This window comes from Neovison vison, chromosome 12 (assembly GCF_020171115.1).
Source record: "Neovison vison isolate M4711 chromosome 12, ASM_NN_V1, whole genome shotgun sequence".
Lineage (NCBI taxonomy): Eukaryota > Metazoa > Chordata > Mammalia > Carnivora > Mustelidae > Neogale > Neogale vison.
In genome coordinates this window covers 45,848,255-45,962,602 of record NC_058102.1, presented here as the reverse complement: position 1 = coordinate 45,962,602, position 114,348 = coordinate 45,848,255, and the positions used below count along the sequence as shown (strand labels likewise).

Sequence of the window (114,348 nt, the reverse complement as noted above, 5' to 3'; positions counted from 1 at the left end):
ATACTCAAGAAAAAGCTAAAATTGACTTCCTTAAATTTGAGCTTGTGTAGAGCAATGAGAGGAAAGGTGAGGGACCGCAGGGATAACGTATGGTAATATTGAAATGTAGACAGCAGTGGTATCTGCTAAACTGTATCTTCAGTAGCAAACTATTTTAAGGAGATCATCATATGTAGTACTTACAGAAATATAAAAGTTCTTCACTTTGTATTTAATTATCTGAGAATATACTCCAGGAAAAAGAATAAAAAGTACTCCCCTCCCAGATGGAAAATAATTGCTCTGTAGTATATACTCTTCAATTACCTTTTTGCTGTGCATTTATATAAATATATTTACCTAGAGCAATACATAGTTTTATGGGTTTTAAATTTTTACATAAATGCTGTCTTACTATGCATATGTTTTGTAACTTGCTTTTTCTCTTACCATCGTGTCTAGGAACTGTTATGTCAGTATATGCAGACTTTCTTTTTATCTTCTCCCACATGTTTGGAGTGTTTGCCTTTCAAAATAACTTCTGACTCTCTATGAAACCTTCCCCAAAGAAAACTTGTCAATTAGATGGATTTCATGAGAATCAGAATTTAAGTGCAAACCAGTGATTAGACAGAATCAGGATATTAGAAAGACATCTGCTTATAATTCATTTGAAGTACATTACTTTTGGCCTAACTGTTGATTGATTGACATGTAAAATTTAAGAATTTAGCAGGTTGTTTATTTAGAATAGGTTTTTATTTGAGGGAAGTAGAAAAAGGGGGAGGAATAGCTGATAGAGAAAGAGTACAGATAAACTAAAGTCTTTCTAGAACTAGTCCTTCTAGTCTTTCAAGTAGTTAGATAACATAGGACTTTGGCCAAAAATTAAAACTTCTGTTTGGCTGGTGCCTTTAATGAAAAAATGAAAAGTCCCTTTTCAGATTTCCCTTCCCCAACATGCCACATCCCTGTCCTTCTTAAGAGATATGGTTAACAGTGTGTGTCTCTGTCTCTCATTTTTATATATACTTGGCCTTTATGAATTTTTAGTGTTCCCTGAAATCAACTTCTACCCTGTGTCAAATTCCATCTTCAATCAACTGACAAATTTACCAAGCGCAAACCAGAATCATACTTCTTCAAAGAAAGTTTACATCAGTGGTGACAGTTCTTGAACTGGAAATTAACTACTTGATTCTTAATATGTTTTATGTTTATCATAAATTAAGCTTAAAGAGTAACCATCATTCTGTGAAAGTCAAATCATTGGTTTCTGTACCCTGTGGAAATAGGGTAGGGAAAGAGAAGTGTGCTAGTACCTGTGTAATTCTGAGTTGGGCTCATTCTCAGCATATTCTCTTACTTGAGTGTGCAGTTGTCCCCCACAGTTACTTTACAGGTATTTCTCACTGTTCAGGCTATAGCTTAGCATGAGAGTGTCTTGACACAGAGTTAGCTGTACATGCCCCAGAACAACAAATTTGTTCATATTTGACTTCTAATGAAAATAATTCAGAGGTGGAAATTAAGCACAAGTGTACATGATTTTGTTAATTGTTTCTGGATGGTCTTTTAAAAAATTCAAAACAAATTCCGCTCATCATGACTGTTTATCAGTTTCCCTCATTTATTGAGTACCTGTTCTGTGCCCAGTGAACATATAGCAGGGGAACCAGCTTCCTCTGTAGTTAGAACTTGGAGATGGGGAACAGATGACCATTGCCTATAGTCAAGGGTGTAAGTAGTTTATCTGTATATATGAGGTTGACTGAGCACATGTGTTCACATTCTCTATTTGATCAGATACATACACGTCAGTTTTTGAGGTGAGGTAATTAGAATGATAGTAGTTGGAGCTGATCGTGAATTTGAGGTAAAGCTGGACAGTTTGATTTTTGAGTTTTGCAAATAATAATTTTCAAGCCAAATTAAAATAGAGTAACTTGGGGCACCTGGGTGGCTCAGTGGGTTAAAGCCTCTGCCTTCGGCTCAGGTCATGATCCCAGGGTTCTGGAATCGAGCCCCACATCAGGCTCTCTGCTCAGCAGGGAGCCTGCTTCCTCCTTTCTCTCTGCCTGCCTCTCTGCCTACTTGCGATCTCTCTCTGTCAAATAAATAAATAAAATCTTAAAAAAAAATAGAATAACTTGTTTTCTAGCTTCAGGGGGGACAATTAAATGATCCTTAAGTTCAAACTGCTTTTCCAGGTTTTGTAGTAGCAGTGAAGAAATAGATGCTTTTTGCTTATTTTACAGCTGTTTTTTTTTAAACCTAGAAAAAATGCATTTAAAAAAGCAGTGGTATGATTTTCTTTGTTTTTGACAGATGTTATCTTGTCACCAGGTAATAACCCAGGACGCAATCCAGTCCTAAGTCATAGACCCATTTGGAGAGTGTATCATAGTATAATTTGTATATATGTATACATTTTCTTTTTAAGTAGGCTCTACATGGGCTTGAACTCAGCCCCACGATCACGTGTCACATGCTGTACTGACTGGGCCAGCCAGGGCCCCTAATTTGTGTATTTCTAAAAACATTTTTTCAAATGGGAAGTAAGTCCCTGTTTTTCTACCTGAAGTTGAAGACATAGACCAGAAGGATTAAGCTAGAAAGCTTAATGAATATCTGAATTTTCTGATAATCCTCCCAATGCCCTTTAAGAATATTTTTGATATTATAGTGTATTGTTAAAATTAACTCAAATTATCAGGTCCCTTCTTGGCCTTTTTGGGAAAAAACAGAGTGAAATCAGTTTTTAAATAACTATTTCATAGTCCAGTTATCAAGAAGTAATTACATTCAGGGGGTATCTACGTGGCTTAGTTGGTTAAGTGACTGCCTTTGGCTCAGGTCATGATCCCAGGGTCCTGGGATCGAGTTCTGCATCAGGCTTCCTGCTCAGCTGGGAACATGCTTCTCCCTCTGACCCTCTCCTCTCTCGTGGTCTCTCACACACTCTTTCAAATAAATAAAAGGAAAGAAATAACATTTATCTGTATTAATTCATCTGCACTGACTTGCAAAAGATGAGTTATTTTATTTTTCCAAGTTTGTTTTTATTCATTTGTCAGCACAAGCCGCAGTGGAGCGGCAGGCAGAGGGAGAAGCAGGATCCCTGCTGAGCAAGGATTCTGATGCAGGAGTTGCTTCCAGGACCCCAGGATCATGACCTGAATGGAAGGCAGATGCGACTGAGCCACCCAGGTGTCCCAAAAGGTGAATAATTTTAATGACCTAGTGACAGTTCTTCAAAATTTAAAGTCCCATGAAAGAAAAACTATATAGCAAGGACAAGATACTTTGAGAACTTTTTATAAAATTATTCATCTTGTCCAAAGCTATCTAATAGTAGCTCCCCCTACCACAACTGAATCCTGTATTAGTATTTTTAAACCTGAAAAGTTTAAATGAAGTGTCGTGGGTGGTTTCTCCCCTTCAAAGATTTTAAAGCCAACATTGGTGACACAGGGAATTTATTTAAGAAGGATGTAACTTTGGCAGAACCTTATTGAGGATGGTCAGGGTACTATTAATTCACTGATTATTTATCTTTGGTGTGTCACTTTGGAGCTGACATTTGGCAGTCCTTATTTCCCCAAAATTAGTCTACTGCTTTGCCAGAACTAAGTCTGGCCTGCTGCCTCTAACAATCAAACATTTAATTGTCAGAGACAGAGGGAGAGAAAGTGAGCGAGCACAGGCAGACAAAGAGGCAGGCAGAGGCAGAGGGAGAAGCAGGCTCCCTGCCGAGCAAGGAGCCTGATGTGGGACTAGATCCCAGGACCCTGGGATCATGACCTGAGCCAAAGTCAGCCGCTTAACCAACTGAGCCACCCAGGCGTCCCACATTTAAAAGATTATTAACGTTATAGAATGATCTGCCAAATAATCACCATGTATAAGAAACTTTCACCTGTGGAATGTTTGACAAAGATATGATTCTAAAAAATGAGGAATTTCCTTAAATGCAGAATGAAGAGCTAAAGCTTAAGCATGGTGTTGATTGAGAGCTTCATTATATCTGGTAAGTGACTTATTTGTCCCTTTCTATTGACTGAATCATAGGGCTATGGGTGGCTTTAAGTAGAGAAAGAAAAATTAGCAACATTTGTGATTCAGAATATTAAGCGCCAAGAATCCAAAAACAGGCTTTTAAAAATACATTGTCAGGCGGAGGGTGGGGGGGAGGCTCCTGGGTGGCTGAGTCGGTTAAGCCTCTGCCTTCGGCTCAGGTCATGATCCCAGAGTCCTGGGATTGAGTCCAGAATTGAGCTTCTTGGTCAGTGGGGAGCCTACTTCTCCCCCTGCCTGCCGCTCCCCCTGCTTGTGCGCTTGCTCACTCTCGCTCGCCCTCTTGCAAGTGAATGAACAAAATCTTAAAAAATAATATATATGTATGTAGAGAGAGAAAATGAGAGTGTCAGGGTGTCTGGGTGGCTCAGTCAGTTGAGCATCTGACTTTTTTTTAAAGATTTTATTTATTTATTTGACAGAGATCACAAGTAGGCAGAGAGGCAGGCAGAGAAAGAGGGGGAAGCAGGCCCCCTGCCGAGCAGGGAGCCCCATGTGGGTCTCAATGCAGGGCTCGATCCCAGGACGCTAGGATCATAACCAGAGCCAAAGGCAGAAGTTTTAACCCACTGAGCCACCCAGGCGCCTTGGGCATCTGACTCTTGATTTTGGCTCAGGCCATGATCTCAGGGTATGGGATCAAGGACGGGTCAGGCTCTGCACTCAGCATGGAGTTGTTTGAGATTCTCTCCCTCTCCCTCTCCCTCTGCCTTTACCATCTCTCAAATAAATAAATCTTTTCAAAAGACACTCTAGAAAATACATATTGCCAAAGGGTCACAGTATTTTTAGTGGTGCTTAAAAAGAAGGAAAGGAAGTGAGGAAGGAAGGAGGAACAGAAGGAAAAAGAAAAAGAGAAAGAAGCTTTTAGCTAAGCACTGCTTTAAAAAAAAGTATTTAATGATTATAGAGAAACTTGGGGATATCCCTAGCCTAATAATGACTTACGCTGAAATTTTAAGGGAAGGTTTTTAAATTTTATTTATTTTTAATTGAATGTACTTAACATATGACATTAGTATTTAAGGTCAGTTTTAACATCACTAGGGAAGATTGAGATAGGTTCTACAACTTTTATTCACTAAGGTTAACTAATAGCTTGTAAAACTCACCCTAAATTCTGCCTTTCTTTGTGCTTAGTAAATTACACAGAATCTTCCAGATACTTGACATTTGTATGATGAATTCTAAATTTTTCATATGCCACAATTTTTGCTAAAGCTGTTCTTGAATTCCCTTACCATCTTTGCTCTCTTTTTTCCAATCTGACTCGGGCACTGCCTGTTATCTTCTAAAACTTGAACTAGAAAGCTTGAGCTGTTCACCATTTTGGGCTTAGTGTTGAAAACAATTTAAGTTACTGTCCCCAAATTCTTAATCTCTAATAGAAATTTTAAAAATATATATATTAAGATTTTAGCTTCAGTTTTTCAAGATGATTTTGGCTATTTTGCTTTCTGGCTATTTTGCAATGAAAAATTACATGTGCCAGTTATTTATTAATTCACTATATTGAATGGGATATTCAAAGTAAATCATTATACTTACCATATTAAGTCACGTGAATTTTTATGCCATCTTTAGTTACATACTCACTAAGAAATGCTAAAAGGAGCCTCTACATGTCCTTAATGGGGCAGCCCAGGTGAGAACTAAGCAGTGAATGGACAGGAAAAGAGATAAAACGTAAAATAACCTTGAGTCATGATCTTAGGTTGTCACACTGATTAGCCTTGTAGGTAGACATTTATTTATCTGAAAAATAATGGAAACTAATTTCACTTATTTAAGTATTGTGGTCAGGATTCACGTGCTAGTGTTACACAGTCATTGGTTAGATCTTTAATCTCTGCCTTTGATGGTCTTTGATGGTAGTCTTAAAAACTAGCACAATTTATGCCTCGGTTTTTGAAAATTGGGGTGCGGCAAATACAGTTAATAAAGGATTCAGGAGATAGGAGGTCCAATATAAGGTATGAGGAAGATTTAGTTACTAGAGAAAGAACCTCATCATGATGTTTGAGAAAAGCTTTAAGATTTTATTTATTTATTTGAGAGAGAGAGACAGTGAGAGAGAGCACGAGCGAGGAGAAGGTCAGAGAGCAAAGCAGACTCCCCATGGAGCTGAGAGCCTGATGCGGGACTCGATCCCGGGACTCCAGGATCACGCCCTGAGCCGAAGGAAGTCGTCCAACCAACTGAGCCACCCAGGCGTCCCTGAGAAAAGCTTTAGAGTTAGGCTGAGGGAGAGTGTCTCATAGCCCTGTGAGGAAAATCTACAAATATTTATCCATTTTGCTAGGTAGTTTTAAGAGCTGCTATTTACCTGTACTTTCCTGAATTTTCATCTTAATTCACTGTATCACACAGTTGTTTTCTGTACCCTATAAAAATTTAATGTAGAACTTTGAATTTTTACCATACTTGAAAATGGCCTAGGGAAGAAACATTTTGCTTTATCAAGTAGAATTTCTGTTCTTTTTCTTTTCGTTTTTTAAGATTTTATTTGTTTATTAGAGAGCAGTGTGAGGAGCAGAGAGGGACGAGCAGACTCCATGCTGAGGTCGGAGTTCGGAGACCAGTGCAGGGCTCAATCTCACGACCCTGAGGTCATAACCTAAGACAAAATCAAAAGTCAGATGTTTAACCAACTGAGCCACCCAGGAGCCTCAGGAACTTTTGTTCTGATGTAGTATTTTTAAGATGCACACATGAACGATTTACCCTTTCTATGTAAGTAACTAGTATAGTTTGGAAATATTTTAACATAAGATTCCTAGCTAAAAAAAAAGAAGACTAATTTTCTTTCTTTCTTTCTCCTTCCTTCCTTCCTTTCTTTCAATCTCTTTCTTTCTCTCTCTCCCTTTCTTTCTTTCTTTCTTTTTCTTTTTTAGATTATTCAAGAGAGAGACAGACAGAGACCACGGGGAGAAGCAGAGGGAGATGGATAAACAGACTCTGCTGAGTGCAAAGCCTAACGCAGGGCTTGATTCCAGGACCCTGAGGTGATGACCTGACCCTAAGCCAAGAGCCAGCTGCTTTACTGATTGAGCCACCCAGGCACCAGAAGACTGATTTTCTTGTATAGTATATAGAATAAAATCTTCTGTTCATGCGTTTGCTTTTAAGCCTTAATGTCCATGCTACCCCTCCTCACATTTCACCTAATATATGTAGTTTTTTTAAAAGAAGATTTTATTTATTTCTTAATTTGAGACAGAGAGAGTAGGAGTAGGGAGAAGGGCCAGGAAGAAGGAAGAGGGAGAGAATCTCAAGCAAACTCCCACAGAGCATGGAGCCCATGCAGGGCTTGATCCCACCACCCTGAGACGATCTGAGTGGAAACCAAGAGTGGGATGCTTAACCAACTGAGCCGCCCGAGGGCCCCTAATATATGACGTTTTTAAGTGAAATTATGCATGGCTTTAGGAAAACTTCTATAGACAATGTATAAATTTTACCAATAATGTTTAAGCAAAACTGAGACTAAACATTTTAGATTTTGCATGCAATTTCATACCTAAATCCAATTAAAAAAAAAAAAACTTGTAGCTAAATGACCTACTTTGTTGCAAAACACTTCAAAAGGTTTTCAGTTTTGGGTTCATTTGAGAGTGGGGACCTGACAAAAGGATATGAATAAATAAACAAGAGTCAGAATTTAGCAGGCACTGTGTTTCTGTTTTCCTACTGGTCTCTGAAAGATAAACAAAATGTACTACTGTAACTCATGTCCTCAAGGAACTTAAAAACCTGGGGGAGAATTAACTAACAAATGGGAGAGAACTTAAGAGACATTAAAGATGGAGGAAGTAAAATTAGTACTTGTAGAAGATAGTGCAAAGCTTAAGAGTCAACTGAAAATATCTTAAAATTAATAAAGTCACAGTGTATAAAATTAGTCATACAAATCAAAAACTTTTATTTATATAAACAATAGCCAATTAGAAGACACAATGGAAGACAAAGCTCCTTTTAAAGCAAGAACAAAGGGAATGCCTGGGTGGCTGAGTTGGTTAAGAGGCTGCTTTTGGCTCAGGTCACGATCCCAGAATTCTGGGATTGAGTCCCATAGGGAGCTCCTTGCTCAGCGGGGAGTCTGCTTCTCCCTCTGCTGCTCTCCCTGCTTGTGCTCTTTCTCTCTCTCTCTCTGACAAATGAACAAATAAAATCCCCCCCCCTCTTTTTTTTAAGTACAGGAAGAACAAAGCAGGGGCACCTGGGTGGCTCAGGTGGTTAAGTGGTTTCACCTCAGGTTGATGATCTCAGGGTCATGGGATCAAGTCCAGCGTGGGGCTCCATGCTCCGTACAGAGTCTTTTGAGATTCTCTTTCCCTCCGCCCCTCCCCCTGCTTGCTCTCTCTCCTCTTTCTCTCTCAAATAAAATAAATAAATAAGATCTTTAAAAAAAAAAAAAAGCAAAGGAGAAAAGAATACCTAGGAATAGGCAGTATGCAAGATCACCAAAAAAGCTTTGTTTTTCCTGAAAAGAAAGCACAAACACGGGCGCCTGGGTGGCTCAGTGGGTTAGGCCGCTGCCTTCGGCTCAGGTCATGATCTCAGGGTCCTGGGATCGAGTCCCGCATCGGCTCTCTGCTCAGCAGGGAGCCTGCTTCCCTCTCTCTCTCTGCCGCCTCTCCATCTACTTGTGATTTCTCTCTGTCAAATAAATAAATTAAAAAAAAATCTTTAAAAAAAAAAAAGCACAAACATATAGAGAGGCACATCATATTCTTGGATAGGAAGACTTGCCAATATCTACATGCCAGTTCTTTTTAAGTTAATCTATAAATTTAATGCAATCTCAATAAAAATACCAGGATTTTCTAAAACTAGAATGCTGATTGTAAAGTTCCTATGAAAAAGAAATAAGACTAGCTAGGAAAGCTCTGAAAAAAGCAGTGAGGACAGACTAGTCTTATAAAATACTAAAAATGGAAAATGACAGTAATTAAAACAGTTTGGTACTGGCATATGACTAGAGATACCATTGGAATAAAGTAGGTCTAAAACAGACTCAGATATGGGAATCTAGCACAAGATAAAGAGGACATTTAATTCAGTGAGGAAAATATGGCTTGTTCAGTAAAAGGTGTTAGGACACCTGGGTAGCTATTTGCAGGAAAAAAAAAAGTTGGATTCATACCTCATACCAAAATAAAATCCAGTTTTGTTTTTTTTTTTAAGATTTTTATTTATTTATTTGTCAGAGAGAGAGGGAGAGAGAGCGAGCAAGCACAGGCAGAGTGGCAGGCAGAGGCAGAGGGAGAAGCAGGCTCCCCGCAAAGCAAGGAGCCTGATGTAGGACTCGATCCTTGGCCGCTGAGATCATGACCTGAGCCGAAGGCAGCCGCCCAACCAACTGAGCCACCCAGGCATCCCTAAAATCCAGTTTTAAATGTGAAAACTGAACTATTTAAAATACTTGAAGAAATCATGGGAGAATCTTTTTTTTTTTAAGATTTTATTTATTTGACAGAAATCACAAGTAGATGGAGAGGCAGGCAGAGAGAGAGGGAAGCAGGCTCCCTGCTGAGCAGAGAGCCCGATGCGGGACTCGATCCCAGGACCCTGAGATCATGACCTGAACTGAAGGCAGCGGCTTAACCCACTGAGCCACCCAGGTGTCCCAATCATGGGAGAATCTTAAAAGATTTTAGTGTGGTGAAGACTTTTCTAAATTTGTTATAAAATCCAGAAACAATAAAAAAGTTTTCAGTATAAATTTATGATAATGTATGATATATATAATGATAATAATATAATTATATATGTGTATATATATAATAAATTCTTCATCTCAAAAACCACCATAAGCAAAAAGAAACTACAGATTTGGAAAAAAATTTGCAAATCATATCATGCATTGCTTAATATATAAAGAAGTCCTAGAATTTTTTTTTTTTTTAAAGATTTTATTTATTTATTTGACAGAGAGAGATCACAAGTAGGCAGAGAGGCAGGCAGAGAGAGAGAGGGAAGCAGGCTCCCTGCTGAGCAGAGAGCCCGATGCGGGACTCGATCCCAGGACCCTGAGATCATGACCTGAGCCGAAGGCAGCGGCTTAACCCACTGAGCCACCCAGGCGCCCCAGAAGTCCTAGAATTTAATAAGAGAAAAAATTCAACAATCCAAAAGGAAAAAGATCCTAACCTATAAACAGTTTTCACAGAAAAGGATATAAATGACACAAATTGAAAATAAAATTCAATTTCATTGTTAAGTACAAAATAAAAACTATCCCGAGATACAAGTTTTTAACCTATTTGATCAGGAAGGATTTTTTTTTAATTTTATAAAACATTGTGTTACATCCTAGATATTATTGGTAAGAATTGGAGAACAAGTATTTTTGCTTGTAGAGGTGTAAATAATTAGAACAGCCATTGAAAATGGTATGCTATTATTCTAGATTTACTCTTTCACCTACCAGTTTCCCTTCCTACTCAGGTTGGAAAATACATTTCCCAGATTTGTTTGTACAGCTACTGTTCTGGAAGCTAATTAGATTTTCCCAATTATTTGTTCCCTGCATGATCTGAAAACAGACATGAGGCAGAGGCCCTCTTTTTGGGGTTCTTGAATGTTGCAAGATTTTGAGAAACATGTTCCCATGCAACAGTGATCAAAGGCCTATCCTCCAACTTCCTGGATATGGAGAAGCAGTGATGGTGGCAGCAGCTCCTTAAAATGATATTTTAATCCCTGGATTGTGGTATCAGATCTTCTTTCTCTAGTTTCCCAGGAGTGGGGAGAAGGTGATGGTAGTCTCTGGCTTCCAGCATGGCTTCGCAACGACTCCAGAGGTAGTAGACCCCAGTAAGTCAGTTCTGTATCACGTTGGGATTCATTCTGGGAGGTTCAGCCTATATTCCTAAACTTTGCTCTTTCAGCCCTTTCAGTGACCTTCTAAGTACCAAAGTCCCTATGACAAGTGCCTTCCTGTTCAAAAATCTCTAGAATGACTTCTGTTTCCTGCACTGAAAACTGACTGATCCATTCGGCAATGGCAATCAGAACTGTAAATGTATTTCCTTTTGACCTCACAGTTTTACTTATAAGACTATATTCTACAGATATGCTTGTATCTGAAAGTAAAGAAGGTTTTTCAATGGATTGTAAACTGACATCAGTAGGGGAATCATAAAATGGATTATAGTACATGTATATAATAGAATCCTAAGGTAAAAAAAAGAATGAGAAAGCTTTATATATTTAAAAGAAACAATAAACAAGGCATATCAAGTTAAAAAAAAAAAAGAAGAAGAAGAAAGAGGCCAGGGAGCAGAACAGTGTATACGCTTTAAAAGAAGTTAATTAGCTTTGTTGAAGTATAATAGACATAAAATAAAGCTCATATTTAAAGTGTGCAGTTTGACAAATCTGACTCATGAAACTATCATCACAGTCAAAATAGTGAATATATTCTTCACCCCAAAAAGTCTTCTATTGCTTCTTTGTAATCCCTTCCTCCCATTCCCTCTTTCCTTTATGGTGGTTTGAATTATCTAGAATTTTATATAATGGACTCAGACAGTGTATATACTTTTGAGTCTGGCTTCTTTCATTCTACATAATTATGTTAAGATTCTTCCATGTTGTGTTTATTAATAGCTCACTCCTTCTTATTCTATCCCCTTGTATGGATATACTTCTTTTTGTTTATTCATTCACTTGTTGGTGGAATTTGGGTTGTTTTCCATTTGTGGCTATTACAAATAAAGCTTCTGTAGAGGTGGCTGGCTGACTCAGTAGGTGGAGAGTGCAACTCTTGATCTTGGCGTTGTGAGTTTGGGCCTCACGTTGGGTGTGGAGATTACTTAAAAATAAAATCTTTAAAAACAAAAAACAAAGCTTTTGTGAACATTTGTATACAACTTTTTGTAAAGACAGATGCTTTTATTTCTCTTCCATTGGGTAACTACCTAGGAGTAAAATGGTTGAACTATTTGGTAGGTGTATGTTTAACTTTTCAAGAAACTGCCAAGGTGTTTTCCAAACTAGTTGTACCACTTTATATTTCCACCAGTATCAGTTCTTCCACATTCTGGCCAACACTTGATATGGGCATTTTTTAAAGTTATAGCCATCTTAATAGATGTATATATCAATGTGTTTTTTTTTATCATTGTGGCTTTAATTTGTATTTCCCTAAAGACAAATGATATTGAGCATTTTTTCATGTGCTTATTTGACTTCTGTATATCTTCTTAGTGACATGTCTGTTCAAATCATTTGTGCATATTTGTTGACTTTTTTGTTATTTAGTTTTGAGACTTTATATATTTTGGATACAGGCTCTTTATCAGATATGCAATTTGGAAATATTTCCTCCTCGTCTGACTTCTCTTTCCGTTCTCTAATATCTTTAAAAGAGAAATTTTAAATTCTGATGAAATCTGAGAGCTTTTCCTTTATGGATTGTGTTTTGGTGTTGTTTGTAAGAACTCTTTTCTTAGCTCATGGTTGCAACAATTTTCTCCTATGTATTCTACCAAAAATTTTACAGTTTTAGGTCCATGACTCATTTGGAGTTACTTTTTTATATGATACAAGGTAAATATTGAAGTTAATTTTTTCCTTTTTGCTGTAGCACCATTTGTTTAAAAGACTATTTTCTCTTTATTGCTTTGTGTTTGCTTCTTTGTTGAAAATCAGTTGTCTACAGATGAGTGGTTCTACTTTTTTAAAAAATATTTTACTTATTTATTAGAGACAGAGAGCGAGTGAGAGAGCAGGAGCAGGGGAGCAGAGGAAGAGGGAGAAGCAGGCTCCCCACTGAGCAGGGAGCACAGCTTGGGGCTTGATCCCAGGACCCTGAGATCTTGACTGAGCCAAAGGCAGACACTTAACCGACTAAGGCACCCAGGTGCCCCAGATGAGTGCTTCTATTTCTGAACACCATTCTATTCCATTGATTTGTCTACCTTGATACAATACCATACTGTACTGATTAATGCAATTGTATAGTTGGTGTTGATGTGTTGGTCCTTCACCTCTGTTTTTTTTCCAAAATTGTTTTGGCTATTTTAGACTCATTTATATATGAATTTTAGAATCAGCTTGTTATGTCCATAAAAATAATTTTTAAAAACTTTTCTAGAATGCTGATTGCAATTTCACTGAATCTATAGATCAATTTGGGAAGAGTTGACTAACTATTGAATCTTTCAACCAATAAAAATAATATAGCTGTCCATTTACTTAGGTCTTCTTTATTTCTTTCAGCAGTGTTTTACAGTGTTTAGTGTACAGGTCTTTTGCCAGATGTTTTTCTAATTATTTCATGTGTTTGATGTTATTTTAAATGATGTTTTAAATTTCAATTTCTAATTAATTATTGCTAGCATATAGAAACAAATTATTTCTCTCTTGATCTTGCATCCTATAACTTTGCTGAACTCACTTATCAGTTCTAATACCTTCTTTGTAGATTACGTAAATTTTTTTTACTTTATTACATCATCAGTCAGTAAAGACAGATTTCTTTCTTTCTAATTTGGATGTGTTTTTCTTTCTTTTTTTTTTAAATTTTATTTATTTAACAGACAGAGATCACAAGTAGGCATAGAGGCAGGCAGAGAGAGAGGGGGAGGCAGGCTCCCCGCTGAGTGGAGAGCCCGATGCGGGGCTCGATCCCAGGACCCTGGGACCATGACCTGAGCCGAAGGCAGAGGCTTTAACCCACTGAGCCACCCAGGCGCCCCTGGATGTGTTTTTCTTTTTCTTGCCTTCTTGCACTGGCTATAATTCCCAGTACAATGTTGAATAGAAGTGGTTAGAATTGACATCTTTGCCTTCTTCCTGATCTTTTTTGTTGTTGAAAAAGAAAAAAAAAAAAAAGAGGGCACCTTGGTGGCTCAGTTGGTTAGACATCTGCCTTTGGCTAAGGTCATGATCCCGGGCATCCTGGGATTGAGCCCCACATTGGGCTCCCTGTTCAGTGGGGAGTCTGCTTCTGCTACTCCCCCTGCTTCTGCTTTCTTTCTCTCTGTCTCTCTCTGTCATATAAATAAAGATAAAAAGAGTAACCATACACATATTTGTCTCCATATGCCTTGAATATCTCAAAAAAGATATGCCTTTGAAGAGAGAAACAGGATTGGATTGGAAAAGGGACAAGAAGCATACTTTTTGTTGTTTGTTGTTGTTGTTAAGAACAGGGAGCAAGGACCCCGATGCGTAGCTCCATCCCTAGACCCTGGGATCATGACCTCGCCATTCTGAGGTACTTAACTGACTGAGCCACCAAGGCACCCCTGAGAAGCATACTTCTCACTGGATACCTTTTGGTATATATTTTTTAAAAGGAGTCATGTAAATATATTGCCTATTCCAGAAAATAAATAAAGCTTAAGAAAGAAAAATTAGGGGCGCCTGGGTGGCTCAGTGGTTTAGGCCTCTGCCTTCTGCTCAGGTCATGATCTCAGGGTCCTGGGATTGGGCCCCACGTCGGGCTCTCTGTTTGGCAGGGAGCCTGCTTCCCCCTCTCTCTCTGCCTGCCTCTCTGCCTACTTGTGATCTCTCTCTGTCTATCAAGTGAATAAATAAAAATCTTAAAAAAAAAAAAAGAAAAATTAAGTGTATAAACAGAATTTGCTTTAAAAATGACTTTTTTTTGCAAAGAAACATCTTAAGAATGTGACACAAGGGATCATAAAGTTAAAAATTAACAAATGTAGATTTAATCATTTATGAATACTTGAGAGTAAATAAATAATTTTTGCAGCAGACTTTGAAAGAGAGACATGAACAGAGGGTGAAGTAGACATTTTAAGAGGAAGATATATGCAATGGCATGAAAATGGGAAGTGGCAAGTTTTAGCAAACAAATTGACTTGGCTGGGGGTGGGGAGGGCACAGGGCCTGGTACAAGAAATAGGAAGGAAAAGGTAAGTGCTTTGCAGAAGAATTAAGACTAATATAAATGGTAATTTTGAAACATTCAACCCAGTACCAACCTAACCAAGGCACATATTTAATGTCATTATCTTAATTCAGCTAACAGAAATTTTAATAAGTGCCTGCTATTATTCACCGGGTCCAGAGCTAGGTGTTACATAGACATGATCCCTGTTCTAATAGGGTTTAGTCTAGTGGGCACTTCTGGGCTTCAACAGAGTAAACAACCTCCATGGTCCCCCAAATTCTGGCTATGTATTTAGTCTAACATTCTCTGAACAACCCTAACCCTTTGTCCATCCTTAGACCTCTCCATCTCTGTAACAATTTAAGTCATTACTCCAATTGCTTGACCCTCTCTCCTCCTTTCTTTCCACATTTATCAGTATAGGATAAGGATTGAGACTGAAGACTGAGGCCAGATGTCTGGATTTGACATTTTATGTTGCATTTCCTGGTGAGACTTGGGCCATTTACTTAACTTTCTTTGCCCAGCTTCTTCATTTATAAAATAAAGATAATAATAGTATGTACCTCATACGGATGCTGAGAATGTTAGATGAGTCATTACATATAAAGTGCTTAGAACACCCCCATGATGGTAAATTATTAATATTAGCAGTTATTACTATTAGCAAAAGGTTTTGCTTGTGTCATTTCACCCAAGTGTGTCATGTCACTAATCCTTCCCACCAACTCGTTCCCACCTCCTCCCATCTGGTGATCTTTTAATAGATGATCTCATTTTTCCCACAACATATTGAACAACATTCTCCCTGCTTGCCAGTCTTCTAGAATTATAAACATGATCAAGAACCTCCCACTTAAAATCTATCCTTAATTGTGAGCATCTCTTTTTCTTTTTTATTTTATAATCAAATTTATTAAAAGTCCACACTGGAACCTCCATGTTCTTCTATTTTCCCTTCATTCCTCAAATACTACAGTCTTCCGCTTGACCCTAACATGTCACAAAATTGCTTTTACCAAGTTCAAATATTTTCAAAATGCCTCTCCTATGTTTTTCCATTGTATCCTAGGTGCTCCTGACTACCTTAAAATTATAACTTTTTCAACACTTTGTATCCCCTCTAACACAGTATAATTTTTACTTCTTTATTTGGCTTATATCTGTTTTCCCTGGTTAGAATGTAAAATCAGGGAGAACAGGAATTTTGTCTCCTTTGTGTATTGTTATATCCGCAAGACCTAAAATAATGTTGGAACATCATAGGCACTCACTAAATATGCATTGAATGAATGAACACTAAATTGTGATTATTTATTTTTCTGTCTTCTAATTTAGGTCAGGAGCTACTTTGAAGACTAGAAGTGTTCCTCCTATCTCTCTACTGGCCGTTAACTCAGAGCCTGACCCAAATGAGAGTATGAATATGATGGGTTCATGGGGAGTCACTATGGTTCCAGTATTTTTTGGCAAATGCTTCTGGAGGATACTCCAAGGCCTGAGAAAGTGTTTTTTAAATTCTTTTCTGCGGGGCGCCTGGGTGGCTCAGTGGGTTAAGCCGCTGCCTTCGGCTCAGGTCATGATCTCAGGGTCCTGGGATCGAGTCCCGCATCAGGCTCTCTGCTCAGCGGGGAGCCTGCTTCCTCCTCTCTCTCTGCCTGCCTCTCTGCCTACTTGTAATCTCTCTCTGTCAAATAAATAAATAAAATCTTTAAAATAAATAAATAAATAAAAAATAAATTCTTTTCTGCAATCCTCAGCTCTAATGAGCTAGTATGAAGATTTTGCAAATAATGTAGATTTAAGTTGCCTAAAGAAACTGCATTAGTCAGTGGTCTCCAGAAAGACAGGACCAATAGGAGATTATCTATCTATCTATCATCTGTCTAGAGTTTTATTAAGACAAATTGGCTCATGTGATTATGGAAACTGAGAAGGCTCACAATCTGAATAAGACAAACAAAAAACCATACAGTATAGAGAACAAATAGATGGTAATCAGAGGAGAGGTCGGTGGGAGGAATGGGTGAAATAGGTAAAGGCATTAAGAGTGCACTTACTATCTGAGCACTATTATATGGTACTGTTGAATCCCTATCTTCTATACCTGAAGCTAACATAACATTGTATATTAACTACACTGAAATTAAAATAAAAGCTTAATAAAAAAATAGTTCTCCTGCTAAAATAAGTTTGAAAATGATAAGTTTAAACCAAAGACAGAGGAAGGAGGGGCACCTGGGTGGCTCAGTCGGTTGGGCTTCCAAATCTTGATTTTTGCCTCAGTAATGATCTCAGGGTCATAAGATGGAGTCCTATACTGGGCTTCATGCTGGCCATGGAACCTGCTCCCTCTGCCCCTACCCCTGTACTCTCTCTCTCGAAAAACAACAACAAACAGAGGAAGAAAGGAAGTACAAAGAAGGAACAGAGGACATAGAGCTCTCAGTGCACATTCAGATCCCTTGGGGAATTTCCATACTGATACCTGGGCCCCATTCCCAGAAGTGTCAGTCAAGGCTAAGGATTGCGCATAGACAGTTTTAAAATTCTTCAGGTGATTCTAATTATCAGCCAGGGTTGAGAACCACTGGAATAGGTCATCCTTGAGAAATGGAACAAGGCAACAAGGGAAGATGTAGGTTAGTCTGTTGAGAGAGACAAAATGTCCCCAGTGGCTGCTTAAAGTCCTCTTTAGTAATACTGAGCCATAGACAGTCCTGTTACTGGCATTTTATAGGGATCACTAGTAATTGGATCCAGACACTCGAAGGGACATAAGAGCAAAACTAAGTAAGTACTTAATGGTTACTTTATGGGACACTAATAAGAGCTAAAAAATCAAAAAAGCCATCCTTCTTCCTTGAAGCTTTCTAAAAGGTTAATTATCAACCAGTTCTTTCAACCCTTAAATTACTTTCTGAAAGTGAATTAGAGAGAGGAGCCTGAATTCTATTAGGAGATTGTGGTACTACCATAGATTAATTCTTCTTATTAAATGGTACTCTGTTGTTCATTTGTCACCATGAAGAAGCTAACTTAATCCTTGTTTTGAGCTTGCATATTGAACAATTCTGGATAATTGCATGTAGAATGATAACCTTTATAACAGGCACAATCCAATACAGAAGAAAATTCACTCTTAGAATGCAATTTCAAATTCATAAAATGAAATTTAACATCTTAGAAAGAGGTATATGAGTTTTATGTTGTAGTATTATTATTCCCAAGGGAAATTTCCAATATTCTGTGATTCAGCATAGACTCAGGATAAACACATGCTACTCACACTGCCTAAGGCATTCTAGCAACCACATTTGATGTATTAGTAGATAAGTATTATTAATCAAAGTTTACACAGTGTTGATCACAGGTGCCTTGTTTTTGTTATTATCCTCGTTGTGAAATACTTTTCAAGAATAGAAAAACTCTCCATATAAAGAAGGACATATTATAACCCAGTTCTTTGTAAAGAATATTTTCATAAAATATATCGGACTTTTTTTTCCTTTCAAATTAACAGGTTCTTGTGAGCAAATCTGATGAACTGGTTTACCACGGGAATTGCTTTTTAAATTCCAAAATAAAAGCATTAAACAAGTTGACTTTAGCAGAAATGGATATTGCATTTTTTCTTCCACAAGTGCCAGTACTTTTTATTCTGCAATGATTTGTGTTCCCTGATATGCTTTATCTCATGCTTGACTGATTACAAGTGTGAAGGAGGGTTAAATGTATTTGCTATTGGCAATTTAGCATTAATTGTAATATGCTGTAATCCAAATTACAATCTGTCATTTCCAGTCAAATTGTGAAGCACTGTAATTGTATTTTAGAGTTCCACCGCCATTGATTATAGCTACCTCATTTGTGTTTTAATATACCATGACGAATTTGCAAATGGAAATACAATCTTGTAACAAGCCAGGAAACAAGTATTGTTCTTCCTATTATAACAGCTAGAAAATTATTTCTTAACAAATGAAAAGAGAAGGAGATGGTAAGACAGTAAAGAGAATTCATTTAAGGATGAAAAGGACACAAAACTACTTCAGTTTTCTAGCAGTGCAAAAAAATAAGTGAGCCATAAATTTTTTGAAAAAAATTTTTTAACAAAACATTACAGAAATATTTTTAAAATTTTTGAAATCTACCCATACTAATACAGATTGCTCTAGTTTATTGATTTGAATTGGTGTATAGTATTCCACAGCTTATACAATATTCTTTCCTAGGTGATCATTCACATTGTTTTTACTATTACAAATAATGCTGCAGTGAGCATTCTTATAAATGACTCCTCATAACATGGGGAAGATTCACTAGGGAATATACTTAGTAGTGGGATCTCTGGGTTGCAGAGTATGCCTATCTTCTATTTCACTTAAAAAATCCCTGGGTGATTCAGTCAGTAAAGTGTCCAACTCTAGATTTCAGCAAAGGTCATAATTGCAGGGTTGTGAGATCAAGCCCCTTGTCAGGCTCCATCTCAGCAGGGAGTCAGCCTGAGATCCTCTCTCTCCTCTTCCCTCTGCCCCCTCCCCCAGTCACACTCTCTCCTTAATGTAAATAAGTAAGTAAGTAAGTAAGTAAATAAATAAATAAATAAATACAATTTTGAAAAAATTCTGATAAGAACACTTAACAAGAGATCTACCCTCTTGACAATTAAAAAAAAAGATTCATTATTTGAGAGAGTATTTTGGGGAGAGGTTGAGGAAGAGGGAGAGAGAATCTTTTTTCCCTTCTCTCTTTAAAATAGTTTTTTATTTAAATTCAATTTACTTAACATGTAGTGTATTATCAGTTTCAGGGGTAGAATTTAGTGATTCATCAGTTGCATTTAATACCCAGTAGAAGGAGAGAGAATCTTAAGTACACTTTGCACTAAGCGAAGAGCCTGACTTGGGGCTTGATGTCACAACCCTGAGATCACTGCCTGAGCCCAAACCAAGAGTCAGGTGCTTAACTGGCTGTGGCAACCAGGTACTCCAAATTTTCAAGTATACATTATTGTTGACTGGAAGTATAATTGTACAACTAGATCTGTAGAGCTCATTCATCTTGTTTAGATGAAACTCTATGTATGTTGATTAGCATCTCCCCATTTACCCTTCCTCCCATTCCCTGGTAACCACTGTTTCACTCTGGGGTTCTGTGAGTTTGACTGTTTTAGATAGCTCATGTAAGTAGAACCATGTAGTAGTTGTTTTTCCGTGACTGGCTTATTTCACTTGGCTTCACTTCACTTATTTTTCTGTTCTTAAATGTTCACCCATGTTGTCACATATTTCAGATTTCCTTCTTTTTTTTTAAGGCTGAATAGTATTCTTATAGGTATATGCCACATTCTTTATCCATTTATCCATCAATGTACATTTAGCTTGTTTCCACATCGTGGTTATTGTGACTAATGCTGCAATGAACACAACAGTGTTAATATCTACTTAAGATTCTGATTGCATTTCTTTGGATAAATACCCCGAGTAGGATTGTTGGATCATATGATAGTTCTATTTTTTAATATTTTGAGGAATTTCCATACAGTTTCCCATGCATTGTTTTGCATTCCCACCAACACTGTGTAAGAGTTCAGTTTCCCCACATCCTCACCAACATTTTTTGTGTTTTTGTCTTTTTGATAATAGCTATCCTGACAGGTATGAGGTGATAACTCATTGTAGTTTTGATTTGCATTTCCCTGATGATTTGTAACAATGAGCATTTCATATGCCGGTTGGCATTTTCTATGTTTTGTTTGGAGAAATGTCTATTCAAGTTCTTATCCCATTGTTTTGTTTTGGGGATTTTTTTGGCTTTTTACATTTTTATTTTATTTATTTATTTATTTTCAAAATTTTATTTATCTGTCAGAGAGAGAGAGCATGCACAAGCAGGCAGAGGTGGAGAGAGAAGCAGGCTCACCGCCGAGCAAGGAGCCCGATGTGGAACTTGTTCCCAGAACCCTGGGATCATGACCTGAGCAGGAGACAGCGGCCTAACGGACTGAGCTACCCAAATGTTCCTAAGTTTTAATTTTTATTCCAACTAATTAACATACAATGTTATATTAGTTTCAGGTGTACATTATAGTGATTCAACAATTCTATACACCACTCTTCATGACAAGTGCACTTCTTAATCCCTATCACTTATTTAACCCATTACTCTACCCACCTCCCCTCTGGTAACCATCAGTTTGTTCTCTACGATAGGGACCATTTCTGGATTTCTCACTTTCTCTCTTTTCCCTCTGCTCTTTTGATTTGTTTCTTAAATTCCATATATCAGTGAAATCATAGAGTATTTCTTAAATTCCATATATGAGTGAAATCATACACTATTTGTCTTTCTCTGACTGACTTTTTTCACTTAGCATTATCCTCTCTAGCTTCATCCATGTTGTTGCAAATGACAAGATTTCATTCTTTTTAATGGCTGAATAATATTCCATTGCAAATGAATAACACATCTTCATCTATTCATCATGCAATGGATACTTGGGCTGCTTATATCTTGGCTATTGTAAATAAGGCTGCTATAAACATAGGGATCCATGTATCCCTTTGAATTAGTGTTTTTGTATTCTTTGGGTAAAAACCTAGCAGTGTGATTGTTAGATCATAGGATAGATCTTTTTAACTTTTTAAGGAACTTCCACAGTGTTTTCTACAGTGGCTGCACAAGTTTGCATTCCCACCAACAGTAAATAAGGATTCCTTTTTCTCCACATCACCCCAAACTCTTGTTTTTTCTTGAGTTGTTGATTTTAGCCATTCTGACAGGTGTGAGGTGGTATCTTATTGTAGTTTTGATGTGCATTTCCCTGATGGTCTAAGTGATGATGAACATTTTTTATATGTCTGTTGGCCATCTTTTTTTTTTTAAGATTTTATTTATTTATTTGAGAGAGATCACAAGTAGGCAGAGAGGCAGGCAGAGAGAAAGGGGGAAGCAGGCTCCCCACTGGGCAGAGAGCCCCAGGTGGGGCTCAGTCCCAGGACCCTGGATCACGGCCTGAGCTGAAAGCAGAGGCTTAACCCACTGAGCACCCAGGGGCCCCTGGATGTCTTCTTTGGAGAAATGTCTGTTCATGTCTTTTGTCCATTTTTTAAATTGGTTTATTATTATTTTTGTATTGAGTTGCATAAGTTCTTTATATATTTTGAATTATTAACCCTTTATCAAATATGTCATTTGGGGGGTATAGCTCATATTTGCAGTCAAATATGTCATTTGCAGATATCTTCTCCCATTCCATAGGTTGCCTTTTAGTTTTGTTGATTATTTCCTTTGCTGTGCAGAAGCTTTTTATTTTGATGTAGTCTCAATAGTTTGTTTTTGTTTTTGTTTTCCTTGCGTCAAGGGATATATCTAAAATAGCTGCTATCGCTGATGTCAGAGAGGTTACTGCCTGTGTTCTCCTCTAAGATTTTTATGATTTTAGGTCTCATATTTAGGTCTTTAATCCATTTTGAATTTATTTTTGTGTATGGTATAAGAAAGTGGTTAGTTTCATTCTTTTGTTGTCCAGTTTTCCCAACACCATATGTTGAAGAGATTATGTTTTTCCCATTGGATATTCTTTCCTGCTTTATCTACGACTAATTGGCCATAGAGTTGTGGTCAAGTTCTTAGCATTTTTAATTAATAATTTATAGTTCTACTGTTGAGATCCAGTACTTCCTTGAAGATTTTGGAGATGAGTCCCTTTCAGATATATGATTTGCAAATATTTTCTTCTCTTTCATAGATTGCCTTTTCACTCTGTTGTTGCTATTGCTGTTCAGAAGCTCTTAGTTTGATGAAGTCCCACTTATTTATTTTTGTTTATTTTGCCTGTTCTTTTGATGTCATATCCATAAAAGCCATTTCCAAGACCAATGCCATGAAGATCTTCCCTTATGTGTTCTTCTAGAAATTTTAGTTTGGGGTAGTCTCTAATTCATTTTGAGTTGATTTTTGTGTATGGTATAAGATAAGAGTCCAAAATGTCATTCTTTTGCGTGTGGATATCCAGTTTTCCATCACCATCTGTTTAAGAAACTACACTTTCTCAATTTTGTATTCTTGAGGCCCTTGTTGAAGATGAGTTGACCTTATAGGTGGTGATTTGTTTCCAAACTCTCTATTCTGTTCCATTGGTCTATATGACTGTCTTTATGTTAGTATCATACTGTTTTGATTACTGTAGCTTTGTAATACATTTTGAAATCAGAGAGTGTAAAGCCTCCCATTAAAAAAAATTTTTTTTATTTGAGAGACTGACTGAGAAAGAGAGAAAGTATGAATGGGGGTAAGGGCCAGAGACCACCCATAGGGCTCGATCCCAGGACTCTGGTATCATGATCTGAGTCAAAGGCAGTTGCTTAACTGGTGCTCCAAGCCTCCAATTTTGTTGTTCTTTCTCAAGATTGATTTGATTATATGTGATATGGTCTTTTGTGCTTCCATATGAATTTTAGAATTTTCTTCTATTCCTGTAAAAAAAAAAAAGGCCAATGAGGCTTTGAGCTACATGGATGTTTACAAAATATTACATGTTTTAATCCATGAACACAAGATTTTTTTCCATTTGTTTGTGTCTTGTTTAATTTCTTTCTTCAGTGTTTTGTAGTTGTCAGTGTACACGTTTTTCAGCTCTTTAGTTAAATTTATTGCTAGGTATTTTACTCATTTTGATGCTATTATAAATGAGATTTTCCCCAAATTACCTTTCTGGAAAGTTTGTTGTTTGCATATTGAAATGCAAATGATGTTTTAAAAAATTGTTTATTTAAGTAATCTCTGCACCCAGTGTGGGGCTCAAACTCATGACCCCAAGATCAAGAGTCACATGTTCTTCTGAGCCAGCTAAGCACCCTAAAATGCAACTGATTTTTGTGTGTTCAATTTGTATCTCATAATCTTAATGAATTTATTTAATCATTATAAGTTTTTTATGTAGTGTTTAGGGTTTTCTATATATAAGATCATATTGTCTGCAAACAGTGATAATTTTCTTTCTTTCTTTCTTTCCAATGTGGGTGCTTTTTATTTCTTTTCTTACCTAATTGCTCTGGCTAGGAGATTTAGTACTATGTCGAATAAAAGTGAACAGCCTTGCCTTGTTCCTGATCTTAGAGGAAAAGCTTTCAGTTTTTTTGTTTTATTTTGTTTTGTTTTTTACCACTGAACATGATATTTAGTTGTGGCTTTTCATATATGGTCTTTAGTGTGTTAAGGTAATTTCCTTCTATTCCTAGTTTGTTGAAAGTTTTTGTTATGAAAGGTATTGAATTTTGTTAAATTTTTTTTCTACATCTACTGGGCGAATCATGTGCTTTTATTCTTTATTCTGTTTATTGTGGTGTATCACATTAGTTGATTTTCATGTTGAAACATCCTTACACACAAGGGATAAATCCCACTTGACCATGGTATATGATCCTTTTAATATGCTGTTAGTTTCTGTTGGATAGTATTTCACTGAGGATTTTTTCATGTATTTTCATCAGGGATATTGGCCTGTAGTTTTCTTTTCTTGTCTGGCTTTGGTATCAAGGTAATTGTGCCTTATAAAATGAATTTGGAAATGCTTCTTCATCTTCTACTTTTTGGAATTTTTTGAGATAAGTTGGCATTAATTCTTCTTTAAATATTATTAAAATATACCAGTGAAGCCATGTGGTCCTGGACTTTTCTTTCTTGAGAGGTCCTTGATTACTGATTCAGTCTTCTTACTAAGAATCGGTCTATTCAGACTATCTATTTCTTCATGATTAAATTATGGTATGTTATATGTTTCTAGGAATTTTTGATTACTAATTCAATCTTCTTACTAATTACAGGTCTCTTTAGACTTTCTATTTCTTCATGATTTAAATGGTATGTTGTATGTTTCTATGAATTTATCCATTTCTCCTAGCTTATCCAATTTGTTGGCATGTAATTGTTCATAATTATATTTGGTGATCATTTTTATTTCTGAGCCATCAGTTATAACATCTCTTACTTTTTATTTTGAGAGAAATCACAAGTAGTCAGAGAGGCAGGCAGAGGTGGGAGGTGGGGGAAGCAGGCTCCCCGCTGAGAGTAGAGAGTCCAGTGCAGGTCTTTATCCCAGGACCCTGAGATCATCACCTGAGCCAAAGGCAGAGGTTTAACCTACTGAGCCCCTCAGGTGTCCCTTGGTGGTGGGTATTAAGGAGGGCACGTATTGCATGGAGCACTGGGTATGGTGCATAAACAATGAATCTTGGAACGCTGAAAAAAAAAGATAGGCTGAGGAACTGAATAAACATTTTTCCAAAGAAGACATATAGATTGCCAACAGGTACATGAAAAGATATACAACATCACTGATGAAAGATGCTCAACATCACTAATCATTAGGGAAATGCAAATCAAAAGCACAATGTGACATTACTTCACACCTGTTAGAATGGCTATCATCAAAATGATAAGATACCAAGTGTTGGTCAGGATGTGGAGAAAAGGCAACTCTTGTGCACTGCTGGTAGAATATAAATTCATCCAGTTACTATGGAAAATAGTAGGAGGTTACTCAAAAATTAAACATATGTCTATCATATGATCCAACAATCTCACTTCTGCATATATATCCAAAGGAAAGGAAATCAATACCTTGAAGAGATACATGCTCTCCCATTGGAGCATTATACATAACAGCTAAAATATGGAATCAAACCATGTGTCCATCTACAGATTAGTGGATAAATAAAATGTAGCATATGTATATATTTATATATGTAACACACAATAGAAAATTGTTCAGCCACGATGAAGAAGGAAATGTTGCCATTTATGATAACATGGATGGAACTTGAAGATATTATGCTAAGTGAAATAAGTCAAACAGAGAAAGACAAATACTGTATGATATCACTTATATGGGGAATCTAAAATAGCTAAACTCTTAGAGACATTAGAATGGCAACCTGGCAACCGCCAGGGCCTGGATGTTGAGAGAAATGAAATGTTGGTCAAAGGGTACAAACTTCCAATTATAACTTATAATGAATAAGTTCTGTGAATCTAACGTATAACATGGTAGTTATAGTTAATAATACAATGTTACATACTTAAAGGTTGCTAAGAGGATAGATGTTGAATGATCTCACTACAAATAGGAATGGTAATTATGTGAGTTGATGGAGGTGTTATCTAATGCTACTGTGGTAATCATTTTTTAAAAAGATTTTTATTTACTTATTTGACAGATCACAAGTAGTGAGAGAGGCAGGCAGAGAGAGAGGAGGAAGCAGGCTCTCCATTGAGCAGAGAGCCCAATGTGGGGCTTGATCCCAGGACCCTGAGACCATGACCTAAGCAGAAGGCAGAGGCTTTAGTCCACTGAGCCACCCCGGCACCCCTGTGGTAATCATTTTGAATATATATTGTACCAAATTAATATGTTGTACATCTTAAACTTACACAATGTTGTATGCCAATTATATGTTAGTAGTACTAGAAGGAAGTAAAAATAAAAACAAATACCCCCCCAAGAATATAAAGCATTTAAAAACACATATAAAATAGCTTATGGGTCAAAGAAGAAATCATACAGAAAACTAAAAAATACTTAGAATTGAATGATAAGTGAAAATGCTACATACTGTGGGATGCAGAAGAAGTGGTTCTCCTGGCATTTTACAGATTTAAAGTTTGTATTAGAGAAGAAATAAGGCTGAATAATAAAGAGTTAACTTAAGAAATTAGAAAAGGGGGGTGCCTGGATGGCTCAGTCATCAAGCAGCTGCCTTTGGCTCAGGTCATGATCCCAGGGTCCTGGGATAGAGCCCACATCGGGCTCCCTGCTCAGCAGGAAGCCTGCTTCTCCCTCTCCAGCTCCCCGGTGCTTGTGTTCCCTCTCTTGCTATCTCTCTCTGCCAAATAAATAAAATCTTTTTAAAAAATGAGAAAAAGAAAGAAAGAATAAAATCCAAAGAAAACAGAAGGCAGGAGGAAGGAAATAATAAGAGAAAAATTCAATGAGAGAGAAAGCTGAAATATAATAAGGAGAAAAAATAAGTTCCGAAATTGGCTCTATGAAAATCTTAAAATACAAAACCTTTGGAAAAATTTTCAAGGAAGAGGAAAGCACACCAAGCAATGTCAGGAATGAGAAAGAAAACATAACTATTGTTACATTAGAAATGTACAAGATAACAAGAAACTATTATCAATAATTTTATGCCCATAAAGTTGAAATATACTAAAAATTGAGAGTATGTGTGACAATATGACTTAAGTAAGACTGTAGACCACCTAGGTCAACTTGACTTAGATGGTTGTTCAAGGAAATTTTGCCTGAAATGGATGTTACTATAAACAGTAGTTAGTTTCACTTCTTTAGAAAATTCCCACAGATCAATTTATCTGAGATAGTAGACTATTGACTTCCACAATTAGCTTGCAGGCATCCACAACAATTTGTACTTGCAGCAAGTGACAACAAAAGTCACTTCAGGACCCCCTCTCTCTGTCACCAAATTTTAAAGATTTTATTTATTTTTATTTATTTATCAGAGAGAGAGGGGGGAGAGAGCGAGCACAGGCAGACAGAATGGCAGGCAGAGACAGAGGGAGAAGCAGGCTCCCCGCCGAGCAAGGAGCCCGATGTGGGACTCGATCCCAGGAGGCTGGGATCATGACCTGAGCCGAAGGCAGCTGCTTAACCAACTGAGCCACCCAGGCGTCACCAAATTTTAAATAATTATATCACATATTTGCCTGATCCCAATCATTTCCTTGCCTTGAAAGACCCATCTTAAACCAGTTGAACTCAGAACCCAAAACTCAGTAAGTATTCCATTTCTGAATTCTCCTTTCTGATACATTGCTAAGATTTGCCAAGTTGTGTTCTCTCTTACTGAAATAAATTCTGGTTGTGCTCGCTTCGGCAGCACATATACTAAAATTGGAACGATACAGAGAAGATTAGCATGAAATAAATTCTGGTTAATGACTTTGCTTTAATAGCAGGGCTAGTGATGTTTTGGGGAGCTCAAAGGATTAATTCCTTCTTTTTAAATTTTTTTTTAAAGATTTTATTTATTCGACAGAGAGAAATCAAAAGTAGGCAGAGAGAGAGAGAGAGAGAGAGAGAGAGAGAGAGGGAGGAGGAAGCAGGCTCCCCGCGGAGCAGAGAGCCCGATGTGGGGCTCGATCCCATGACCCTGGGATCACAACCTGAGCCGAAGGCAGAGGCTTTAACCCACTGAGCCACCCAGGCGCCCCTAATTCCTTCTTTTTAAAAAGTCTCTCTCTATGTATTAAAAAATTCTGGTGCTCTTCATTCTTTGCCAAAGCCACATCACAGGGATAGCTCAGGTCCACTGGGTAAGGAAATATATTTCACCTTTTTATTTAAGGAAATATAAAGTCACCTTGAGAAGAGGTGGGCATATGGAAGGGATAGGTAAGTTTGGCTGTTTTAGCAATCTACCACAACGATCTAGAAATCCTTTACCTCCATCCCTGCATTTTACTAAAATATCTAATTTAGAGATTGGTTGATTTGTCAACGGTTAAACAATAGTTAAGTGGTAGCACTGTTCTTGATTCCATTCCTAGATATTCCTCTTCAGGGCTTCTCCCATGTGTTCTTGATTCCCATAGTTCTTAGCACACTGTACTGACACAGTAAGTACTCCAAGTACTAACTCAGTACTGACACAGTAAGCACACAGTAAGCACTCAGAAAACACGGGGGCTTCTCCCACGTGTTCTTGATTCCCATAGTTCTTAGCACAGTGTACTGACACAGTAAGCACTCAGAAAATGTAGAATTAGTGAGGGGCGCCTGGGTGGCTCAGTTGGTTAAGCATCTGCATTTGGCTCAGGTCATAATCCTGGAGTCCAGCATCGGGCTCCCTGCTCAGCAGGAAATCTGCTTCTCCTTCTCCCTCTTCTCTTCCTCTGCTCATGCTCTCTCTCTTTTGCTCATTCTGTTTCTGAAATAAAAATAAAATCCTGGTGGGGGGACATAGAATTAGTGAATATCTACATTTTTTAAAACATTTATTTATTTTTCAGAGAGACAGAGAGTGAGAGATGAGAGCACAAGCAGGGGGAGGGTCAGGCCAAGGGAGAAAGAGAAGCAGGTTCCCCACTGAGCAGAGAGCCCCAGGTAGGACTGGAGCATAGGACCCTGGGATCAAAAGCAGATGCTTAACTGACTGAGCCACCTAGGTATTCTGAATATTTACATTTTAAAGGAAGAGAACAAACTCAATTTAGAAATTCTTACTGATATCCCACCCTTCAAGTAAAACATTTATATTTATTTGTATAGAATAAATGGAGGGAAGGTTTGTGGCTTGAATTCCTCAGTTTTCCTCATAAAAGAATAGATAGAATTATCAGGCATATCTTCAAAATATCCTTTTAAAAAAGATTTTATTTATTTGAGAGAGAGAGAGAGAGAGAGAGAGAGAACACTAGCAGGGAGAGGGGCAGGAGGAGTGGGGGACAGGGAGAAGCAGACTCCTCTCTGAGCAGGGAGCCCAAAGCAGGCTCCATCCCAGGATGCTGGCTGGGGTCATGACCTGAGCCAACTAAGATGCTTAACCAACTAAGCCACCCTGGTACCCTCTTTAAAATATTCTGATTATAAAATATATAGATATATATTCTGATTATTAGATGATTTTGAAAGTAATATAGAGGCAGTGTTATGGATAGGGGGTGCTTTCTCTGGGTTCTTCCCACCCTCGAACATTATGAGAATCTGGCAGGGTTTCCAGAGGGAAAATTCAGTGGGAAGGTGGGAACACCCCCTACTCCCTGGACCCAGGGCTATAGCCCCCAGAATTTCGTATCTGCAGCTGGTCTATGCCTGGCCTCCAGCAATTCATAAAGATTTCTAGTTTGGACTTCCTGCTCGTTTGTGTGGTGCTTGATGACTTTTCCAGTTAAGTTGCCAAAACTTCTGATGCAAAAGAACACAAGTTCAGAACTTGCATGCCATAACATTTAAAGATTAAACCACTGATGGGTTGAGGAGATAAATTTCAGAAGATTAAATCACGTGCCCCACTGTATTGTGGGTAAGGATTCACCCAAGACTGTCTCCAGATACCATATTCTCTACCACCCTCTACTGCCGAAAGGAAATCCAATTTCAGTATAAGAACTTTCTGGCAAGAGGGAAGAAAACCAATATAAAATTTCAGACAATAAAACCTGCCCAAAGTAAAGAATGGAATTCTTCATACAGTCCTAGCACTTTGGCATTTGGTATAGAATCTATACTGTAGATCCTTAGGGCTTTTTGTTTTTTCTCTTGTATTCTTTATGCCCTTCATAAATAAGGAAATCCAATAGTTCATTTAAGACGTTCACTCTAAAATATTCTTAAATTTTAATAACAGGATTAGAAGATATGATTCTTGAGTCTATTTGCTAACTGAATTAGGTCCCATGTATACCGTATGTCTTAATGTTTAATATTGACTCAAGGTTGGGGGCATGAAGTAAGAGAAAGTACGCTTACTATGCATGCATATGCTGTTATGTAGGAAATGTTCACATATGATGCTTAAAAAGCTTTTACACATAAACATACCTCGAAATTTTGGATGGAGTAGTTAGATGGCAACAACTGTTACTTTCAAGTGTTCAGTTTATGTAGATATTTGAATTTGCTAGTTTTATTTTCCATTAGCTTCATCAGAGTATGAAAGAGAAATGTTGTAGATTCATGATTGTTACATTGATAATCCCTTTTCTTCCCAAGTAGCTTATAAATTTCCTTTTTTCTTTCTTCATTTTATAAACAGTAAAAAAAAGCATTTAACATAAATTTTCATGACATATTAAAGGAGAGAAAAATGTGACTGGGTAAGCAATGAAGTGGAGAAGGAAATATGTGATAGTGGGTAATATGTGCCTTTGGTAGAAGGAAACAAGAATACCTCCTCAGGCTTAAACAATAATTACATTTCTCAGTAGTTAGCTCTGTTATGATTCAGAGATAAACGGAATGATACACAGTTTGGGAAGCTATTTGTTATTATTTGCCTGCAGATCTTTTATTTCCAAAGCATCATAGTGCCAGAGAAGAAATAAGGTATATTCAGGCTGTCACTGAGTCAATTGTCACAAACAATTGATGATTTTTCAGAAACTCTCTCCATATAGGCATGCCTCAGATTCAGAGTTTTTGTTGGTGTTTCAGTAGCTCTTTGCTTTTCCAGTTCACTCCTGCAATTCTATACAGACTCCTGACTATCACTGCTATCATGAAGAATTGTGGAGAAGACTTCCAGAAATTTGATGTTCAGGCTGATTCTTAAAAGGATGAGGAGCCATTTCCTGTTTGAATTGGGGAAAGCAAGGGCATGCCAGGCTAAAAGGGCTTCATCAGCAAAGGAAGAAATAGCATAGGAGTTCAGAGAACCATAAATGGTTTGGCGTCATGAATGGTAGAAAATAGGCTGAGGAGTTAAGTCAAGGAAGGGGCCTGGCTTTCACCTCATCAGATGTGGATGAAAAATTAACAAATGATTTTAAGGGGATAATGACATTGTTATTTGAAAAAGAAAAATATATTATCACTGTGTTTCATTGTAAAGAAAGGATTATAAGAGAGCAATACTTTAGGCAGGGAGTACAAGGAAGTTGGTATAGTCATTATGGGTGAGATGGCAGTGGCCTTAGATATAAGGATAACTAAAGCTATTACTTTTCTTTTTTATTTTTTTAAGATTTTTATTTATTGATTTTTTTAAAAAGATTTTATTTATTTATTTGACAGAGAAAGATCACAAGTAGGCAGAGAGGCAGGCAAAGAGAGAGAGAGAGGAGGAGGAAGCAGGCTCCCTGCTGAGCAGAGAGCCCGATGCGGGACTCGATCCCAGGACCCTGAGATCATGACCTGAGCCGAAGGCAGCGGCTTAACCCACTGAGCCACCCAGGCGCCCTTATTTATTGATTTGACAGAGAGAGATCACAAGTGGGCAAAGAGGCAGGCAGAGAGAGAGGGGGAAGCAGGTTCCCTGCTGAGCAGAGAGCCCAATGTGGGGCTCGATCCCAGGACCCTGAGATCATGACCTGAGCTGAAGGCAGAGGCTTAAACTACTGAGCCACCCAGGTGCCCCAAGCTATTACTTTTCAATTGCATTAAGGTTGAAGCAAACTTTTCAATTCCACCCCATTTTCCACCATTCTACAATGGTGTCCCAGACGTAGAGGCTGTTGACCCAATAAGCATCTTTCCCTTCTCTGTTAACTGCTTTCTGATATTAAGCAAATATACTTCAGGTCCCTAGTATATTCCCAGAGCCATACTAATCTATGAATGAGAATGAGATGCAATTCTGGCCAGTAAGATTTGAGAAAAAGAATCTTAAGGACTTTTCATTAGTCTTACCAAAGGAACCCACGAAAGCAAATATCTCTCTTCTGGCCTTTGCATGTTTTTGTAGAAGGATGTGATTAAGGATTAGCCATCCTGAGACCGAGTGAACAATTTTAAGACAAAAGACAACATTCTGCAAATGAAAGAGCAGAAATATGGCAAGAAATTTGATCTTTGATGGCTGTGTTGAAGTGGTGAATTAATCAGTCTTGAAACTACCCTATCTCTTGAATTTTTATGTAAGACAAATATCTACTAATTACAATTTTATTTGGATGTTCTGCTTCTTGCAGCCAAAGGCAGCCAAACCGATATGTATGTAAAAATATGTAACTGAATTAAGAAATACCCCAAATACAAACTTGGAGATTTGTAAAAGAAGTATGGGTATATCCATATACCTTTCACCCACTTTTCCCTAAAGGTAATGTCTCACACCAGGAAATTGATATTGGTACAATCCATAGAATCTACTCAGATTTCACATTTTATATGCACTTATTTATAACTGTATGTACATGGTGTATATAGTGCGCAACTTTATCTTGTGTGGATTCATGTAGCCATCACTATGATCAAGATATAAAACTGATCACTATCAGCACCTCCACAGGCACCCCTTTTCCTTCCTCTCCAATCCCAAACTCCTGGAACCACTAATCCGTTCTCTGTATCTATCATTTTGCTATCTTGAGCCTGTTATGTAAGTGGAATCCCACAGCATGTAACCATTTGACATTGTTTTCACTCAGCATCAGCATCTTGAGATCCATCCAAGTTATTGCATATATCAATAGTTCATTCCTTTTTATTGCTAGGTAGTATTCCATGGTCTGGATGTACCACAGTGTTAAAGGACATTTGGTTTGTTTCCAGCTTTGGCTATTAAAAATAATGCTTCTATGAATATTAGTGTAAAGGTTTCCGTGTGTACATAATTTTCATTTCTCTGGGTAAATGCTCAGGTGTACACTTAATTGCTGGGTCATATGGTGAGTACATGTTTAATTTTAAGGAACTGCCAAACTGTTTTTCCCATAGTGGCTGTACAATTTTATATTCCCACCAGCAATGTACTAATGATTCCATTTCTCTACATCCTTACAAGGATTTGGTGTTACCACTATTTTTATTTTAGACACTCTAATAAGTATGTTTTGATAACTCATTGTAGATTTAATGTGCATTTTCCTAATGACTAATGAAGTTGAACATCTTTTTTTTTAAGATTTTATTTATTTATTTGACAGAGAGAGAATGCATAAGCAGCAAAGGGAGAGGAAGCAGCAGACTCCCCACTGAGCAGGGAGCCCAATGTGGGGCTTGATCTCTGGACCCCAGGACCATGACCGGAGTTGAAGGCAGATGCTTAATCGACTCAGCCACCCAGGCCCCCTGATGTTGAACATCTTTTATGTGCTTATTTTGCCAACTTTATGTTCTCTTTAATGAAATATCTGTTTATGTCAGGGATAGGCAAAATAATGGCCTACCAAATTCCATGCCATAATCCCCAGAACCTCAGAATATTTATCTCATACAGCTAAGATACTTCACTGATGTGATTAAGGGTACAGACCTTGAGATGAGGAGACTGTTGTGAATTATCCAATTCACAGTGAAACCAATCTAATCCCCTGAGTCTTTAAGTGGAAAAACTTTCAGGGAGAGATGTGACTAAGAAATAAAGATCAGAGGCAAAGATTGCAGAGAGATGGAATATTGCTAGCTTTGAGGAAAGTAGGTGACCTCTAGAAACTCAAATGTCAAGAAAATTGTTTTGTGCTGGTCTCAGCCTATAATGATCAATGTCGTAGCTGGACTGACCCTGCGGTTCTTATTATGATTGCAAGATGCCCCTTAGCAATAACCATCAGGAAACTTTGAAAGAATAAAGGTTTATTACTTACAAGATCTAGATATTACATAGCACACCTGGGGCCACACAGCATGGATGAAAGGAGACAGGGAGGAGAGAGTGCATGTCACATGCTAGCAAGAGAGAGCACATGAGTCCCAGGGGTTCATCCCTAGTATCAAGGATGAGAGTCAAGGGTTTTCCAGGCTCACTCTTTAGTAGTAAATTTAAAACAGAACAGTAGGAATTTAAAGTGCAGGAAGAGAAAAAAACAAGTGGCCCCAATTGTCAGTTATTAAATCAACCAAGATCTCTAAAACAAAGGAACCTTAGTACAGGGAGGTAACTAGCTCTTTACCCAGTACTGTGGCTGGCCATGTGTTTATTTGAAATAGCCATCACTGAAGAGGATGTCTCTTTGCAGTGGATGCCTCTGCAGTCAAAGCTTAAGTCAGGCACCTGCATTACAAAAAGAAGAAAGAGAAAAGGAAAAACAACCCAACCGTCAAGGTTTATGCCAAGAAATAGAATGCCCTTGAAAGCCTATAGAAAGAAATACTGTCCTGCTTACACCCTGATCTTAGGCCAATAAGACCTGTGGTTGACATCTGACGTGTTTTTTTCCAGCAACTAAATTTCTGGTAATTTTTTAGAGCAGCAATGAAAAATTGATATACTTTCTTTTACCCATTTTCTTTTTAAAGATTTTATTTATTTATTTGACAGAGATCACAAGTAGGCAGAGAGGCAGGCAGAGAGAGAGAGCAGGAAGCAGGCTCCCTGCAGAGCAGAGAGCCGGATGTGAGGCTCGATCCCAGGACCCTGGGATCATGACCTGAGCTGAAGGCAGAGGCTTTAACCCACTGAGCCACCCAGGCACCCCTCTTTTACCCATTTTCTAATTGGATTTTTTTTAAATGCTGAGTTTTGAGAGTTCCTTATAAAGGTTAGGTACTAGTCCTTTGTTTGGTGTGTGATTTGCAAATGTTTTACCCTAATCTATAGCTTTTTTTCATTCTTTCCATCTGAAGAGCAAAAGTTTTTAATTTTTTTTTTAAAGATTTTATTTATTTATTTGACAGAGAGAAATCACAAATAGACAGAGAGGCAGGCAGAGAGAGAGAGTGGGAAGCAGGCTCCCCGCTGAGCAGAGAGCCTGATGCGGGGCTCCATCCCAGGACCCTGAGATCATGACCTGAGCTGAAGGCAGCGGCTTAACCCACCGAGCCACCCAGGCGCCCCCAAAAGTTTTTAATTTTGATAAAGTCCAATCTTATCCACTATTCCTTTATGGATCAGGATTTTGATGTCAAGTCTCAGAATTTTCCTCTATTTTTCCAATTATTTAAAAATTGTGGTAAAATATACATAAAATTTACCATTTCAGCCACTTTTTAAGTGTACAATTCAGTGGTATTTATTTATTTTTTAAGATGATATTTATTTGACAGAGAGCACAAGCAGGGGGATAGTGGCAGGCAGAGGGAGAAGCAGGCTCCCTCCTGAGCTGGGGGAGCCCTATGTGGGACTTGATCTCAGGACCCCTGAATCATGACCTGAGCGGAAAACAGTCGCTTAACCAACTGAGCGACCCAGGCACCCTTCAGTGGTATTTATTGTAATTAAAATGTTTCCTTCTGTTCTTTGTACTGTTTGTATCAAATTAGTTCTTGTTTTGTTTAATGTTGTTGTTCATTTTGGTCTCTTGTCTTTCAGCTTAAAGACTTTCTTCAAATGAGGACTGATCCATGGTTGTCTGTCCATATTTGAGGAACTAAAACCAAAAGCTGATTGGAAGTTTTAGGTATACAGGTGGGGTTTGTTGATTTTTGGTCTTCACTGTAGGATGATATGGTTGGTTATTTCAATGGAGATCACCGACTATCAGTACCTATCAGTCTGATTTCTTCAGCTGCTCAATTTATCCAGAGGGAAATCCTACAGTCTTCTGACCATCAGTTCTCTTCATGTTACTACTTTGCATAGTTAAGCACAGAAACAAAGTTTTTAGTTTGATTGTTCTTTAAAAAAATTTTTTTTAAAGATTTTATTTATTTATTTGAGAGAGTGAAAGCGAGAGAGATCACAGAGCTCTGGAGAGGGAGAAGTAGACTTGCTGCTGAGCAGAGAGTGGGATGTGAGGCTTGATCCCAGGACCCTGGGACCAAGCCACCCAGGATGAGTTACCTGTTAGTCTGACCTAAGAATTCAGAAAATGTAGAGGTCAATGACGAGTGGCAAAGTTGGGAAGTCTTAACAGATGATGTGTGACATGGGATGAGCCCTGAAAGACAAATAGTTTGGTCAGAATCTGAGTAAGAGGGAATCAAACTGAATGGGTAATTAATGTTGTAGTTTACAAGGGGAGTAAACTTTCAGCTGATAGTGTGGCACAGCTGACTAAGACGTATCAGTAATGAAGTCTAATTTAGCAATAAAGCAGCTTGTGACTTTGGCAAATCATTAATCTCTTAAGAGTCTCAATTTCTTCAAATGAAAACCATGGGGAGACATGCTAAAGTTCTGCCTAGGTCTAGAGTTGTAAGTTCCTGGTTTAGGATTTATTAAGATTCTTTTACATCAGGGGTGCCTGGGTGGCTCAGTGGGTTAAGCCTCTGCCTTCGGCTCAGGTCATGATCCCGGGGTCCTGGGATCGAGCCCTGCATCGGGCTCTCTGCTCTGCAGGGAGCCTGCTTCCTCCTGCCTCTCTGCCTACTTGTGATCTCTGTCAGATAAATAAAGAAAAAATCTTTAAAAAAAAAAAGATTTTTTTACATCAGATGGCTTTTTGAGTATAAGTTATAATTAGTGAATGACTATATAGTTCATGGGAGTGAACTCAGGAACTACAGAATTACTCCCATGAAAACAGTAATTATTTTAAGTGATAGAGAGCCCCATAACTTTATTAACATTAAATTTACATGATGCTGCTTTTAAAAACCTGTCCACTTATTTCGTGTAAGTGTACTATGATTTTTTCTTCCAACATAGTAAAAAACTAAAACATGAAACAAACTACACTGAAATCCTGACCTTGTCTCTTCCCTTTGCATATAGAGAATATCACTATAAATGGAATATGGTTTCTTTCTTCTTGAATGTAAAGCATAATTGTGCCATTTGTAGAGAATTGATTTAATTTGTTAAACAAACCTTTATTTAGTATCTGCTGTGGGTCAGGCATTTGTGCCAGGAGTGATGATTCATAGCAATTAAAAGTATAGTTCCTACCCTCCATTAGTTCACAGCCTAGCAGGGAAAGGTCGGCAGGCAGGTCAGTACGCCAGGTATTTTACAGTGTGATACCATGGGAGTGCAAAGATGGATCCTCTGTAATTAATGTCTTCTTTGACCTGCACAGAAACCACTCCTTCTTTCTAGAATGGTTCATGAATTTTTCACTTGGAATTACACCAAGTGAATTACACCACTGGGTGTAAGAAATGTCTGTTAAAAATCCCTCTAACCAGGGGAGCCTGGGTGGCTCCCTCCTATCATTCTCTGTACTTTGACTGGGGCTGTAGGCATATGAGTCAAATCTGGCCAATTAGAACATCTATATATTTTGGGTCACAGTGATTAGTTAAGGGATGGTCCCATGACCCAAGCCAATCTGTTACAGTTACAAGAAATCTTGGGACATGGCGTGGTATATGCAAGGAAGAAGAGATATTTGGCTATGGTGGGCAGCTTGGGTCTGAGTGTGTAAGGTTGGGAGATAAAGCTAAAATAGGCAAGAACAGTTTATGAAAGGCATTGTATGTTATGCTGGGGAATTTGGACTTTTTCCTTGAAGAGATGGAAAGCCATTAAAGGATTTTAAGCAGGGAGTTCACCTGATCAGATTTATGCTCTCAGAAGACAAATCTGGTGGGGTTATGAATTATTAGGAGGAAGTTGAAACAGAAAGGAGGAGAATGAATTAAGATGCCACAGTAGTTGTCCAAACTTGGGGTAACCAGAGACATCAACTGTAGGAGTGGTAGTGGGGATAGAAAGGAGAGACACAGTGGGAATGTTTGCCATTTCTCCAGAAGACTCGTGCCATGAGTTACCCAGAACTGAGTAACATGATAGCAACACTTTGGAGAAATTGTGCTCTGTCTGTATCTCTAATTCAGCAAATAGTAGTCAATTTCAGAGAACAAAAGCAAAATTTAAGGCTGCTTCTCAAAGTTTAACGTGCACAAAAATCACCTGGAGATCTTGTTAAAGTGCAGCTTTTGATTCAGTAGTTCTGGGACTCAAGATCATGCATTTTTTCTCTTTTAAAAAATTTAAATTCAATTAATTAACATACAATGTATTATTTATTTCATGGGTACAGGTCTGTGATTCATTAGTATTATAGAATACCCACTGCTAACCCCAGTGTGAGATTCTCATTTATAACAAGCTTCCAGATGCTACTGGTCTGCAGACTACATTTTGAGGAGCAAAGATTTAGGATTTTTTGGGGTGTGATGGCTCATTCAACTAAAAAGGTATAGCAGACAACAGGTGTAGGCCCTATATTTTAGGAAAGAGAAGCTTGGGCTGGAGATATTTCAGTCATTAGTACATAGTAGGTAGTGATGTCAGAATATATAATGTCTAGGAATGTGCTTGGAAAAAAGTAAAAGAAACCCAAGAATAGCCCATGGGTAGTTAGTGCCAGCATTTAAGCGGCATCTGGAGGATGAGGCTTTAAAATATGGAACAAACAGATGAAACTGGGATGCCAAGTTTTCAGTGAGAAACCGTTAATTCCCAGACTTTATATTATATAAATAATAGCTGCCATTTACTGAGCATTTTATTCCAGACAGTGTACTAAGGGCTTCAACTTTTCTCTAAACCACAGGGTGTAAGAAATGTCTGTTAAAAATCGCTCTAACCAGGGGTGCCTGGGTGGCTCAGTGGGTGAAAGCCTCTGCCTTTGGCTAGGTCATGATCCCAGGGTCCTGGGATCCAGCAGGGAGCCTGCTTCCTCCTCTCTCTCTGCCTGCCTCTCTGCCTACTTGTGATCGGTCTGTCAAATAAATATTAAAATCTTTAAAAAAAATTCCTTTAACCACACCCAATTACTTTGAGTTGGTGGGGTGTTTAATGAGGGTCACTATTAAGGAGCTACACACCACATCTAGGATTGTATGAAGGTTCTAGGGAGTCTTACTCCAACCAGTACTTTTGGGAAAGGTCTCAAGTCTTCACTCAATGCTGGTTACTATATGCTCACTTCTCCAGCTCATTTATCCTTTCAGAGTGACCTGCTTTGCTGATTCAGTGCCAAACTTGGACATGGGGGTCTTGGCGGGGATTGGAATCTCTAATGCCTGGAGAGCGGCCTCCCTTACGGATACTACAAATCTATTTCCTTGGAAGGCCTTGCCACTTCCCTTACCCATTAGGTTCCTGATATTCACAGAACTTTCAACCTTCCTTTTCTGTTACTCCCTTTGGTTGCCACTTAACCAACCCGAGAAGTCTCTAACCTCTCTCCACGAAGTACCTCAGTGGGTACTGCAGTTTTAACACAAAGGGGTCATTTATTCTGCCCTGGGGCAAGGAAAGTCCCAGGGATCAGGATGGTATCCAATCATCCTCTGGCATACTGCTCCTCTGTACTCCCCGCCCCCCCGCATTCTTTTACAGCCTTGAGAACAAAACAGTACCTTGGTATCTCGATAACTTATCTTGACACACATGCACACACCCGGCAGATCTTTACAACCAGTCCATGGGTAATCTTCATTTTACATCCTTAAGCTTGGATGAATTTAGAAACTTGTTTCAAGTCACGCAGCTATTAAATAACTGTGTAGGAGCTGTGAGCTACGTGCTTTGGATTCTGGAGCAATGAGGGTGTGGTATTATCGCAGTTCCTATCGAAATACCTACTCAAGGTCATGTGTGAGTTGCAGTGATCAGACTCAAATTCAGAAACTTCACATACAGAAGGGGAAAGTCTCCGTGTGGGTGCTCAAATAGAGGGCTGGGATTCCTTTAACCTTCTCCATAGTCTTAAACCGATTTTCAGATGAGAAACAGAGGCTGAAGGTGTGACATATATAACTACAAAGCTATAGCTACAAAGCCAGGACCATGTTTACTGGCTTCCAATATATGTTCTTCCCATCGTACCAAACAGAAATGGCCCGTGAGCGGCTCAAAATCTCGTCCCCAGGAAAGCACAACGCAAAAACACTTTAATTCAGCTTGCCTCCACGGGAAAATTTGGCGCATGCGCGGTATGTACCAGAGCCTCCCTAGCGCCCTGAGTTCCATTCCACTACGCATGCGTTAGGCTACTCCTGTCACCCGCCCCTTCGCTCTGCGCAGTTCCCGCCGCTCACCGCCCCTTTTCCGCCCGGATATCAGCCTGGTTTTGGCGGATGTTGTTGTGAATCCGAGAGACACGTGAGGCGCTGCTACGTCATCACAGGCACGCGAAGGAAACATGGCGGCGGCGGGTGTTGTGAGCGGGAAGGTAAGTAACGGCCCCGGCGAACGTACCTGCTTTTCTCTGGGATAGGGGTTGCTTGGAGGCAAGGTCAGGGAGGGACGTGAAGGCCATTCGGTATCACGAACAGCTTGTGGCGGATGTAAGAGAAGAAGACTTGGTCGTGTCACCTGTTCTCTGGAGATTGCCGGCTCAGTCTGGGAATTAAAGACCGGCTCCTGCTCCAAGACCAGCTAGGCCTCGGCGCTGTTCTGCTCTGCACTGCCCCGCAGTAGGGGGTCTTTATTTTTTATTGCTTTTTCTAAGAGACAGGTTGCCTAGTTCCTTTCCTTTTGTGGTTCACTTTTTCCTGAATTTGGTTCTTTAGATCTACTCTGACTCCAGCGTCTTTTTTTTCTTTCCCCTTGGGGCGTTAATCTAATTTGCGTGTCTTTCTCTGCATCACTCTGGTGAAGGTATCTTTGTCCTCTTCGGAAGGAGCTGAAAACAGGTGCTGTGCAGCTGAGCACTTAGAAGAAAAGAGTGTTTTGGATTCATTTTACCAGCCTGCCGAGTTGGCTGGTGCTTGTAAGCAGCAGGGCATGTTTCCACTCAGGGAGCAGGAGATTTACACCATCCCACGCTTGTCTAAGAAGGCGTTAGTTAAGGTATTTATTTCTTAGAGGTTTTTATGATGTTTTCTTGGGGAGTATCTGTGATGCTGTCATAACTTCCTCCTAGTTCGTTAGGAACTAGGATTACGTGCGGGGGAGATTTCATTGTACATTGCCTGTATACGTTCCGAGGGCACATCTTAATGCGTGTTACTTAGGACTATCATGACATGCCACAGGCAGCATTTCCTAGTGCGGGAGTGTTTCGTAAACAGTTGGGTCTGGTGATGACTCATGGAAAACTAACGACTACATATTTACTTGTCACTGATAGCTTCCTCTGTGCCCCGAATTTTAGTCATTTTCTCTATGTTGCCCTCCTTAATGCACTTTGAATTATTTGACGATTGTGGTTTGGTGTATAGACCACTAGACTTGGCGGCAGAATAACACATATGGTCTTGGTTTTGCTGTTACTTTGAAGTGTGACCTTGGGAAACTGAGCAAGTATGACTTCCTTGTCCTTCATAAAATTTTTTCTCCAGAATAGTGGTGGTGCCAGTTATTATTTTTTTATTGGGGTTGTTAGGATTACATGAAATAATTAAAACATTAAGAAAGTTTTCATACTTCTACATATTGGCTGTCTGAAATGATAGATTGGTCATAGTTTTTTGGATTATTCATGCTCTTTGATTGTCTTAGTTTTTAAGTCTTCATAATGGATGCTGATTTTCTGTTTGACTCATTACATATTTGAAAATTACCCTGCTTGATTTTCTACCTGGACCCATTCAATTTAGGTCTCTCTAAGGAGGGATCCTTTCCATTTGAGCTACGCTTCCCTCTTTCAGGTGTGGGCTGTTTTTGAGAGAATCCTTAAGATGATGAAGCCCAGTTGTGAAATGTAAGACTTTTTTCACTCTTTCCTTCCAGTCACTCTCATAATCTGACATTTAAAAAAATTTATTTATTTATTTATTTTAGAGAAAGGTAGCATGCGCAGGGGGAGGGGGAGGACGAGAGGGAGAGAGAGAATCTCAAGCAGGATCCCGGCTGTGCATAGAGCTCCACACAGGGCTTGATGTCATGACTCAGAGATCAGGACCTGAGTCAGTATCAAGAGCTACACGTTTAGCTGAGTGAACCACCCAGGAGTCCCCATAATCTGACTTCTTAAAATTAGTCTTTTATTAGATAACTGTGCTTCATCATCTCATTTCTTCCCACTCATTGTAAATTGACACCCGTTACCGTCATACCACCTAAACTATTTTCCTATGTCAAAAGCTGCCCCTTTCCCAAATAATACTATCATGACCTGCAAAACTCATTTATTCTTTTCTCAGTAAGTTCACATCTAGTTTAATGGTATCATCATTCAGTGGTTGCGTGTAAAACAACTTGGAGACATCCATTTCAATAAAAATTTATCAACAACCAAGTCCTACCAGTTTACTTCAAAGAACTTTCTTAAATTTCTTCATACTTTTCATTCTCTGTGTTTAGTACATTTAGGCTGTCATTAGTCTTGTGTTCTTAGCTGATTTTTCTGATTTGTTGCAGTTTCTTTGCCCACAGTCCCCTCTCTCACTGCCACTGGAGGGTTTTTGTTTTTTTTGGTGATGAACATATCTGATTGTCTCTTCTTTAAAAAAAAACAAAACAAAATCTGGGGTGCCTGGGTAGCTTGGTTGATTAAGTATCAGATGTTTAATTTTGGCTCCGGTGGTGATCTCAGGATCATGTCGGAGAGCCCTGTGTTGGCTCTGCACTCAGCATGGAGTCTGCTTCCGATTTTTTCTTTCCCCCTGCCCTTTCTCCACTTGTGCATGCTCGCTCCCTTCTCAAAATAAATAAAATTAAAGAAAAAAATCTTTATTTTGTTACTGTCACCATTAGAATAATATTACAGGCTGCTTAACATGGCATTAAAGTCCATGTTTCCTTTCTGGCTTTATCTTACTCTTTCCTTCTTTCCATTTTTGTTTTTTTGGGAAAGGGGAATAGGGAAAAATATACAGATGTGAGAGAGTGAGTGTGTATGTGTATGCATGTGTATTTCTTTGTCTCCACACCCTTCCCACCCAAAGGTTCAGCTAAGACCTATCTAGCTTAGAAACCTAGAGCAGTGGATGTTAACCAAGCTCACAAGAACCACATGTGGTACTTTTAAAAAATGCAGATGCTGGTGTATAGAATCAGTGTTGAGATCTGGGATGTAGAGTAATTTTTCTAACAATTGTGTTTTGCTTGCTTTGAACTTTGAGTGTAGGAAGTAATCGAGGAGTTAATCTCCGTCATATGGAGAAGCAGTGTAAGGTAACAGTTTAAAGAGTTTGGATTTTGGATCCAAACTGGTTTCAAAATTAACTTCTCACTTACTGGTGACTTCAAATTACTTAATATCTCTGTGCTTCAGTCTCCTCATTTGTGATATGGGGATGATATAGTACCTACTTTATGAGATTGTGAAGAGAATAAATAAATAGAACAAAGCCTGGCATGTGGTAGATGCTGTGTAGGTGTTACTCATAATCTCAGTTTCTCTGCAAGTCACTGTTATATGGTTTTGGTATGGGTATAAACTTCATTTGAAGTCAGTTCTAGCTCTAATTCTCATTGTTACTTTAGGAATTGAAAAATACCTTGTTTTAGAAATCACATAGTTTTGATGAATGAAAAATCATCACAGCTGGGCAGTGGTTAAGGAGATGGAACTTGATGGGTTCGAATTCTGACTCCACTGCTTTATGGCTGTATACTTCGGGCACATTTCTTTCTTTCTTTTTTTTTTAAATTTTTTTTATAAACATATAATGTATTTTTATCGCCAGGGGTGCAGGTCTGTGAATTGCCAGGTTTACACACTTGACAGCATTCACCATAGCACATACCATCCCCAGTGTCCATAACCCCACTCCCCTCTCCCTCCCCCCCTCCCCCCAGCAACCCTCAGTTTTGTGAGATTAAAAGTCACTTATGGTTTGTCTCCCTCCCAATCCCATCTTGTTTCATTTATTCTTCTCCTAACCCGTTAACCCCCCATGGTGCATCTTCACTTCCACATATCAGGGAGATCATATGATAGTTGTCTTTTTCCGATTGACTTATTTCACTAAGCATGATACCCTCTAGTTCCATCCACATCATCGCAGATGGCAAGATTTCATTTCTTTTGATGGCTGCATAGTATTCCTTGTGTATATATACCACATCTTCTTTATCCATTCATCTGTTGGTGGACATCTAGGTTCTTTCCATAGCTTGGCTATTGTAAACATTGCTGCTATAAACATTTGGGTGCATGTGCCCCTTCGGATCACTACATTCCTATCTTTAGGGTAAATACCCAGTAGTGCAATTGCTGGGTCATAGAGTAGTTCTATTTTCAACTTTTTGAGGAACCTCCATGCTGTTTTCCAGAGTGGTTGCACCAGCTTTCATTCCCACCAACAGTGTAGGAGGGTTCCCCTTTCTCCACATCCTTGCCAGCATCTGTCATTTCCTGACTTGTTAATTTTAGCCATTTTGACTGGTGTGAGGTGATATCTCATTGTGGTTTTGATTTGTATTTCCCTGATGCCGAGTGATGTGGAGCATCATGTGTTTGTTGGCCATCTGGATGTTTTCTTTGCAGAAATGTCTGTTTATGTCTTCTGCCCATTTCTTGATTGGATTATTTGTTCTTTGGGTGTTGAGTTTGCTAAGTTCTTTATAGATTTTGGACACTAGCCCTTTATCTGATATGTCATTTGCAAGTATCTTCTCCCATTCTGTCAGTTGTCTTTTGGTTTTGTTAACTGTTTTGGGGCACATTTCTTAACTTCCTTGTGCCCAGTTTTCTCATTTGTAATTAAGGAATAATTATATTTCCATCATGGAATTGTAAAGAGGATTTATAAATGAGTTAACTGTAAATGTAAGTTGTAAATGAGTTAATATTTGCAAAGCTTTCAGAACAGTGCCTGGTGTCAACTAAGTACCCAGTAAATGTTAGCTGCTGCTATAACTAAGGAAAATCTTTCAGACTTCTTAAACATTATAAGGTTATTATTGGTTAGGAAGTAGTTGAATGTTTATTTTTGCTGCCATTTTCCACAGATTTAAGCTGCTCACCTATATAAAAGCAGTATAGTTATGTAAAATATATTAGAAAAAAGGTAAAAGGAAAGTAGGGATAAAAAAGGTAAATGGTACTGGAAGTACGTTTATTAAATAAACTGTGTGCTTTAATGGGCCACAATTCAGCTGTAAGTTTTTTACCAGCCTAAGAGGGTAACCTGATCCATTATAAGGATTATAGGACCCACTCTCAAATAAAACCCAAAAGCAAAACCCCAGAAAACTAGTTTCTGAAGGGTAGACCAGAGAATAAAGTCTTCTCTAGATTCTTTGTACTAAATAATACAATGTACTTATGTGGCATAGTGCATCTTTTTTTTTTTAAGAGATTTATTTATTTGAGGAAGAGGGGAAAGCGTGAGAGTGTTTTAGGGAGGGGCAAAGGGAGAGAGGATCTCAAGCAGACGCCATGATGAATGCACAGCCTGACATGGGACTCCATTTCATGGCCCCTGAGATGATGACCTGAGCAGAAACCAGAAGTTGGATGCTCAACTGGCTGCACCACTAGGTGCCCCTGTATCCTTTTGGTAAGAAAAAGGACCCTCTAATACCTCTAGTATACTGTTTGTTTTATGCCAGCGGGTAGTTAGTAAATACAGGGTACCAATTTGATGCCCTCAGTTCTCTGATGATTTGACTTAATGAAGAGTAGGTTTTTGTTAGCATGAGTGGGTGAATTCAGTTTTGCATAAATACTGTTCTTACAGAGCTTTTGAAAGTAGATTTGAATTTGATTATAAACCCTGATTAGTTCTTAAGTTCAGCATTTTTTTTTCTTTAACTGTCTGTAGAACATTGTTGTAACAGTCAACCAAACAGAAAGTGACATTCTATTGTGAATATTGTGGGGAGTTATAGGGACACTGCCTGTATGGATGATCTTTTGTTTTCTATAACTGGTGGACAGATTTGAGTCGAATTACATTAATAATTTAACAGAGTGAGTTGAATTTACCTATCACAGAAAAGGCAGGAAAAAGGAGATAGCCTGAAGTAGGTTTTGGCCTTAGACCCACTGCCCTGATTGTTAGTTTATTTTCATTCACTTATTCAGCAGATACTTACTAAGCATCTGATTTGTTTCAGGCACCATAGTAGGCTTTGGGTGTATATTAGATAACCCTTACCTTCTATCTTAAAGACTTAAGTTCTTTAGGGGAAAAATACTCAGTAGCATCCACTTCTTTGCCTTGTCTAAATAAGAAATGCAAAATGAATTTCAAGTCCTTGAAGTAGGTGCTATTTTTCCTGACTGTATTCTGAAGACCAGTAAACTGACTCATTACGAGGGCAGGGCCTGACCTGACATGTTTTACCTGCATCTAGCCAAAATTCTGGCACATAATATGTATTCAGTGAGTACGAATGAGCAAGAAGGTTGAGAAAATGAGTGGGAGAGATGGAGTCACTAAGAGTGCTCTTGTTTTGGAGTTAAAAAGTCCTATTTTAGTACACTTGGGTTTCACTCTGTTTTTACAGTGATTGTTTTAGAATTTTAGTTCTATTGAAAAAAACCCCATGAAACAATTGGGAAATCAGCTGTTTTTAAGAGTTTGTTGTGATGGCATTCTTAGTAGGAATTCATTTTGTAACTTAGATTAGTCCCTTCTGATTCCCTTTAGGTATGCTTATAGTGCTGAGAAACCCTTCTGCTTAAGAAATGGAAAGGATATTCTAGTATCTAGATTTTCCTGGAGAACTTTTCTTTTCCTAGACTAGATTTTATAACATGGTAGTATATTCTTTTTTTTTTTTTTAAAGATTTTATTTATTTATTTGACAGAGAGAGATCACAAGTAGGCAGAGAGGCAGGCAGAGAGAGAGGAGGAAGCAGGCTTCCTGCTGAGCAGAGAGCCCGATGCGGGACTCGATCGCAGGACCCCGAGATCTTGACCTGAGCCGAAGGCAGCGGCTTAACCCACCGAGCCACCCAGGCGCCCTGGTAGTGTATTCTTGGTGTAAAATACAAAATGAGTATGTCTTCTTCTTCTTCTTCTTTTTTTTTTTTTAAAGATTTTATTTATCAGAGAGAGAGAGAGGACATGCACAAATAGGGGCAGCTGCAGGCAGAGGACCAAGCAGGCTTCCTGCTGAGCAAGAAGAAGCCTGACGCAGGAGTCTCTCGCAGGACCCTGGGATCATGACCTGAGCCAAAGGCAGACATTTAACCCGCTGAGCCACCCAGATGTCCCTTTTCTGGCATTCTTTAGCAGACATTAAAGTACCTGTTGTTTGTTCTTTGGATACTGAGTGGATAAGCATAGACTTTATTTTGACACAGTACAGTAGTTTGCAAATTTAACAAGTTTATGAATTAATAAAAACATGGCTTTTATTGGGGAAAGAATTAAAATGTTAGGTCTTTGGTGGGACATAGCTGCTGGAATTAAATGAAAAATTATGACCCAGCTTTTTTATTTTTACTTTTTGGTGGAGGGTAATCCTTATGAAATCTATTTACTGTTTCAGTGTAGAATACTAAAATGTTTATGTAGTCCTTACTATAAGAGAAGTAACTCATTTAGTCCTCCTTGTACCTCCCCAGGCAGCTAAATTATTCCTGCCCTCTCGTCTGACATTGTTTGGCATACTGTTGCCCTTAAGAAGCAATAATAGTTCTGCTTCCTGCCCTTTGAGACTTGTAACATCCTTAATATTTCAACATCTCTATATCTTCGCTCTCAGAATTTCTGTGACTTGCTACTCTTAAAACCATTTATGTTCTACATTTCTTTAGTTCCGCAGTCATTACTGATTGACTTGTCCAAATAAAACTCAGTTTACTTTTTTCCTTCTGTATTCCCTATCTCAGTGAATAACCTCATCCACTCAGTTTGTCCCTGATTTCTCTTTCTCTCCCACGTCTTAATCAGTCCTGATGTCTTATCATTTTGACCTTCTAAATATTTTTCTGAGCCTCTGCCTTTCTTCATCCCCACTGCCACTGCTGTTCTTGCCACTGTGAATCTCTTCCTCCCTGGATTACTGCAGCTGTTCATTTTTGGCTCTGCAGCCAGTGTGTGTGCTTAGAAAAGGCAAGTCTGACCATGGCATCCCCCTGCTAGAACTTTTTAATGGCTTTGTAGTGGCAAATTCCAAACTTAAGGACAAATTCCAGACTCCCAGATTTTTGAGCATGGTTTATAAAACTCTTTGTGATCTCATATGGTCTCTACTCTTGTCTCTAAGCTCCTCTTTTTTTTTTTTTTTTAAGATTTATTTATTTATTTATTTGACAGAGATCACAAGTAGGCAGAGAGACAGGCAGAGAGAAAGGAGGAAGCAGGCTCCCCGTTGAGCAGAAAGCCTGACTCAGGGCTCGATCGGAGGACCCCGGGATCATGACCTGATCCGAAGGCAGAGGCTTAATCCACTGAGCCACCCAGGTGCCCCTCTAAGCTCTTTAACCTCTACTCTCTGGTCTGGATGCTAGCCATGCACTAAACTACTGTTGTCTGTGTAGAATATACACTCTTTGCCAAGGGCATCAACCCTTTTCTAGTTAAAATCGTCACTCTCCAGGTCTCAGCTTATATGTCACTCTAGTTAAGTCTTTCTGATTTCTCATCTTGCCGAGTCCTTAGGTCTAGATTAGATATCATTTATTAGGTCCTACTGTGGTAGCCTATTCATGTTTGTATCATATATTGTAATTATTTGTTTTCTTATTCTAATCCCTTCTTAGATTGTAAGTGCTATGAAGTCAGTGACTGAATCTTACATATTTATACTAGAAACATGCACTGTGCCTGGCACGTTGTATGCATTCATTATATATTTTTTTGGAGAAGTTACTGAAAATGATCTCTTATTCAGGAGCCTGTGCATAGTTCCCTCACACTCTGCTGTGACCATTTATTTACTGGTTTACATGACATGAGTAGTTTAGGCAGATACTTCTTTTTTTTTGGTGTTTGGTTTTCCACCAAAATCTCTTTCCACCAAAATCTCCCAACATTTAGTTGAAGCTCAATAAATGTGTTGAGTGTATATGAGTAAAGAACTTCTTTTTTTTTTTTTTAAAGATTTTATGTATTTATTTGACAGAGAGAAATCACAAGTAGATGGAGAGGCAGGCAGAGAGAGAGGGAAGCAGGCTCCCTGCTGAGCAGAGAGCCCGATGCGGGACTCGATCCCAGGACCCTGAGATCATGACCTGAGCTGAAGGCAGTGCCTTTAAATAAAAAAAGATTTATACCTGAGTATTTGATATTTTTTGATGTTGTTGTAAATGCTGTATTTAATATCTATTTTTATATAAATAAAATATATAATTGATTTTTGTATATTGATCTTGAGTCCTGGGTCTTTGTAAATAAATTCGCTTAGTTTTAATAGCTTTTATGTAGTCTACTGGATTTTCTACAAAGACAATCATATCATTTACAAATAAGTTGTTTTACTTCTTAGTCCTAGTCTAGATGCCTTTAATTTATTTTTTCTTTATTATGATATCTAAAACCTTAAGTACAATGTTGAATATAGTAGTAAGGTTGGACATCCTTACCTTGTTCTTGATCTTAGGAAAAAAGCATTCAGTCTTTATACAGTATTTGGTATCAGCTGTAGTGTTTTATAGATGCCCCTTATCAGACTGAGAAGGGTTCCTTCTGTTACTTGCTGAGAGTTTGTTGGAGATGGATGTTGGATGCTTTTCCTGCACTTTTTGAGATGATTGTATGGTTTTTCTTTAAAGTTTTTTTTCACTATGATGATTTTACAGGGATTGACTTTTGAATATAAAACCAACCTCAAGTAGGGTGTAAACCCCATTTGGTCATGAAGTATTTTCCTTTTTACATATTGTTGGTTTCAGTTTGCTAAATTTTGTTTAGAATTTTTTGCATCTAAGTTCATGAGATACATTGGTCTATAGTCTATATGGTCTATAGTTTTATATTTTTGTGATGTTTTAGTGTAATTTTGGTGTCAGGGTAATGCTGGCTTCATAGAATGAGTTGACAAGTTACTCTTCGTTTTTCTGGAAGAGTTTGTGTAGGATTGGTGTATACTTCTTAAATATTTGGCAAGACTCATCAGTAGAAGTATCTGGGCCTGGAATTTTCTTTGAAGGTTTTTAACTACAAATTCAATTTCTTTAATTGATACTGAGCTACTCAGGTTACCTATTTCATCTTGAGTGAGCTTTGACAGCTATGTTTCTTAGGAATTTATCTGTTTTATCTGAGTTGTCTAATGTATTAGTCTAAGTTGTTTAAGAAATTTCTTAGTATCTTTTCCTCCATTTTTTTTTTAAAGATTTTATTTATTTTATTTGACAGCGAGATCACAAGTAGGCAGAGAGGCAGGCAGAGACAGAGGGGGAAGCAGGCTCCCTGCTGAGCAGAGAGCCCAATGCGGGGCTCGATCCCAGGACCCCGAGATCATGACCCAAGCCGAAGGCAGCGGCTTAATCCACTGAGCCACCCAGGCGCCCCTCTTTTCCTCCATTTTTTCCTTAGTGTCTTTTTTCTATGTGTAAATCTGTATTTATGTTAATGCTCTAATTCTTAATATTGGTTAATTTGTGTCTTTTTTTTTTTTTCTTACCAATCTGGCTAGAGTTTTACCAAATTTATTCTTTTTTTTTTTAAAGATTTTATTTAGTTATTTTGCAGAGATCACAAGTAGGCAGAGATGCAGGCAGAGAGAGAAAGAGGGAAGCAGACTCCCTGCTGAGCAGAGAGCCTGATGTGGGGCTCGATCCAGGACCCTGAGATCATGACCTGAGCCAAAGGCAGCGGCCTAACCCACTGAGCCACCCAGGCAGCCCTACCAAATTTATTCTTAACTCGTTTTTGGTTTCATTGATATTTCCCTCCCCCCATTTTTCTTTTTTTCTATTTTTATTGATTTCTACTCTGATTATTATTTCTTTCTGCTTACTTTGGGTTTAATTTACAATTCTTTTTCTAGTGTCTTAAGGTAGAAGCTGAGGTTATTAATTTGAGGCCTTTTTTTTTCTTTTCTAATAATGGCATGTAGTGCTATATATTTCCCACTCACTAAGCACTGCTTAGTGACATTGCCTAAATTTTGGTATGTGCTTGCATTTTCTTTCTTTTTTTTTTTTTTTAAGATTTTATTTATTTTTTTGAGGTAGAGAGCCAGAGAGAGTATAAGGGGTGGGAGGCCCAGAAGGAGAGGGAGAAGCAGGCTCCCCACTGATCAGGGAGCCTGAGTTGGGGCTCCATCCCAGGAAACCAGCTGAGCCACCCATGTGCCCCTGTGTTTGCATTTTCATTCAGTTCAAGTATTTCCTAATTTTCCTTTTGAATTTTTCTTCAGTCCTTGGATTATTTAGAAGTAGGTTTTTAATTTCTAGATATGTGGGAGTGTTCTGAAGATATTTTAATCACTGATTTATAATTTAATTCTGTTATTGTCACATAATATACTTGAACTCTTTAATTTACTGAGATGGCCCAAAGTATGATCTTTTTGGTAAGTGTTTTGTATACACTTGAAAAGAATGTGTATTCTGTTGTTGGGTAGAGTGTTTTGTAAGTGCCAGTCAGGTCAAGTTGTTTGATATTGTTACTCAAGTCTTGCATTGAGACTGGTTTCTTAACTGTTTTAGGAATTATTGAAAGAGGTGTGTTGAAATCTGACTCTAATTGTGGAATGTTTATTTGTGCAATTCTATCAGTTTATGTTTAAAATTTTTGAAATTCTGTTATTAGGTGCATAAACATTTAGGTTTGTTAGATTGTCTTGAGATCAAGATAATCTAACCTAGATGTTATTGACTACTTTATCATTGTGAAATTATCTTGGTACCTGCTAGTATTTCTTTAGCTGTGAAATTTACTTTTGTCTGATATTAATAAAGCCATTCTAGCTTTCTTTTCATTGTGTTCATATGATATATCTTTCTACCTTTTTAAAAAGCCTGTTTGTCTCTATATTTAAAATACTTTTAGGTAGGATAGAGTTTGGTCTTATTTTCTGTCCAGTCTGGCAACCTCTTTTTGGTTGGAGTCTTTAGATGATTTACATTTAATGAAGTTACTGATGTGGTTAGGTTTAAATCTGTCATTTTGCTATTTGTTTCTATTTGTCTTCTATTTGTCCCATATTTGTTTAATTTTCTATTTTTGCCTTCTCTGTGGTTAACAAAGTAGTTTTAATTATTTTGTGTTTACTTCCTTTGTTGACTTATTAGCTATATCTCTTAGTGATTGCTTTAGGGTTTATAGTATATATCTTTAACTTACCTTAATTTTTACATCTTTAACATTTATCTTTAAGAGTTCTACTACTTGGTGTAAAGTATAAGAACTTAGAATAATATGCTTCCATATCTCTTCTCCTGAACTTCCCAGCTCTGTGTCCTCAGCTCCAGGAGACTGCTAGGTATCTGTTGGGTTTTCTCTGTCTTTGCCAGCTAGAAACTCTCAAGACAGTAAGCTCTGACAGTGGCGTGGCTCACCTCATTTGTTTCTTTGAGCAGTCATTGTCTTTTATTACCTGATTAAAAAAACATCGTTTCATAGGTTTGGCTGGTTTGCTTCCTTTTTTGTTTTTGTTTTTGTTTTCTGGTGAGAGGGTAAATCCAGTCTCTTTCACTCTATCTTGGCGGCATGTATATTATAGGGTTTTTTTTTTTTCCTTTTTTTTTTTGGTGGGATTAATTCCTACTTCTGCTATATATGTTTTTTTTTCTCAGTCTCAGGGTGAGTATTTGACTGTGTTCCAAATTTGTTTCATTGATTGTTAGGAACTCTGAGATGATCTTTTTCTTCCAGAGGTTTTTTTGTTTTTTGTTTGTTTGTTTTTTTGTTTTTTGTTTTTAAAGATTGATTTATTTGAGAGAGAGAGCTCGGAGGGCACACACATGACCTGCGGGGAGGGGCAGAGGAAGAGGGAGAAGCAGACTCCTTTCTGAGCAGGGAGCCAGTCATTGGGCTCTAATGAAGGCAGACTCTTAACTGACTGCTACCCAGGCACCCCTCTTCCAGAGTTTTTATAATAGCCATTTCATTCTTGTTATTCTGTACTGGTTTTCTTTTGCTCTATGTTTTCTGAGAGGTGATGTTGTCAACAATACATTTAAGAATTTTATCAGGTGAGCTTCCCTATGACCCTGCAATTGCACTCCTGGGTATTTGCCCCAAAGATACAGATGTCGTGAAAAGAAGGGCCATCTGTACCCCAATGTTTATAGCAGCAATGGTCACGGTCGCCAAACTATGGAAAGAACCAAGATGCCCTTCAACGGATGAATGGATAAGGAAGATGTGGTCTATATACACTATGGAGTATTATGCCTCCATCAGAAAGGTTGAATACCCAACTTTTGTAGCAACATGGACGGGACTGGAAGAGATTATGCTGAGTGAAATAAGTCAAGCAGAGAGAGTCAATTATCATATGGTTTCACTTATTTGTGGAGCATAACAAATAGCATGGAGGACAAGGGGCGTTCGAGAGGAGTAGGGAATTTGGGTAAATTGGAAGGGGAGGTGAACCATGAGAGACTATGGACTCTAAAAACAGTCTGAGGGGTTTGAAGTGGCGGGGGGGAGTGGGAGGTTGGGGTACCAGGTGGTGGGTATTATAGAGGGCACGGCTTGCATGGAGCACTGGGTGTGGTGAAAAAATAATGAATACTGTTTTTCTGAAAATAAATAAATTGGGGAAAAAAAAGAAGGTAACAAAAATAAAAAAAAACAAAAAAAAACCAAAAAAAAAGAATTTTATCAGGTGCTAAGTATTTAGAGAATGTCAGTAGATATTTGGGTGGTTGAAGGTCATCATCACCTCTATAGACTGAGTTATGCCAGTTTGTGATTTATATTAAAGTATATTTTTTCCCCATTTCATTGGTAGTTTGTGTATCATCTCTGTAATGATAACATTCTTTCCCCTCCTCTGCTTCCTTTTATTTTGCTGGTATGCTTAGTGATAGGTGGTGCCGTTCCCTCAAATCTGCTTGATGTATCCTTTGGTTTAGTTCTCAGTGTATGTCCTTTCATTGTTGAATTCATGTCATGATTTCCATCTGACAGTATTCCTTCACTCCCTGTGAGATTTGGCTTAAATTGTTTTTAAAACTACACATTTTGCTTTTATTGCCAATGATTTTTAGCATTTTGGTTGTAAAACAAAATGTACGTACAGAAAAATGGCATGTCTATAACTTCATATAGCAAACTTCTTTGTAACCACTGCTTCAGTCAAGAAATAGACCTTAACAGGCCCTCCAGGAGACCTTCCATGTACCCTTTTCCCCCAGGTTAGCCACTGTCATAACTTTTATAGTACTTATTTTCTTGCATTTTGTAATTGGTACTAGTATTTTTAAAACACTGCTGTCTTGTCTTTTTTTGCTTGTATTTAAATTCTTCTTTTCTGTCCCCTACTTAGTATTACTGGATACTTCCTTCAGTTTTTTTTGTCTTAGTCCTGCACTTTTTTTTTTTTTTAAAGATTTTATTTATTTATTTGACAGAGAGAGATTACAAGTAGGCAGAGAGGCAGGCAGAGAGAGAGAGGAGGAAGCAGGCTCCCTGCTGAGCAGAGAGCCGGATGCGGGACTCGATCCCAGGACCCTGAGATCATGACCTGAGCCCAAGGCAGCGGCTTAACCCACTGAGCCCCCCAGGTGCCAGTCTTGCACTTTTTATCTTTTATGTAAAGTATCTGATACTTATTTTTCTTTTGGTAGTTTGTTTATTCTCCTGTTTCATTTTAAATTCCTCAGCAAACACAGTATTTGATTTCGAGAAATTGAACCACACAGGAATCATGGTCCTAAAACCAAAACCTCAAACCACCCAAATCCTGGTTTTGACAACTATATATCCTGTTGCATACAGTTTTCATACTTAATTTTCCCTGCCAAATAAATTGGAAGATGAAGTGAAAACACCATTTATATCTTCACTAGAGATGTATTGCAGATATATTTTTGCCATATAATATGTTCTATTGTAGAATATCATAAATTAGTAAGTTATTAGGCTTGGAGACTCTGATACAGACTTTTTATAGTATCTCAGATATGTGTGCTAGAGAAATGATTAGGCTGTTATATTTTTACATTCAGTGCCTGTGTCCCTAGGGTAGCAGTCATGGGATGTCTTTGTGCATTGTGTTCCTATTAGGGATGCTTGGTGCAGGTAACTGAGAGTTTCTCTTTGAAAGGAGTCTTAAACATGCTGTGCATGTCTAGTAGCACAGACTTTTGTCTCAGTCTTTTTCTTCTCTTGGCTTTCCATTTGCCAGCTTCCCATGCTTGCTTTGGCAGCACAAATACCATTTGCCAACTTCCTGACGTTAGTTTTCATTGCCTTTTACTTCATTGGAATATGATTTTTTTCTTGTTTTTCTTTCTGACTTAAGTTTATTTTCCTATAAAGTGTAGAAATTCTTTATCTTCTTTCAAATCTTAAGTAGTAGAAAGAGAGGCATTGCATTGCTGGTGTCCTTTCTTGACTTTCTGTAGCACAGAGGACCTACTCATGTTCACAGTATTGGAATTGCTGACTTCTTCAGATTGGAGTATGAGCATATAGTATACTAGAATAATTTTGTCGATGTCTTTATATTATGCACCTTATGCTGATTGGCTTGTTATTATATATCCTTTGATCAAATAAAACTTGTCAGAGCGGATCTTTGGATCTCAGCCCCAGACTAGTATAAGAACCTTGATCAAATCACTTAACGTCCCTTGCATTTTTTTCTCAGTTACAAAGTGGGGATGGTAACACATATCTAATTGTGTTACAACATCAAATGTGATAACATACAAATGCTGTGTAAAGTAATGCTTAATGGAAACATTATGTGCTGATAATAGAATTGTAACTTTTCTTTTTATTTGGCACTAGAGATTATGAAGGAAACCCAAGGAAAGAAATTGGAAGCCTGTTTTACTAAATATATTGCTTCAGATGAAATGCCTGATATCATAATTATCCCCTGTAGCAAAATAATTTTTCATATCAAACAAGCTTGGAGATAGCTTTTCAAATTCTAATTATTACTATTGATGGAGATAGGAAGCAGAATGTCCTATGGCAGAGATACTCCTTAGGAATCAATTCACTTATAGAGTCTAAGGAAGAAGAAATACTGTTTTTTATATTGTGTAAGATCTGTTTTTGTGTTTGGAGCTATTGAAGGTAGTTGATATCTGTAGAGTAGTGTTTTATTAGGCACATGTGCCCAGAAGTTGGAGTGATGAGCAGATATAGGCTGTTAAAAAACAAAACAAAACAAAACAAAACAAAACAAAACAAAACCATAAAAAACCACTCCCGCAAAAGTAGAGTGAAGTACTATATTAAAGTCAGTGATTCAAACCAAGATGATATAAAGGGGAGTACTAAGCTTTTTATGTTTAATATTTAGAAGTACAGATGGGAGAAAACCAAAGATTTTTGTTTGAAGATCATATTATTAAATAGTTAGCTGCTGCATTGGTTTATAAATTAAAGACATTTAAAAATTGTTTTTAGTCCTAAGCAGCATTATTTTCTACATCTGTGTCTAATTTCAGAGACTGCTTTCCTCTAGGGAAGCCACGTGGAATTTTTTTTAGTAGGTTCTTGAGGCAGTAACAGTTGAAATTTAATGGATAAAGGCATTGGGAAATCTCCTCCACTCCTTCCTTTGGTATGCATATGGTCTTGAGTAAAGTCACTGAACAGCTTTGTGTCACAGTTTATTCTTCTGTAATATAGAGATGGAAATAAGGTCTATTTCTGACACATTCAATTTGGCTTTGAGGATTAAATGAGATGAAAATGCTTTGAAAATAATAAATAGTTAAAACTGTTACTCAGTTGTTTCCTATTTGAAATAAATTGTGTACTGATGCAACTAGTTTGGTCCCTTTAAATCTCATAAGACTTCATAAGGTTTAGGAGCTCAGGAAGGTAAGTTTATTAATTTCATTCTATTTTTGGCAGAATTAGTAATTTGTATTGGTTAACATCACACCCTTCAAATGAGAAAGCTGAACATGACTGCTTTCTAAAGACAGTACCTAAGTCTGTGTTTGGGGTGGAGGATTTTTAGGCATGTAATTTGTGCTAAAGAGTTAAGGAACACAGAACCCAGAATGAGTGCAGCTTGGATTTTTTTGTGAGATGCCTGGTACTTAAATGCTTTTAAATATTTTCTCAGCTGAATTACTTAGGAAACTCAACTTTTTCTTAAAAAGTGAATAAGTAACACTTGACCAATATATGCATGGGAAAGAAAGTTCTTTAATGTGCTTCAGTTAGGTAAAGTGTTTTGTTTGGTCCTTTAGTATTCTCTAACTTTATTGAAGTTCCAGAGTCTGTTTAGTGTTAATAGTATCACAGAATCTTAGGTTGCATTGTTAATGATACTAAGCTTTTCTGGTCAAATGAGTCTCCCTCTTTCTGCTATGAGAACTTTGAAGCTCCTTTTTTTTTTTTTTTTTAAACATTTATTTTTTTTATTTGAGAGAGAGTGTGTGTGTGTTGGGGGGAAGGGGTAGAGGGAGAGAATTTCAAGTAGACTCCCCACTGAGCGGGGAGCATGATTGTGGGGCTTGATCCCATGACCCATGAGATCATGATCTGAGCTGAAACCAAGAATGGTGGCTTAACCAACTGAGCCACTCAGGAGACCTGAAAACTGTGAAGCTTTTAACTACTGTTTTAGCTGAGACTAGGTGAAAGTATGCTAACCTGTGCTTTCCAGATATGTCTTTGATCTGTTTCGGTTTCAAGCTTGAAATTTTAATGGATTTCTTTCCCTTAACCTTTCCATACTTCCATATTGTGGTCCCAGATATAATTATCTAGTTTAACCTCTTGTTTTAGAAATTGATAAAGTGAAGTCTGCAAAGGTTATAGTTTATACTGCTGCAATTTCCTTTTTTACTTATTAAAATTATTTTTTTTCAAAAATTTTTAATGATTTTATTTATTTGAGAGAGAGAGAGAGAGAGAGCATGGGAGGATTGAGGTCAGTGGGAGAAGCAGACTCCTGGCCAAGCAGGGAGCCCTATGTGGGACTCAGTCCCAGGACTCCAGGATCATGACCTGAGCCAAAGGCAGTTGCTTAACCAACTGAGCCACCCAGGCGCCCCTAAAATTGTTTTTTATTACTAAGCAATGTGTAACTGTATTTTAATTTCAAAATAGTCAAGTAGATTAGAGGCATTAACCTTTCAGTCTTTAAGTATCCCATTCTCTTTTACAAGTAATCTGTTAACATCTTAAAGTGTGTCCTTCCAGAACTTGTTCTGGGTATTTTACAGTGATTTAGAGAAGCTTTAAAAAAAAAAAAAAAGTCATCATACTATATATAACTGGCAGTTTTTTTCCATGTTTGATCATTTGATCTATCATTTCCTTTATTAATTTCCGAATAGTATTCCCCATAGAATGACTGTCCCAGGATATATTTCATCATTTCACTCTGTGTGGATTTTTAGATTCCTCACTTTCCTTTTTTCCTCCCTCCCTCACCCAACCTGATGCTATAAATAATAGTATTGTGAATAGTCGTAAGCATATCTTTCTGCACATTTGTGAGTAAATCTGTGTACTTTAAAGGTTTTTATCTTTATGCAAACAATACAGAATTGTCTCTCACTGCTTCCCAACTCATACCGTCCCCAGTTTTTGCCTTCTGCCAAAGCAGTCTTGAAAAAGAACAGATTTGGAGATATCACTGTCCCAGGTTTCAAGATATACTGCAAAGCTGTTGTAATCAAAACAGTATGTTACTGGCACAAAAATAGACACACAGCTGGGTGGAACAGAACAGAAACCCTAGAAATAAACTCATGTCAATTAATCTTCAACAGAGGAGGCAAGAGTATGCATTGGGGGAAAGACAGTCTCTTCAACAAGTAGTGTTGGGAAAATGGGCAGCTATATGTAGAAGAATGAAACTGGAGCATTTTCTTATACCATACACAAAAATAAGCCCCAAATGGATTAAAGACCTAAAGATGAGTCCTGAAACCATAGAAATCCTAGAAGAAAGCATAGGTAATAATTTCTTTGACATCATTTATAACAACATTTTTCTAGATATGTCTCCTCAGGCAAGGAAAACAAAAGCAAAAATAAACTATTGGAACTGCATCAAAGTAAAAAAAAAAAAAAAGCAAAAATAAACTATTGGAACTGCATTAAAGTAAAAAAAACAAAAGCAAAAATAAACTATTGGAACTGCATCAAAGCACAGCAAAGGAAACAAACAATAACACTTAAAGGTAGCATATAGAATGGGAGAGGATATTTGCAAATGAATATCTGATAAAGGGTTAGCACCCAAAATATATAAAGAACTTACGCAGCTCAATACCAAAGCAACCAAATAATCCAGTTAAATGGGCAGAAGACAAGAACAGACATTTCTCCTAAGAAGATATACAGATGGCCAAAAGACACGTGAAAAGATCCTCATCGTCACTTATCATCAGGGAAATGCAAATCAAAACCATGATGAGATACCATCTTATGCCTGTCAGAATGACTAATCAATACAAGAAACAACTGTTGGCAAGGATGTGGAGAAAAAGAACCCTTGTGCACTGTTGGTGGGAATACAGACTGGTGCAGCCACCGTGGAAAACAGTATGGCGATTTCTCAAAACATTAATGGAATTACCATAAGATCCAGTACTTCCACTACTGGGTATTTACCGAAAGAATACAGAAACACTAATTCAGAGAGATACATGCATCTCTATGTTTATAGCAGCATTATTTACAATAGCTAAAATATGGAAGCATCCCAAGTATCCATTCACAGATGAATGGATAAAGAAGATGTGATATACACCCCCCCATGCACAAATGCAAATATTACTCATCTATAAAAAGATGAAGTTTTGCCATTTACAACAACATGCATGGATCTAGAGAGTGTAATGCTAAGTGAAATAAGTCATTCAGGGAAAGACACCATATGATTTCACTTATATGTGGTATTTGACAAACAAAACAAATGAACAAAGAAAAAGAGACAGACAAAAAAAGAAGGACCTTAAATATAGAGAACAAGCTGGTGGCTACTAAAGAGCAGGTGGGTGGGGGATGGGTGAAATAGGTGAAGGGGATTAAGAGAGGGTATCTGTTGTAGTGGGCACTGGGTATTACATAAGACTGATGAATCACAGACCTGTACCCCTGAAACAAATAAGATATTACATGTTAATTGAATTAATTTAAAAAAAAGAAGAGTGCAGTTATCATGATGAGCACTGAGTAATGTATAGAATTGTTGAATCACTATGTTGTATACCTAAAACTAATATAATTGTATGTTAATTATACTGGAATTAAGAAAAAAAGAAAAAGGTTAACAGAAACAGAAATGTATGCTCTATTCCAAACTTGTATATGTCAAAAGTACTTAGGTCTCAAAGTGATGATTTTATTTCTCTTATTTCTGTCATGAAAAAAAGTTAATTTTTGAAGTGGGTCCCAGAACTGGAATCTTAATTTATAATATTATGCTAATAGAAGATAAGTCTTAACTTGACATGGTTCAGTTTACTCAGGAGTTAAGTTCAGTCTCCTTTATATTCTTATAGAATATTATTGTTCAGGACCATGTTTTAATTATATCTAACTGTAGTCGCATGATTTTACATATACACGCACTCAGTAAATATTTGTGTGGATGAGCTACTTTAATCATTCCTAGAAGTCCTCATCATTACTCTTGAAAACTCCCATATTATTCCCTGAGTTCTATGCTATTGTGCTACAAAACTCACTGAAATGATCTTAGTGTAAAACATGTGCTGTTCTAGGAATGGTTAGAAAGCATTGATTCCTTATTGTATTTCATCTGTTCATATTTTTGAATATTTTCATGGCCTTTTTTAGTTTGAAACCAGTATCTTGCTTAACGTTAAGAATATATTTTAAGTGGAATTCACTTGAGACATGTGTTAATTAATGTGAAATCTTTGTTTATGGAGATGATCAAGATTGTGATTATCGCTAAACCAGCAAACTTCCATACGGCAAACTTCCTTCCAATTTATCTTAGTTTGAAGTGCTCTTAAGCCTGAGTGGTATTTTTAAAATAATACTTTTGTATATGAAATAATCAGAATGTGTATGAAAACATCTAATTTTTTTAAACAAATGTCAAAATATTACTGTATAATAATGGTGTAATTTTTTGTTGTTGTTGTTCCAGATTGTATATGAACAGGAAGGGGTCTATATTCATTCATCTTGTGGAAAAACCAATGACCAAGACAGCTTGATTTCAGGAATATTACGTGTGTTAGAAAAGGTATGTTTTTAGTAAATTATTTTATTTAATAATTGTTTATGGCAGTGGTTTATCTTCGGGGCATTATCAATAAGTTTGAATTTCATGTGTAAGGTAAATTTTGTAATTGAACAGCGATGAAAATGAAACATGAAAATGTTTGTTAAAATGAAAATGATGTTAACTTGGAAATGATGTTAAAAGATGCTTTATTAAAAAATTTTTTTTTAAGGTTTTATTTTTAAGTAATTTCTACACTCAGTGTTGGGCTTGAACTCACAAGCCTCTTATCAAGAGTCTCGTACTTCACTGACTGAGCCAGCCAGGCACCCAAGGAAAAAAATATTTCCAATAGACCCATAAAGTGGCATGGAATATTAAAAACTTATGTAAAAGTTTCAGTATTATAAATTTTTTGTCATGAAAAATAAGCAGAATTTAAAAATATACATAACACTTATTGTCAAATAGTGGTTTAGTTATAATATTGCATATTTAAAATGCTAATATTTAAGGGTTTAATAATTTCATTTTGGGTTCAGGGAATTAAAAATAGGTAACTGAGAATGTAAGATGCTGCTGAATAATAAATATAGTCCATAATTTCTTTTTCCAGGATGCTGAAGTAATAGTGGACTGGAGACCATTGGATGATGCTTTAGATTCTTCTAGTATTCTCTATGCTGGAAAGGTACTTAAAGGGAGTGGCTAAAGGAAATACCACTTTTATTTTTATTTTTTGTTTTTGTGTTCATTCATCATTCACCTATTCATTTATTCATTCCAGTGTAAGGAATGCCATTTTTATTTTTATTTTTATTTTTAGTTTTAGTTTTTTAAAAGATTTTATTTATTTATTTGACAGAAATCACAAGTAGGCAGAGTAGCAGGCAGAGAGAAAGGGGGAAGCAGGCTCCCCGCTGAGCAGAGAGCCCGATGCGGGTGTTGATCCCAGGGTCCTGTGACCATGACCTGAGCTGAAGGCAGAGGCTCAACCCACTGAGCCACCCAGGCACCCCAGGAATGCCATTTTTAAAATAACTTTTTTGAACTGTAGTTCATATGCCATAGTATTTCTCTTTTAAAGTGTGTAAATCACTGGTATTAATACATATAGAGTTGTGTGACCATTACCAATATCTAATTTTAGAACACTTCCATTACTCCTTAAAAAAGAAACTCTACCTTTTAGTAGTATACCCCTCATTCCCACTTAACTCCAGCCTCTTGCAACCAGTAATCTACTTTTTGCTTCTGAGAATTTGTCTCTTGTGGACATTTCATCTAAATGGAATCATACAATATGTGATCTTTCATGACTGGCTTCTTTCTCTTAGCCCATTGTTCTCAGGGTTTATGTTATGGCATATCTCAGTTCATTCTTTTCCTTTTCCTTTTTCTTTTTCCTTTCTTTCTCTTTCTCTTTCTCTTTCACTCTCTCTCTTTCTTGCTTTCTTGCCCACCTGCCGAACAGCATTGCATTTATGGAAATACAGTAGTCTCCCCTTATCCATGGGGGTTGCATTCTAAGACCCCCCCCGCATTGGATGCCTGAAACCACAGATAGTATTGAACCCTATACATACTGTCTTTTTTCCTGTGCATACCTATAATAAAGTTTCTAAGTTAGGCAAATGACATAGGCATTGTGACGTGGTGTTAGGCTATTAAATGTATGTACATACTGTCAGAAGGTAGATCATCTGCTTCTAGATGGACCTTTCTGACCACAGGTAACTCTTTGTGGAAGAGAGAAACCATGGATATGTGGTGGGAAGGACTACTATACCACATTTTGTTCATTCATCAGTTGATGGATTTTTGGTGGTTTTTTTTAGTTTAAATAATGCTGACATGAACATTCACATACAAGTTTCTGTGGGGACATATATTTTTTTCTTAAAAACCTAGCAGTGGAATTGTTGGGTTATATAACAGCAGTGAGTTTGCCATTTGTATTGTATATTGACTTACTGTGGAATGTAGAGATTTCTGTTTTATCTCTAATTCACCCTGAAACTCAGGCTCAGTTCTCTGCATATCTTCTCAAAAATGTCTATTTTCTTATTTTTAAAAGATTTTATTTATTTATTTGTGAGAAAGGAGGAGAGAGAGGACAAGCAGGGGGATTCCCAGGCAGAGGGAGAAGCAGGCTCCCTGCTGAGCAAGGAGTCCCATGCAGGACTCTGATCCCAGGACCCTGAGATCATGACCTGAGCCGAAGGCAGATGCTTGGCTGGCTGAGCCACCCAGACAACCCTCTTCTCAAAATACTTCAACACGTATATGATCTTTGGATTTCATTTTTTTTTTTTTAAGGATTAATTTATTTATTTGAGAGAGAGGAAGAGAGCCATTCACATGGGTTGGGAGAGATGGTCACAGACGGAGAGGGGGAGAGAGAGAATCCCAAGCAGACTCCCTGCTGAGTACAGAGTCTGATTGGCCCTGAGATCCATGACCTGAACCGAAATCAAGAGCTGGTTGCTCAGCCAGCTGAGCCACCCAGGTGCCTCCCGTTTTCACCTTCTAGAGACATTTCTTCCTGAACTGCCTTACAAGATTGTTCTGAACTGGCTGCCCTTTCGGTTTGCTGTGTAGCAGTTGTCTTGAAGATTCTTTTTGCCTCTTCCTCATATTTTTATCCCCATTTCTTATATCCTGTGCTGTTTTTTATTTTGGTTTACTCCTTTGTTTTCATGCAGCTCTGGTGCTTCTGAGAAAAAGAATGTATGGGAACAAAGAAATTACTTTCTTTAGACTTTTCTATCCTAATTCTGAATTGATAGCTTGGCTCACATAGAATTACAGTTGAAAAGAAGTTTTCCCATGTATTTTTTAACATTGTTGCTCTACATTTGTCTAATTTCCTTTATTAATATTAAGTCTAATACATTCTAACTCCTGATCCATTGTATTTTTTTTTCACTTTGGAAGCTTTCATGATTGTCTCTTTGTTTCTTGTATTCTAGATGTCCTCATAGTAGCCTTTGTGGTCCTTTTTATCCATTGTTCTGGGCACTTGATGGGCTCTTTTAATATGGAAACTTGTGTTTTTTTAGTTAGTAAGAAATGTCAAATTATTTCCGTGATGATTTTTGTCTTCTGCTCCATTTTCTATTTTCTTTCTTTCTTGCACTCTTTAGACCTGGATTGGTCCTCTACTTTTTTAATCCTTTCTTTCCTGTTTTTAATTTTGTGTGTGTGTATGTGTGTGTATTTTTTCTAGGAAGTTCCTTCCATTTTTTTCTAATCATTCCTCATTTTCTTTCTTTCTTTCTTTTTTTTTTTTAAACTTTCTTTTTTCTGTTAACATATAATGTATTTTTAGCCCCAGGGGTACAGGTCTGTGAATTGTCAGGCTTGCACACTTCACAGCACTCACCATAGCACGTACCCTCCCCAATGTCCATAACCCAACCACCCTCTCCCTACTCCCTGCCCCTGGCAACCCTCCAGTTTGTTTTGTGAGATTAAGAGTCTCTCATGGGGGAAAAAAAAAGTGTCTCTTACAGTTTGTTTCTCTCCCGATCCCTTCTTGTTTCATTTTTTTCTTTCCCTATCCCCCAGCTCCCCACTTTGCCTCTCAAATTCCTCATATCAGGGAGAGCATATGACAGTTGTCTTTCTCTGATTGACTTATTTCACTCAGCATAATACCCTCTAGTTCCATCCTCATTGTTGCAAATGGCAAGATTTTATTTCTTTTGATTGCTGCATAGTATTCCATTACACACACACACGTACGTGTGTGTATATATATATACCGCATCTTCTTAATCCATTCATCTGTTGATGGATATCTAGGTTCTTTTCATAGTTTGGCTGTTGTGGACATTGCTGCTATAAACATTCGGGTTCATGTGCCCCTTCGGATCACAATGTTTGTATCTTTAGGGTAAATACCCAGTATTGCGATTGCCAGGTCGTAGGGTAGCTCTATTTTCAACCTTTGAGGAACCTCCATGCTGTGTTCCAGAGTGGCTGCACCAGCTTGCATTCCCACCAGTGGTGTAGGAGGGTTCCCCTTTCTCCACATCCTCGCCAACATCTGTCATTTCCTGACTTGTTAGTTTTAGCCATTCTGACTTGTGTGAGGTGGTACAATTTTTTTTTTAAGATGTTATTTGTTTGTCAAAGAGAGTATAAGCAGGGGGAGTAGCAGGTAGAGGGAGAAGCAGTCTCCCTGCTGAGCAAGGAGCCTGAAATGGGACTCAATCCCAGAACCCTGGAATCAGGACCTGAGCCAGAGGCAGATGATTAACCAACTGAGCCGCCCAAACATCCCAAGTATCTTCAGTTTTTTTTTTTTTTTTTTAAGATTTTATTTATTTATTTGTGAAGGAGAGAGAGCACAGGCAGGGGGAGTGTCAGGCAGAGGGAGAAGTAGACTCCCTACTGAACAGGGAGCCCGATGTGGGACTTGATCCCAGGACCCTGGGATCATGACCTGAGCTGAAGTCTCACTTAACTTAAGTTAACTCACTTAGCACTTAACTGATTGAGCCACCCAGGAATCCCTTAAGTTTCTTTAATTTTATTTTTCAGTTCTTCTGTTGCCTTTTTCATTTTTGCTATATTTTTAATTTCTAAGACATTTTATTGTAAGTGTCCCTTTTCTAGTCCTTTTTAAAAATAGCATCCTGATCTTTATGGGTATATCTTTCCGTATTTCTAAAGAGTTTAAAGGTAGTTTTAAGATGTTTTTATCTCTATATAATCTATTTCTTCTAATTGACTTTTTTCTCCTTGTTTCATTTGGACTTTTTTTTGTGTAGACTCTTGCCCTTGATGTTTGGTGATCTTTGTGGTGTGGTGCTTATTATTTAACAGCAGACACAAAAAAAGTGATCAACTATCCTCTGTAGGTATAGGTAGGTATGGGTAGGCTTGGTAATCCCTTGGGGGAATCCCTAATGTTAAAATTAGATCCTTTCTCTTGGGCTAGTCATTTGCCTGAGATTCCTGCAGATTCCTTCCTGGAGAGCATATACCTGGATGCCAGTGTTCTGGGAACTGAGTGGAGAAAGAGAGCTGGAATCTCACTTATTCATTATATAGATGGACTTTTAATTAATTCTTATTTTCAGTGTGTTACCCCTTTGCTCAGTGTGCTTGGTTTCTCCTAATCCAGAGATAATCTGTTTTATTTTCTTTAACAAGTAACCTCCAGCCTTTTGGACTTTTGTTAGTACTCTTTTTAGCTTGAACTCTATCCTAATTTCCAGAAGTACTTGATCGACCAGTTCCAAGCCTTTGTGCTTATGGGGCTCTGTAGATGCTTCTTAAGTCTCCCCACTGATTTCATTCATTCAGTTTTCCTCTCTGTTTTTTCAGTCTACTTCTTCATTTTCTTGTGCCTTTATAATGTCTTTCTGTTCCTACAGATTTTCCTTTTTGAAAAATTACAGTAGCAATACATGAGTACATTCTTGTAAAAATATTCAAGTAATACAAACAATAGAAATCACCTTCTAGAGACATTTCTAAAAGTCCTGCTTTACTAGAAGCCTGTTCTTTATCTGTCCCTGTTTAGTGTATCTTGCCAGACTTTTATCTGAACACATTTCATTATTGGTCTGTTGAGACCTAGTTTTTTTTTCCTATGTCTTTACACTGTCTTTCATATTTTTATTTTTTACTTAAATGGGACAAAAAATTGGAATTCATCTTAACTTGCTTTTCTGTTTTTTTTTTTCTTTTAAAGATTTTTTTTATTTGAGAGAGAAAGAGAACAAGCAGGGGAAGGGGTGGAGGGAAAAGGAGAAGCAGACTCCCTGGCAAGGAGAGAGCCTGTTGGCAGGGCTTGTGGGCTTCCACCTGAGTGGAAGGCAGACATTTAACTGACTGAGCCATGCAGGCATCACAAGTTTCTTTAGTTTTTTTTTTTGTTTGTTTGTTTGTTTGTTTTGTTTTTTAAGTAAGATTTTATTTGTCAGAGAGAGTGTGTATGTGCAGGGGGAGGGGCGGAGGAGGAAGGAGAGGGACTAGGAGAGAGAGAGAATCTTGAGCAGACTCCACGCCGCCGAGTGTGAGCCCAATGTGCTGCTCAATCTCAGGTCCTGAGATCCTGACCTGAGCTGAAATCAAGAGTCAGACACAACAAGCCAAGCCACTTCTTTTTCTTTTTCTTTCTTTCTTTTCTTTTTTTGAAGATTTTGTTTATTTATTTGCCAGAGAGAGAAACTGCGAAAGAGGGAACAGAAGCGGGAGGCGGGGTGGGGGGAGTGGGAGAGGGAGAAGCAGGCTCCCGGCTGAGCAGGGAGCCCAATGTGGGCTCCACCCCAGGACCCTGGGATCAGGACCTGAGCCGAAGACAGACGCTTAACCCGCTGAGCCACCTAGGCACTCCTTAACTTATTTTTCTTTGATTGTTTCTAAAGTTGGATGTCTTCTATATGCTTGTTCCTTCATATTTCTTCTTGACTTGCTTGTGCATACCATTTGTTTTTCTGTTTTGATATTTGGCTATTTCTAAATAATTTGGTAGGTGTTGGTTTTGTAGTCTGGATGTTTTTCTTTTGTCTACTGTACATTTTGAAAACATTTTCACCTAGTCTTGTTTATTTTTAACTTACCTGTGCTACCTTTTATTGTATAGGAATTAAATATATTTTTTAAAAGATTTTATTTATTTTATTTATTTATTTGACAGATAGAGATCACAAGTAGGCAGAGAGGTAGTCAGAGAGAGAGAGGAGGAAGTAGGCTCCCTGCAGAGCAGACAGCACAATGTGGGGCTCCATCCCAGGACCCTGGGATCATGACCTGAGCCGAAGGCAGAGGCTTTAACCCACTGAGCCACCCAGGCACCCTGGAATTAAATATTTTTATTTAAATTATTAATATTGAATTTTAGACTTTTGGTTTTATTCTCTTTTAAAATGTTAAGTTCTGTAGAACTATACATGTGGATATGTTATTTGTAGCTCTTAGCAAATTTTGACTGAGAAATATGCAACTAACCAGTGGTGGCTTAAATAAAATTGCTACCTTGGTTATTTTTCTCAAATAACTACAGATCTACTGGTTTAGAGTGATTCTCCTGTTTTTTCTCTTGCAGTCATAACATGGCTGCCATATTTTTAGGCATCATAGCTACATTCAAAGTAGGGGGAATTGGAAAAGGGATGAGGCTTTTTTATTAGGAAAGCAAAACCATTTCCAAAAGCCCTGCAGTTGGCCTCTGCTTTTATTTCATTGGCAACACTAACTGCATGGGCAAGCTTTTCTTTCTTGGCGGGGGCGGGGCATGGGTGGGGGGATGACCACATGGTATGGGGTGGGAAAGCGGGAGTGGAGAAGTGGTGGGATGGAGTGAGTAGGTGAAGATAGGAAAGGATAGGAAATAGTGGTTGGTCCTCCCACCAGTGATATCTGTCGTAATCTCCAAACTTTATGGAGAAGTTGAGAATATGTTGTTAAATGAAATTAAATTCTAGTTTTAGTCCCTAAATATTTTATATGTATTTTTTTTTTTTTTTAGGATTCCAGTTCAGTTGTAGAGTGGACGCAGGCCCCAAAGGAAAGAGGTCATCGGGGGTCGGAACATCTGAACAGTTATGAAGCAGAGTGGGACATGGTCAGTACAGTTCCATCTAAAAAGAAACCACATACCACTGGAGGTATGAAGTAAATCTTTTGAAATCTTAAACTGATCTGCTACAATATAATAAAAATAAAATTGCAGAGAAAATTCTTTAATGTTTCTCTATCACAAGGATGATTTGGTGCTTTAATACATTGAACTCCTATTTTAGTTATATTCCCTCTTCATATCTTTTTGTTGGTTGTAACTTTGTAAAAAAAAAAAAAAGTCCTTAAAAATACATATTCTGTTTTGTAGTTATTCATGGCAGAAAATAGAAACACTTTAAAAAATTGCTTTAGATTTCTCTCATGCACATTTTTCTAGCCTTAAAAAAAAAAAAAAATCATGTTATTTCATCCTAAAGCACCAGGGGGAGATGGAGTATACCACTAAATCATACTATTCTAACTTCAGTGCTTACTGAGACCTTCACAGCTCATTATAGTCTCCCATTTATGTATGTCCAGTGACTTTTTTCCTTTATGTATTACATGTGTATATTTAAATCTGTGTTGCTTTGTGGTGATAATTTACATGTAGATAACAAAAAAGAGCCAAGCTAACAGCCTGATAGAACATATATACTACACCAAATATGATTTAGATAGCCCATTTAATGATGTAGTCACATCTATTTGTGATTCCTTTAAAAATAATACTCATACAGAGTTAAAATGGTTTTTTCCTTATTGATTAATTTGTGTTTTATAACTAAAAGGACATTTAATCTCTTGCTGATTTTAGTCTGAGTTTATGATTTATCCACATTTCCCAATTCAGAAAACCTGGCCAAAATTGGCTAGAATGTGTAATGCTACATTTATACATCATTGTTACCCAGTGAATCTGATTTTCATGTATGGCCTCGGAAATCATTCTCATATACAATAGTTACACTTTGTACTATATCATTTCTTGGAAACAGTAGCAATTAAGAAGTTAATAGTAACTCATAAGCTTTTGGTGAATTAAAATCAGGTCATTCCGGTGTGTTGCTTTGGTTTTTGTTTTTTTCCTTTTTGGCATTCTTTTTCTATTGAAAGGGAAGGTTCTTACCAAAACAATACAAAGTGTTAAGATAAGACCACAGGGTTTTAGTATATTTAGCATGTGAAGTGATTTTTAACTGCTCTACATTAGATTTTCAGGATTAAGTTATATGAATTGTTCCTTTTTTCTTTGTTGTTGCCTAATATTGTTGATTTCTTGAAAATGAAAATGTCAGGCAATTGGAAAGAGCAAGGGAGTGAGTTTTCAGAATTCCATAAAAGAAAGAAGCATTCCGTGTATGAGAAGAGCATAATCTGACAATAAACATCTTTTTAGATTAGCAGTTTTCAGCTTTGGCTGCACATTGAAATAACCTGGGGAGGTTGATATTTTTTAAAAAGTACTAATGCTTGTGTTTCATCCCAATGAATTAAATCAGACTCTAGGGATAGAAACTGGGCATTTGTATTTTTTAAATGCTGTCCTGTTGATTTTAATGTGCAGAACTGAGAACCTGTGTGTAACTGTGTAGTTTAGCAAAAAAACCACAGATGTAAATACTGCTTATATGGCTTGGCCATGCACTGTGACTTATAAAGAGCCTTTACTTATCAATTATTATAAAAGTTAAGGAGACATTTTCTTTTCTTAGTGTTGAAAAAAATTTATGAGTGTATACAGTAGTAGAAAATGGTATTGAACATAATATGGCCCAGTATGCATACATGGCACATATTTGGCAGGAGTTATGAAGTATAGTACATTCTATCCCATGCCATCCCTTCTTCCCCCAGACTATCTCATCCAATTATATCTCCTAAAAAGTTCTTCCTAAAGGAGATACTTTCTGAACTTGATGTTTCAGAGTTCAAATTTATGCCATTATGAAACATTTTTATATGTTTAAAAAACATTTTTTCTAATTTTATTCATCATTGTATAGTTTTCCTATTTTATACTTTTTACTTTTTTGTGTGACAAGGGAAATTGGGACAAAACTTAAAAAATTGACTATTAAAAACTTAACTTTCTTTATATTTTTTAAGAGTTTCTATTACAAAAGCCTTTGTTTTCATATACCAGATTAAATGTTTTAAAAATGTTTCTTCCCAGAACAACAGACTCCCATCATGTTCTGTATACCCATCCAAATAAAATGTCATGTCCTTGGTGTTAATGTTCAAGACATATAGGGACTTACTGAACTGTTTTAGTTTTACTCTTCTTCTGTTATTTGTCCCATGTCATTGTGTTGGGGATACTTCTTACATGTATTTGGTAACATCATTCATCAAAATAATTCATTTTTTTAAAGATTTTTATTAATTTGAGAGAGAGAGTATGCATGCAGGCACATGCATGGGAGGGAGAAGCAGACTCCCTGCTGAGCAGGGAGCCTGATGGGGGACTTGATCCCAGGACTCCAGGATCAGAAGCATGACCAAAGGCAGGTGCTTAACCAACTGAGCCACCCAGGTGCCGCAGAACTAATTAGTTTTATTTACCTATTTAAGAGAGAAAAGGTAATTTTGAGTTAACTTGAATTTGTTAGTTTTCTTTTTGTAACCCTATTTTCGGTTAGCTATTGGTGGTAGACTAAATTGCAGGTTTCTTTTATGTTGACTTGGTACTAGATTATTCATTTATTCATTGCATCTTTGAGTACTTGCTATGTGCTACTCTTCTAGGCATTGAGAATATAATTATGAACAAATTAAAGTTCTTATTCTCCTATAGCTTATTACGTTCAAGTAAAGGGGCTTCCAGAATTGACCTGTAATGTTTCTTTCATTGTTTATCAGAGCTTCAAGTGAGGAAATGTATAAGGCATTTTCTATTTCATATGTGATGTGTTTCTTCCATTAACATGGGAAAAATATGTGTAAAAGTTTTACTTTTGAATATGCACAAACTCCTGATAATCATATAGCTTGCATGTATTTATATTTTTCATATGATTTTCTTGCATTAATTTATAGTCTTTCTATGTAATTTAAGAACTTAGTTTTAAAAATTGTCTATATCTAGTTTTTCATTGCTTTGAAAGTATTTTTAGTCTTTGCAAATAATCTAGTAGTCCTAAATACACTCACATGTAAATGATTCAGGAAGACATTGGAATTCTAGGATTTTCACTTTGATATTAGTGGTGTTAAGAGCTCTGATATAAATTCCAGTGAAATACGATGTAGTCAAGTGGGCACGTGGCGCTTAATCTAGTATCAGACTTAGGTGTGAGTGCATCATCTGAACTGGTATGGAACCTAGGCAGGACACTGTAGAGATAAATCATTTTATAGTCTTTCTGGACTTCTTTCAAATGATACTTAAGTGTCCATGAAATAGTGATGATGCCTGTATTTTTTGTAGGTAGAGTTTCTGTACGCTGTAGATTTCTTTTTGTCATATTAGGAGATCTGTTTGTTGGAGCTGATGGAGCTATGGTGTTCCTGACTATTATAGGAAGGTGACATATATGCAGGTCAACACTGATCTACCCTTTTATTAAATTCTGTAAGCACATATCTTCTATGCAGTTTATATTTGTGGAGCTGATAGTGTGGAGTTGAGTTAAGATCTTGAATAACAGGATAGTGTAACTGTTCTTAGGAAATAACATTAGAGAAATGGATTTTTAAAATTTCGGAGATACGATATGCTTATGTCCAAGTGAAAATAGGTAAAAATGGCATTTTTGGATAGAAATTATAAGTAGTAGTGGGAAAGTAACATTTTCCCCCTTGTTCTTTAAAGTTTTATTTATTTATGTATTTTTTAAGCTGCTTGTTATCAGGTATACTATTGTTCACAAACCTAGGTTTTTTTAATCTTCTGTAACTAGCCCTCAAACTCAGGAAATAATTTATGTTACTATAGTTTGGATTGAACTGAGGTCTTACTTTAGTAGATTGAATTTGTGGAAGATTGAATATATTCATTCTTTTTTCTTAAAAATATGGAATGCTTCACAAATTCACGTGTCATCCTTTCATAGGAGCCATGCTAATCTTCTCTGTATCGTTCCAATTTTATATATGTGCTGCTGAAGCAAGCACTGTATTCATTCTCTTTGAAGCACTCACAACTTAGTTATATTTTCATCCTCAACTCCCCACTGCTCTTTGGGTTTTTGCAAGTAAAATGTCTGTTGGTATATTTACTCCACTGTTATTATTTTTTTTGAAGATTTTATTTATTCATTTGACAGACAGAGATCAAAAATAGGCAGAGAGGCAGGCAGAGAGAGAGGAGGAAGCAGACTCCCTGCTGAGCAGAGAGCCTGATGTGAGGCTCGATCCCAGGACCCTGGGACCATGACCTAAGCTGAAGGCAGAGGCTTTAACCCATTGAGCCACCCAGGCACCCTCCAGTGTTATTTTTTTATACCAGTGTATTTACCTTCACTCAGTGTAGTCTAGTAAAAATAATTGTAAAATGAAGTGAGGAAGTAAAGGGTTTTTGTTTTATTTTTAATGACTCTCCAGGAGCATCATGCCATTTGTATTTGGCAGGGGATGGGGGGAGTGGGCAGTGGAAAAGAGTAACATTTATTGAGTATTTGCTGTATAATTGGCACTATACTAATTAGTGAAAGGTATGATCTCTTTTAATTCTTAGAGTAACATTGGGAGGTAAGTATAATTATCTCCATTTTTACAGATGAAGAAACCAAGGCTCGAGATTTTCACTTATTTGCTCCAGATCATTTAATTAGTAAGATGGTGGTGCTGTAATTTGAATCCAGCCCGCATACTTCCAAAGCCAGTCATTTTTGGGCAAGCTTTTACTTGAAATAGGGATAATGTTTTTTTCACTTTGTATTGCAGTAAGATGGTTATTTTCAGAACTATTCTTTTAAGAAAATGTATGTTTCCATTTCTAATACAGGTAGAAGCCATAGTAACGTGAATGCTATAGTCATTCTCTAGGTTCAACTATTATCTGTTAGGCAGTCATGAAGAGCGCTGTCAGTACCTTTTGAAAGGGTGAACAAAAATATTTTGCCCCACTTTCTTGTTTTTAAGATGCTCCAAGTCATAAAAATGGGAAAAGCAAATGGTCATTCCTGTTCAGTTTGACAGACCTGAAATCAATCAAGCAAAACAAAGAGGGTATGGGCTGGTCGTATTTGGTATTCTGTCTAAAGGATGACGTCGTTCTCCCTGCTCTGCACTTTCATCAAGGAGATAGCAAACTACTGATTGACTCTCTTGAAAAATATGTGGTATTGTGTGAGTAAGTATCAAATTATTTTCTACTTATTGAAACTGGATTGTTGTATTGGTCCCAAGACAGACAGTTTTTACTTGTCATTGGGCATCAGTGACCTGTGTGCAGACAAGGGCACAAGCAGCATTGTTCTTTCTTGGATATTGACTTCTTTGGATGAGTGGTTGAATAAAATTTTGCCATTTTGGTACTTTGGATCTGCAACTTATCACCTCATTACTGTTCTAAAGAAAAGAGTGGTCCCATATTTTTTATACACATTTAAATGAATGATGATGCATCAGTAAGTTATGGATTATATATTTAGGCAATTAACCTTTTATTACATATTGTCTGTTAAAGATAGAATTTTATTTGTAATGTTGTATATTTAAATACAGCAAGTCTAAGGCCTTTATAAAATTTTTATAGGTGTGGAAGATAGGGCTTTCTCACTTTCCAAAAATCTGGAATATATTTATATATATTTTATATATATTTTTTTGTGTGTATGTGTGTATATATATTTATTTATTTATATATTTTATTCATTCATTCATTCATTCACCTGTGTGCATTTGTACTCTCATATTCTTTCTTGCTTTCACTTCCTACAAATATATATTGAGTATCAAAGCTCTGAGCACTGTGTTAGTTACTTGATAGTCAGTAGTGAACATAACAGGCTGTTCCTGGATATCTGAGAGTTTATGGTTTTGTGAAGGATGCCAACCAGTAAATGGCAGCAAAACTCAAGATGAAGTACAAGGTGCTTTGCGAGATCCTAGGAAGCCAAGAAGGTCCCTCATTCAGACTAGGGTTTGGGTGGGATTCAGGGAAGACTTTCTGGAGGAAGTAGTATCTGTGTTAGACCTGACAAATGAGTAAATGTTAGCACAAAAGAGAAGGAAATTAATTTAGAGGAAGAGATGTTTTAGATAGAGGGAAGAATATAAAACATGATGTAATCACAGAACAGAGTAGTTGAATAATAGGTCTGCATACTGGGGGACAGAGGGTACCAAATTTAAAGATGAAGCTGGAGAGCTGAGTAAATGTCAGAGCATGAGGATCTTGTAAATCATTTTAGCTGTTTGTTCCAGTCATCTAGATGAGATTATAGTGGCATGAATTAGGGGAGTGACAGGAAAGATAGATGTATTGGAGAAAAATATTTAGGTTTTGATTTTGTGATTGAGTGGTATGTGGACGTGAGAAGAAGGGAGAAGTTGAGGTTTTTAGCTTGGGGGACTGTAGGGATGAGTGTTAACCTTATTAATAATGTCACTTTATAATAGTGTAATATATCTAAATTTAGATTATATAAATATAGTGGTCATCCAAAAGTTGGAAAGTATTGGCTGTGTTTTCTGATATGAAATCCTCCCTCCTGCCATGTTGAACGTCTCTGGCTGGCACTAGGTGTAGATTAGTACCAATATCCGTAAGAAAGTTAGGCCCGGTTGGCAGCATGTGGGTCTTGAATCTTGAAGTGGGAAGCTTTGAATAGGTTACCACCTGGGGGTGCTAGTAGGGGGTTTAAGTAGATTTTAAGAGGGGCATGATTAGAGCAAAAGGTTTGGTTGTTGAATAGCAGGTGTTAAAGGCTTGGGGGGTTTAGTACTATAGCAAGTTCTGTATCGGTCAGTGTTGTGTTGTAACTGTCAGAAAAGAGTTCATTCAATTTGAGACCATTGATGAAAGCATAATGTTGAGGATGAAATGGTAGTTCCTCTCTACCCTTTACTGGTGTTTACCTTGGGGAACCAGGGTTGGTGTTAAATGTACTAGACTATACTGTATAGAAAAGATGACCAGTGTGTATTGAGAGGGATCAGAGTGGTAGGAAGAACATTAGAAGGATGTGGAGATTTAACTTACAGAGGAGGAGTTTTGGTGCAACGTTAAATAAAATCCAAACTTACTAGGGTTGATGGAGTCCTGCACTGCCTTATTAACTCTTTTTATCTCTTAAGTCTCACCTCATGCTGTTGTCTTTTATATTCTAGCCATATAGTTTCTTTCCGTTCCTGAAACATACCAGACTCTTGAGTTAGGGTCCTATATGTAGGCTGTGTTCTTTTTGTTTGTTTGTTTTATTTGTTGCCTGGACTATTTTTTCCCTTTCTGATCCTGACATCTCAGTTTAATGTCACTTCTTCAGAGAGGCTTATCTGGATACCCCGCCCATGTAATGTAGGTTCCCACCCCAATTTCTTTTTCATTGTCTCATTTCCTTGTTTGCATCATAATTCTTTTTTTTTTTTTAAAGATTTTATTTATTTGTCAGAGAGAGAGAGAGGGAGAGTGAGCACAGGCCGACAGAATAGCAGGCAGAGGCAGAGGGAGAAGCAGGCTCCCTGCCGAGCAAGGAGCCCGATGTGGGACTGGATCCCAGGAGGCTGGGATCATGACCTGAGCCGAAGGCAGCCGCTTAACCAACTGAGCCACCCAGGCGTCCCTGCATCATAATTCTTAATAGAATAATGTTAACTCTTTACTTTTTAAGTATTCTACTCTAGAATATATGCCCACAAAAGCAGAGATTACATCTGTTTTGTTTACATTTTAGATTCCTAGCCACAGTACCTGGCACATAGTATCTGCACAATAAATTTCAGTGGAATGAATAAATGGCATAGTACTTAACCAGTTCTACAAATAATTTTGAAAGAGTCGTTATAAGAACTATACCATAGATTTGTTTTGTATGACTCCAAAGAGCAATTAGAAGAAATAGGTTGTAGCTCAGGGTTTAGAGAGTTTTGTATCCTGGATGGGTTCAGTGATAGACTCAGCAATCACTTAGGTGCTTTTGAGAGTATGTGTACCTTGAATGTGTGTTGGTGGTGTTTTAATGAGGGTTGTAAATGAAACTTCTTTACAGATGCAGAAAAGGAAACAAAAGTAAGGAGCAAATACAGGAATCACATGATGGTAAAAATATCATTATTGGTGAGGCTTAGATGTGCAGCATCATAATAATTCACTCCAACGTAATTTTGAAGTCACCCGGTTATCATTTTTGAACAACTACAGGTCTTCCTATTGAGGATAGACCGATAGATGTGAATGAAAGCAGACTGGAAAGCCCCTTCTATGTTGTTAGGCAAATCTGAGACACACACAGAGAGAGAGAGAGAGAGAGAGAGAGAGAGAGAGGCGTGCGCACCTGGAAAGGATAATTTATGCCAAGCATGCATCTTACTCTCTGCTGATTTCAGTATCAGATATATCCTAGCAAAAAGGAGAGTTTAATAGAAGTTCATCTTTCCATTTAAATACAGGAAGCCATGGGAATGGTGTTCCTCCATATATATATAAATATTACATATATACATTTAATTTTTTATTCAACAGGTTTATTTTTGAGGACCTCACGTTCTAGACACTCTGTGCTAACTTGCTGGAAAAAGCAATAAAAAAAAAAATACGGCCTCTGCCTTCATGAAGTCTGTACTATTGTGGGAGAAACAGACATTACTTATGCAAATAAATGTAGCATTTTAGCTGCAATAAATACTCCAAATAAGAGATGTGTAGAACTGTAACAGCATAGAATAGGATATTTTTAAAGTTGTTTTGTGTGTCAGTAGTAATTGAACTCTGAGAGAGAATGAAATTAAGGGGAGGATAAAATGGGACATGATGTGCGCATCAGTGATTAACTGCAACCTTTAATGACCTGGTCAAAGAGAAGAACTAACAAAGGAGAATGAACTCCCCCCCCCATGCTTGTTCTTTTGTCTTTTCCTTTTGGGCTTTGTTGTTCAATTCATGGTCAACCAGGGTTATGGCCATTCTTGGTGGGCGGGGGGGCGGTGGTTGTCGGGGTGGTGGTAGAGAGAGATGGCCTAAAGTGAGTTCTTCAAAAACCACTGCTAATACCAGCCACTTTTCCACTGTGTATTTTTCTTTGATACTGGGGGCTAATTTATTCTTTGTCCCCTAGGTGGTCTGAAATATATAAAAATAATTTATCAGATATTTTATCTCCAAGGCCCCTCTGTACCTTAGGCTGAAAATAAACTCTTCCTCTTCTCTTTCCATCATAAACTATACCCAATTATATTGCACGATAGAACTCAACAGAGATCATATGTTGAGCCTAAGTGGTAGAATATAGATACTCCAAATAAATTGTCATTGACATTAAGAAAATTCCATATTTGTGTAAGCCATCTCTGTCAAATTCTTAAATTTGATTTAAGAATCAAATTCTTAAATTCTTAAATAAGGATCTTAAAGATCCTTATTCTTTATTTCCTTAGTTGTGATCTAAATAAATGGAATTCTCAATTAAGTTGAACTCCAAAGAAATGAAAATTCCCAAGTATTCTTGGTTTTTCACTCTACTAGATGTCAGCCACGGCAATCTCATTTCCTGTTCCCAGAGCAGTTATTTCAAGCAAAATCATGTTTCCAGAGTCACATTCCTGAGGCCAAAGATAGTTGTAGAGACTAGAAGGAAGAATAGTGCCAGAAAACCTTGGTTTCTGCAGCCTGACTGGGGTGCCAAGCATTCTAAGCCAGGGTCACCCTTCTTGTCTTCTTTTCAATTCAGAACCAACAGAGAGAGTCAGACCATATTCTCGTTTGTCTCTGGTTAACTTAGATTTCATAATGCAGTTTGCATTTGTGACCATCTTCTCTTCCTAATACTGCCCTAATGAATTAAGGGCCTTAGCATACAGATGAATGAAGTCATGAAGTCCTAGGGATGTGCAGCCTTATAAGAGAGAGAATGAGGCTGGGCCAGCTGTGCACACATAGTTCCTTCTTTCATTCTCATCAGCTGGATCAGGGAGTGCAAAATAGGCTAGCTTCTTGAGACCTGTTATTTCTCAAATGGTTCTTTTATCTCCTGGGAAAAACATGTTGTCCTTTTTAGTCATGTTTGTTAGTGTTCTTTGATTTATCACCATTTAAAACATGATACTTGGGTAAAGAATGAATCGTAAATTTATGTAACCTTTCTGGAACCAAGTTGGTTGCTAGGATATGAATGAAGGTTGTGATATGAAGGTTCCATTAAAATTATTTTATATATTGGGCTATTTTTACGTTAATGTATAAGCAGTAGGATATTTCCTAAAAAGCCAAATTGGTTGTAACACCATTTATAAGATTAGGTTATAAATCTCATTTATTCCCTTTGGATTATATGGATAAAATGAGTAAGCATATATATATATATATATATGTATAGTTTTGTTGTGAATATTCTGTACTTTTTAATTTTATCATCTTTTTTGATTGATAATAGCTTTTGCAGTGATATTTTTATTTCTTTAGTTTTCCATATTGGTCATTCTCAGTAGCAATGGAAAATAGTTAACCACTACATCTCAGCACTCAAAATATTCTTTAACTGTTATCATTCCTGAATTTATTCTGAGGTCTTTGAGAGAAGCTCACTCCAGAGTCTGGGAAATACTTCTCAGTTTTCAGTGGATATATTTCTATAGTTGTGATATTAGACAATGGTTTTCTTTAAGCTCTTTAGTAGGCTCTAATAGAATTACTGATGTTAACATCCTTAAAAGTTCTGTCTTGCTGCTGCGATGAGTTTGAAAGTCTTGAATAATGTCATAAGATATCAACTTCCAGGGGAGGTGAACCATGAGAGACTATGGACTCTGAAAAACAGTCTGAGGGGTTTGAAGTGGGGGGGGGTGGGAGGTTGGGGTACCAGGTGGTGGGTATTATAGAGGGCACAGCTTGCATGGAGCACTGGGTGTGGTGAAAAAATAATGAATACTGTTTTTCTGAAAATAAATAAATTGGGGAAAAAAAAAAAAAAAAAAGATATCAACTTCCAGAATCCATTATATTTCCAGAATATGTACATATAAATCCATAATATTTGTGATCTTTCCAAATTAAATCAGTGTGATACCCTGGCAGGTGGAAACGTAACAATATTCTGAATACCACCCCTCCTTTTGATGAGCTGTGCAATTGCCTAGCAATATACAGCTTGTCCTTTGACCCATGTACTTTTTTTTTTTTTTTTAAGATTTTATTTATTTATTTGACAAAGAGCGATCACAAGTAGGCAGAGAGGCAAGCGGAGAGAGAGGAAGGGAAGCAGGCTCCCTGCTGAACAGGGAACCGGATGCGGAGCTTGATCCCAGGACCCTGAGACTATGACCCGAGCCAAAGGCAGAGGCCTAACCCACTGAGCCACCAAGGCACCCCAACTCATGTACTTTTTAAAAATGTTTTTGTTGATTTCCTAATCTAAGAGCAACTAAGTCTTAAATTTCTTATATCTTTTTCTCCTAGAGCTTTCCCCAGCCCCTCATTAAAGAGCATTGGGTATAAAAAGTGAAATACTTTCTTTTTATTAATTTCTAATTTTTTTTAAAAATATACATTTTATTTATTTGAGAGATAGCTTGAGCAGGGGGAGGGGCAGAAGGAAAAGGAGGAGAAGGACAAGCAGATTCCCTGCTGAGCGCAGAGCTCAATGCGGGGCTTGATCCCAGGATCCCAAGATCATGACCTGAGCCGAAGTTGGACACTTAATCAGATGAGCCACCCAGGCATCCCTAAATACTTTCTTCTTAAAAGAGTATCTGTGAGAAGATGTAGTATATATACATATACAATGGAATACTATGCAGCCATCAAAAGAAATGAAATCTTGACATTTGCAACAGTGTGGATAGAACTAGAAGGTATTATGCTGAGTGAAATAAGTCTAACAGAGAAAGATTATTATCATAAGATCTCCCTAATATGAGAAATTTGAGAGGCAAAGTGGGGAGTTTGGGGAGTAGGGAAGGAAAAAATGAAACAAGATGGGATTGAGAGGGAGACAAACCATAAGAGACCCTTTTTTTTTTGGTAAGATTTTTATTTATTTATTTGAGAGAGAGACAGTGAGAGAGAGTATGAGGGAGAAGAAGGTTAGAGGGAGAAGCAGACTCCCCGTGGAGCTGGGAGCCCGATGCGGGACTCGATCCTGGGACTCCGGGATCATGACCTGAGCCGAAGGCAGTTGTCCAACCAGCTGAGCCACCCAGGCATCCCAGAGACTCTTAATTTCACAAAACAAACTGAGGGTTGCTGGTGTCGGGGGGAGTAGGGTTGGGTTATGTACACTGGGGAGGATATGTGCTATGGTGAGTGCTGTGAAGTGTGTAAGCCTGACGATTCACAGACCTGTACCCCTGGGGCTAATAATACATTATATGTTAATTAAAAAAAACAAAATTAAAAAGCAACGCATGGAATGGGAGAAGATATTTGCAAATGACAGATCAGATAAAGGGCCAGTATTCAAGATCCATAAAGAATTTATCAAACTCAACATCCAAAAAACAAATAATCCAGTCAAAAAATGGACAGGAGACATGAACAAACATTTCTCCAAAGAAGACATACAAATGGCCAACAGACACAAGAAAAAAATGCTGAACATCATTCAGCATCAGGGAAATAAAAATCAAAACAGGGAAATGTATGGAACTGTTGAAATACTATCTTGTGGGGGCACCTGGGTGGCTCAGTGGGCTAAAGTTTCTCCCTTCAGCTTAGGTCATGATCCCAGCATCCTGGAATCTAGCCCCACATCTGGCTCTCTGCTCAGCAGGAAGCCTGCTTCTCTTTGTCTCTCTTTCTGCCTACCTCTCTGCCTGCTTGTGATCTATGTCTGTCAAATAAATAAATAAAATCTTAAAAAAAAAGGAAATACTATCTTGTACACCTGAAACTAATATAACACTGTTAACCAGATGGAATTTAAAACTTTTATTTAAAAAAAAAGTATCTGTGGTTGCTTATTGGTTGGGCAGTTATTTCTTCTTTCCATCACTAGTTTGTTTAATGAGTACAGTTTTAAATCTGGAGCCATAATAACTATCTGAGCCCAGATTGCTGAAGGTTACATATTTGTTCCCTTCCTTTTTTTTTCTTTCCTTTCCTTTTCTTCTTTCTTTCTTCCTAAAAAGATTTTATTTATTTCACAGAGAGAGAGTACAAGCAGGGGGAGTGGCAGGGAGAGAGAGAAGCAGGCTCCCACAGAGCAAGAAGCCTGATGTGGGGCTCAATCCCAGGACCCTGGGATCATGACCTGAGCTAAAGGCAGGTGCTTAACTGACTGAGCCACCCAGGCACCCCACTTGTTCCCCTTCTCTATGCATAGCCAGTGTTTTGACTTTGATGACCAATTTTTATTTGGATTTTAAATAAATAATGTGACTTAATTTATTGTTGGAAATAAAATAATAACAACCATAGTGCCAGCTGTACTGTGCTAGGAAAATGTATCTTGCTCTATTAGTTACTTTTTCTGGTGCTATATTTAAAGGATTTATTAAAAAATGCCTTGTGGAACCATATAAGTCTTCATATTAAGCACAACCCCAGTATTCAGTGTTCAGAAAAATGACATTTGATGAAAATTGAACATCTTAAAGGTCATTATTTTTTTTCTTACCTCAAATGACTCAACCTCATCTCCTTTTAAAAAGCCAAGGGGTTTATTAAGCTACCATTGTCTCTGAAGATCAAGCGTTGTTCTGAATGTGTAAGAGTAAGATCCTGCTTTGGAGTTCATATCCCCTCCAGCATTACTGTTGCTTCCTGTTATGCTAGAATTGAGAAGAGATAACTGTTATTAAAGTTCTTATCTCAAACATTTATAATAAACTAGAAGTAGATAGCCACAACATAACACATTTAAGCTCTATTTTAAACACAGAAAAGTTGTGTGAACTTACTAAGTTATAAAACTTATTGAATAGAAAAAAGACTGGATAATTCATCTGATTACTTGAAATTCATTGTCTATTTAGAAAACATTTATTCTGCAGTTATTAAGAAATGTGAAGAAAAACTTGCTTCTAGAGCTTAATAAGCAAGAAATAAAAACATAGTTACCTTAACAGCATTTATAATTTATAACCTTATTAAATATGTTCGTGTGTGTGTGTTTATAATTATGGTTAGCATAACTAATGATCTTTAAAAAATATTTATTTTATCTTGTGGTTTTAAAATATGTTATATTGCAGTACTATCAAGCTGTGGAATGAGGTTGGAAACCCTTTCAAAATAGGACATTAAAGTGTGCTTTAACTTTCTTTAATTTTTATGATAATAAAGACATAATGATTGTAAGGTTTTCCTACTATAAGTATAAACAAAAACTTGGGTTCATTACAGTTTAGTCCTCTTGGCTTTACCTAGAATAAAATTACACTTCAACTCTTATATTTGTTAATTTAATATTTCATGTTTCATGTAGTTTTAGAGCCTCTTTAAGGTAGTTACTAAGTACTTGCTAATATTGTATTAATGGGAAACAGTTCTAGAATTGGAATCTGAGTTTTGGGATTTTCGTTGTTAAGGAAAAGTAACTAGGCATTAATAATTCTTCAGGTAGTAATTAATGCAGTGTGCTAGTATTTTCTACAGATCCCTTCTTTTATTACAGATCTCCACAGGATAAAAGAACACTTCTTGTGAATTGTCAGAGTAAAAGTCTTTCACAGTCTTTTGAAAATCTTCTTGATGAACCTGCATATGGTTTAATACAAGTATGTTTCTTAATCTGTTTTGTATTTATCTGTTAATCTGACATTTCATATACCTCCTACCTCTCACTTTCTTGTTTATACTTCGTTGTTTATACAGAACAATGCGAGTGTCTCTGTGTGTAACATTTATGGAAATATTCTCTAATTTTTATAGAAATAATATGCTTCATATTATTTATAAGACTCAGGAACTTCCTTGGTTCTTAGTTACGCTTAAGGCACTTTCCCTCCTTTTTGTAATACTGAAATTGGACATTAGTAGATTTTTATTATCATAGCTTTTACTGACTAGGTGCACTGTCACTTGGTAAGCCACTTTGAATTCATTAATGATAAACTTGGTAAAAAATATGGTTTGAATTTTTATTTTCAAATTTAAATAGGTTCATTTGGGGTAATGATAAACTAATTCCCCCTAAAGTATTTGAGTATATTCTTACATTTGGCTAAAAATATGCACTTAACACAGAGAGAAATAAAGTTAATTTGTTTTTCACTCAAATTTTTATGTAAACTAATGAAATGGTTGTTTATTTATTCACTCAACAATGAGTGCTTACTCTGTCCCAGGTATCTTCTTCTTGCTTCTGAAGATAACAGGATAAAAGGGGAGCTTTTGAGGAAGGAGGACAAGATAGATAAACACTGATTAAAGTAAAAAATTAGGGAACAGTTTTTGTTGTGAAAATAATCATTAAAAGACCTTTAAAAAGTAGCTGTTTTTGATAAATATGAATAAATAGGCAGTTTGGGATTTAGAAGGAACCCTAGCAACAGAGAAATATTTTGCTGTTTTCCAGGGCAGCACTGTCCAGAGCAGATTACACTCATTGGCATGATTTATTAATCATATCATTAGATTAAAATGTCAGCTAATATTTAAATATTGTGAACTTTAAAACTTAGCTATCGATTATTTTCTGGTGGACTAGTGTGGTTCTGCACACTTTAAGAAATATTTTTTTTGTAAAGGCAGGACTACTAGACAGAAGAAAGCTGTTGTGGGCCATTCATCAATGGAAAGTAAGCACTGCATATTTGTGATGTATGCAGATTGAATAAAGCCTGCAAATCATTTGTTCATCTGCAATTCAATCAGTAGCATTACCTTGCTGTGTAACACTCTGTTTTAACCAAATGAGAAGATTGGCTTAGAAAATATAAATTCTTCCCAGAAAAAAAATAAAAATTTAAAATAATCCTAGAACACTCTGTTTTAGTTCTGATTTCCCCCCTTTAAAAAAATGTGGCCTTTTTGCCTACTGTAAGATATTTTTATTCTTCATTTGAATTAATGGTGCTAATATTTTTCTTCTTACTACATAGAAAATTAAAAAGGATCCTTATACAGCAACTATGGTAGGATTTTCCAAAGTCACAAACTACATTTTTGATAGTTTGAGAGGCAGTGATCCCTCTACACATCAACGACCGCCTTCAGAAATGGCAGATTTTCTTAGTGATGCTATTCCAGGTTTAAAGATAAATCAACAAGAAGAACCAGGATTTGAAGTCATCACGAGAGTGAGTGAAGATTTTTATTAATATATTTTTATAACTCTTATTTTAACAGGAGATTTTAAACATGTACTGAATGTGATAAGAATAGAAAACTCAATTTTGTTTATATCTGCCTCTTATAATCCTTATAACTTTTTTGCTAACTGATATATCTAACACCTAACACTTGTTCTGCCACCAAATTCTTGGGTTGTTCATCGATTACTGCTTATACTTTGTTTGTTAAGTTGGATCTCTTTTCTTTGATTACTTTTTGATAATAGTGAGCAGATTGTTTCATTGAGTGCATAGTAGTGAGTGAATAGTGAGCATTACATATTGTTCCTAGTTCTGTTCCTAATTTATGTTTTCTCAGTAGGGATCAGCAACAGATAGGACACTATTCTAGGGCTTTTATGCTCAGGTGAATCTTTTCTTTTTTTAAGTTAGATGGATCTTGGCCCTGAATTATGGCAAACCTTTATATATGCTCAACAAAACTTTTGTATTTGCTACAATTCTAGGCTCTACATAGTTAGAACATTATAAATATATAAATTGTAATATTTAAAGGGCTTATCTTGCAAATGGCATTTTAAATTACCAACCTCTGTTAATTGAGTAAAAAAAAAAACTGTAGAAAATACCAAGTGGAGCTAATGGACCATGACTCAGTTCTGAGAGCTACAAATTTTAGTTTGGAAGAAAAGCTAATTTTAGAATATTATTAGTGGAATAATACTGTCTTTTTAAATAATACAGCATAGCATTTAATTTGAAGGGTCTCTTATGGAATTTACATGTTGAATGCTTTGTACTTAAATAATTGAAACTCAAAATAGCAAATGTATTCTGGTCTCTGAATTTATAACCCTGTTATTTGTATGTTTTGTAGGAAGGAAAATGTATGAAATGCTATTAAAGTTCTTAAACTAGACATTGGAAAATAAGGGAAGATACTAGAATGTTAGAACTTATGCCTGAGTAATAAATAGTATTTTAGTTATGGTTTCCATGTACCTTGATATAATTTCAGTGTTTAAAACTGTACTCCTTATTGCTTATCTTCTATTAGATTGATTTGGGAGAACGACCTGTTGTTCAAAGGAGAGAGCCAGTATCACTGGAAGAATGGTCCAAGAACATTGATTCTGAAGGAAGAATTTTAAATGTAGATAATATGAAGCAGATGATATTCAGAGGAGTAAGTACCTTAATGAGGATATTTGAAACTGCTTATATTTAACTTTTCTTTTTTTATGGGAAGTGTGGAGGTAGTCAAGGAATGAACTCCCTTTTTGGGAATGAACTCCTTTTTGATGAATGATGCCTTAAAATCCTTGTAGGACAGTGTGAGATCCTTGTGATGCCCCTTAAAGGTTGGGTGGGAGGTGAGGACGAGACACCATTAAGCCTTAGGGAGGAAGAGTCTTCCTTACTTGAAGTTCTGTGGGTAATACGAAGAAGGCATGTGTGTACCCAGTGGTCATTGCCTTATCTAATAAGTATCGAATTTAGAAAGACTAATCAATTCTGCTGCCTTCTGTATAATCTGTATACTCCGCAAAGCTTTCTGGCAGCTGCTTACATCTTCAGAGTCTAGAGATGAAAAACAGGTTAGTATTCACTGAATTGAGCTATTTTATTTGTAAAACACTCTCTCAAATATTAGTCTCCCTGTATATTTATATGCAAGTTTTATGAACTTAAAGTATTGCGTTTTTTTTTACAAATGTGCTTAATATGCATGTTTTCTTTAGGGACTGAGTCATGCGTTGAGAAAGCAAGCATGGAAATTTCTTTTGGGTTATTTTCCTTGGGACAGTACCAAGGAGGAAAGAATTCAATTACAAAAACAAAAAACGTAAGTAAGATCTTCTGTGTGTTGATCAAAGAAATTCAGATAACTCACCCATACAAATTAGTATAGAGCTTAGATGATTATTTTTAAACAGATGAGAGTATGGGAAAATAATTTTATTTTCATCTATTTATTTGAAAAATCATGAGCTCTGTACTTACTCAATCTAGTCATTTCAAACACTCACTGCAGTTGTGTTGGTGAATATATGGAAAGATGGTAAAAAAATTCTATTTCCCTTGTGAAAACATTTTGCATACTTGAAAAATAATTAGATAGGGATTTTTAAATGTCATTCATACTTATTTTTATAATTTATTATGAAATTATAAAAATGTTCCATAAGAAGTATGTTTACTATTTAGGTTAATTAGCCTTAAATTATTTTCCTGGTGCTCTTATAGCATAAACTAGTCTTTCGTTTTTTTTTTTTTAAGACTTTTCTGTTTTTACGTAATTCCTCAGACTTGAAACTTGGACAAACTTCCCAGGTTTTAATTTCCAGTTCATTAGTCTAACCTATGATTTAAAGCACACCCTGAATCATTATGTGCATATTTAAACTTTCAGACAATCCTTTCTCTTTCAGCACATTTGCCAGTTCTTTTTTATTTTATTTATATGAGAGAAAGAGAGTGAGTGAGAGAGAGAGAGAGAGAGCACCGACCAGAGCGGAGAGACAGAAGGAGAAGCAGACTCCCCGCTGAGCGGGAGCTGGCCTCGATCCCAGGACCCTGGGACCGTGATCTGAGCTGAAGGCAGACACTTAATTGACTGAGCCACCCAGTTGCCCCAATTGCCAGTTCTAAGACATTTCATATTAACAAGCTTGTGAATAAACTGGCTAGAAAATGGAAATCTTATGGCACATTAAAAACCCCCAGCAATTTGTAGATTTGTATTTGTAATTATTCAGAAACTTTAGTCGTTAAAATACTTAATAACTAGAATAATTTTAGGAATCATTTTAAGGACTGAGGTAAATGTTTTCTTAAAATCATATCCAAATAAATTATTCTGGTAGTTTAAGCAAAGTTTATAGTATGTATAAGGTTATTTAATTTTTCCTTTGTTTTCACATACATATTGTAACTTTAAACATTTCACTATCATATTTATAACCTCACAGCTCACTAGCATCATAAATGCTTTGATACATTGTTAACAGGAAAACCCAGTCAGAATTTTTAAAAATACCGTGTTCATAGCTTTTTTTGGTATAAAATTGTTTTCTGTAGTGATGAATACTTCAGGATGAAACTACAGTGGAAATCTGTCAGCGAAGAACAAGAGAAGAGAAATTCGAGGTTAAGAGATTATAGAAGTCTTATCGGTAATTTTTTCATATTTTTGGAAATGCCTGAGAGGGGTTTATAATGAAGTCTTGTTGAGATTTAAGAAGTGAAGATATATGTGGAGATAAGGCTCAAAAGAGATATTGCCATTGGAGAGTACATTAGAATGTGTGTTGGATGTTCTTGGTTGTTCATTTATCAATAGGAATATGAAGTCGGTCAGTGTAAGTGCGGATATATTTCGTTTCCAGTTCCAAATGTGAATTTAAAAAAGGTTTATTTGCTTATGAAATTAATTTAATTAAAAACATTATTATCTCTCTTATTACAATAAGTTTGTGTTTATTGATTGAAAAATTAGGAACTATAGACCAGCAAAAAGAAGAAAATAAAGTTTAGTTTTGTTTCTGTCATCCAGAGATAACTATAGTTAATAGACATTGGTTTATATCCCTCCAAACCATCTCTAAATATATGCATATATTTCATTTTTTTAATAAATGACTTCAGATAACAAATTTTTGTTAGTGTTTGAGAATTGTATAACTATTATATGGGAGTCACTATTTAATAAAAAAGAGATGCTTGACAGAATTTTACATTAAAAGAATTAGACTTATTTCCAAAGAGTGAGTACTGGGTTACCTAGCTGTTATGATAAAAGCCAGGTTGGTATAAGTTATTTAGAGAATGCATATTTACTGCTGTACATGTCTCTAAGTTTTTGTCGATAATCTCCATTTTACAAAAGAAAACTGAACCATTGAAAGCATAAATGACTTGTTCAGGATCACATAGTGGCAGTACCCAGTTTTAATACTCTTAACTATCTTGTTAGCTAGTAGCCTCTATATAGTTTTAGCATAACTTTGGATAGTAGTGGAACTTATTTTTAAAATTCTGATAATTGCTTTTGGATTTATTTATAGCTTCATAAATAAAAATGGGGGATGTTTTTACCACCATGGTCAATACTACCTTCCCATGGAAGAAGAAAAATCTCTGAATTATGGTTAGAAAGTGCAACATAACCAGTTTGGTAGCTTTTTTTTTCCTGTTTTTTAAAGATTTTACTTAGGGGCACCTGGATAGCTCAGTTATTAGGCATCTGCCTTTAGCTTAGGTCATGATCCCAGAGTCCTGTGGTTGAGCCCTGTTCAACGGGGAACCTGCTTCTCCCTCTCCCCCAACTTGTGTTCTCTCTCTCTTCCCTCTCTCACTTTTTCTTTGTCAAATAAATAAAATCTTTTAAAAAAATTTTTATTTATTATAAAGTTGGGGGGGTGGGGGAGGAGGCAGAGGGAGAAGCAGACTCCCCACTGAGTAGGGAGCCCAATGATGAGCTCAGTCCCGGGACCCTGGGATCATGACCTGAGCTGAAGGCAGACACTTAACTGATTGAGCCACGCAGGCACACACACCCCCTTTTAAAAATGATTATTTATTTTAGAGAGAATGTGAACAGGTGAGAGGAAGGGCAGGGGGAGAGAGAGAATCCTGAAGCAGATTCCCTGCTGAGCTCAGGGCCATTGTGGGGCTTTCCCAGGACGCTGAGATTATGACCTAAGCCAAAATCAAGAGTCAGCTGCTTAATTGACTGAGCCATCCAGGCACCCCAATTTGGTTGCATTTGTAGACATAAAGACAAATGATGAGTTTTTTCAATTTAAATTCAATTAATTAACATACAGTATATTATTTTCAGAGGTAGAATTCAATGATTCATCTGTCTTTATAACACCCAGTGCTCATTATATCACTTGCCCTCCTTAATGCCTATCAGCCAGTTAGTTACCCATCCCTCTGCGTCCCTCCCCTCCAGCAACCCTCAGTTTGTTTCCTGTGATTAAGAGTCTCTGATGGTTTGTCTCCCTCTCTGATGTCTTGTTTTTTTTTTCCCCTCCCAGTGAGATCTTTTTGGTGATAGTACTTTTGAATGTAAAGTTTTATTTGTGTAAGTAATCTCTACACCCAGTGTGAGGCTTGAACTCATAACCTTGAGATCAAGAGTTGGTTGATCCTCTTACTGAGCCTGCCAGGTGCCCCAGTACTTTTGATTGTAAAAGAACTTTATTTTTCTAAAAAATAAATTATACCAGAATAAACTGTGTCTTTCCTCGGGTTAAGGCAAAAGGTTGGGAGTCTTGAGGCATGGGGCTATATGAGGTTTTCAGTTAAAGTCTCCTGCTATTTTCACTTTTAGTAGGGAAAATGGTAATGAACTGTTTTTTCCTGCTTGAACATAAAATATTTGAGCTGGAAGGGATCTTACAGATTAAGTAATTCAATATTTTAAGCCTTTTCTTTTTCCTTTTTTAAAGTTTTAATTTATTTATTCATTTACGTAATCTCTACACCCAGCAGGGGGCTCGAACTCATGACCCAGAGATCAAGAGTTGCATGCTTCCGCTGACTGTGAGCCAGCCAGGCACCCCTCAAGCCTTTTCTTCCCACATGTCATATCATCTTCCCTTTTTCATCAGGCCACAGTGATAATGGCTCTGATATTCTCTATCTATCTTGTGTCTTATTCTCACTTTTACAGGAACTTGGAAGAAAAATGTAGATGTTTTAAATCCCCATAGTATAATTTAAATTGCGCCATACTTTAGTCCAATTCTTTAATTTTTAGCAGATAACAAAGCCCAGAAAAGGTTAGTAAATTGTCATATGTGGAGTTAGTTTCATTGCCCAGACTCATTCATAATCAGGTCTAATTCCTAATTCAGTAGCCTTTCAACTGTACCATGCTTTTCTACCAGTAGAAGTGTATATAATAAGTTGGTTTTAAAGCATTCTTTTTCTAAAATGAAAGAAGATGGGATCGGGAGGGAGACAAACTGTTTGAGACTCTTAATCTCACAAAACAAACTAAGGGTTGCTGGGGGAAGAGGAGGTCTGGAGAGGGTGGTTAGGTTATGGACATAGGGGAGGGTATGTGATATGGTGAGTGCTGTGAAATGTGTAAGCCTGATGAGTCACAGACCTGTACCCCTGGGGCACATAATACATTATATATGTTAGTAAAAATAATAATAAAAAAATTTTTTTAAAAAACTACTAGAGTAGTTTTTCTCAAAAGTATTTTTTAGGAAAGATTACCAAAAGCTTTTTTTCTGTTTGTTTTCTTTGGTATAAATTTGCTTTATTAGAAAATACACAGGTAAACTACAGATTTTGCGGTTAGTGCCAAGAAGGTGGATTTTATTTTAAGTGTGAAGAGAGCATTTTAAGTAAGACCATTTTATTTATATTTTAAAATCAGTATTTCTGCTGTATGGAAAGTGGGTTGAATCAAGGTAAGAATAGGAACAAGGAGACCAGTAAGTGGGAACAACTATAAGCAATAGGTGATAGTAATGGAGATGTAGAGAAATAAATGCATTCAACTTATATTTTGGTGATAAAATTGATAAGACTTTCTGATGTATTGAATGTAGGATATGAAGAGGAAAGAGAGAATTTAGGATTGGACTATATTTCTTGACTTGAGAAATTGGGCATTTGGTGGTTCCATTAATGGAGATGAGGAGATAGGAGTATGGTGAAATTGAATCAAGTGTTACTTACATATTGCTTAAGGTGAGACATAGAAATGTAAAGTCAAGTGGCTAGTTGAATAATCTGGAGTAATCTAGTTAGGAGATATAAATTTGGGTATTATCAGTATAAGTATCCATGGGAATAGATAATGTCACCTGGGGGAGGAAAAAGAGGCAGATAAGAAGGCCTGGGAATCCTGGTCTTTATCCCTAACTTCGGCTGTATGCTAGAATCACCAAGAATTTTTTGAAAATCACTTTCATTATTTTAAACATTAGTACATTGATTCAGTAAATATTTACTTACTGCCTCTTATGTGGCATTTATATGGCTCTCCCCTAGGCTCTGGGGATTTATTAGTGAACAAAACAGATAAAATACTTACCTTCGAGGACCTTCTATTCTTACGGGGAAGAACAGACAGTAAACAAGATAAGTAACATATGTGGTACGTTAGTGATAAGTGCTAAATAGAAAATGAGGCAGCCAAAATGGTTAGGAAGTTTATGTGTGATATTGCACTTTTAACTTGGGTGACCCGAGAATGCTTTTACTGAAAAGGTGATATTTGAGTAGAAACTTAAAGGGGGAAGGGTGAGATGCCAATATCTAAGTGAAGGGCATTCCAACTAGAAAAGAACAACATATGTTAGACTTATTTTTCACCCCAGGCTCTCTGCATGTTTGAAGTAAAGCAAAGAGGTAAATGTGGTTAGAGCAAGGTGGCATAGGATATAGAAACTAATGAGATCAGAGAAATAGTGGAGGAATAGGTACAAATCACAGAGAACCTTATAGTTCATTGTAAAGACTTGAGCTTTTCCTCTGAGTGTGGGGGGAAGCCGCTAGAGGATTTTCAGCAGGAGAGTGATAGGATCTGACTTTTGAACAAATCACTCTCTGGCTCTTGTCTGGAGAATACCTGGTGGGTGCAAGGGAGGAGATAAAAAGATCATGTGAGACTATTCCTGTAATTCAGGCCAGAGATGATGATGGTTGCTTGATACGAAGGCCTAGCAATTGAGTGAACGAGATTTGAATAGAGACTTGAAGAAACAGCGTATGCCGTGCAACTCTCTGGATGAAGGGCATTCTGAACACAGGGAGACCACATGGTCTAGACTTGTTTCTGCCTAAGGGCCTCCATATGTTTGAAGAAGAGCACGGAGGAGACTGGTGTGGCTAGAATGAAGTGAATGGGGCTTGACACATGGAGTGAGTAGTTGGAAGAGTTCAGTGTTGGTTTCTATACATATTTTGAAAGTTTAATATGTGTGTGTGTGTGTGTGTGTGTAAATGTTGGGCAAGAAAAGCAAAGAGTCAAGAGTGATCCCCCAGAGTTTTTAAGGTGAGTAACTAGAGGAATGGAGGTTTGGGTTTTTTATATTAAGACACAGAAAACTATGAGAGAAGCAAGTTTGGAAGGGCATATTTGGAACTTAGTTTTGGACATGTTTAAGTGTGAGAATGTCTCATGGATGTTCCTATGTTAATTTGTACAGTAGAAGGTAGATAGGGCTGAAATTCACTGGAGATAGAAATTTAGAGGTCTTAAATGTTTAGATGGTGGGGGACTAGATGACATTGCCAAAGGAGTGATATATTTAGAAAAGTAGGGGTCCAAGAACTGAGCCCTGAGATACTTTAACTGATAAGTAGGAACAATTAGGAGAAATCTGCAAAAGAGACTCAAAAGAGAGCCAGAGAAAAGAAGAAATTCTGAGAGTTTGTCCTGGAAATCAAGTGAAGAAAGTATTTCAGGACAGAATGAGTAGAATGTCAAGTGAGCTGAAGATTTGGATTCACTGTTGCACAAAGTAGTAAGGAGATCACTGGAGATTTTGATTAGAGGGAGTTTTGGTGGAGTGGTGGGAGTGACAACCTGATTAGAGTGAGTTCCAGAGGAAACAGGAGGAGTGGACTTGGACACAATACAGCTCTTTTAAGAAGTTTTGCTCTAGGGGCGCCTGAGTGGCGCGTGGGTTAAGCCTCTGCCTTTGGGTCAGGTCATGTTCTCAGGCTCCTGGGATCGAGCCCTGCATGGAGCTCTCTGCTCAGCGGGGAGCCTGTTTCCCCCTCTCTCTCAGCCTCCTTCTCTGTCTACTTGTCATCTCTCTGTCAAATAAATAAAATCTTTAAAAACATAAAAGTTTTGCTCTAAACAGATGGAGACAAAATGGGCTGCCATTAGAGGGGAAAGTGAGGTTAAGTAAGGCTTTGATGAAGATGAGAGAAATAACAGTATGGTTAAAAGCTAGGTGAGAATGGACCAGGTAGGAAGAAAAACAAACTAGAGAGGAAGACAAGAATTAACTAGGGCATTATCTTTGGGTAGCCACTAGAGGGTGGATTTCATGCGTAAAGGAGGGGTTGGACTTAACCACCATCCTGGAAGCTTCTTTAGAGTGATAGGAGAGGAGACTGAATACAAATGCAGTTATGTGGTTAAAATAGCAGGATTCTGTGGATATTCTCTTTGGATAATCCGTTTTCTCAGAAATAGGAAGCAAGGGCCTCATCTGAGAGCTTGAGTTGGGAGGGGATAGCATGTTGGAGGCTTGAGGACAAAGAAGATACGAAATAGTTATGTGAATGGGGACAAGGAATGGATGAATGAAATAAAGCATGTTGCCAGGCAGCATTAGGGGCCCACTTCAGATTAGTGATGGCGATTGTAAAATGGGGACTGTTGATACGGTTGTGTTTTCTTCAGTCTTCTTTAGCTATATCAAGATAGAGGGACAGTTGGATTTAATGAGGGCTCTTTTTTTTTCTAGATTTAAGTACTAATTTTCTTTCTAGAAATAGTTTCTGGCTTTCTTTATAAAATATTTTTATATATCATTTTGATCCCTTTTTGTTTTCTGCCTGGCATGTCACTTCTAAATATACGAGAGGAAAGAAATGCAGATAGTTCATGAGGGTACAAATAATTTTTACCATGTTTAAGAACCCCTGTTAAGGCAGATACTCTGTATTGTCATGACTATGTAAATTGTGCTTGAGTTAATAAAACATAAACTTAACGTACCCATTTATCAACACTGATTTGAGAGTGAAACATTTTGATGTTTTTTATTCTTTTATTTTTATTTTTTAAAGATCTTATTTGAGAGAGAATGAGTCGGGGGGAAGGAAGGGGGGAGGGGGAGAAGCCAACTCCTCACTGAGCAGGGAGCCCGACACCAGCCTCTATCCTAGGACCCTGAGATCATGACTTGAGCCAGAAGGCAGATGTTTAACTGAGCCGCCCAGGTGCTGCCATTTTGATGTTTTTAAATGAAATTTTACATTCATTATGCTTTTTTTTGGTATTGCTTTTCTTTGAAAAATGTATCCACAATTCTATAGATATGTACTTGCTTTTATTAAATCTAATATAGTGTATTTTAATAGAAAGCTATGATATTTGTCTCATATTTTCTTAAAATGCCCTTACAGAATCTAAACTCATGTCATCTTCTATTGTTAGATTCTACTCTGTTGTAAAATACCTCCCCATTTCTTCACTAGTAGAGATTTAGCCTGCTATCTGAAAGTAGAGTGTTCCTGTGAGACCTTTCATAAGTCTGAATGGTATAAAGCAGAGAAATAATTACTATTAACTTACATGGAAGATTTTTAAAGCATTCCCAGACCAAAAAAATAACCTCTTTTAGGCTTTTTGCTAACAGATCCACAAAATCAATCAAGATACAGCACAGATGCCCACAGACACAGTTCAGAACTGTGGTGGCTTGATGCTGAGATGTTGAGTGTAGGTCCTGGGAAAGGAGTGTGGTGGGGCCACTCTTGCTACCCAGGGCAAGTGCTGCCTCAGTAACCAGTTTGCTGCAAAACAAATCCTGAAAGTTATTTTCACTTTTCGTTGTTTTTTCGTAAAAGTAAAAATCTTTGAATTTCTTTTGGTTAGTGAAAACAGGTACTAATATAGATGTTTTGTAAAAGTGAAGTGGTGTAATGCAGACTTTTGAAAAACAGCAGGAGTACCTATATTGAGAATGTTTTCAATTTATTCATTTTAAGGGGGTGGGGGGGAGGTCATAAAAGTTATATTGTAACTTTTAAACAGAATTGATTATAGAGTAGTTAATTAAACACTGCATTTCTGTAAATTATTTCTTCCTAATTTACTAAGGGATTCGTTTGGGGAATACCTTTTAGTTGTAAAGTCTTTCACAATAAGCTGTATTTAATAGTTATCAGTGTTTGTGAATTGAATTGTCAGTACAACTTGGGGATACACTCATGGTGATGTTTCCAAATCTGTTTTTAATGTCATGAAATCATTGCTAGCACAATGGGTTTTCATTTTCTCAAAATAAAAATAAATTGTTTATACTAATATGTAAACTGAATAATGTATATATGAGAAATAATTTGTCCTGAAGATGTTTGTGGAACTTGATAAAGAAGTTGATAATGAAGCAAATATGAATGAAACAAATCTCTTTGACTATAGTTGATTGCATAGTAGCTTTTTTAATTACTGTTTTCACGTAACCCTGCCTATCACCTGCATCCATGACTGGCATTTTTATTGCTAACTAATATGAATTATTGGTATTACTTTTAATTAATTAAAATTGTTTTCTGCTGTTGAAAAATTTCTGTGTTTAGATAAGAATTGAAAAATATTTGAAAATATACCCATGAGGAAGTGGACTGATTTTTGGAAAATATTCTAGAATCTTACTTTATTGCATGTCTGAAATGGAATTTGATGAATTTTTTCATTAAGTAAAAGGTCAGCAAGAGAGTGAAATTTATATCAAGAAAAATAATTTTGTTCTTATAAGATAATAAGCTTTATAAAAATCTGTTTTTTGAAAAGTTTTCAAATATATGATGATTTTCATCCTCAGAAAAAGATGTTAACAGAACAGATCGAACAAACAAGTTTTATGAAGGCCAAGATAATCCAGGGTTGATTTTGCTTCATGACATTTTGATGACCTACTGTATGTATGATTTTGATTTAGGTAAGTTCTCTTCTAATATTCTAATTTTAAAAGATTTATATATGCTTATTTTAGAATTTAAAGTTATGCCTGTTAGACATATGCAACAGCTCTGTGTGCTAGTTTCTAAAGGGATTGTTCTGTTGGACTGGAAACTTGGAAGGCAGTGATTCCCAGATTGTGCACGAAGAGCACTGAGTTTGCACAGCATACTTATGGGGCAATATGGGATATTTTAAATTTTTGAGGAAGATAGTGACATCTGTAAGGATACTGCTCTGAGTCCTCGCTGATGTAGTTCAGAGTTTCAACATTCGATTTCCACATTCCTCCTAATGAAGTTATAGTTTTGCAAAGCAGGGCTTTTGGCCTTGTTGTGTTAAGCAAGTATTGTGTGAAAATAGATGAAGGACAGGAAATGAGGATGGTGGTATCCAGTTGGATTCCAAGATTTGAGAAGTATTACAGTGCCCAACAGGTGCTAAGTTCATAGGACATAAATAGTTATTAAGTTGTTTGGATCTAAGTACTTAATAAATAGAAATGTTAGTTACTTCTTTGAACCTAGGTGTGCCTTGGAAAAAATTACTAAAACATTATGGCATCTGAACTGAGAAAGTTTGGTAAACTTTGTATGAAGTGCTTTCCTCCCTTGTGAAGGAAAATACTGGTGTGATGATACCTTTTTGGACAAGCCAGGCAGATAAAATTCTCCAGGCCATGTAGAACTTTACTCTGTTTTCTTGGTATGGGTTAGCAAGATGGTCTGGTAGGGTAGTAGCGGATTGTATGAGGAAGGGTTAAGGGGGAAGAAAATACAAGGAATTAATATTTTAAGGAGTACGAACTTGAGCTGTTTCTTTAAAAATCGACCTTTAGGTAAGTATAAGTAATGGAAAAGTCTCTGAGTTATCTACCATATGAGTGATTCCCAAGTGGAGAATAATGGAAGTAGATGTTTTCCAGATTTTTTTTTTAAGATTTTATTTATTTATTTGACAGAGAGAGAGAGTACAAGCAAGCAGAGAAGCAGGCAGAGAGAGAGGAGGGGAAGCAGGCTCCCTGTTGAGCAGAGAGCCTAATGTGGGGCTCAGTCTCAGGATCCTGGGATCATGACCTGCCGAAGGCAGAGGCTTTAACCAACACTGAGCCACCCAGGCGCCCCTTCCAGATTATTTTAATAGAGCTTGATATAGCTTTTGGAGAAGGTAATTGGATATTTAGCATATTAAACCTAAATGAACCTTGAATTATGGTACATTTTCCTCACCTTATGTGAATTCCTCTTCTTTTATATGTTAGGGGAGGATGTAAACTCTTTTGTGGATCTTGAGGCATTAGCCTCTTTGGTGACAGTAAGTTGAAAATCACAGATTTCTCTCTCTCTCTCTTTTTCTTTTTCTTTTTCTTTTTTTTTTTTTTTAAAGATTTTATTTATTTATTTGTCAGAGAGAGAGAGGGAGAGAGAGTGAGCACAGGCAGACAGAATGGCAGGCAGAGGCAGAGGAAGAAGCAGGCTCCCTGCTGAGCAAGGAGCCCAATGTGGGACTTGATCCCAGGACTCTGAGCCAAAGGCAGCTGCCTAACCAACTGAGCCACCCGGGCATCCCCACAGATTTCTCTTTAGAATGTAAAATTTAGCCAGTGCTATCTATCACACCTCATATTGGATAATTGAAAACATATTGGTAGAGTGCTTTTCAGGTTAAAGTGTTGTCATACTTGGTTTTGACTCCTTACCAATAGCAGCCTTTTGAAGAAGTGGGGAAATAATCCCAATAATATGAGTCAGGCTTTATTGTTTGAGACAGTGACTCAAGGTTGCAGAAGTAGTAAATTTTGGACTAGGGGTAGAGACCCAGGTCTTTATTTCAGGCTGGCATTTTTACTTCTACTCATCTACCACGCTGACCCATTGCCATTTTACTATAGGGACTAGGACTGTTGTCTTAGGGAACAGGAGGCATTGTCTTGTACTCTCAGGAGATAATTTTGAAATAGGAATTTGTGCGTTTTCTTAGGAGTTCCTGAATACTCAGTTTTTTCAGGGTGTAGTCCCAGACAGCTAACTGGGTAGATTGCTGTCTTTATTTTTCGGTATCAATCCCTCATTCTTTCTAGTCAAATACTTAAGTTATCCAAAACATAGCCAAGGTTCCTGTTAAGAATTCTGGCTTTGTGAGGTGCCAAGGTAGTTTTCATAAAGCAGTGCACCAAATTTCTCATCTTTTACCGTGGCAAAGTAACGTTGGCTATAAATTTACTCTCGTAGGTAATTCTATCATATTGAGTTGTTTGGCTTCATAGACCAACTAAATGAGGTATAGGTGTATTTACACTGAATACAATCTCATTAATAGTGAGGAAGGAGACAGAAATTACCAAAAGCAGATGGAAGAACTCAAGGAAAAATAATTTTTAGTTAGTGCAGAGACATTACGCTTAGGATATTTCTATGGGAGGTAATCTTTTTAAATGGTGTATGTACATAATGATGAGCCTAAATAACCACTAAAACATTAAATTTTACTCAAAATACTGTATGTAAGAAGGCAGAGTGTCTAATTTAAAAAAAAAATGATTTCCAGCTCCTAAGATTACTATTTTTTATTTGATACTCTAAGGACTAAGCTTCAGTTAACCTGAAAATTGACCTATATGTGTGAAATTTTTCTTTTCAATGGAAGAAAGTGTACAGTAGGATGATAAGAAGTTCATTTCTCATACCTCCCTGCTGAAACAAATTTGCTCTGAAAATAATTTTAGGGAACTCCTTGAGAAATTGTAGTAGTGCTGGTTAAGATGTGCATCAGTCAGCACTGCTGCAGGATCTTAGTGTCACCGAATGCTAATTTAAACAGCTTTAATCTTTCTTTAATTAAAAGGAATTTGTACATTAATTCCACCCCCGCAACTCATGACATACCCCAAAGAACATCATGTGTAAAATAAAATAGATTAAAAGCAACTAGAGTATGAAGATTAATTTGACTACTTGCTTCAGCTAAGACTTGTATAAGAAATATGGTAGTGATCCCATATGAAAGCTGGACTTAAATGATTAAATTAGCTTCTTAGAAATTTTTATTTATTATAACTTTATAATAAAGCAGTTTTATTTCCAGATGAAAGATGCTTTGTAAATCTTTTGAATAGCACACTTTGAAATATTTTTATTATAGACTGTATGCAGTCAGACCCAGTAAAGTAGTACTCCTTTGCACTCTGTTGAATTCAGATCATGTTTCTCTCATGCTTTAATTGGTTTAGGCTTTATATGTCTTTGCTTTCTCTGTGTCATTGCCATGTAGAAAAGTGCTGATAACAATTTAGTCTTCCTTCCAACGTATTTATTATTTTTTTAAAGGGTTTTATTTATATATTTGAGAGAGAGAGAGAGAGAGATCACAGAGGGAGAGAGAGAAGCAGAGAAGCCAATGTAGGGCTCCATCCCAGGACCCTGGGATCGTGACCTGAACCTAAGGCAGATTGCTCAACCAACTGAGCCTCTCAGGCGCCCCTATTCTTTTCTTAAAAGTGTTTTTTTTTGTTTTTTTGTTTTTTTTTTTAACGGTTCTCCAGGGAAACAGAGCCATTAAGGTTATGTATGTTTATATATTTTCATTTCTGTTTGCATATATTTATTATATATTTTCACATATATACACAGAGAAAGAAAAAGGTTCTTTTAAGGTGTTGGCTCACACGATTTTGGAGACTGAGAAGTCTCGCAATCTGTTATCTGCAAATTGGAGACCCAGGAAAACCCAAGAGCAGAGAGCCAGTGGTGTAGATACCAGTTCAGGTCTATAGGCATGAGAACTGTGGCAGAAGATCAGTGCCCCAGCGCAGAAAGCCGGACAGAGCGCATTCAACCTTCCTCCATCTTTTTATTCTGTTCAGGGCTTCCATGGACTGTGTGGTGCCCACCATATCCGGGAGGGCCATCTGCTTTCATCATTTCATCATTCAAATACTAATCTCGTCTAGAAACACCTTCAGGACTCTCACAGAAGTAATGCTTATTCAGGCTTCTGAGCATCCTGAAGCCTTCTCAAGTTGACAAATCTAATCATCACAAGCGTGCATGACTTTTTAAAAAGTCTGTGATAAATTTATAGAAATACTTACATTTAGCTATTGTGTCATACGCCACTTTTTTCTGGCATTGTCTTCAAATGTTATTCCTGGTTCTGTAATAATTGGATACCCACCATGGCAACCTAAGTGTTTTTTCATGCTAATGTGAGTAGAGCCATACTTTTTTGCAGGGTGTCCTATAGACATAGGTTGATAGGAACATAGCAGTAGATGTTGGGAAGCTCAGAACAGATAGAGAGAAATTTATTTGTAGGGAGTTCCTGAGGTGATCTGAATTGTCTCTGTGTTATACTTCTAATCTGAGGTTTCTCAAGAAACTGGCCTGCATGCTTCCTGAGGTCATTTGTTAACGCTTTATGCCAAAATGAAGAGAGATGTAGAATTGTGTATCATTTCTTGCAGAAATATCCTCTTCCCCTTTAAAATATATACTCCTTTAATGGCTTCAGTGCACATCAGTTTTCGTGAATGAGAAGAATGTAAGCTTTAGACTTACACATGAAAGACTGTATTTTCTGTGACTTCAAGCTGCCTTGGAATTTAAAAAAAAAAATCTCTGTGTAACTTTAACGCATGTTTAAAAGTTACCAAAGTTGAATAATAATTTGTGTGTAAAATGGCATACTATGAACTTCTGCCCCTTTGTTGGTTCAAGAATGTTTGTCTTAAATCTGAAATCATTTGTTAAAGAGTTGAAAGAATTGAGAGTTTTATAAGGTGGAACTAAAAAATACGGAGTGTTAAGCATCTGCCTTTGGCTCAGGTCACGATTCCAGTGGGATCACCCGCATCAGGCAGGCTCCCTGTTCAGCGGGAGGCCTGCTTCTCCCTCTCCCACTCCCCCTGCATTTATTTCCTCTCTCACTGTCAAATAAATAAAATTTAAAATCAGAAGAAGAAGAAGAAGAAGAAGAAGCTAGACATGTTCAGATAGAAAGCAAAACCAAGACTTTTTGTTTAAGTGAGGGGCCTGATTCTTTAACTTTCGAGTTTTTCTTTTTAATCATGGCCTATAATTGTCATGACTGAGAAATTACAACAGTGTCAAGAGAAAGGTCACCTTTCTCTTGTCATTGTTTCAGGTACAGAGTATTAATCAGATTAAACCCAGTTGCTAGCATTAGTTATCCATAGAGTAACAAGAAAAGAAAAACAAGAACATAGATATGAGTACTTAAAAGAAAGTACATAATTTTGTTATGACTTCTTTTGGTTTAGATTACCAGTGACCTGGTGGCTAAAGCAGTTCAGCCACTTTTTTCATTCTTGTTTAGCTTGTTCATGGCAGTTAGTGCTGTTGGCTGCTTGGGTCCTGAAATTTTTTTCCCCTTGACTTTTATAACACTTCCTCCCTTGACTTTTTTCCCTTCCTCTTTACTTCTGACTACTCCTTCTCAAATGTCCTTTGAGTATATCTCTTTTACCTTTGATGTTCTTCTGGGGTTTCTCTTCACCCCTCCTCTTTATCATAATTTTGCATATTTTTTAATAACATTATCCTTTCTTGATAATGATATCTACACCAAGACATATAATAGCAGCTATCTGTCTACTTGACATCTCAGTCTAAACTCATTTTTCTTACTCATTGCTAGACTTCCGCCTTGTTTATTTTCTTTTCTTGGTAAATGCCATTATCTACCAGTTTCTGAAAGCAAAGAACAGGTGAAATTTTAAGTGAAGTCATGGTGATATGCACAGAAGGATACATAAAGCTTAGGTTTTTCAGAGACATGATTTTTTTTTTTTCTCTATTCTTAGGGTATGTTCAGGGAATGAGTGACTTACTTTCCCCTCTTTTATATGTGATGGAAAATGAAGTGGATGCCTTTTGGTGCTTTGCCTCCTATATGGACCAAATGGTAAGAATAGGGGCTCCTTGCTTTAATCAAACTAATTTTGAAAGTTTTAGTTGTATAATCTTATTATATAAGATTGATGTTTATATTTAGAAATTATGGTGGAACTTAAAAGAATTACTCCTTGTTATTTGTTTCTTTTTTAAATAGCCTTTCCAAGGGGCTTGAAAATATGAACATTGCTTTTAATACAAAAAGTAGATAGTAAATGCCTATAGCATAGGAACAGTAGGGTTTAGTATCAGTAAATGCTTGTGTTCTGCAGAAGAGCTATGAGTCATAGAATATTGATGGAATAAATGAATTCAGTGCTTGTGAAGTAATTGAACTTTCATATTATCTGTTTTGGAGATAAAGCTTAGTCATGCCTAGTAATATCCTTACTTTTTGTGAACATTTTGGATTTTGTTATTACAGTATCTGATTTTTCTTCTAGATCTGTTTGAACTATTTGTAACAGTGACACTTTTATAGTGATTCATTGTTATTTTCTCAGAAGCACGTGAATATTAGAGTTGAACTGTGTTTATATATACATACTACTACAAAGAATATTGTATCTATTGATCATAGCTGGGAGACAGAATTCTGGGACAATAGCACAGAGAATATTAATAGGGAAACAAAATAGGCCTCTCAAGTAATCTATTAGAAAAAACAGCAGAGAGCTAAGAGTAGATAAAGCATATGAAATCCAAAGACCTGACTACATAGGTCACTGTAGTGTTTCAGAGAAAAACTAATATACTTGATACTGGACTTTGATGTTGGGTATTCAAATGGCTTGCTTGCAAGGGGATGAAGATTTTGAATATGTAGTCATATACAGTGTTTCCCTATAATATAAGGTTTAATTCATTTTCTGGGATACAAACGTGGAGTTTAGAAGTACCCTTCTCTTTTTTCCATACTTCTGTTCTTACCCTCTTGCTTGCCAGTTTTTCTTTCCCCTTCCAGTTTCTCCCATTTGTATCTATTTCCTCAAGTCTCTTATATCCATGGTTCCATCTCATCTTCACTTCTCCTACTTCTTTTCAAATGCATATTTGATAAGATTTGATAGTTTTAAAAATAACTTTTTACTCTTAAATTAATAAGTACTCAGAGTACCTAGTCATGAACATGAATTAATGTTTTGGATTATTTGGAAAGATTATTAATTGCAGTAATCTGCTAATATCATAGTTTGTCTTCCTTACCTTTTTGATTGATTGATTTTACCTGCCTTCTTAGTTCCAATTACTCCCAAGTGCTCTAGAAACCTGAGGCATTTGTTATAAAGGTCTGTACAACTGATACTAATTGTATAAAAACTGTTGTCTGCCTTTCTTGTGTTTTTGTTGTTTATCCTCTTTTTGCTAGAGCTAGTATGTTCCTTGATAAAAGGGTCATGTCTTTATTTAACTAGTTTTCCAGTATGCTTCCAGAATTTTCCTAATGCCAACATGAGGTTTTTGTAGAATAAACACATGAATATTTCCCCAGTGCTTAGTTTAGGCCTTTACTTATATTAAGTATTCCAAAAATATTAACATGAACATACTGTATTTAGATTTTTACTGTAATAACTTTGATAAAATTAATACAGTATTGACATGTTAAGAAATTGGTTTATGGTGCCATATATATATATACATACACACACATATACATGCATGTGTATGTACATACATGCATGTATCTGGGTCTCAAATGTAAAGACTTTTCTGAACATCTGTAATACATACTTTACAGTCTTTGTCATTTTTGTGTATGAAGGTTCAAATTCTTTCTTCTTTTTCATAGTAAATGTTTTCTGTGTTTGCCTTTTCCATTGAGGATGGTCTGGGGATTTTTCCAGTCTTTATTCTAAAAAAAATCTCTTAATATATTGTCTACTAACATTTGTTTTTCGATTTGAATAAAAGGGTAATATTTTGCAATCAAAATAATCTGCATGATTATTTTTTACTGCATTGCTATTGGTTTGATGTCCTTAAATCCATACCACCATTTGACTCCTTCTTTTTGTTTTACAGCTTTATTTCATGTAAGTTTTTATTTCTTTTGTGATGGCTGAATCTAATGTCCATAGATTTATTATATTTACTCATATCTAATGTAGGTGCAGGCGTAGGCTATGTGTCTATTATAGAAATACTATGGAAAGATTAGCAAAATGATCTAATGAACTTTCTTATACCCACTATTCATTTTGCCATACAGTTTAGTTCTTCCCTTCTCCTTACCTCCCTCCCCATATATATGTGTGTGTATATATAGGCATATATATACACATATATATCCACATGTGTACATATATGTATAGATACACAGATAAATATAAAGATATATAGATAAACAGATATACATACATGTGTATGTGTATATGCACACATACATATGTATTTGTATGCACACATGTACATATTTTACAGATTCAGTTGAAGCCATTTGTATATCCGTTGTTGATCTCATTTTCTTTTCTGCCAGAGTAGCTACTTTTCTAAAGTAGCTGTCATTTTGGGAGTGGTCTTTTTTTATAGCAGATTTGCCATGTTGGTACTACCAGATCAACTCTGGCCTTTGGCTGTCATAATAAAAATGATGCTGTTAATCAAAGAGTTGATTCTGTCTTTCCCTTACAGGTCCATGTGGTAAATGTGAAGAAATAATATCCCAAAGGCTTGTGTCAGTCTAATAAACTAGTTCTTTAAGCATAAAGGAGAAATCAGTTTTTGTAGAAAGATTTATTTATTTTAGAGCAAGTGTGTGTGCAGGGGGAGGGGCAGAGGGAGAGGGAGAGCAAATCTCAAGCATATGCCCTTCTGTGCTGGGCTCGATCGCATGACCCTGAGACCATGACCTAAACTGAAATCAAGAGTCAGGTGCTTAACCGACTAAGCCTCCTAGGTGCCCCAAGAAATCAGTTTTTTTTAAAAATCAGTAGCTTTAAAATTTTACTTTACTTTATCTTTACCAAGAATGATGCTTTGTCCCCAAAACTTAAATAGAACTTTGAGGGAAGAGAAGTTGTCTTTAGGCTTTTTCTAAGCATTAGGACAATAGGTCACCATAGAAGGATTGGGACACATGGATAAAAGAGATTGGAATGATCTAAGGAGACTTCCAGTTATTTTGGTCTCCCTTCCCAGCTTCCAAACCTTGACTAAAGTTTTGGTGGGGAGTATACTCAACTTTGCAGAGTGTTTAAAATTATATAAACCGTAGCATTTCTCATACTTCATGATCTTAGGACCCCTTCACAATCTTAGGTACTATTTTTTTTTTTAAGATTTTATTTTATTTATTTGAGAGAGAGAGAGACAGTGAGAGAGAGCATGAGCGAGGAGAAGGTCAGAGGGAGAAGCAGACTCCCCATGGAGCTGGGAGCCCGATGTGGGACTCGATCCCAGGACTCCAGGATCACGCCCTGAGCCGGAGGCAGTCGTTTAACCAACTGCGCCACCCAGGCGTCCCAATCTTAGGTACTATTGAGGACTCTGAGAGCATTTGTTTATGTAGGTTATATCTCTTAATGTTTACCTATATGAAAAATCAATACTGAGAAGTGTATATTTATTAGTTATTTAAAAAACAATAAACCTTTTATACTTTACCAACGTAATACTATTTTTTAATGAAAAGTAACTTTTCCAGAACAATTTACTGAGAAGATGGATTGTTTTCCATTTTCTTTGATGTCTAGTTTAATGGAAGACATCTGAATTTTCATATCTGATCCTGTATTCAGTCTACTGCAATATCACTTCTTGTATAGCCTTTACCCTTGTGGGAGAATTTAAAATCCAAAATGCATGTAGGATTTTAGAATTGTCATGAAAATGGTTTTCACAGATTACCTAATGTCATCAAATTTAAGAAACAATTAAAATGATTAGTTCTTCAAAATAAGATATATGTTACAGCTAAAATTTATTTTATTTTATATGACAGTTTGAAGAAATATTTAACAATGCAAGTGATTTGATAAAAGTTTATTGCTCAGGTGTGTGTTTCTTTCACCAAGTTTCTTTCTTTCTTTCTTTTTTTCTTAAAGATTTTATTTATTGATTTGACATAGAGAGCACAAGCAAGGGAAGAGGCAGAGGGAGAGGGAGAAGCAAGCTCCCTGCAGAGTAGGGGAAGCTCGATATGGAACTTGATCCCAGAACTCTGGGATCATGAGCTGATCTGAAGGCAGTGGCTTAACCCACTGAGCCACCTAGGCACCCTGTTTCACCAAGTTTCTTATTTGATGTAAGAAATAGGTATATCAGTCTATAGCTCTGCGTTTTTCTTTATCTAAGTGAAATGAATAGAGGAAAAGAAATAATCCTTAGTTTGAGACCAAGGAGTCTCTTTCCCTCCTTTTTAATGTGTTAATTTTTTAATTTGTTGTGATTTTTAAAGATATAACCAGTGTGGTATAAGTGCAGCATTTGTCCTTAAACTCATGGTTTAGTTATCAGTGATTTTGTGACATATTTATTAAGTATTATTTATGTGGTGACATTTATTTCCCTTTAAAGCATCAGAATTTTGAAGAACAAATGCAAGGCATGAAGACCCAGCTAATTCAACTAAGTACCTTACTTCGATTGTTGGACAGTGGATTTTGCAGTTACTTAGGTAAGCTTAGTAAATCAAATAATATACCCAGCAAACTGTAGAGTAATACACAGGAAAAAAAAGTAAAGAACTGCTTAAAGATACTTATACCCTATCACTGTTGCCTGAGTTCCTTTGACAAATAAAAGTGTGGGACCAAACTTTCTTTGTATAATTATGCCTTAAAACAGTTTATTCATAAAATGAATTATTTGTTGTTATTTTATGGTTTTCTTTCAAACAAATTTGAACTGTTTCCTTGAATTAGTAGAAGGCAATTAAATTTTAGGACTTCTAATAGCCTAAGCTGCATAGTAAAATTTGAGGTTGGAATAGGTTACTGTATTGTGAGATAATTAGCATAAGAGTAAGCCATATATATGTTTTTTTTTTTTTTCTTTCTGTATAGAATCTCAGGACTCTGGATACCTATATTTTTGCTTCAGATGGCTTTTAATCAGATTTAAAAGGGAATTTAGCTTTCTAGATATTCTTCGATTATGGGAGGTAAGTTCTTAAATAATTATACAAGTGTAATACTTATTATGGAAGGAAACACTTTATTCTGTAGAGTATAAATGGATTATAATAGCCTAACTGAAAGTTCTAAAGCATGTATCTTACGAAATTTTGATAGTTTTTATGGTCTTTCCTTAATGATCTTGAATTGAATACCTGGTCTTTGGAGCATTTTTTATAAATCACAATCCTCATGAGATTTGGGGCCATTAGATTTCCTAGAAACACTTTTCTAGACTGTTGGTAATTGTGTTCTTTCCTTGAGAGACTTGACTTTATGTGAGGCTCTTCCACATTCTGGTATAGATTTGTGTAGAGTTCAGGGAAGTTTTGACAGGCAGGCAGTTGAGATGGCACTTTGTAGTCTGAAGTATTGGGAGGGAGCTGATCTGTGTTTTGCTTTTTTAAAGAACTTTAAGGTAAAGAAAAATACTAAGAATAGTACACATCTTGTGAATATACAACCATTTACTTAGTTTCTACCTGATAGGTATTTTGCTTGATTGCACCAGTAGTGTTGCAACGAACATCATATGTAACACTAGGGCACATATTTTAATATTCAAATTTTCATGTGTACCTCTGAATGTATCCTTAGAATAAATTTCTAGATACCTCTGAATCAAAGACCTAGTCAGTTTTTAAGGGTATTGATAGATTTTGCCAAATTACTTTCAAGAAGAGGTGAAAGATGATTATTTTTCAGAATGGGCAACCAAAGGTAGGAAAGGCCACCACATTTAATCACTCGCAGTCAGCTTGAACTCTGACCTAATTACCTTAGCTAATTACTCAGGGTTGAGAAGGTGGGATGTAATGGTGGATTAAAAAACATCCCACCATCCATATTTAACATATGTAAACATCTTGCCATATTTAGTTCTAGTTTTTCTCTTTTTCTCCAAGAAAAAGAACTAAAGATATAGGTAACATTTTCTTTAATCTCCACCCCAAGTCCCATTTCCCTGCCCCCGACTCTAGACCGTATTGATTGAGTGTATATCCTTTTATTCATTTTGGACCCAGGGTAACTTGAAAAATAAAATTATTATTTTCTTCTAAGGTATGTTAATTATTAACAGATCAGTATATTTTTAAAATAGAATGTTCATGTAATGACTAATTGCTACTTTATCCTTATAAAGGCAAGGGATTACAGAAATTCTCCCAAGGAAGGGATGGGGGAAATAATCCATTGGGATAATAAATAGGTGTATATATAGTGGAACCCCTGTGTCCTCTAAGGCTTTTATAATAGCTGGAAATTGGTTCCTATACTTTTGGCCACCAGGCTACCATTAGAGAAGGGGATGTGCTAATTGAAAGGATCATTGCTTTGTGTGGGATGACTTCTTCTGTTTGAAATTAGAAGTAAAACTTACATGTTCTTGAGCTGGAATCATATTTAATTTAATATAATTATTTTTGAGGGTCATTATGGAATTTAATCTCCGTGGTTTGATAATTAAGCAAAAAACACAATAATTATCACATTCTAATTTTCCAGTAAATATGTTGCTGAGAACATATTTTTTTAAAAAGTTTATTTATAAACTGGAGTATAGTTGACATACAGTATTATGAGTTTGATATACAACATAGTGATTTAACATTTATATACATCATGAGATGCTCTCCCTTTAAATGTAATTACCATCTGTCACCATGCAAAGTTAATGACAATACTATTGACCATATTCCCTGTGTTGTATTTTACATCCCCATGACTTCTTTATTTTACAACTGGCATTTTGTACCTTTTAATCCCTTTCAGTTTTCCTACCTTCCTGCTCCCCTTCTCCCTTTGACAACTACTAGTTTGTTCTCTGTATGGAATCACAGTTTAAAGTTACCAGTTTGGTAAATAAGTATCTCAACTTCTTTAAAGGATGACCTGAGAATATTATTACTGTATAGATAGAATAATCCTCTGTCTGTTTACCAAATAAATTGAACCTTTAATGAAAACTTTGAGGTTAATTGCATTGTAAATTAAACTTATAAAAATGGGATTTAGTCTGCAAATTATTCAGTTTGATTTATTCTTGATGAAATAAGTAAAAACATTTTAGGTATGCTTTAGTAGTATTATTTGTGTGGTCTTTTCACTTTCCAGATAAGATATTGTTATGTATATTAATAGGAAATTAAGGCTTTAAATTTGAGGGCGTTATCTATATTTAAGAAGTACGCTATTGAGCAGATGTTTTACACATTTGGGTATAAATTTTGGCTAGTTGATTTGGTTTTTGTCACAATCAGAGATACTCTGTGTTATGTAATATAGTGTAGAGCTGTCTCTGGGAGGTTTTGATCCCATGCACTATTTCACTGAATTTTTTTTCTTTTATATCCATGATTTAGCTTTTTTTTTTTCCCTCCAGAGATCGAAGGTGATTTATAAGCGAGAAACTTAAAGGGTCAGGAAAGTACTGAAGAGGCTTCTACCTTATACCTTAGACTTATATTCGTGGATGTAGCTTCTTAATTAATATCATTTATCATATAAATTAGGCTCAGTGATATGCTTATTATAGTTACCTAAAGGGCCACATTTGGAATTCATCATATTCAAATAATGTTAAACCTGATGTTACTACGTAGGTGAAGGTAAGACTTCTCCACTCCTCATTTCCTAACTAGAAAAACAGTGGTCTGTCCTATCTATGCAACTTCTGCTTTGCATAGAAGTCATTCAGAGTTCAGCATTGTTTCTGTGAGGAAAATATTTTAGAATTGATACAGTTTACTAAATAGTTCTATTTTTTTATAGGTAATGTGGACCGACCTGCCATGTAAAAATTTTCATCTTCTTCTCTGCTGTGCTATTCTGGAATCAGAAAAGCAGCAAATAATGGAAAAGCATTATGGCTTTAATGAAATACTAAAGGTAGTTATTCCTTTAATTTAGATTTTAATATTTCAGCACTTTCCTTTGTTTGGTGGTACCAGTATACAAAACATTTCCCTGGAGCTTTATTGAATCCTTTGAGTAAAACTTAAATTATATCAATAACACTTAATATGAAACTGACTCTGAGAATGACAGTTCACTAAATACATACTGGCCAGTTATTTTTACCTGGCTAACTAGGAAGAAAAGGAAATTAAGCAAATGCTCTTTTATGTAGTTTAGTTTTCTTAAAAAAAAAAATGTCTTTTGCTTATAACTTTAAGATAACAGACTTGGGACAGCTGCTGGATTTAATGTTCCATATGCTTATTAGCTATTCTTTAACTTTAAAACTGAAATATATATTGAATTTGCTGCTTATTTGTAGTATGTGAATATTTTTATTTTAAGGTTTTTTTTATCTGCAGTGAAATATAACTGGTAATAAATTGTTTAAATAGTAGAATATAATAGTGCTTTTAGTTTCAATTATCATTTTATTTTATGGGTTCATTTTAGCATATCAATGAATTGTCCATGAAAATTGATGTGGAAGATGTACTATGCAAGGCAGAAGCAATTTCTCTACAGATGATAAAATGCAAGGTATGCAGTGTTTTCAATAATTGTAAGGTTTTTTATTTGTATGCTTTTGGTGGGCTGAAGTCAAGAAAGAATTTTTCTTTGTAGAAGTAAGATAAATGGCAGTTTTAGCAAGTTGAAGGCAGGCATCAAGCATTAGCTAGGATTTCACCATTATGGATTTATCACACTTAATTGAAAACAGTCGACTAATTATGCTAGATAAGAAACACAGTACAACAAAATGGCAAAAATAATGAAAACATTTCTGCAACAACTAAAGAGGCTGTAGAATTTAAGTATTGATGATGTATTATCCAGTCTGAGTCAGACTAGGACCTTATATTAAATGTGGTATCCCCAGTAAAGAGAGATGCTAATCAGAAATAATTAAATGAATAGTATTTAATCTGTGTCTTTACAACTGTATCATTCAGACTCTAAAAAAAAGTACTTTCTAAAAGCAAGGCAAATTTGGTATATTATGATCTGAATTCAAACCAAATCATTCTTCTGATGTATTTTGGCTTTTGCATTTTTATGAGCTTTCCTATTTGGTCTGTGTCATTTGTTCATGGTTCCAAATACTTATTTTGGTTCACTTCTACAAACATTTATTTGATAGCTGTTCTGTTCAAAATAGGTCAGTGAGACACATTTCTTTAAGGAACCTTGTGCATTAAGGGAAAAAGATGGTATAAATAAGATCTCATTTAATAGCTAAGATTCTATAATAACAGGGAGAATGAAATAAATGCTAAATATTAGAACACCTATGTTTGTGGGAGTGGTAGGGTGGGGTGGAGAGTGACTGACTTGGGAAAGATCACAGAACTGCTTATGAAAGAAGGGGTTAGGATTGCATTTGGAGAGGAGAAGGAAGTTGTAAGAAGATACATAACAATCATACTGTTAGAATAAATGTTCAGACTCTGGAACCAGTGTAGTCCTAAGGAGAAGTGTTATTTTGTGATTACTTTTCCTCAATAGTGAAGGATGGTGTTGTGTTTCATTTTGCATATTCAGGAATTACCACAAGCAGTTTCTGAGATCCTGGGACTTCAGGACAGTGAAGTTACAACACCAGATTCAGACACTGGTGAAGATGAAAATGTTGGCATGACTAGTCCTACATCTACATTTCAGAGTGACTCCTTGCCTGTACTTGCTACCAGTGGAGCCAGAGATGACAGCCCAACACAGACATTAGTGTCCCCAAATGTTAGCAGATTAACACCTGCATGATCATTCTATTTGCTTAGTTTTCGAAGAGACATTCTGTTGCAACCTTTTTCAAGTACTTGAAAGGTGGAAATTTAAAATCTTGGTATTGATCATGCTTTAAGGTTTGTGGAAAGAAAGTGTACTGATGTTCTTGCATTAAAGCTTTACAAAGATTTAAACTAATTATTTTTGTAGTTACTTCTACCAAATAGCCTTTCCTTTTCAATAACATTCCTTAGTATTTTTATAGCCAAGTACATTTTATTTTCTTGCTGATGAACTGGAATTGGATAAATATTACAAGTGGATGAGTTGGAAATTATGCACTTTGAAAAACATTCACTTTGTTTACTCTAAGTTTAGTGGGTTTTGGATTTGATTAAATTAAATGTTGGGCCTTTCTATAGCATTCTAAGCTGAGATGTAGATTGTGTTACCCAAGTGATAAGATAAAAGAATTTGTTTTTCTCTATTGTTTACAACAATACTCAGCTTAAATATTTATGCTGGTTGAATGTGACTTAAATTGGATATTTTCATCAATGCAATTTAATGTGTAGATAAAAAGAGCTATTTCAACCATAATAAGTGGATTGGCAGTATATTTTTTACATTGACGTTTTCTTCACTTGTATATAAAAACTATATAAGTACTTATTTATGAGTATAAGAAAGGATAGGCATATTTTCGTTAACTGAATAAACTTGACTATTGATTTGTATAACCTGATTTGACAAAAGTAATGCATAGCTTCAGTATGAGATCTTTTTCAAAACTATTTTCTTAACCAAACATTTATTTCATGGGACTACATTCAACCCTGGTATCCGGTGTAATTTTAAAATTAATTGCTTGTAATCCTCACTTTACTAATAATGTGTTTATTATCTTTCCTAATAATGCATTAACTGATTAATCAGGTCTTGAAATTTTTATAAAATGCTCTTTGCAAAAAGCTTATGTCAGAAATTTCAGTATACTATCATGAGTCTCAAAATAATACTTTTTTGTATATGAATGAAGCTGTTTTTACCATGCAGTGTTGCATGATTTTAAGTTATGTGGAATTAACATAACTGATTCCGTTTTAATTGTAATTTGTTAACTCCTGTACATATCATTAAAATAAATTTGAAGTTAAAGTAGTGTTTTCAGTTAAATTATACTTAGAAATAGTCTGATAGTTCTTCATTGGAAGAAAAAAAATCCAAGATGGTTCCCAGCACATTTTCTATTTTTATATGGTTGAAACAATCACTGGAATGAGTTATGGACATGAGAAAGAAGCACGACCCTTTTACAGCTAAAAGCGAATTTTCATCACCGTGGGCTTGGGCATAGTGTTGTCTTGGAGGGTATAATTGTCTGACTTGGGAAAGCAACTTCCTACAATTGATGTTAATAATATAAAATAAAAGTTACACAGTTCTGAAATGGTCCAGCAGGCAGATTTTTTTTTTCCTCCAGAAGACTGGGGAACCAAATAAACTTTTTTCCTACTTGAGTAGGAATCTGACAGTCACGACAGTCGAA

General features: G+C 36.7%; 1 protein-coding gene, 1 non-coding gene and 1 pseudogene across 4 annotated transcripts; 2 read left to right on the top strand and 1 right to left on the bottom strand.

Moving 5' to 3' along the window:
* Window positions 1–27,818: 27,818 nt before the first annotated feature.
* Window positions 27,819–27,876, top strand: LOC122892829 (annotated as a pseudogene).
* A 12,668-nt stretch (window positions 27,877–40,544) lies between these two features.
* Window positions 40,545–113,957, top strand: TBC1D15 (TBC1 domain family member 15). Of its 3 annotated transcripts, none has more exons than XM_044228281.1 (18): window positions 40,545–40,621; window positions 61,471–61,569; window positions 62,165–62,239; window positions 69,035–69,173; window positions 74,155–74,365; window positions 83,784–83,886; window positions 84,859–84,909; window positions 85,213–85,410; window positions 86,462–86,590; window positions 87,147–87,250; window positions 88,486–88,580; window positions 96,951–97,067; window positions 102,909–103,009; window positions 107,518–107,617; window positions 108,006–108,103; window positions 110,889–111,005; window positions 111,528–111,614; window positions 112,617–113,957. In XM_044228281.1, the coding sequence occupies exons 1-18, from the start codon at window positions 40,592–40,594 to the stop codon at window positions 112,833–112,835; spliced, it is 2,073 nt and encodes a 690-aa protein (XP_044084216.1). In that variant the 5' UTR covers window positions 40,545–40,591; the 3' UTR covers window positions 112,836–113,957. The 3 variants fall into 3 exon arrangements, with proteins under 3 accessions (XP_044084216.1, XP_044084215.1, XP_044084217.1); XM_044228280.1 differs by lacking the exon at window positions 40,545–40,621 and adding an exon at window positions 41,044–41,241; XM_044228282.1 differs by lacking the exons at window positions 40,545–40,621; window positions 84,859–84,909 and adding an exon at window positions 41,045–41,241.
* On the bottom strand, window positions 73,080–73,185 carry LOC122892779. The gene has a single exon (XR_006381467.1). It is a non-coding gene; the product is annotated as a U6 spliceosomal RNA (small nuclear RNA).
* Window positions 113,958–114,348: the final 391 nt, after the last annotated feature.

Coding starts and splice junctions, on each gene's coding strand:
- TBC1D15 (XM_044228280.1), top strand. CDS start 41,176: ATGTTTCCACTCAGGGAGCAGGAGATTTACACCATCCCACGCTTGTCT. Junction 108,104..110,888: donor ATATTCTTCGATTATGGGAG/GTAAGTTCTTAA, acceptor ATTTTTTTATAG/GTAATGTGGACCGACCTGCC. Junction 111,006..111,527: donor GCTTTAATGAAATACTAAAG/GTAGTTATTCCT, acceptor GGTTCATTTTAG/CATATCAATGAATTGTCCAT.